At 46.4% G+C, this 143,496-nt stretch overlaps 3 protein-coding genes, 1 long non-coding RNA gene and 3 other non-coding genes across 54 annotated transcripts; 2 read left to right on the top strand and 5 right to left on the bottom strand.

The window, feature by feature from the left end:
- Positions 1 to 11,857: 11,857 nt before the first annotated feature.
- Positions 11,858 to 11,929, top strand: TRNAC-GCA (transfer RNA cysteine (anticodon GCA)). Its single transcript has one exon. It is a non-coding gene; the product is annotated as a tRNA-Cys (tRNA).
- Positions 11,930 to 27,614: 15,685 nt separating this feature from the next.
- LOC102126876 (nucleophosmin-like) lies at positions 27,615 to 28,534 on the bottom strand. The gene is made up of 2 exons (XM_065541183.1): positions 27,789 to 28,534; positions 27,615 to 27,701 (listed from the first exon to the last, which is right to left on the bottom strand). Exons 1-2 carry the CDS (start codon positions 28,314 to 28,316, stop codon positions 27,615 to 27,617), a joined length of 615 nt encoding a protein of 204 aa, XP_065397255.1. The 5' UTR covers positions 28,317 to 28,534.
- A 2,108-nt stretch (positions 28,535 to 30,642) lies between these two features.
- TRNAC-GCA (transfer RNA cysteine (anticodon GCA)) lies at positions 30,643 to 30,714 on the bottom strand. Its single transcript has one exon. It is a non-coding gene; the product is annotated as a tRNA-Cys (tRNA).
- A 19,585-nt stretch (positions 30,715 to 50,299) lies between these two features.
- On the bottom strand, positions 50,300 to 50,371 carry TRNAC-GCA (transfer RNA cysteine (anticodon GCA)). Its single transcript has one exon. It is a non-coding gene; the product is annotated as a tRNA-Cys (tRNA).
- A 3,621-nt stretch (positions 50,372 to 53,992) lies between these two features.
- On the bottom strand, positions 53,993 to 106,031 carry ZNF783 (zinc finger protein 783). 47 transcript variants are annotated; one of them, XR_012432992.1, is made up of 9 exons: positions 105,569 to 105,731; positions 101,301 to 101,696; positions 101,085 to 101,211; positions 100,808 to 100,933; positions 83,309 to 83,406; positions 74,263 to 74,609; positions 73,626 to 73,769; positions 67,495 to 67,610; positions 63,079 to 66,324 (listed from the first exon to the last, which is right to left on the bottom strand). XR_012432992.1 is itself a non-coding variant. In XM_074036260.1 (7 exons), the coding sequence occupies exons 1-6, from the start codon at positions 102,977 to 102,979 to the stop codon at positions 74,448 to 74,450; spliced, it is 966 nt and encodes a 321-aa protein (XP_073892361.1). In that variant the 5' UTR covers positions 102,980 to 104,489; the 3' UTR covers positions 67,512 to 67,610; positions 74,438 to 74,447. The 47 variants fall into 47 exon arrangements, 34 of the variants coding, with proteins under 34 accessions (XP_073892384.1, XP_073892383.1, XP_073892382.1 ...); XR_012432990.1 differs by lacking the exon at positions 105,569 to 105,731 and adding an exon at positions 102,923 to 104,489; XR_012432998.1 differs by lacking the exon at positions 73,626 to 73,769 and having other exon boundaries at positions 83,278 to 83,406.
- Positions 58,394 to 63,555, top strand: LOC141409953 (uncharacterized). The gene is made up of 3 exons (XR_012433003.1): positions 58,394 to 63,185; positions 63,244 to 63,343; positions 63,400 to 63,555. It is a non-coding gene; the product is annotated as an uncharacterized lncRNA (long non-coding RNA).
- Positions 106,032 to 113,107: 7,076 nt separating the features above from the next.
- ZNF212 (zinc finger protein 212) lies at positions 113,108 to 130,144 on the bottom strand. Of its 2 annotated transcripts, none has more exons than XM_045388182.3 (5): positions 129,997 to 130,144; positions 117,864 to 118,253; positions 117,616 to 117,742; positions 115,690 to 115,779; positions 113,108 to 114,937 (listed from the first exon to the last, which is right to left on the bottom strand). In XM_045388182.3, exons 1-5 carry the CDS (start codon positions 130,018 to 130,020, stop codon positions 114,081 to 114,083), a joined length of 1,488 nt encoding a protein of 495 aa, XP_045244117.2. In that variant the 5' UTR covers positions 130,021 to 130,144; the 3' UTR covers positions 113,108 to 114,080. The 2 variants fall into 2 exon arrangements, with proteins under 2 accessions (XP_045244117.2, XP_005551156.3); XM_005551099.5 differs by having other exon boundaries at positions 113,108 to 114,934.
- Positions 130,145 to 143,496: the final 13,352 nt, after the last annotated feature.

Here is a 143,496-nt window from a genome sequence, read left to right as displayed (position 1 = left end):
ATGGAGCAGAGTCCAGCACAAAGGAGGACACAAAACTGAGCAGAGGTGGCTGCCCTGCAGGTGGAGAGTGATGCGGCTCTTGGAAATGGGCCTGCATCACCAGCATGGGCTGGGGACCGAAGGCACAGGAGTGTTTCCTGTAGGCCACACAAGAGAGGGAGCTACTCAGGAGCTATTTAAACTCTGCCCAAAAGGATGAGTTATGGACCCCAACAGAGAGAATCTGTGTGACATGGAACCCAGAAAGCCAGAGGTGCAGGTAGAAATGTCAGTCCAAGAGAGATGTGCTGCCAGGTCATAAAAGCAGTCAGACGTTCCCAATGGAGCCCTCTGAAGAATCCCATGGAAATGACCAGGGAGTCATTTGAAACACTTGCCAAGCCCAGCAAAAACAAAGCTATCTTATTACAGTGCCAGTCAAGTAAGAACTTTCTCGTTCTCCTTTTCCTCTCCTCCCCACTTCCCCCTCTCCCCACCCTAGATGCTAGGGATGAATGCTAGATGGGAACAGGGAGAGGAAGGACCATGACTCAACTCTTCCACTTCTAGTGGAAGATAGACGCTCCAATCGATTTCAGAGTATCAGTTATTCCACAGGACTGAACATTTTAATGACTGAGTTAAGACTGCAGCCATGGGACTTTTTGCTACATAAGAGTGATCATTAAAGTGTCTTTGACAAGAAAACGCCATTTCACTGAGAAAGTTTAAAAGCAGCAGTGAGGAGCAAAAATGAAGTTGCTTTTATTATCACCTCATGAGTGCTCCACGTTCAACAGCTGCAAAAGTGACCAGATAGCTCTCAAAAAGACGGTGTCATGTGCAAATAATTTAAGATACAGAACTATATGTTTAGCATTATCCCATTTGGGTTGTTTAAACATACACAGAAAATATGGAATATTGTTTCTGTATACCCATATATAAATGTAAAAATATTTTTTAAATGGGACTTGTATCGAGAATATATAAAGTTGTCAAAATTTAACAAAAAAGTCCATTTCAAAAATGGGCAAAATATTTCAAAGACATTTCGCTGAAGAGGATGTTCAGTTGGCAAATAAGCACATGAAAAGATGTCAACATCACTGGCCATTAGGAAAATGCTAATAAAGCTACAGTGGGCTATCACTACTCACCTATTAGCATAACTAAAATAGAAAAGTGATATTATCAAATGCTGTTGAGGACGCAGAAAAACTGGATTACTCATACATTACTAGTAGGAATGTAAAATGGTACTGCCGCTCTACAAAACAGTTTGGCAGGTTCTGACCAAGCCAAACATATGCTTACTGTAGGACCCAATAATTGCAGTCTTGGGCATTATGCCAAAGAAGCACAAATTTTTTTTCTCAGAAAAATCTGTACCCAAGTATTCACAGAAGTTTTATTCATCATGGCCAAAAGCTGGAAACAACCCAAACATCCTTCAATAGATGAATGAAGTTTAGCAAACTATTATTTATCTATATGATGAAACACTACTCAGCCATAAAAAGGAGTAGACCATTGATACACACAACAACTTGGATAGATCTCTAGGGATTTATGCTGAGTAGAAAAAAAGCCAATCTCAGAAGGTTACATATTGTATGCCATGACGGACCCTTGTGAGAAAACTGTTCTATAGGTTGACTGTGGTGGTGGCCACACAAGTCTACACCGGTTATAACATTGCAAAGAACTAAACACACACACACAGGTGCATGTAAACCTAATGACATGTGAATAAGATTGGTGGGGCTTGTATCAATGTCAGTTTCCTGGTGGTGCTATTGTACACTAGTTATTCAAAATTATATTATTGGAGAAAATTAGCTGAAAAGCACACAGGATCCCTCTATTTCTTACAACTACATGGGAATCTTCAGTTATCTCAAAAAGTTAAAAAAAAAAAAAAAAGAGTGGAAAGTGGAAGGATGCAGCCTAAATTCATAATAGTTGTCTTTAGGGAGGGGAGAAATGGGAGTGGACTGGGGAAGGAGGATGTTGCAGAGGACGTGGCTGTGTTGGTGATGTTTCACTACCTTAAAATCATGAGCCAATTCTAACATGATAGCAGTTACCACTTCTGGGTGTTAAGTATATTGGTGATTCTTAAATTATTCTATGTAGTTTTCCATAAAATAAAAAATATTTTTGAAAGGTGAGGGAGTAGCTTTGGTAGCCTGATGGATATCCAGGTGGGAAGCACAGACACACAGAAGGGCCAGCAAGCAGATACACTGCAGGTGGAGCAGACACTCTGCAGGTGGGCCTGCCTCAGGGAAAGTTGCCCATTCAGGGCCTGGGATTGACCTGCAGAGGAGGGGTCTCTGGTCCCAACACAGAAGCCCTTGTTGGTTCAAGCTTTGTTTCTGGGGAACCTAGACTTAGTGTCCAGCCCCAGCAACTCCAGCTGGGCTAACCTCCTCAGTTGGGGCCCTGGGACAGGTAGAACTGTTACCCTGCCCTAGGATGAGGACTGAAATTCTCTGTTAGTATGTCTCCTGTTCCAGTTATCAAAGTAATGTCTCTTGACTCCAAATGCATCCCTCATTGCCTGCTCTGTGACAATGGAGTGGTACCCTGTAACTATTTCTCCCTAGTCAATGGCACAATGTTATGCTTTGTCAGTAGAAGGCGAAAGAGGGATGCTGGGGAAGGAAAGGGTTTGTATTCCTGGTTGTGGTGCACTCTGCCTGGCGGCTCCTACAGTGTGTGCACTGTCTGTAGCTCTGGGCTCCCACAGTACACTGAGCCAGCAGCATCTGACTGCTTTCTCTGGAGCATTGCTGCATGGCACCTCCTTGTGAATGACTTCCTCAGCACCTTCAGGCAGCTTTGCAGCGAGTTCTGAGGGCAGAACTTTCTCATGGTTGGTTTCCCCCAAGAACTCCAGAAAGCAGTTTCCCAGTGACTGCCGCAGGTGCACATTTCCCCATGGATCGTTGCCCCCAGCACCCTAAGGGGTGGATTCCCCTTGAACCCTGCTGTGTCATCTGAGTGAATTTCTCCACACAGTAAGCCACAACCACAGCCTTTTCAATAGAGCTTAAATCTTAGCCTGCAGTGGAGGTGGGGTTTTTCCAGATCTGTTCCTTGTTTGGGTGCCCTTTCTCAGCCCTGGGGTAGGGTTTACTCCCTATATCTGCTCTTCCTATATTCTTTAGAGTTCTCTTTGCCCCTTACTAATCAATGTCCCTCATTATTCCAATCCTCCACTAGAGTTACTATTTCTGTATACTTTTTCCTGTTTAAGTTACCATGTGGTTTCTGTCTTCCTATTGGATCCTGATTGGTACAGAATTGATACCAGAAGTGAGGTGGTAACAATCAGTAGATAGTTTCACACCATGGGTTTGGGAAATTGGTTTGTTTGTATTCTTGGCTTGAGTGCAATGTGGAGCCCCTTGCCAATGAGAAATAATGGGATGCTAGTAGTCCATGGCATACATTGGCATCACAACCAATCAAGCTATCACTGTGGTTGATGGTGCTAAGTGTTAAATGAAGCAGATGTCTTGGGAGCCCAACTGGCTACTGTTTCAATGATGGCTGTAAGACCTATAATATGGGATTGATTCTTCTGAGTTCACTTGACCTCTTTCAGGAGGAAAATGACAAGCTTGGATCTTTGGAACCCTATAGACATAAGCTTAAGCTTGTTGTTCACAGGCAAAAGGCAGGAGGATGTAAACAGAATAGAGGAATTTCAGACCTAGTGGCTGTTTGAGGTCTCTCTCTCTCAAGGAAGGCTTAAATCCTCTTACAATTGAGTCAGGCACATCCAGGATAATCTCCCTTTAGATTAATTTATAGTTGGCTGATTAGGTTTATTCCATTTGCAAAATCCCTTCATCTTTGCCAGATAAGTAACATAATTGCTGAAACAACATCTCATCACCTTTGCTATATTTATTTATTTTATTTTATTTGTTTATTTTTTATTTTTTTTGAGATGGAGTTTTGCTCCTGTTGCCCAGGCTGAAGTGCGATGGCGCAATCTCGGTTCACTGAAACCTCCGCCTCCCAGATTCAAGCTATTCTCCTGCCTCAGCCTTCCTGAGTAGCTGGGATTGCAGGCAAGTGCTACCATGCCCGGCTAGTTTTGTATTTTTAGTAGAGACGGGGTTTCTCCATGTTGGTCAGGCTGGTCTCCAACTCCTGACCTCAGATAATCTACCTGCCTCGGCCTCCCAAAGAGCTGGGATTACAGGCATGAGACACCGCGCCCAGCCTGCTATATGTTGTTGATTAGAAAAAAGTTACACATCCAATCCACACTCATGGGGAAGCAACTACACAAACGTATGGATATTAGGGTACAGGAATCATGGGGGCCGTCTTACAGTTCTAGCTACCGCATCTTCCACTACAACATACCAAGGAAGCTCTGGCATTTCAAGTTCATTTGGTGTAGGCTACCTTTGGACCTGTTTTTCATTCAGCCACACTAGCACAATGTGGATATAGTCTGCATTTGACTGCAAATTAAAGAGGTCTCTGGTTCAAATCCAGATGTCCCCTTTGAAGGTATCCTTTCAGAGTCATTCCCAGTCCCTGGAGCTAACACACTAAATCTGGGAAATCTCAGCTCAGTGGGCCTATTTAAATATATTCAGCCTGATACAACTTGATATTCCTTCTACTTTGAGCTGACTTTGGTAGTTTTAAAGTATGTTGACATTTCTCCCTTGGAGATGTGAAGCTCAATTATCTTCCATGTGCTTAGTAAGACACTAAGTTTAGTGCTACTGAGTTTAGTAACACACTTGTAATGAATAGAATGTGGTGGAAATGACAATGTATCACTTCTGAAATAAAGTCATAAAATACACTGTGGCTCTACCTTTCTCTCTCTTGGATAACAAACTCGGGGAAGCCAGTTGTCATGTCACAAGGACACATCAAACAGCCCTGTAAGAGGCTCACATGGCAAGGAATTGAGTCCTCCTGCCAATATCCGTTAAGGAACTGAGTCCTCTTTCTTTCTTTTTTTTTTTTTTTGAGACGGAGTCTCGCGCTGTCGCCCAGGCTGGAGTGCAGTGGCCGGATCTCAGCTCACTGCAAGCTCCGCCTCCTGGGTTTGCGCCATTCTCCTGCCTCAGCCTCCCGAGTAGCTGGGACTACAGGCGCCCACCACTTCGCCCGGCTATTTTTTGTATTTTTTAGTAGAGACGGGGTTTCACTGTGTTAGCCAGGATGGTCTCGATCTCCTGACCTCATGATCCGCCCGTCTCGGCCTCCCAAAGTGCTGGGATTACAGGCTTGAGCCACCGCACCCGGCGTGGAACTGAGTCCTCTTTCTAATAGCCATGTGAGTGAGTCAGCTTAGAGTGGTTCCTCTAGCCCCAGTCAAACTTTCAGATGACTGCAGCCCCAGCTGACATCTTATCTGCAATCTAATAGGAGACCCTGAATCAGAGCCACACAGCTCAGTCGTTCCCAGATTTCTGAACCTTCAAGACTGCATGATATAAAACAATAAATGTTTTTTTGTTTTAAGCTGCTAAGTTTGGGGTTATTTTGTTATGCAGCAATATATAAGTATAGGCGTACCTCAGAGATACTGCAGGTTCAGTTCCAGACTACCACAATAAAGTGAATATTGCAATAGAGTGAGTCACATGGAATTTCTTATTACCTAGTGCATACAAAAGTTATGTTTATACTGTAGTCTATTAAGTATGCAATAACAATATGTCTAAAAAAGCAATGTACATACCTTAATTTAAAAGTACTTTATTGTTAAAAATGCTAATGATCATCTGAGCTTTCAGTTGTAATCTTTTTTTACTGGTGGAGGGTCTTGCCTTGATATTGATGGCTGCTGACTGATCAACATGATGGTTGCTGAAGTTTGGAGTGGCCATGACAATTTCTTAAAATAAAACAATGAAGTTTGCCACATCAATTTCCTCTTCCTTTTGTGAAAGATTCCTCTGTAACATGTGATGCTGTTTGATAGAGTTTGACCAATGGTAGAACTTCTTTCAAAATTGGAATCAATTCTCTCAAGCCTTGCTGCTGCTTTATCAACTAAGTTTGAGAAATATTCTATATCTGTTGTTGTCATTTCAACAGTGTTCACAGCATTGTCACCAGGAGCAGATTCCATCTCAAGCAATCACTTTCTTTGCTCATCCGTAAGAAGCAACTTTTCATCTATTCAAGTTTGATCATGAGATTGTAGCAATTCAGTCACATCTTCAGGGTCCCCTCCTAATTCTAGTTCTCCTGCTATTTCTACCACATCTGTAGTGACTTCCTTTACTGAAGTCTTGAGCCCCTAAAAGTCATCCATGAGGGTTGGAATCAAATTCCAAACTACTGTTATTGTTGCCATTTTTACCTCCTCCCAAGAATCATGAATGGTCTTAATGGCACCTAAAATGAATCCTTTCCAGAAGGTTTCCAATTTAGTTTGTCCAGATCTATCAGAGGGACCACATTATTTATCACAGCTATAGTCTTATAAAATGTGTTTCTTAAATAATAAGACTTCAAAGTCAAAATTATTTCTTGATCCGTGGGCTGCAGAATGGATGTTGTCTTTGCATGCATGAAAATAACATTCATCTTCTTGTTCATCTCCATCAGAGCTCATGGGTAACCAGACACATTGTCAATAAGCAGTAATATTTTAAAAAGAATCTATCTGAGCAGTAGGTCTCACAGTGGGCTTTAAATATTCAATAAGCCATACTGTAAACAGATGTACTCTTATCTAGGCTTTGTTATTCAATTTCTAGAGCACAGGCAGAGTATATTTAGCATAATTCTTAAGAGCTCTAGGATTTTCAGAATGGTAAATGAGCATTGGCTTCAACTTAAATCACCAACTGTATCAGCCCCTAACAAGAGAGTCAGGTTGTCATTTGAAGCTTTTAAGCCAGGCATTGACTTCTCCTCTCTAGCTATGAAAGTCCTAGATAGCATCTTCTTCTAATAAAAGAATGTTTCATCTACATTGAAAATCTGTTGTTTATATAGCCATCTTCATCAGTGATCTCAGTTAGATCTTCTGGATAACTTGCTGCAGCTTCTCCATCAGCACTTGCTGCTTCACTTTGTCTTCCTATGTTCCTTAAACCTCATGAACAAACTTGCACTAGCCTCAAGCTTTTCTTCTGAAGCTTCCTCACTGCTCTCAGCCTTCATAGAATTGAAGAGAGTTAGGGTGTTGCTCTAGATTAAACTTTGGCTTAAGAGGATCTTATGGCTGGTTTGATCTTCTATCCAGACCACTCAAACTTTCTCCATATCAGCAATATGGCTGTTTTGCTTTCTTAACATTTGTGTGTTCGCTCAAGTATCACTTTTAATTTCCTTCAAGAACTTTTCCTTTGCATTCACAACTTCGCTAACTGGTGCAAGAGGCCTAGCTTCTGCTATTCCTTGCTGCCTATGTGTAAGTAATAAACCCATTTTATGGAGCTCATGTGTGTGGGAGTGTTCTGTGTCATTGGAGTTGGGCAAGTAGAGTGATGGCAGCGGCAAGCCATGCAGAGTGGCCACTTGCATCATGCTGGCTGCAGTGGGGAGGTGTAGGCAGTGGTGGCAGGAGGCTGCGGGAGCAGCAGTGGTGGCGGTGGGACCCCTGTATCCTGTGTTCCTGAGGCAGCCGATTGTACCACCCCCATCCCCATATGGCCGGGAAAGACCTGCTCCCAGGCCCAGAGCCTCCACTGTAGCCTCAACCTCACTCTCTGCTGCATCTTGGGAGCCTGCAAACACCCAGCCAAAGGTGCAGCCAGGACTCGTGGGACCAGCCCCAAAAGCATGGAGTTTATTCATGTGAGGTTGGCCGTGGCTGCCGTGTCACCGGCACCTCATCTATCATCACTGCAGGGAAAACGCAGAGAGGGGAAAACGCAGAGAGGAGGTGAGCAGTCCCCAAAGCCCACCCCTGGGAGCCCCCCACAGCCTGCTGCCCTGGGAGCTGCCACAATGGGGCCAGGCTGAGTCACCCATCAGCGGGAGAGTAGTGCAACCAGGAACAGAGGGGTGGGCAGAGACGGTCCCTGAGGTGGAGTGGGGCCTGGGGTGGTGCTGCACTCCACAGAGCTGGCAGGAGCTCCCCAGGGGCAAATGCAGCCACCCAAGCCATGGCTGCAGAGCTGGGCATCCCTGAGCTCTTGGGGGCCAGAAGCAGGCAACAGTCCCACCCTTCTGGGCACAGCTGCAGCCGCCCAAGCTGCAGCTGCAGACCAAGGCATCTCTGCACTCTCAGAGACCCAGGAAGGACCCCCCGTCTCCTGTGGGCTTGGAAGTGTCTGATCCCATGGTCTGGCTTCTCTCCACTGTCAACAGCCACTCCAATCACACAGCAAAGTTGAGGTCCAGCCCAAGCACTGTCATAACCTGGCTGGGTATGTGCACACTCAGGACAGTGGTGACACACCAGCCCCCTGCCCACTTGGCCCCTTCTGGACTTTGGGCACCAACAAGCACTGGAAGGAGGTTGAGGGGGAGCTGAGGGCAGCTCGGAGCTGGCCTGCAGGTGCCCTTCAGCATAAACAGCCTGGGCACCACAAACAGTGGCAAGAGGCAGACAGGCTCCTGGGCAGAAAGGGGCAGGTCCCCAGTGAAGTCCCACCTTCAAGCTGGGGAGGGCCTGAAGCCTGGGACCAAGCTGCCAGTCCCATGGACCACAGTGGGTACTTCTGGTGCTTTTTCTGGGCCTGCCCATGGCCACCCATGGACCCATCAGCATGTACTTTCTCCCCTCTAAGGCCCATAAAAAGCCCTGGACTCAGCCAGACCAGAAGAGATGATGGGACAACCAGCTGGACTACCCTGGGACAACCAGAAAGGAGCTACCCTCTCCGCTGAGAGCTCAAGAGACGATGGGACAACCTGCCGGCAGAGAGGAGCTAACGTCTCTGCTGAAAGCTGAACACTCATCCGGACACCGTGGCTATGGAGAGGAGCTACCAATTCTAGGTCTCCTCTGAGCCATTCTATTGTTCAATAAAGCTCCTCTTCGTCTTGCTCACCCTCCACTTGTCTGTGTATCTCATTCTTCCTGGACGCAGGACAAGAGCTCACTACCCACCAAACGGGGGTGCTGAAAGAGCTGTAACACAAGCAGGCCTGAAACATGCCCCTTGCTCACCACGTTGTGGGTGACAAGAAGAAGAGAAGAGAGAAGGAGAGAAGAGCTGTAGCCTCAGACCTAGGAGCTCCCTGAGCCAGGGCTGTGACACCCTCTTTAGGGCTCTGTGGCTCCTGGCATCTCCAAGCTTCCAGGCACCACTGCATTTTCTGGTGTGAGCTGTGGAAGCTGCTTATGGTATGCCTGGTCCAGCTGCAGCCTTGCAGGGAGCTGGCATCCATGCCAGTGCTGTGAACTGTCCGCCCCACCACAGCCTGTGTGTCTAGCTGTGGACAGTGGCCAGACCCCACTCTCACTCACAGACCCCTTGCCACTTCGTGCCTGGCTTGCCCTTGGCAAGTATGGGAGCCAGGCCAGTAGTGTGAGCTGGGTGCAGCTTAACAGGCTGAGTGGGTAGAACAAGCCCAGAAGGCTAGAGCAAAACTCAGGCAAAGGCACCACTGGCCACAGAGGTTTCTGGCTGGCAAAACGACACCCCAAGGATTCTGTAACAGTGCAGCCTGCGACGCAGTGGGCTGAAGTGGTAACCAGTGCACAGTGAACCTGCTTTGTAAGGGGCACGATATATGAGGCAAAAAAACTAAAATATTGTTTTAAAGTTCAACTGCCTTAAACAAATGTGGAATTTGAAGGAGAATTCAGGGAGGTCGTCTTGGTCCCACACTGGGGGTTATTAGAAAATGATCTCAACTGAAAAGCTGGCAAAGAAAGTTCGAATCCTTGCTCAGTAAGCAGCGCCTTCCCTCTGGGCTTCACCGTCTGCCTGTATACCAAGCCAGGCACAGACTTTGTGGTCTCACACAGACCCTCCAGCAGGCCTCCAAGCTGATGGCAAGACATGATGGTTTCTTTTTGGAAAAGGAAAATAGTTATGGCATAAGGAGATCCACTGACAGTTGAACAGGACCAGCCACTCTCTGTTGAGTCAGAATGAGCACCTGTACATATGTGTGGAACTATAAGAAAGTACAAATTACATACTTATTCTCAATTATAGCTCAGTGGTAGGGCATTTGACTGCAGATTAAGAGGTCCCTGGATCAACTCCAGGTGTCCCCTTTAAAGAATTCATTTTCCTCCTTGAGCCGAACTGACAAAATAGAGTTTTACTTGAGTAGAGACCATAGTCTAGTCCCCTCACAGAAGGAAGCTGATGAGCTTATGAAACAGTGGCTTTATGACCCTCTTCCTACGGCCATCCCCTACAATTCAGGATCCAACCAGGTGCTCAGCACTGCCTTAAAGACCAAGGACAAAACCAAGTGCATCCCAATACCCTCCTTGAAGGTATATTTCCTGGTGCCCCACAGGTAGCTATTTCTGTATCATTCAGAGTCCAGTTCTGAGACAAAAACTGCACCAATTATATTAGCAGAGAGAATTCAACATAATTGTGGAGGAATGTTTAAGTTTTTTAGGGTTGTCCTAACAAAGCACCACGCAATGTGTGCCTTACAACAACAGAAATATCTCGGAATTTCTGGAAGTCCACATTCAAGGTGTCGGCAGGGCCGTCCTGTCTTTGAAAGTTTAAGGGGACAATCCTCCCTGGCCCCTTCCTAGCCTCTGGTGCTCGTTGGCAATTCCTGGCACTTTATGGCTTATAGATGTGTCACCCCCAGCTCTGCCTTCTTTACATAACCATCTTCTCATAAGGACACGAGTCATATTGGACTAAGGGTTCACCCTACTCCAGTATTACCTCATCTTAACTAATTACATCAGTAGTGACCCTATTTCCAAATAAAGTCACATTCTGGGGTCCTGGCAGTTGGAACTTCAACATGTCCTTTTGGAGGATAACAGGAATTAGGGAATTGACAGGACAGAGTGGAAGACTAAGTATCACAGAGTTAGTACCTTCAAGAAGCCGCTGCCATCCTGGAGCAAGGAACAAATAGAAGAGGTTGAAATTGTTAAAATCTTAGAGGCTTGAGGAATATCTGTGGATCAGGGACCCAGACCCCTGGGGGGTGTTCATGTCTGCAGAGGCCTGGTGATGCTGCTCTTGTGAGACTAAGCTGCAGGCCACGGTCATGGTTGTTTCTGGGATGAACTGTCACTGCTACTACCAGGTGACACTGACAGGAACCCAACGCAGTCAGGAAGGAGCTTCTCCCTGCTCCGACCTTTAGTCCCTCTAGAGCCCTACTGGCAGGACGGCCAGGAAGCTGGCTGCTAAAGGAGGAGTGTGGTTTGCGGAGCCCCTGACCCAGCATCACAGAACAGAGCACAGAAGGGCGTACTTGGAACTCAGAAAATCATTTCTTCAATCATTTCTTCAGAGGGCACATCTTAGCAGATGAAAGTGTTGACTTTATGGAGATTTGGGGCAACAGAAGAGGTGGTAGCCTGCATCCCAGAGCATGGCTTTGTGAAGAGAGCTATCATCCAGTATCCAGAAAAATGTGGGTTCTATCTTTGAAGTGTTGCAGGTTTGGCCAAACCATTGGGCGTTTTGAGTCTCTGTTCGCAGGCGCTCGGCCCAAAACCCACAATATAGGTGTCACTAGAGAGCCTTCCAGCTGTCGGGGGACTGCTCCCCAGATCCCTGCACTTACCCAGGAACTGAGAGCACAGAGGTGGCAGAGCTGTGGGAGAAGGAACTGGTTGCTTCCTCTAAGACAGGGTGTTGAGTTGGCAGCAAGTCAAGCCTTGTAACTCAGAAACCTATCCTGAAGTGGAATCTAGGACAGCAGGTCTGGGTGTGGCTGCACAGGGAAAGGTTGTTAATTGGACCCCACTAGCATAACTGGGGGTATAGCTCAGGGGTAGAGCATTTGACTGCAGATCAAGAGGTCCCCAGTTCAAATCTGGGTGCCCCCTAGTATTTTAAACATGAAAGGTGGTAAAGGAGTTCTAGTTTATTTTCCCATTGCGGAGCCCAGTTTCTGAGTCTCCCTGCAAAAGCTGAAGAATCAGAGGACACCCTTCCCCACTGAGCTGTTGTGTTTCTCTCAGCTCCCACTCCTCTGATCATCCCAATACCCCCTCACCTGGTCCTTGGGCTTTGCAATATATACTTTGATCCTCTGGCTATGGGTGAGAATTAGGTCCTTTACAGGGGAGCTAGCGAGAAATATGAGATCACCCACTGCTGGCCAGAAGATAGTGTGGTAACACATTCAATGAGAGGAAATAACAGTCAGGTCAGAATTCTGTTCCCTGATAAACTATTCTTCAAGAATAAACAATTGCTGAGAAAGATTACCATCAACAGATCCTTACTAAAGAAAATTCCAGGCCAGGCGCAGTGGCTCACGCCTGTAATCCTACACTTTGGGAGGCCAAGGCAAGTGGATTACAAGGTCAGGAGTTCAAGACCAGCCTGGCCAGAAGGCGAAACCCTGTCTCTACTAAAAGTACAAAAATTAGCCAGGCGTGGTGGCAGGATCCTGTAATCCCAGCCACTCAGGAGGCTGAGGCAGGAGAATTGCTTGAACCAGGGAGGCAGAGGTTGCAGTGAGCCGAGATCGCACCACTGCACTCCAACCTCGGCAACAGGGTGAGACTCCATCTCAAAAAAAAAGAAAGAAAAGAAAAGAAAATTCCAAAATATGTACTTTAGAGAAAAGTAAAATGAGCCCAGATAGGAGGACTGAGATATGAAAGGAATGTTAAACAGAGAAATTGATAGATACGTAAGTAAATCTAAATTTCATTGACCATATAACATCACATTGATGTCTAACTTACAGGTTTTTAAAAATATAAAACTAAAATACTGGTAACAATATCATATAAGGAAAGAGCTGATCCAAGTTTAAGTATTATAATATCTTTATGTAACTTGGGAGGAGGACAAAGATGATTAACTGTAGACTTTTTAAATGTGCTTGCAGAAATTCCTAGTGTGTCATTTTGTAAAGTTGTGGTTTTTGCCATGCAAAGGGAGGTAAGGGGAGGGAGGGCACATGCTTGAAGAGAAAATAAATGAAGTGGAAAAAAAATTGTAGTTAATCCAAAAGAAGGCTGCAAATAAAAAATAAAAGAAAAATGGGACAAGTGGAAAGCAGTCAGTTGGACTAAATCCTGATAAACTGTACTGGGCAAATGCTGTATTCATTTCCCAGGGCTGCTGTGACAAAATCACACACACTGAGTTGTTGAAAACAACAGAACTGTATTTTCTCACAGTTCTGGAGGCCAAGAATCTGAAATCAAGTTGTCGGCAAGGCCACGGTCTCTCTGAAGACTCTAGGGGAGAATGTGTTCCAGGTCTTTTTCTCAGCTCCCGGTGTTGCTGGCAATCCTTGCTGTTCTTTGGCTGTAGATGCGTCACTCTAGTCTCTGCCTCTGTTCCCATGTGACATTCTTGTGTCTGTGTCTTCACATGGCTTGCTCCTCTCTGTGTGTCCATCTCTGCCTCTTCTCCTCTTCTTATAAGAACATCAGCAATATTGGATTAAGGTCCACCCTAATGACCTCTTCTTAATTTGATTACATTTGCAAAGACCTTATTTCCAAATAAGATCACACTCACAAGTATGTAATGTGAGGAGAAGACAGGACTTCAACACATCCATTGCAGGGACACTATTCAACCCATAACAAATGGTACTCCCCGAAAATTCACATCCACCATGAAATTCAGACTACTACATTTGTAAAATTCACACATAATGTTGCATGTAACTGAGGGTCTCACTCTGTCATCTAGGCTGGAATGCAGTGGTGTGATCATAGCTCACTGCAGCCTCTAATTCCTGGGCTCAAGAAATTCTACCACCTCAGCCTCCCAAGTAGTTGGAACCACAGGCATGCACCACCACACCTGGCTAATTTATTATTGTTGTTTTTGGAGAGATGGGATGGTCTCTCACTCTTGACCTCAAGCAATCCTCCTGCTTCAGCCTCCAAAAGTGCTGGGATTACAGGTGTGTTACAATGCCCTGCCCCCTCTCAAGGTTTTATGCTTTTCTAAGTAGAGCATTTCCCATATTTTGTTAGAGTTATTTCTAGATGTTTGAAATTTTTATGCTATAATAAATGTTATCTTTTATACAATTTAAATTTCTCACTGTGGCTGAAATATAGAAATATAATTAAGAGGTTTGTTCTCAAATTTTTATTATTGTGGTTAAAAAAACCTGTATCATTTACCCTCTTAACCATTTTTATGTGTTGCTGTAGCTTTGTAATAAGCTTTGAAATCAGGAAGCGTAAGTATTTCACCTTTGTTCTTCTTTTTCAAGATTTGTTTTGACAATTTAGGGTCCCTTGAGACTCATATGAATTTTAGGAATTTTATTCTTTCTATTTCTGCCTCCGTTTAGATTTCAGAGGATGTATGGAAACTCCTGGATGTCCAGACAGAAGTTTACTGCAGGAGTAGAGCTCTCATGGAGAACCTCTGCTAGAACAGTGCAGAAGGAAAATATGCGGTCAAAGCCCCCACACAGAGTCCCCACTGGGGCACTGCCCAGTGAAGCTCTGAGAAGAGGGTCACCATCCTCCAGACCCCAGAATGGTAGATTCACTGACAGCTTGGACCGTGCACCTGGAAAAGTCACAGACACTCAACGCCAGCCCATGAAAGCAGCCAGGAGGGGGACCACATCCTGCAAAGCCACAGAGGCAGAGTTGCTTAAGGCCATAGGAGCCCACCTCTTGCATCAGCATGCCCTGTAGTCCCTTCGTTTTGACCAATTAATCCCAATTGGCACAGGTGTATTTACCTAATGCTTGTACTCCATTGTTTCTATGAAGTAACTAACTTGCTTTTAATTTTACAGGATCACAGGCAGAAGGAACTTGTCTTGTCTCAGATAAGACTACAGACTTGGACTTTTGAGTTAATTGTGAAATGAGCTAAGACTTTGGGAAACTGTTGAGAAGGCATAATTATGTTTTGAAATGTAATAAAGATGAAATTTGGGAGGGGCCAGGTGGAATGATATGGTCTAGTTCTGTGTCCCCACCTAAATCTCATCTTGAATTGTAAACCAAATTGTAATCCAGTGTTGGGGGAAGGACCTTGTGCAAGGTAATTGAATCAAAGAGTTGCTTTCTCCCATGCTATTCTCAGGATAGTAAGTTCTCACAAGATCTGATGGTTTTATAAGTAACTTCCCCTTCACTAGGCTCTCATACTTCTCTCTCCTGCCACCATGTGAAGAAGGATGTGTTTGCTTCCCCTTCTGCCATGATTGTAAGTTTCCTCAGCCCTCCCCAGCCATGCAGAACTGAGTCAATTAAACCTCTTTCCTTTATAAATTACCTAGTCTTGGATATTCATAGCAGTGTGAGAACAGACTAATACAGGCAGTATTGTCATCTTAACTATATGAAGTATTCCAATCCATGAACATGGGATGAGATTCCATTTATTTGTCTTCTTTAATTTATTTCAGCAATGTTTTGTAGTTTTCATTGTACAGGTATTTTGCTTTCTTGGTTAATTCCTAAATATTTTACCATTTTTGATACTATTATAAACTGAGTTATTTTCGTAATTTCCTTTTCAGATTGTTACTTGTTAGAAATGCAACTGATTATTGTGTGTTGACTTTGTATGCTGCTACTGTGATGAACTCATTTATTCGTTTTAACAGTTTTGTGGGATATTTGGGTTTTTCTATGTGTAAGATTATATCACCTGTGAACAGAGATCATTTTACTTCTTCTATTCCAATTTGAATGTCTTTTTTTTTTTTCTTGCCTAATTTATCTGGCTAGAACTTCCAGTACTATGTTGAATAGAAGTGGTGAAAGTGAGCCTCTTTGCCTTGTTTCTTATCTTACAGAAAAATATTTCAGTCTTTCACTATTGAGTATGATATTTGCTATAGTTTTTCACATATGGTTTTTCACATATGACTTTTATCGTGTTGAGGTAGTTTCTTTCTATTCCTAGTTTCTCAAGTGTTTTTATCGTAAAAGAGTGTTGAATTTTGTCAAACATTGTTTCTGCATCAATTTAGATGATGATGTGGGTTTTTTCCCTTCATTGTGTTAGTATAGTGTATTATATTGATCAACTTTCATATGTTGAACCACTGTTGCATCCTACAAATAAATTCCACTTACTTATGGAGTATAAACCTTTTAATAAGCTACTTAATTTTGTTTGCTACTATTTTATCAAAGATTTTTGCATAAATGTTTGTATGTTCTTATGGTAGTGAATAAGTCTCACAAGTTCTGATGCAGTTTTATAAGGGGAAACCCCTTGCACTTGGCTCTCATTCTCTCTCACCTGCCACCATGTAAGACGTAACTTCTGCCTTCTGCCATGATTGTGAGGCCTCCCCAGCCATGTGGAACTGTGAGTCCATTAAACCTCTTTTCCCTATAAATTACCCAGTCTCAGGTATGTCTTTATCAGCAGTGTGAAAACAAAGTAATACAAATGTGCACAAGATATATTGGTCTGCAGTTTTCTTTCCTTGTAGTGTCCTTATCTGGCTTTGGCATTGCAGTAATACTGAGCTCATAAAATATTTTAGAAGATGGCCGGGCGCGGTGGCTCAAGCCTGTAATCCCAGCACTTTGGGAGGCCGAGACGGGCGGATCACGAGGTCAGATCGAGACCATCCTGGCTAACACGGTGAAATCCCGTCTCTACTAAAAAAAAAAAAAATACAAAAAACTAGCCGGGCGAGGTGGCGGGCGCCTGTAGTCCCAGCTACTCGGGAGGCTGAGGCAGGAGAATGGCGTGAACCCAGGAGGCGGAGCTTGCAGTGAGCTGAGATCCGGCCACTGCACTCCAGCCTGGGCGACAGAGCGAGACTCCGTCTCAAAAAAAAATAAAAAATAAAAATATTTTAGAAGATATCACCTCCTCTTCAATTTTTTTGGAAAAGTTTAAAAAGGATTGGTGTTAATACATCTTTAAATATTTAGTAGAATTCACCAGTGAAGTCATCAGGTTCAAGGTTTTTCTATTTTGGGAGAGTTTTGATCACTGATTAAATATCCTTACTAGTCATGGGTCTATATAGATTTTCTAATTTTTTGTGATTTAGTCTTAATAAGTTATGTGTTTTTAGAAATTTGTCCATTTTATCTTGGTTATTCAGTGTCTTGGCATATAATTTTCATAATACAAAGTGTTGGGAGCAGGCCCCCCAAAATCTGGCCATAAACTGGCCCCAAAACTGGCCATAAACAAAATCTCTGCAGCACTGTCACATGTTCATAATGGCCCTAATGCCCAAGCTGGAAGGTTGTGGGTTTACAGGAATGAGGGCAAGGAACACCTGGCCTGCCCAGGGCTGAAAACCGCTTAAAGGCATTCTTAAGCCTTTAAGAATAGCATGAGAAATCGGTGCCTTAAGAACATGCTCCTGCTGCAGTTAACTAGCTCAACCTATTCCTTTAATTTGGCCCATCCCTTCGTTTCCCATAAGGGGTACTTTAATTAATTTAATATCTGTGGAAACAATGCTAATGACTGATTTGCTGTTAATAAATATGTGGGTAAATCTCTGTTTGGGGCTTTCAGCTCTGAAGGCTATGGGACCCCTCATTTCCCACTTCACACCTCCATATTTCTGAGTGTGTGTCTTTAATTCCTCTAGCTCCACTGGGTTAGGGTCTCCCTGACCGAGCTAGTCTTGGCAACAAAGGATTGTAAAATACAACCCTTTTTATTTCTGTAAAACTGGTGGTAACATCCCCACTTTCATTTCTTATTTTAGTAATTTGAACCTTCTCTCTCTTTTCGTTAGTCCACCTAGCTAAAGGTTTGTCACTTTTCTTGATTTTTTTCAAAGAACCAACTTTTGGTTTTATTGATTTTCTATTCTCTATTTTGTTTCATATTTTTTTATTCTCTATTTCATTTATTTCTGCTCTAATCTTTATTATTTTCTTCTTCTAGTTTGAGGGTTAACATGTTCTTCAATTTCTAGTTCCTTAAGTTGTAAAGCTAGGTTATTAATTTGAAATTTTTCATGTTCTGTAATGTAAGTATTTACAGCTATAAATTTTCCCCTTATCATTGCTTTCACTGTGTTCCATAAGTTTTGGTATGTTGTGTTTTCACATTCACTGTCTCTAAGTATTTCTGATTTTCTTTGTGATTTGTTCTTCGATTGATTGTTTAAGAGTGTGTTGTTTAATTTCCACAGTTTTGTGAATTTTCCAGTTTTACTTCTGTTATTTATATTCATGCTGTTGTGATTCAAGAATAGATTTTGTATGATATCTATCTTTTTAAATCTATTGAGACTTAATATGTGGCCTAACATATGATCTATCCTGGAAAATGTTCTGTGTGCACTTGAGGAAAATGTGTCTGCTGTTGTTGTTGAGTAGTGTTCTGTATATATCTACTACAGATAATGAGTTTATTGTGTTGTTTAAGTCTTCTATTTCCTTACTTATTGTCGGTCTGATTGTTCTATTTCTTATTGTGAGTGGAATGCTGAAGTCTTTATTTTTTGAGTACTTTCTACTTCTCCCTTCAATTATGTCGTTTTGGTTCTTGCTCCATGTGCTATTAGGTACATAAATGTTTATAATTGTTACATATTCTTGTTGTATTGAACTTTTTTTAAAGAGAGATTGGGGTCTCACTCTGTTGCCCAGGCTGAAGTACAGTAGTGCAATTATAGCTCACTGCAGCCTCAAACTCCTGGGCTCAAGCAGTCCTCCCACCTCAGCTTCCCAAGTACCTAGGACTATAGACACATGCCATCATGCCCAGCTAATTTTTTACTTTTTGTACAGATTGTCACTATGTTGCTCAGACTGGTCTCAACTTCCTGACCTCAAGCAATCCTCCTACCTTGGCCTACAAAAGTGTTGGAATTACACACATGAACCACCACACCTGGTCTAAGCTTTTTATTAATATATAATGTCCTGGATCTGCTGGGGGGCATGCCCAAGATGGCCAAATAGGAAGAGCTCCAGCCTCCAGCTGCCAGCGTGAGCAACACAGAAGATGGGTGATGTCTGAATTTTCAACTGAGGTACTGGGTTCGTCTCACTGGGGTGTGTCAGACAGTCGATACCGGTCAGTGGGTGCAGCCCAGCCAGTGAGAGCTGAAGCAGGGTGAGGCATTGCCTCACCTGGGAAGCGCAAGGGGAAAGGGAATTCCTTTTCCTAGCCAAGGGAAACTGGGACACACAACACCTGGAAAGTCGAGTAACTCCCACCCTAATACTGCGCTTTACCAAGGGTCTTAGCAAACGGCACACCAGGAGATTATATCCCACGCCTGGCCCGGAGGGTCCCACGCCCACAGAGCCTCCCTCATTGCTAGCACAGCAGTCTGAGATCTAACTGCAAGGCAGCAGCGAGGCTGGGGGAGGGGTGCCCACCATTGCTGAGGCTTAAGTATGTAAATAAAGCCACTGGGAAGCTCAAATGGGGTGGGGCCCACTGCAGCTCAAGGAGGCCTGCCTGCCTCTGTAGACTCCACCTCTGGGGACAGGGCATAGCTAAACAAAATGCAGCAGAAACCTCTGCAGATGTAAATGTCCCTGTCTGACAGCTTTGAAGAGAGCGGTGGTTCTCCCAGCATGGAGGTTGAGATCTGAGAATGGACAGACTGTGGGGAAAAGAAAGAGATCAGCCTGTTACTGTGTCTATATAGAAAGAAGTAGACATAAGAGACTCCATTTTGTTCTGTATTTGAGATGCTGTTAATCTGTGACCCTGCCCCAAACCTTGTCCTTGCAAGAGACATGTGCTGTGGTAACTAAAGGTTTAATGGATTTTGGGCGTGCAGGGTGTGTCTTTGTTCCTAGAAAAGCTAGGTATTGTCCAAGGTTTATCCCCATGTGATAGGATGAAACAATGCTGCTAAAAGTTTTATCTCAAGGCACAGGATTTTCCTTTAAACTTATTCATGTCACAGAGATCCTTGTTCTTATGTCTTACTGCTGATTTCCTCCCTAAAAACGATCCTAGTGTCCTGCCACTCCCTTATCTTTAAGATGGTAAAGATAATTATCTATAAATACTAAGGGAACTTAGAGACCGGTGCCGGCATGGGTCCTCTGTAAGCTGAGCGCCGGTCCCCTGGGCCCCCGCTTTTCTTTCTCTATGCTTTGTCTCTGTGTCTTATTTCTTTTCTCAAGTCTCTCGTTCCACCTAACGAGAAACACCCACAGGTGTGGCGGGGCAGGCCACCCCGTCACAGACTGCCTGCTCAAGTGGGTCCCTGACCCCTGAGTAGCCTAACTGGGAGACATCCCCCACTAGGTGCAGACTGACACCTCACACCTCACATGGCTGGGTACACCTCTGAGACGAAGCTTCCAGAGCAAGAATCAGACAGCAACACTTGCTGTTCAGCAATATTCTATCTTCTGCAGCCTCTGCTACTGATACCCAGGCAAACAGCATCTGGAGGGGACCTCAAGCAAACTCCAACAGACCTACAGCTGAGGGTCCTGACTATTAGAAGGAAAACTAATAAACAGAAAGGACACCCACACCAAAACCCCATCAGTACGTCAGTATCATCAAAGACCAAAGGCAGATAAAAACCACAAAGATGGGGAAAAAGCAGTGCAGAAAATCTGGAAATTCAAAAACTCAGAGCGCATCTCCCCCTCCAAAGGAATGCAACTCATCGCCAGCAATGGAACAAAGCTGGACAGAGAATGACTTTGACGAGTTGAGAGAAGCCTTCGGTCGATCAAACTTCTCAGAGCTAAAGGAGGAACTATGTACCCAGTGCAAGAAACCAAAAACTTTGAAAAAAAAAATGGAAGAATGGATAACTAGAATAACCAATGCAAAGAAGTCCATAAACGAACAGATAGAGATGAAAACCATGACACGAGAACTACGTGACAAATACACAAGCTTCAGTAACTGACTCGATCAACTGGAAGAAAGAGTATCAGTGATTGAAGGTCAAATGAATGAAATGAAGTGAGAAGAGAAGTTTAGAGAAAAAAAGAGTAAAAAGAAATGAACAAAGACGCCAAGAAATATGGTATTATGTGAAAAGACCAAATCTACATCTGATTGGTGTGCCTGAAAGTGACGGGAAGAATGGAACCAAGCTGGAAAACACTCTGCAGGATATTATCCAGGAGAACTTACCAACCTAGCAAGGCAGGCCAACACTCAAATTCAGGAAATACAGAGAACACCACAAAGATACTCCTCAAGAAGAGCAACTCCAAGACACATAATTGTCAAATTCACCAAAGTTGAAATGAAAGAAAAAATGTTAAAGGCAGCCAGAGAGAAAGGTTGGGTTACCCACAAAGGGAAGCCCATCAGACTAACAGCAGATCTCTCAGCAGAAACTCTTCAAGCCAGAAGAGAGTGGGGGCCAATATTCAACATTCTTAAAGAAAAGAATTTTCAACCCAGAATTTCATATTCAGCCAACTAAGTTTCATAAGTGAAGGAGAAATAAAATCCTTTACAGACAAGCAAATGCTTAGAGATTTTGTCACCACCAAGCTTGCCCTACAAGAGCTCCTAAAGGAAGCACTAAACATGGAAAGGAACAACTGGTACCAGCCATTGCAAAAACATGCCAAAATGTAAAGGCCATCGATGCTAGGAAGAAACTGCATCAACCAATAAGTAAAATAACCAGCTATTATCATAATGACAGGATCAAGTTCAAACATAACAATATTAACCCTAAATGTAAATGGACTAAATGGTCCCATTAAAAGACACAGACTGGCAAATTGGATAAAGAGTCAAGACCCATCAGTTTGCTGTATTCAGGAGACCCATCTCACATGCAGAGACACACGTAGGCTCAAAATAAAGGGATGGAGGAAGATCTACCAAGCAAATGGAAAACAAAAAAAGCAGGGGTTGCAATCCTAGTCTCTGATAAAACAGACTTTAAACCATCAAAGATCAAAAGAGACAAAGAAGGACATTACATAATGGTTAAAGGGATCAATTCAACAAGAAGAGCTAACTATCCTAAATATATATGCACCCAATACAGGAGCACCCAGATTCATAAAGCAAGTCCTTAGAGACCCACAAAGAGACCTAGACTCCCATACAATAATAATGGGAGACTTTAACACCCCACTGTCAACATTAGACAGATCAATGAGACAGAAAGTTAACAAGGATATCCAGGAATTGAACTCAACTCTGCACCAAGCTGACCTAATAGACATCTACAGAACGCTCCACCCCAAATCAACAGAATATACATTATTCTCAGTACTGCATCGCACTTATTCCAAAATTGACCACATAATTTGAAGTAAAGCACTCCTCAGCAAATGTAAAAGAACAGAAATTATAACAAACTATCTCTCAGACCACAGTGCAATCAAACTAGAACTCAGGACTAAGAAACTCAATCAAAACCGCTCAACTACATGGAAACTGAACAAGCTGCTCCTGAATGACTACTGGGTATATAACGAAATGAAGGCAGAAATAAAGATATTCTTTGAAACCAATGAGAACAAAGATACAACATACCAGAATCTCTGGGACACATTTAAAGCAGTGTGCAGAGGGAAATTTATAGCACTAAATGCCCACAAGAGAAAGCAGGAAAGATCTAAAATTGACACCCTAACATCACAATTAAAAGAACTAGAGAAGCAAGCACAAACATATTGAAAAGCTAGCAGAAGGCAAGAAATAACTAAGATCAGAGCAGAACTGAAGGAGATAGAGACACAAAAAAACCCTTCAAAAAATCAGTGAATCCAGGAGCTGGTTTTTTGAAATGATCAACAACATTGATAGACCCCTAGCAAGACTAATAAAGAAGAAAAGAGAGAAGAATCAAATAGACGCAACAAAAAAATGATAAAGGGGATATCACCACCAATCCCACAGAAATACAAACTACCATCAGAGAATACTATAAACACCTCTATGCAAATAAACTAGAAAATCTAGAAGAAATGGATAAATTCCTGGACACATACACTCTCCCAAGACTAAACCAGGAAGAAGTTGAATCCCTGAATAGACCAATATCAGGCTCTGAAATTGAGACAATAATTAATAGCCTACCAACCAAAAAAAAGTCCAGGACCAGATGAATTCACAGCCGAATTTTACCAGAGGTACAAGGAGGAGCTGGTACCATTCCTTCTGAAACTATTCCAATCAATAGAAAAAGAGGGAATCCTCCCTAACTCATTTTATGAGGCCAACATCATCCTGATACCAAAGCTTGGCAGAGACACACACACAAAAAAAGAGAATTTTAGACCAATATCCCTGATGAACATCAATGCAAAAATCCTCAATAAAATACTGGCAAACCGAATCCAGCAGCACATCAAAAAGCTTATCCACCATGATCAAGTGGGCTTCACCCCTGGGATGCAAGGCTGGTTCAACATACACAAATCAATGAACGTAATCCAGCATATACAGAACCAAAGACAAAAACCACGTAATTATCTCAATAGATGCAGAAAAGGCCTTTGACAAAATTCGACAGCCTTTCATGCTAAAAACTCTCAATAAATTCGGTATTGATGGAATGTATCTCAAAATAATAAGACCTATTTATGACAGACCCACAGCCAATATCATACTGAATGGGCAAAAACTGGAAACATCCCTTTGAAAACTGGCACAAGACAGGGATGCCCTCTCTCACCACTCCTATTCAACATAGTGTTGGAAGTTCTGGCTAGGGCAATAAGGCAATAGAAAGAAATAAAGGGTATTCAATTAGGAAAAGAAGAAGTCAAATTGTCCCTGTTTGCAGATAACATGATTGTATATTTAGAAAACCCCATCGTCTCAGTCCAAAACGTCCTTAAGCTGATAAGCAACTTCAGCAAAGTCTCAGGATACAAAATCAATGTGCAAAAATCACGAGCATTCTTATACACCAATAGCATACAAACACAGAGCCAAACCATGAATGAACTCCCATTCACAATAGCTTCAAAGAGAATAAAATACCTATGAATCCAACTTACAAGGGATGTGAAGGACCTCTTCAAGGAGAACTACAAACCACTGCTCAGTGAAATAAAAGAGGACACAAACAAATGGAAGAACATACCATGCTCATGGATAGGAAGAATTAATATAGTGAAAATGGCCATACTGCCCAAGGTAATTTATAGATTCAATGCCATTCCCATTAATGACTTTCTTCACAGAATTGGAAAGAACTGCTTTAAAGTTCATATGGAACCAAAAAAGAGCCCACATTGCCAAGACAATCCTAAGTCTAAAGAACAAAGCTGGAGGCATCACGCTGCCTGACTTCAAGCTATACTACAAGGCTACAGTAACCAAAACAGCATGGTACTGGTACCAAAACAGAGATATAGACCAATGGAACAGCACAGAGTCCTCAGAAATAATACCATACATCTGCAGCCATCTGATCTTTGACAAACCTGACAAAAACAAGAAATGGGGAAAGGATTCCCTAGTTAATAAATGGTGCTGGGAAAATTGGCTAGCCATAAGTAGAAAGCTGAAACTGGATCCTTTCCTTACTCCTTATATGAAAATCAACTCAAGATGGATTAGACACTTAAATGTTAGTCCTAAAACCATAAAAACCCTAGAAGAAAACCTAGGTAATACCATTCAGGACATAAGCATGGGCAAGGACTTCATGTCTAAAACACCAAAAGCAATGGCAACAAAAGCCAAAATTGACAAGTGGGATCTAATTAAACTAAAGAGCTTCTGCACAGCAAAAGAAACTACCATCAGAGTCAACAGGCAACCTACAGAATGGGAGAACATTTTTGCAATCTACTCATCTGACAAAGGGCTAACATCCAGAACCTACAAAGAACTCAGACAAATTTACAAGAAAAAACAAACAACCCCATCAAAAAGTGGGCAAAGGATATGAACAGACAGTTCTCAAAAGAAGACATGCATACAGCCAACAGACACATGAAAAAATGCTCATCATCACTCGCCATCAGAGAAATGCAAATCAAAACCACAATGAGATACCATCTCACACCAGTTTGAATGGCAACCATTAAAAAGTCAGGAAACAACAGGTGCTGGAGAGGATGTGGAGAAATAGGAACACTTTTACACTGTTGGTGGGATTGTAAACTAGTTCAACCATTGTGGAAAACAGTGTGGCGATTCCTCAAGGATCTAGAACTAGAAATACCATTTGACCCAGCCATCCCATTACTGGGAATATACCCAAAGGATTATAAGTCATGCTGCTATAAAGACACATGCACACGTATGTTTATTGCGGCACTATTCACAATAGCAAAGACTTGGAATCAACCCAAATGTCCATCAGTGACAGACTGGATTAAGAAAATGTGGCACATATACACCATGGAATACTATGCAGCCATAAAAAAGAATGAGTTTGTGTCCTTTGTAGGGATATGGATGCAGCTGGAAACCATCATTCTCAGCAAACTATCACAAGAACAGAAAACCAAATACCGCATGTTCTCACTTATAGGTGGGAATTGAACAATTGAACAATGAGATCACTTGGACACAGGAAGGGGAACATCACACACCAAGGCCTCCTGTAGGGAGAGGCGGGGGGAAGGATAGCATTAGGAGATATACAAAATGTAAATGACGAGTTAATAGGTACAGCACACCAACATGGCACATGTATACATATATAACAAACCTGCACATTGTTCATATGTACCCTAGAACTTAAAGTATAATTTAAAAAAAAAGTGTGTGTATATATATATAGTCATTTTTTGTGTCTTGTAATCTTTTTAGATTTAAGGTCTATTTTTTCTGGTATTAGTCTTGCCACCCCCTCTCTCTTTTGATTACTATTTGTATGGAATATCTTTTTGCATCCTTTCACTTTCAATCTATTTGTGTCTTTAGGTCTAAAGTGAGTCCTTTATAGACAGCATATAGCTGGATCATGTTTTTGTGTCCACTCTTGCAATCTCTGCCTTTTGATTAGAGAGTTTAATCCATTGACATTTAAAGTAATTACTGATAAAGAGAAAACTACTTCTGTCATTTTGCTATTCGTCTTCTGCATGCCTTATAGCAGTTTTATCCCTCATTTCTGCATTACTGTTGCCCTTTCTGTAGTGAAATGTTTAAATTTCTTTCATATATATATATATATATGTTGCTTTCAAGATTCTCTTTGTCTTGGGATGTTGAAAGTTGATTATAATGTGTCTCACTGTGGGTCTTTTTAGTTTATCTTACTTGGAATTCATTGAGCTTCTTAGATATATATATATGTATATATATGGTTTTTTTAATATGTACATATTATATAGCTATTTTCTTTGTGGCTTTCATGGGGATTACATTTAATATTATAACAATACAACACTCTAATTTGAATTCATGCCAACTTAACTTCAGTAACATACAAAAACTCTGGTTTGTTAACAGCTCCATCACTACCCCTTTCAGTTGCTGATGTCACAAAATCACATCTTTATATATCATATGCCCAAAAACATGAACTAATAATTCTCTTAAGTGCATTAGTCTCTTACATTATGTTAAAAAAAAAATGTGGAGTTACAACTGTTGTTGCTATAACACTAACTTTAACAATTGCCCATGTATTTACCTTTACTGAGATCTTTATTTTTTCATATGGCTTCATGTTACTGTCTAATGTTTGTATAAGGTGAGAGATGAGGATCCAGTTTCATTCTTCTACATGTGGCTTGCCGATTTTTTCACACCATTTTTTGAATAGGGTGTCCTTTTCCCTCAGTGTGGGTCTCTTTAGTTCATCTTACTTGGAATTCATTGAGCGACTTTGTTTGTTTGTTTGTTTTGTTTTGTTTTGTTTTGTTTTCGTTTTTTGAGACAGGGTTTTGTTCTGTCACTCAGGCTGGAGTGCAGTGGCATGAGCTCAGCTCACTTTTTTGTTTTTATTAAATTACTGAGTATTCACATGTGTATTTTTGTCTCCCCACCATTTCCATGTCTAACCACCGCTACTACTATGTCCTATCATAACATTCCATACATACTTAAAACCAAACAAAGGGTGGAGTTCCATCTTTAAAAACTAAACAGGCATTTTGGACAACACATTCTTGGCAACGGAACCTGGACAACATTTATCAAACATGGTAGGGAAAGTTCTCACTCTGCATTATAAAAAAGCCAGATATCAACTGTTACAGAAATGAAATGAGATGAAAACTTTTTAATAAATCGTTTTTTTGTTTTTTTTTTTTTTTTGAGATGGAGTCTTGCTCTGTTGCCCAGGCTGGAGTGCAGTGACCGGATGTCAGCTCACTGCAAGCTCCGCCTCCTGGGTTTACGCCATTCTCCTGCCTCAGCCTCCCAAACAGCTGGGACTACAGGTGCCCACCACCTCACCCGGCTAGTTTTTTGTATTTTTTAGTAGAGACGGGGATTCACCGGGTTAGCCAGGATGGTCTCGATCTCCTGACCTCGTGATTCGCCCATCTCGGCCTCCCAAAGTGCTGGGATTACCGGCTTGAGCCACCGCGTCCGGCCTAATAAATTGTTTAAAGTATTTTCTTAAAGAGACTTCCTCTACTGCCAGAGATCTTGAATAACCTCCTGGTCAGTCATCTAGAAGCAATTGTTCACATAACTGATGAGCTTGGCTTCCACTTTGGGAATAGAACTACCTTTTTCTATACTTGCTTACATTTTTGCTTTAATGTCTTCTACAGAACTAGGTCCCTTTGGTGTTTCAGGAGATTTTTGCTGTTTTTTGAAGGATTCTTGTCCATTTGATCTTGGTGTTGATGGTGGTTTTGAGTCTTTTCCATTCTGATTTGACTTTTGTGCATTTTTGACTGGAGTATCTCATATAGATTTCTTCCCTGGTGCTTTTTCTTCAGTTTCCTCATCATCAAAATCATCACCATCATCATCTTCATCAGCAGCAAGTTTTACTTTTTTCTGTGGAAGCTTGCTACCACCTCCAGGGGCAAACTGCTTTCCAGATATACTTAAGAGTTTCACATCCTCCTTCTCTTCATCTTCTGACTCTACATCTTCCTCCACAGCTACTAAGTGGTGTCCACTAATATGCACTGGCCCTGAACCACACTTCAACTGTAAGACCACTGGTGGTGTTATTTCAAAGCCCCCAAGGGAAACCGTTGGCTGTACAGACATTTTCAAAGTTGCCAGTGTTACTGTAATTGGACTGCCTTCATAATTCATTGCCTCTGCTTCAACAGTGTCCAATTCATCTGTTGCTCCAGCCCCTAAACTGATTGCTCTTAAAGATAACTGGTGCTCATTTTCATTATTATCCACCTTAAAGTGATCATCTTTGTTGGCCTTTAGTTCACAACTGAAAAGATAGTTCTGGGGCCTCAGGGGCCTCATCTCCATGTCCACGAATCTTCCATCAGGTGGTGGCACGCACTTAGCTGGGAGAGAAGGCGGATGGAGATAAACAACCACTGCTCAAGAGAACAGCTGCACAGGACGGAACCACACCAGGGCAATCTCAGCTCACTTTAACCTCTACCTCTTGGTTTCAAGCAATTCTCATGCCTCAGCCTCCTAAGTAGCTGGGATTACAGGCACGTGCCACCATGCCCACCTAATTTTTTTTTTTTTTTTTTTTTTTTTTTGAGACGAAGTCTGGCTCTGTCACCCAGGCTGGAGTGCAGTGGCGCGATCTCGGCTCACTGCAAGCTCCGCCTCCCGGGTTTACGCCATTCTCCTGCCTCAGCCTCCCGAGTAGCTGGGACTACAGGCGCCCGCCACCTCGCCCGGCTAGTTTTTTTGTATTTTTTAGTAGAGATGAGATTTCACCAGGTTGACCAGGCTGGTCTCAAACTCCTGACCTCAAGTGATCCAGCCACCTCAGCCTTCCAAAGCACTGGGATTACGTACATGAGCCACTGTGCCCAGCTGAGCTTCTTAGATTTTTATATTTATGTATTTCATCAATGTTGGGTAGTTTTCAATTATTATTTATTCAAATATTCTCTCTCCCCCATTTTCTCTCCCTTCCTCTTCTGGGATTCTCACAGTGCATATGTTGATCTACTTGTGGCGTCCCACGGGTCCCTTAGGCTCTGTTCACTTTTCTTCAGTCTTTTTTCTTTCTGTTCCTCTATATTAATTACCTTATCTTCTGTGTTTGCCATACTTTTGTCTTTCCATGTTTTATGATGGATAGTTTTTCCTCTCAGTGTTTTAGTTCACTGATTTTCTCACTGGCTTAATCTATTTATTAAGAAGAGCATAGACCTATTCATTGAGTTTTTAATTGTACTTATTGTATTTTTAGACATAAAATTTATATTTTGTCTTCTTTTTAAATCTCCTAAGTTACTTTTCATGCTTTAAATTTCCTATTGAAATTTTCAAGGTTGGCTTTTATCTCCTTGAACACAGTAAGCATTATTATTTTATAGCGTTTCTGGTAGTTCTAATATCCAAAGTCCTCTTGTTTAGTTCTGTGGTCTGTTATTTTTATTGATTCTCATTCATAGCTTTTTGCTTCCCTGTGTATATGGTGATCTTTGACTGTATGCTAAAATTTTATTTGTAGAACTAATCTAAGGCCAGGGATAATAATATCCTCCTTTATTTGCTTTTTCCAAGTAAATAAATTATATTAAGGTGTCCTGAACAATCAGATTTGAGTTTTCCTGAGCCATTCAAAAGTTAAAAAGCCTAGCCACAAATTCTTACAGTGACTGAATTTCTTTCCATTTACTCTTATCCCTTGAGCTCCTAGTCCGAAGCCAGAGTTGGTGTCATCAATGTCTATACTCTAGTTGGCCCAGAATTCTGACTTCTATCTCCCTAGTTTTGAGAGGCTCCCAAAAGCTCCAGTCAGGTTCTCAGCTGCCTCTTCTGAACTGAGAAATACACTCAGGGCCAAAGCAGCTTTTAGTAAGGAAATTTAAATTTCTGCTTCCCATCCTTTCCAAATCTACATCTGGTATTTCCTGTGTTAGTTATTTGATACTTTTAATGAGATGTTTTTCATATTTTCTGAATTTTTATTTGTCCTCATATAAAAGAGTATTTCAAATTTCTTTGCTCATCAAGGAAAGTAGAGAATCCTCTGAAGATTTGTTACAGCCATTTATGTCTTAAATATTTTATCTGAATTTTTAAGTTTAATATAAAGTATTAAACTTCTAGGTATTCTCACCAAGGAAATACTGACCCAGGGTAAGAAATAAGAAGTGTTAGGAGAGAAGAAGGGAGAATTAGGTGGCCAGAGTCTGTGGTAGAGACAGCACCCTCAAGAAATTCCCAGACAGAGAAAAGAGACAACTTTTGACAGGGTTTTCAAATCGTTATAGTTGCCTCTGGGAAGTAGGAATCCGCATATATTTCCTTCATACTTCACAGAAAGTAGCAGCAAGATCAAAGAGAGAGTCTGTGCTTTCTTTCTGGCGATTACGGTGAGGTTGAGGAAATGAGATACCGAGAAAGAGTGAGGTCCACATATAGACCATGAGAGGCAAGAGACCCAGACGTGGGGCTTGTCTGGGCTCACTTGGTCAGTCTCTTCAATCAAATGTGACCCTAGCGGTTATTATATTATCTGGGTGATGACCAGGGGAGGATTCTTAGACCCTGTCCTGATCCAGACACTAAATTTTATCATGAAATAAAGCACACTAATGGTCACATGTGGGGAAAAGGGGCAGAAATCTCAGCACTACTTCAGTCATTAAAAAATAGGAGGGGGCACCTGGATTTGAACCAGGGACCTCTTGATCTGCAGTCAAATGCTCTACCCCTGAGCTATACCCCCAGGCCTGACTCTATGTCTTAATCTCACCTTTACAACTGTGCAGCTGATGGCTATTTCTGGACTCACAGTCATGTTCCTGAGGGGTGTGGGGAGCCTGCCCATGAAAGCCAGGCCCTCACTGCCATCACTCACTCCCTGGTCTACCTGTGAACACCTACTGACCAGATTTCATGTGCCAGGCATATCCTTACCTCTGCCACCCCTATTCCATCTGCCCTGCAGTGGGCAGTCACTGGCTGTCCCAGCTTAACAGAGAAGCCTGGTTTCCCTCCTGCCTTCCTGCACTAGGGTGCTGAGGAGCGGAGAAGTCTCTGCATAGATAGACTAGCAGGTGTGAAATGAGACCTGGCCACAACCTCAAACCCTGAGACACAAGATGACCTATTGTCCCCCTTTCTACTGCATGAGTCAGATTGTGGGGTTGATCCCCCACATTAGGCTAAATATTGTGGAGAAGTAAGGTGAACAGCTTCAGAATCCCTTTCAAGAAGAAAATTGATTGGGGTGCTGGGGAAACACTGTGGTCAGCAGCTGTGAGCCATGCAAGGTATGGAGGCTGGGTTTCAAGACTCATTTCAGAGGGCTGGTGGCTCTGCATGGGCAGCAAGAATAGGGAGACAGCAGGGGTGGGAGCTTCCTCCCATCCGAACAGCTGGGTCCTGCATGGTGGGCAGAGCCAAGAGAGACCCCACCACCACTGGTAGACAAGCCAAAAAAGGCTTTAACTCACCCATCAACCCTTCCCAATGCCTCACCCCATCCATCTTCTCTCCCATAGATACAGTCTCCAATAAAGTCCACGAAGCTCACAAGGACTTTGGGTAAGTAGTGAATTTGTCCAGAAATACTGCGGAGGGTCCCCAACACCCATGGGCTGCTTGTACCAAGTTTGGCTGTCTCTCTGAAGTAATGTCATATTTACCATGCTTTTTTGTTTTCTCAAGGCCACTTCAACATGCCAGAATTAGGCCGGGCGCGGTGGCTCAAGCCTGTAATCCCAGCACTTTGGGAGGCCGAGGAGGGCAGATCACGAGATCAGGAGATCGAGACCATCCTGGCTAACACAGTGAAACCCCGTCTCTACTAAAAAATACAAAAAACTAGCCGGGCGAGGTGACGGGTGCCTGTAGTCCCAGCTACTCGGGAGGCTGAGGCAGGAGAATGGCATAAACCTGGGAGGCGGAGCTTGCAGTGAGCTAAGATCCGGCCACTGCACTCCAGCCTGGGTGACAGAGCAAGACTCCGTCTCAAAAAAAAAAAAAAAAAAAAAAAATGCCAGAATTGACCGGAGCCTCCCTCTGTTGGCCCAAGGTCGTGATATTTTCAGCCAGCCAGCTCTGCTGAAGGAGCTGAAACTGGCCCCTTAGCTGAGTGTCCTGGGCCCCAACCCCTGCCTAGATGGAACCTCTCCCTCAACAGCCTTGCATGGGCACATTTCCCCTGGCAGTGAGGCCACTGGCTGACTCCTCCCCACACCTGAACCTGCAGCCCTCACTCTCCACTATGTCATCTCTTCCCACCCCTTATAACACTGAGTGGAGACTTATTGGAGTAATTCAGCCAGGAAATGGGCCTAAGGGCATGAAGTAGCCAAGGGTCTGTGCCTCAGGCTCTATGGGACAGAAGCAGGGAAGGAGCTAACATCAGCCCAGGCTGGGAAGACAAGGGAAGGTCACTTTTGTTAAAGGCCTTGTACCTTGATACATTTTGACTCACTACTACATTAAGTTTGGACATTTAGGTTATTTCCAATTCTTTACTATTTGGAGGAGTGTTGTGATGAACAATGAATTTGTCAAAGGGTCTTGCTATTGATGCTCTGCCACGTCTCTGTTCAGCAGTGGCCAGATGTGTGCTGAGAAGTAAGGCAGGAACTAGAACAATTTACTTGAGTCCTGCCAGATAATATCTGCACATCATCACACTTGGCCCTGGACTTAGAGGACCTTTACCATTCAAAGAGGAGAGTGCAAGCCTGTTGGAGCTGCATATGCAGGACTGCAAAAACATGAGAGGCCAAGTAAACAGGGAGAGAGAATTACCCCCGGCACTGGCAAAATATTAACAAATATAGGCCATTAATAAGCTCAATGAAGGCTGTTTCCATGGATCAGGTGAAAGGAAAGCTGGATTGGAATGGGAGCAAGGATGTGAAGTCGGTGAGAAGAGTTGATTGATTTGAGTGGTTTTTCAGGAAAACAGTAGCAGAAAAACTGAGCAGGAACTGGAGGGTCATGGAATCAAGAGAAACTTTTAAAAGATGAATGATAGTAATGCATGTTATATGCTTATGATAATAATACCATAGAGAGGAAGCAAATGATTCAGGAGAGTGAAGACATCATCATGGTGTGGTCCTTAAGGAAGCAAGGGGTGGAATTTAATTCACAAGTAATAGGTTGGCCTTGGGTAAGAATGGGAACCCTTCCTCATAACAGAGGGAAAGGCAAATTATATGAATACAGATGGAGACTGTTTGGTCGGAGTTGATAGAAGAAAGATGGAAGTGATTCTCATCTTATTGCCTTTATTTTCTGATTATTCAAGATATTTGTCAACTTAAGTAACAGAAAGTGAGACTTTGTAAAAGAAAATGATGTTTATTTGGGAGTAAGTATTGCAATGGGAATACGTGTGCCATAGTAAACTATTTGCATATTCAAGGAGGTAAAGGAAGACAAAGGTTATTAAAGGAAAAGTGAGGATTATATAATTGTTTTGAGATAATTCTTGGCTACAAGGATAAATAACAAAAGCAGCACCAGTGCAAGACTGGACAGGCAGTAACTGAACAGATGTCCCTGTAGAAGCATTTTTGTGTGTGTAAGTTTGCAATGGCCTTTGTGCAAAGTTATGAGTTTTGCAGAGTCTTTTGTGATAGTTCTTGTTATCAGGCATTCATGCATAAGAACCCTCCCTTTCGCTGGGCATGGTGGTTCACACCTGTAATCCCAGCACTTTGGAAGGACAAGGCAAGAGGATCACTTAAGCCCAGGAGTTCAAGACTAGGCTGTGCAATATAGTGAGACCTTGTCTCTAGAAAATATTTTTAAAATTAACTAGATGTGGTGGCATGTGCCTGTAGTTCCAGCTACTTGGAAAGCTAAGGCAAGAGGATTGCTTGAGCCTGGGAGGCACAGGTTGCAGTGAGCCAAAATTGCACCACTGCATTCCAGACTGGGCAACAGAGTGAGACAAAATCTCAAAATTTTTAAAAAAAGAACCCTCCCTTCCTTTTTATGGCCTTCTCCAGCTCTATTTGTCAGTGTTTATTTATTTATGTATTTATTTAGAGATGGAGTCTCACTCTGTCACCTAGACTGGAGTACACTGGTGTGATCTCGGCTCACTGCAACCTCCACTTCCTGGGTTTAAGAGATTCTCCTGCCTCAGCCTCCCAAGTAGTTGGGACTACAGGCATGTGCCACCACACATGGCTAATTTTTTGTATTTTTTAGTAGAGATGGGGTTTCCCTGTGTTAGCCAGGATGGTCTTGATCTTCTGACCTCGTGATCTGCCCACCTCGGCCTCCCAAAGTGCTGGAATTACAGGCATGAGCCATCGCACCTGGCCTGTCAGAGTTTTTAATACAAGTAACTCCATTTTGATTCTGACAACTTCCACCTTTCCCCCTTTTGATCAAGGTCTTTCTCTAAAAGCATTGCTGATGAAATCACTCCGTAGTTAGGATTTTGTTCCTTGGTGCTGAGATGGACCTGTTCCAAATTGCTGCTCTGGTCCCATTTTGGAGGGAAATGATTGGCCACAGTGGTGTGAGCCACTGTGCCTGGCCTAAAGATTTTTATTTAGTTAATTGATATTAAAATTATTAGAAGTCCGTATTTAAGTGTACTTGTTAGCATCTCCTCCATGAATCTGATTCCAAATGCTTTTAGAGAACAATCAAAACAATAACTGTGGATGACAAAAACTTAAAATAATCATGTTTAAAAATCTGATGTAAGTTCATTATCATCAGCAATTGACACAGAAATTTGGTTATTTTTGTGGCATACAACATAACCCAAATTATGTCTAGTGACATTATATCTTTAAGAGTTTAATACAATTTTGGAACATTCAGGTCAATAACATATGACAAATGTGGCTGGGTGTGGTGACTCACACCTGTAACCCCAGCACTTTGGGAGGCCGAGGTGGGTGAATTAACTGAGGTCAGGAGTTTGAGACCAGCCTGGCCAACACAGTGAAACCCTGTCTCTAAAAAAAAAATACAAAAATCAGCCAGGTGTGGCGACACACACCTGTAATCCCAGCTACTCGGGAGGCTGAGGCAGGAGAATCCCTTGAACCCAGGAGGCAGAGGTTGCAGTGAGCTGAGATCACACCACTGCACTCCAGCCTGGGCAACAGAGTGAGACTCCATCTCAAAATATAAAAATTAAAATAACATATCACAAATGTGACTGAAAAAAATCTAGCATCACTCATCATCTGGCAATGCATCCCATATAATTTGCCAAACTGGCCTAATCATTTACTATCTCTATAAAATGAGAGATACATCTTTTGATGCTCTCCTGGGGCTCAACTGGAAAAATCACAACGCAAATTCCAGGTCAGAAAGACTTAATTTAGAATTTTTATACTGGGGAAGCCTGTCAAAGATGCCAAAAGTTTTTAAACACCTGATTAAAACAGGATCACAGGTCACTGTGAAATAATAGTCATTCATTTAACCATAGTGATAGTTAAAAAAACTGAAAAGCAATACAGAAAGTTACATGGATTTTTTTTGTAGCCTTAAAGCTTTCAAAGCTCAGTTTTCCTAAGTAATCAAAAACCTAATAAAGACAACATAGAAAATCATCTTGATAAAAGGTAAAATCTTTGTTTCTTAGAACAGTTACCAAAAAGATAAGACAAACATCCTGCAATGTGATTGCTTATTCTTACAGGAAGCTCACTTATATAACATGGAAGTTGAACCTGATGAAAAAGTTCTTTAAACTTAAAAAGACACAGAAAGATTGTGTGTCCAAGGTTATGAGTGTACAACACATTATAGAGGAATGTAAACAAAAAACTAGTACCCTGAGCAGCAGAATGCATGGCTCTTGGCAAAAGCATGGGAAGTTCCTGGTTACATGAAACAATTCAGAAACATCAAGAAAACAAGTTATATTAAACAAAAACTTTCTCTTCTAGACCTTCAAGATAAGCATTTCAGTGTCAGGCCATACCAGCAGAGTTAGAACTAGAGGACTGAGCTGATGAAAAAGTTAAAATTATCACCCCAGCCAGGCAAAACGATGAATATATTATTTTCAAATCACCTGCAGGGAGACACAGCCAAAGTTGAACTTGTGAGATACGAACCTGGGAAGTTGAATTTCTAAGATATGTACCTTGAGTTAGAGGAAAACTCTACCTCAAGAAATAAAATTACCATTCTAAATGATGAAGACAACATTTTCAACTGAAACTAGGGAAATTAAATACATCTCAGGATGAAATGTGACATAAATAGAAACTGTAAAACAGGAAGAGTCTGCAGTTTAGAATATGGCTGTTAAACATTTCATAATTAAAATCAAAACTTCTTGTAATTTTACTTCAAGAAAACCTTGTTCTAACATAAGGGACCACATTTTTAGTTTTATATTAGCATATTTTAAACATAAAACCTCAATGTTTAGAAATAATTTCAATAATTGCCTTCTGATTATAGCCTACTTGATCACACGCAAAAAAGTTCTTTCATAAATGCATCCTTCATAAATCTTTCACAACTTGCACAGACCTTCCATGACATGCTTAGACTTTCTGCTTTGTCCTATACTTTTTCTTTCCCAAATAAGAAGTCACTTTACTTTAGGCCAGAAATGTACCACACAAGATTATTTCTCATATAAAATTATTCTCTTTTCTTTTTAACCTTCCTTACCAAAAATACAGCTCCATATCTATTAGTTTCTTCATATCTCTCTTCTACTTACTGGTTACTTTCTATATTGTTTCTGTTTCATTCCTAAACACACATCTTGAAACAGCCTTTAAATAATCTCTGAATTGGACCAAATTACTGGTTTTTCTCAATAAAGAACACATTTTTAAAGCCTTTCTTCTAATTTTTCTCATCAAAACACATGATTTTTGTGTATTTTGTAGACAGAATCATATATATTAATTAGTATTTTTAACTATTAGTAACCTTAAATTCTAGTGAAAACCTAGGAAGCAAAAAATTTTGAACTGCCTGTCACGTATTAGTATTTTATAGATGGAGAACCATGTTGTAATTGTTAGAAATATGTTTTCCCATAACATAATTTTTATTTTGTATTAGTAGACCCAAATGTATTTAGCCTTCCTATAAAATTTAAGAAGCCAAGAATAAGCTTATATTTATGTTTAGCAATTTATGTTTTAGTATTTTGTCTTGTTTAAAAATAACCCAGACATTTAGTGAGTATCACTTAATTTAACATACATAATGTTAAGATTTCAAATTGCATGAAAAGTTTAATAAATGTGAATCCCATTTATATTGATTTATTTTAAACAATTATACCCAGATTATTTATGAAAACTAAAATAGTAGAAAACACTAGTCATTATTTTAAGTTATTTCCCTTTTAGCCCTTTTCTGTAGCCTGTAAATATCAGGTATTCACCTGAGTAACAACCTTAACTTTGAATATGTGGATATTTTGCCAATACCTCAGAAGATACAACTGGTTTCACTAAATCAACAATGTTAAATTCATCTTATTTATCAAAGAGTTACAAAAACAAAGATCATTCTGTTTGGGGGCAGGGCTTCTAGTTTTATTACCTTAAACCATTTAGCAGAGGCAAATATAATCCCATTTGGCCAGGCCAGGCACAGTGGTTCACGCCTGTAATCCTAGCACTTTGGGAGGCTGAGGCAGCTGGATCACCTGAGGTCAGGAGTTCGAGACCAGCCTGGCCAATATGGCAAAATCCTGTCTCTACTAAAAATACAAAAATTAGCTGGGTATGGTGGCAGACACCTATAATCCCAGCTACTCAGAACACTGAGGCAGGAGAACTGCTTGAACCTGGGAGGCAGAGGTTGCAGTGAGGCAAGATCATGCCACTGCACTCCAGCCTGGGCAACAGAGTAAGACACTGTCTAAAAAACTAATAACAAAATAATCTTATCTGGCCAGCAAACCCAGGCAAAAGTATATGCTGACCATTTTGAAGGCATTTCTATTTTTATCAACAAATTAAAACTAGCTTATTTATCAAAGATTTATGTAAGTCACATAAACTAAAAGGTATTTGGGTTAATTATTATATATTTTCTGTGACTGCTCATGTAATTGCTTTGCCCCTGTGTGGTAAAGCAATTTTTATGTTGGATGGAGACACTTTCCTTATATTATTACTCTGAGCTCAAGGTGTTGACTTGTTTGATATGGTAGCCTAATTTTTATAAATATTTATTTAGTTATTTTCCTTTAGAATGTCAATCCTTTAATTAATTGTTCCATCACCTTGAGCAGTTGTTAGTTGGGCAAACCTAAATTTTCATTTCCAAAAGGTATCTAGGTTGTTAGTTGCCATGGAGGTATTGTAATATGTAAAGCTATTAATTTGAAAGCCCTTTAAGACTCCTTTTTAAATAATCTTGGCTGGGGGCTGGACATGGTGGCTCATACCTGTAATCCCAGCTGTGGGAGGCCGAGGCAGGAGGATGGCTTGAGGTCAGGAGTCCGAGACCATCCTGGGTAACATAGTGAGGACCCTGTCTCTACAAAGAAACAACAAAATTAGCTGGGTGTGATTGTAATCACCTGTGGTCCTCGCTACTCAAGAGGCAGGAGGATCACTTGATCCCAGGAGTTTGAGGCTGCAGTGAGCTATGATCATGCCATTGCACTCTAGCCTAGGTGACAGAGTGAGACCCTATCTTTATTTTTATATATATATATATATATATATATATACACACACACACACACACACACACACACATATCTATCTAACAATCTACCTATCTATCTATCTATCTATCTATAGAGAGAGAGAGAGAGAGAGAGAGAGAGAAGCTGGAATGCCATAACCAGTGAATTCATCCTAATGCCTTGAGAAAAGTCATCAGAGTCAAAAAAAAAAAAGCAGAAAAAAGTAGAGTGAGAACTTGGAAGGCTCAACCCTATAGTTGGTTGCAGTTTTCTTAGAGACTGTGAATAATGACCATTTGTGCTCTAAATTTTTATTGGTATAATTTGCCCATTTTAAAATGTGCATGAGAATGAGCTATAATACAGCTGACTGGAATCCCAAAGGAAGGTTTTTGTGGTATGCCTTTAGAATTTGATAATCTCATTCCATTTCTTGTTAATCTCTCAAGGGCAAAAACAAAAAAATCACAGAAATCCTGTCAAAGAATGTCAGTAATTTGAACTGGCGTGATAGATAGCAGTGACCACCTAGTAGCTTTTAATTGGTCATCTTATGCTCACCATTTAGAATGTTTTTTTTTTTTCTCACAGAACATGTTCAGAAACAAACAAGGGAGAAAAGAGCCAAATCACTTATAGATACACGTGACCTAACCAAAATGAAACCAAAAGTAAGAGTGCTCATAAAAATTTTAAGCCAGGTATGCAGACTGACATGGTTTGGATCTGTGTCCCCACTCAAATCTCATGTCAAATTGTAATCCCCAATGTTGGAGCGGGGCCTAGTGGGAGGCAATTGGATCATGGGGGTGGTTTCTCATGAATAGTTTAGCACCATCCCCTCGGTGCTGTTCTCGTGATAGTGAGTGAGTAAGTGAGTTCTCTTGAGAACTGGTAATTTAAAAGTGTGTAGCACCTCCCCCACCTGGCTTGCTCCTGCTCCAGCCACATAAGAAGTACCTGCTTCCCCTTCACCTTCCATCATTGTTGAAAGTTCCCTGAGGCCTCCCCAGAAGCCAAGCAGATGCCAGCATCATGCTTCCAGTACAGCTTGAAGAACTGTGAGCCAATCAAACCTCTTTTCTTTTTAAATTATCCAGTCACAGGTATTTCTTTATAGCAATGCAAGAACAGACTAATGTACAGACCAAACAAAATGTTAAACCAGGCATGGAAAACCAGACAGAACATAAATTATGTAGAAACCAGAGTACTGAAACCAGAAGAACATCGTCCTTATACTAGAAATGGTTTGCCAGAAAAACAAAGTCTTCTGTCATCCCAGGAGAGATACAAAGTTCTTTATTGAGGAGGCCTTATAGCCAAATCAGAACATGAATAAAATAAAAAAGAACTCACCAAAGAAAGGGAGTCCAAAAACTCAAGAGGAGATTCACCAGGGCAGAAAAGGTAACTGACAGAAGCAGAGTGCAAAGAGCTCAGGTAGCACCACACTTGACTCTGGAGCCACCAACCCATTCAAGCTGAGCTCACTTCAGTCCCACTCCTGAGACACCATTTTGTCAAACTAAGATAATACAGAGGGAGACTCTAAAAATTATGCTTATTTGGAAATAGAGCATTGCAATGGGAATATGTGTGCCATAGTAACTATGTGTGTATTCATGGTGGCAAAGAAAGACAAAAGTTTTTAATGAAAAAAGTGAGAATTATATAATTGCTTTGAGACAATTATCCTTGACACTAAGGATCAATAATAAGAGGGTGCCAGTCCAAGGTTAGCAGTTTCTGGACAGATGTTCTCACAAAAGTATATTTTGTGTTTGTAAGGTTGCAATGACCTTTGTGGAACCTTGTGGGTTTTGCAGTCTTCTGTGACAGTCCTTGTTATCAGGCACTGGTGCAGAGAACCCTCTCTTCATGACCTTCCCCAACTCTATTTGTAAGTGTTTTTTAACACAAGTGATTCCATTTTGATTCTGACAACTTTTGCATATTCAATTACAATAGAAGATAATAAGGGCATGTTGAGGATTTGAGAAGAGAATAAAAGAGGTAAAAGAGCCATCTCAGGAGGTGATAAGGCAAGTGTATTACATAAACTAACAAGCTTGCCTGGCAATGTTAAGTGCCGAGTAGCGGTCACAGGTGAGTCTAATCAACATAGTTGTATGACTTTTCCCCAGCAATGACCTGCTGTCTCAGATTCCTGGGATCTATAGAATGGCTGCAGCTGGTGCACTGTTCCAAGGAGGGAGGAGGGAGAATGGCCACTTCCATGCATCCAGAAGGGTACTTGCCACCCTGCTATGAGCTGCTGTTGAGACTGGGATGCAAGCGCACTGCACTCCCCACAGCTTCTTGCTCACACTGCTTGTCTGGGTGGTGCCCCATTCTCTCTCTGGTCCTAGGCCCAAGATGCCATTTTGAGGGTTTAACACTGGGTTGGGCCCCACCTTCAGCCTGAATTTAAACTGATGTGGCCATGGCCACTGCCCAGTTGAGGGACAAGGAAGCCAGACTCTCCTATGCATACCTAGAACAATATCCGGTGCCCTGCCACAGACTTCTGTGAGACTGACAGTCCAGCAAACCACACTCCCCACAGCTTTTTCCCATGATTTCCTGAGAGGGGCTCCACCTGCTCCAGTCACAAGCTCACAGCTGGCACCATTTTGAGAAAGAGACATTATTTGGCAACGTGGCAGCAGTGGCCATAACAGGCATTTTAGTCTCAGCTAGACATTGGAGCACTTGCTTTGGAATGGGGGAAAAGCCCTCCACAGCCAGAATTGAGCAGCAAATATGGAGGTGCACAGCAGTAGGTGCGGGAATTAGGCTCTCTCCTGCTGCAGGCTGCAGCAGGAGAGCGGCTGAAGCCAAGGTTTCTCCTGGATGGCAACACGGGCAGTTTTGTGACCTGGAACCAGTCTGCGTGTGTGAGTGCTGGGTGCCCCAGCCTACTCTCTTGGTCAGTTGGGGGGTGCCCCACCACCATTTGAGAAGCTGGAGGGCAGTGCACTCCACTCCCATGGAAATCTAACTCTTGGCATGGTCCCCTCCAAGAAGGTGGGGAGCACAGTATGTCAAAGCCACCCTTAGGTCAAAGGAAATGCAAGCACCATGCTAGCTTCTGTAGAAGGCACACCAAAGACCAGAACAGACATCAAGGGGGGGTCATCTCTTACCGCTGGTGCCCCTCCTCGATGCACTGTTGCATACTCAGCAGTGGCTCCTCCTGTTGGGGTGGAAAGAGACAGTGTCTCCAGCTGCTCCACCCCACTGAAGATGAATGCATGCCTGAAGAGGGCGCCCTTTTCATTTCGACATTGCCTCAACCCCCATCCCTACCTGTCGGCTCTTACTCTTAAGCGCACCTGCTAGACAGAAGCCTGACTTACACCACCAAGCAAAATTACATCACTACTACAAGCAACATCTGAGAAAGCTACCTATCTGCATCCAAGGAACAATACAGAGCCATGGTATCCTGAAAGCACCCAGAAATATAGCCAACCAATCAATCACACACAATATACACCAGAGTCATACCCCTAAGGGATAAAAGAATAAAATGTCATGAAACCGCACCCAAATGATAGCAAATTAAAAAAAAAAAAAAAAAAAAAAAGCATCAGCTCGCTCAGCTGAAAAGGAGCCAGCACAAGAACTCTGGCAATACAAAAAGCCAGGGTGTTTCATCACCTCCAAAGGATCCCACCAGCTTCTAAGCAATGGATCCCAACCAAAATGAAATGTCTGAAATGACAGATATAGAATACAAAATATAGATGGCAAGAAAACTCAATGAGATCCAAGAGAAAGTTGAAATCCAAAGAAGCCAGAAAAACCATCCAAGATTTGAAAGAAGACATAGCTATATTAAGAAAGAACCAAACAAAACTTCTGGAATTGAAAGAAAGACTCCCTACAGGAATTTCAAAATACAGTTGGAAGCCTTAACGACAGACTAGGCCAAGCAGAATAAAGAATTTCAGAGCTCAAAGACCACTCTTTTGACTCAACCCACACAAATTTTTAAGTATTCTTTTTAAATGAACAAAGCCTTCAAGAAATATGGGATTGCGTAAAGCAACCAAATCTATGACTTACTGGTATTCTTGAGAGAAAAGAAGAAAACGTAAGCAACGTGGAAAATATATCTGAGGGTATAAATCAGGAAAACTTCCCCAATCTTGCTAGAGAGATTGACAGGCAGATATAAGAAATCCAGAGAACTCTTACGAGATACTACACAAGAAAGTCATCTCCAAGGCACATAGTCACCAGACTATCCAAGGTCAAAGTGAAAGAAAAAAAAATCTTAAAGGCAACTAGAGAAAAGGATTATATCACTTCTAAAGGAAAACCCATCAGACTAACAGTGGACTTCTCAGCATAAACCTTACAAGCCAGAAGAGATTGAGGGCCCATTTTTAGCATTCTTAAAGAAAAAGAATGCCAGCTAAGAATTTTATATCCCACCAAAGTAAGCTTCGTAAACAAAAGAGAAATAAAGTCTTTCTCACACAAGCAATTGCTAAGGGAATTTGTCACCACCAGACTGACCCTACAAGAGATGCTTAACAGAGTTCTAAACATGGAAACAAACAAACGAAATTTGCCTCCACAAAGGCACATGCAAGCACATAGCCCACAGACTCTATAAAGCAACTACACAATTGAAACTACAAAGCAACTACATGGCAATGCTATGACAGGAACAAAACCTCACATATCAACATTAACCTTGAAAGTAAACTGCCTATCAGGTGCGGCGGCTCACGCCTGTAATCGCAGCACTTTGAGAGGCCAAAGCGGGTAGATCACGAGGTCAGGAGATTGAGACCATTCTGGCTAACACAGTGAAACTCCGTCTCTACTAAAAAAAATACAAAAAATTAGCCGGGCGTGGTGGTGGGTGTCTGCAGTCCCAGCTACTCGGGAGGCTGAGGCAGGACAACGGCGTGAACCCGGGAGGTGGAGCTTGCAGTGAGCCCAGATCGCATCACTGCACTCCAGCCTGGGCGACAGAGCAAGACTCAGTCTCAAAAAAAAAAGAAAAAAAAAAGAAAGTAAACTGCCTAAACACTCCACTTAAAAGGCATAGAGTGGCAAATTAGATTTAAAAAAAAACCAAAACCCTTCCTTCTGCTGTCTTCAAGACACCCATCTCACATGTAATGACACCCACAGCCTTAAAGCAAAGGGATGGAGAAAGATCTATGATGCAAATGGAAAACAAAAAAAGAACAGAGGTCACGATTCTTCTATCAGATAAAATCAATTTTAAACTAACAAGAGTAAAAAAGGACAAAAAAGGACATTACATAATGATAAAGGATCAATTCAACAAGAAGACTTAACTATCCTGGTCCAGGCACGGTGCCTCACGCCTATAATCCCAGCACTTTGGGAGTCTGAGGCAGGTGGATTGCTTGAGGCCAGGAGTTCGAGACCAGCCTGGCCAACATGGTGAAACCCCATCTCTACTAAAAAATACAAAAATTAGCCGGGTATAGTGGTGCGCGCCTGTAATCCCACCTACTCAGAAGGCTGAGGCAGGAGAATTGCTTGAACCCAGGAGGTGGAGGTAGCAGTGAGCCAAGATCACACCACCACACTCCAGCCTGGGCAACAGAGTGAGACTCCATCTCAGAAAAAAAAAAAAAAAGACTTAACTATCCTAAGTATATACTCACCCAACATTGGAGCACCCAGATTTATAAAACAATTACTTCCAGACCTAAGAAAAGATTTTGACAACCATATAATAATTTGTGGTGACTTCAACACCCCACTGACAGAATTAGGTCAGGGAGGTAGGAAACTAACAGAGAAATTCCAGGCTTAAATTTGACACTTGGCCAATTAGATCTAATACATGTCTGCTGAACACTCCACCGAAATTATCACAGAATGTACATTCTTCTCTTCTGCACATGAGACATACTCTAAGATTGACCACGTGCTTGGTCATAGAGCAAGTCTCACAAAATTCTAAAATATCAAAATTATACCAAGCATTTTCTCAGACCACAGTGGAATAAAAATAAAAATAAATATCCAGAGGACTCTCAAAACCACAAGAATATACAAAAACTAAACAACTTGCTCCTGAGTGACTTTTTTATAAACAACAAAATTAAGGCAGAAATTTAAAAATTATCCGAAACAAAGAAAGTAGAGACACAACATACCAAAACCTCTGGGATGTGGCAAAAGCAGTATTAAATGCCTACATAAAGAAGATAGGAAGATCTTAAATCAAAAACTTAACCTTGCACCTAAAGGAACTAGAAAAACAAGAACCAACTACACCCAAAGCTAGCAGAAGAAAAGATAACCAAAATCAGAGCAAAACTAAATGAAATTGAGACCCCAGAAAACCATAGAAAGAAACCACAGAACCAAAAATTGGTAATTTGAAAGGATAAACAAGATTGATAGACTGCTAGCTAAAGTAACAAAAGAAAAAAGAGAAGATCTAAATAAGCACAATCAGAAATGACAAAGGAGACATCACAACTGATCTTACAGAAATACAAAAGGTTCTTAGAGACTACTATGAGCATCTTTGTGCACACAAACTAGAAAATCTAGAGGAAATGGATAAATTCCTGGAAACATACAACATCCCAAGAGTGAAACAGGAAGAAACAGAATTCCTGAACAGGGCAATATCAAGTAATGCAATTAAATAAGTAATTAAAAACCTACCAAAAAAATGCCCTGGACCAGATGGATTCACAGCCAAATTCCACTAGATGTACAAAGAAGAGCTAGTACCAATCCCAATGAAACAATTCTCAAAAATTGAGGAGGAGGGACTCCTCCCTAACTCATTCTATGAAAACAGTATCACCCTGATACCAAAATGAAGATATAATTTAAAAAAAACTATAGACCAATATTATTCCTGATGAACATAGACACAAAAATCCTCAACAAAATAATATCATACTGAATTCAGCAACACATCAAAAAGCTAATTCACCACAATCAAGAGGGCTTTATTCATGGGATGCAAGAGTGGTACAACATATGCAGTCGATAAATGTGACTCAACACATAAACAGAATTAAAAACAAAAGCCATATGCTCATCTCAATAGATGCAGAAAAAGGCATTTAATATAATCCAAAATCCCTTCATGACAAAAACCTTCAATACACTAGGCATCAAAGGAACATTCCTCAAAACAATAAGAGTCATCTCTGACAAACCCACGTCAATGTTATACTGACTGGGCAAACGTTGGAAGCATTCCCCCTAAGAATTGGAGCAAGACGAGGATGTTCATTATCATCTCTCCTATTTAACATAATACTGGAAGTCCTAGCCAAAGCAATCAGGCAAGAAAAGGCATCCAAATAGGAAAAGAGGATGTCAAATTATTTATCTTCACTGACAATATGATTCTATACCTAAAAAACCCTAAAGATTCTACCAAAAGACTCCTAGACCTGATAAACTACTTCAGTAAAGTTTCAGGACACAAAATCAACATGGAAAAATCAGTAGCATTTCTATACACCAACGACATTCCAGCTAAGAGCCAAATCAGGAATACAATCCCATTTATAATAGTCACACATGCAAAAATACATCCAGCCAAGGAGTTGAAAGACCTCTACAAAGAGAACTACAAAATACTGATAAAAGAAATCAGATGACACAAACAAATGGAAAAAATATTCCATACTCATGGATTAGAAGAATCAATATCATTAAAACGGCCATACTGCCCAAAGCAATCTATAGATTTAATGTTATTCCTATCAAATTACCAACGTGATTTTTCACAGAATTAGAAAAAACTATTCTAAAATTTATATGGGGCCAGGTGTTGTGGCTCATGCTTATAATCCCAACACTTTGGGAGGCTGGGGTGGGTGGATTGTTTGAGGCCAGGAGTGTCAGGCCAGCCAGGGCAACATGGTGAAACCCCATCTCTACAAAAAAATACAAAAATTAGCTGGGCATGGTTGTGAGTACCTGTAGTCCCAGCTACTCAGGAGGCTGAGGTGCGAGGATCACTTGAGCCCAAGAGGTGGAGGTTGCAGTGAGCTAAAATTGTGCCACTGCCCTCCAGCCTGGGTGACAGAGCAACACCCTGTCTTAAAAATAAATAAATAAACAAATAAATTTAACTTAATTCATATGGAACCATAAAAGAAACAAAAAACCAAATACCACATGTTCTCACTTATAAGTGGAAGGTAAATATTAGATACACATGGACAGAGAGATGGGAACAGTAAAGTAGCCAAAGCAATCCTAAGTAAAAAGAGCAAAGGTGGAGGCAACACATTACACTTCATGTACGACAGTCTACAGTAACCAAAATGGCACAGTACTGGTACAAAAATAGACATATAGCCCAATGGAACAGAATAGAGACCACTGAAATAAAGCCATGTCTATAACCAATTGATCTTCAGCAAAATGGATTTTTTTTAGTGGGGAAAGGATAGCCTATTCAGTAAGTGGTGCTGGGAAAACTGGCTAACCATATGCAGAAGAATGAAACTGGACCCCTACGTCTCACCATAAATAAAAATTAACTCAAGATGGATTAAAGACTTAAATGTCTTATTCTAGAAGAAAACCTAGGAAATACTCTTCTAGACACTGACCTAGGCAAAGAGTTGATGACTAAGTCCTCAAAAGCAAATGCAACAAAAACAAAAAGTTGACTAGTGGGACCTAATTAAACTAAAGAACTTCTACACAGCAAAAACCAAAAAAAAAAACAAAAAAACTATTAACAGAGTAGACATGCTACCAACTGGGGGAAAATATTTGCAAACTATGCATCCAATAAGGGTCTAATATCCAGAATCTATGAGAAACATAAGCAAATCAATAAGAAAAAGACAAATAGGCCGGGCGCGGTGGCTCACGCCTGTAATCCCAGCACTTTGGGAGACCGAGGCGGGCGGATCACAAGGTCAGGAGATCGAGACCACGGTGAAACCCCGTCTCTACTAAAAATACAAAAAATTAGCCGGGCGCGGTTGTGGGCGCCTATTGTCCCAGCTACTCGGGAGGCTGAGGCAGGAGAATGGCGTGAACCCGGGAGGCGGAGCTTGCAGTGAGCCGAGATCGCGCCACTGCACTCCAGCCTGGGCGACAGAGCGAGACTCCGTCTCAAAAAAAAAAAAAAAAAGAAAAAGAAAAAGACAAATAGCTGCATTAAAAAGTTGGCAAAGGACATGATCGGACACTTCTCAAAAGAAGACATACGAGTAGCCAACAAACATGTTTTTTAAATGCTCAACATTATTAATCATCAGAGAGATGCAAATAAAAACTACAATGAGATACCATCTCACACCAATCTGAATAGCTATTATTAAAAATGTTTTAAATAACAGATATTGACAAGGTTGCAAAGAAAATCGAAAGCTTATACACTATTGGTGGGAAAGTAAATTAGTTCAGCCCCTGTAGAAAGCAATTTGGAGATTTCTCAAAGAACTACAAATAGAATTACCCTTCAACCCAGCAATCCTACTCTGGGTATATACCCAAAGGAAAATAAATCGTTCTGCCAAAAATACACCTTCACTTGTATGTTTATCACAGCACTAATCACAATAGCAAAGACATGGAAAGCCGGGTGCAGTGGCTCATGCCTGTAATCCCAGCAGTTTGGGAGGCCAAGGCAGGTGGATCTCCTGATGTCAAGAGTTCAAGGCCAGCCTGGCCAACACGATGAAACCCTGTCTCTACTAAAAATACAATATTTAGCCGGACATGATGGCAGATGCCTGTAATCCCAGCTACTTGGGAGACTGAGGCTGGAGAATCGCTTGAACCTGGGAGGCAGAGGTTGCAGTAAGCCAAGATCATGCCACTGCACTCCAGCTTAGGGGATAGAGCAAGACTTTGTCTCAAGGGAAAAAAAAAAAAAAAGACATGGAATCAACCCATGTGCCCATCACCAGTAGATACGATAAAGAGAATATGGGGCCAGGCATGGTGGCTCACGCCTATAATCCCACACTTTGGGTGGCCAAGGCAGGAGAATCTCTTGAGTCCAGAGACCAGCCTGGTCAACACAGCGATACCCCCATCTCTACAAAAAATTTTTAAAAATAGCCAGGCATGGTAGTGCATGCCTGTAGTCCCAGCTACTCAGGAGGCTGAAGCAGGAGGATTGCTTGAGCCCAGGAGGTTGAGGATACAGAGATCCATGATTGCCATGATTGCACCACAACACTCCAGCCTGGGTGACAAAGCAAGGCCTTGTCAAAAAAAAAAAAAAAAGTGGTACATATATACCATGGAATACTACACAGTCACACACAAAAAAGAATGAAATCACATCATTTGCAGCAACATGGATGCAGCTGGAGGCCATTATCCTAAGTGAGTTAACACAGAAACAAAAAAACAAATACCACATGTTCTCACTTATAAGTGGGAGCTAAACATTAGATACACGTGGACAGAGAGATGGGAACAATAAGCATTGAGGAATCCAAAAGGGGAGAGGGAGGGAGGGGGAGAAGGGTTGATAAACTACCTGTTTGGCAATGGGATCATTAGAAGCCCAAATATCAGCATTATTCAATATACCCATGTAACAAACCTGTACACGTACCCCTTGAGTTTAAAATTTAAAAATTTTTAAACAGGTCATAACTAGTTCATGTATTCAACAAACATTTATTGAGCTCCTACCTGTTCCAATCTGTGTCATGTTCTCTGAACCCCTAGCTGATGAAGACTTTGTTTTGGCACTCAAGGAGCTCATGGGCCAGAGAACTGTTCCCATTGCAGATATATACAGAGTACCCAAGAGACAACATGATCATCATCCTAGTCTCAGGCCTCCAGGAGAGGTCTCTGTGCCCCAGGCCAACAGCTCTTTTGGGCTTGAGCGTATGTGCAGACCACCAAAGAAAAATTTTCTTGTGATATCCTTGTCCACAGAATGGGGGAAGGGAAAGAGAAGTATATTTGTTTGTTCTCACACTGCTGTAAAGACATACCTGAGACTGGATAATTTATAAAGAAAATAGGTGTAATCAGCTCACAGTTCTGTGGGATGTACAGGCTTCTGCTTCTGGGAAGGCCTCAGGAAACTTACAGTCATGACAGAAGGAGTATGAGAAGCAAGCACATATTCATATGGCCGGCAGGAAAGAAACAGAGTAAAGCGGGAAGTGCTACACACTCTCAAATAACCAGATCTCATGAGAAATCAATCGCTATCACAAGAACAGCAAGGGAAAAATCTGCCCCATGATCACCCCCTACTAGATCCCTACCCCAACATCGGGGATTACAATTCAACAAGAGATTTGGGTGACAATACAGAGCCAAACCATATAAAGAGATTGCAAGGGCTTTGGGACTAGACCTCCAGTGAGGCTAATTGTTGAGAAGGAACAATACTCAATCCAGCTCTGTTCAGCACATCATTATTGCAGTAGTCTAGCATCTCTTCCTGTCTTCTCCTCCAACCCAGATATTGCTGGGCCAAACTAGATTTTTTTTTTTTTTTTTTTTTTCAGATTTCAACCTGACCATATCACTCCCTCTGGTGGACAGTTGTTGATTCTTTTTACCCATTTCTTCATCCATTTCTTCATCTTCTTAACCTTTCCTTGTTTCTCCTTCATCACCTTTTTTGTCTCAAATACTCTCTCCCAAAAGATGCATTCTAGAAGTGAAGAAAACTAAAAGATGCATTCTAGAAGTGAAGAAAACTAGGGGGCACCTGGATTTGAACCAGGGACCTCTTGATCTGCAGTCAAATGCTCTACCACTGAGCTATACCCCCTGTCGCCATTACAATTTCTATTAATATTATTTCAGCTTTGGAATCATGGTGTATTAACATGATGGTAAGTGGCAGAGATTAAATTTCAGCTGATAGAAAATAAAAGATAATATAAATATCAGACAAGAAGCTGACTTCCAGGAACTCAAATGTTCTCAGGACTCTCTCCCTGTAGCTTTATTCTTTGGTTCCCTCTTAAGTTAGCTTTAATGTCTCAAACTCATCTCTCCACGCAGCTGAGACCCTGCCTCCAACATTTGTAGGTTCATAGCTCCACACTTGCCAGAGAGAAAAAGACTTGAGTCTAAAAAATTCTAGAGAAGGCCAGGTGCGGTGGCTCACGCCTGTAATCCCAGCACTTTGGGAGGCCGAGGCAGGCCGATCACGAGGTCAGGAGATCCAGACTATCCTGGCTAACACGGTGAAACCCCGTCTCTACTAAAAATACAAAAAATTAGCCGGGCGTGGTGGCGTCACCTGTACTCCCAGCTACTTGGGAGGCTGAGGCAGGAGAATGGCGTGAACCCGGGAGGTGGAGCTTGCAGTGAGCCGAGATCATGCCACTGCACTCCAGCCTGGGCGACAGAGCGAGACTCTGCCTCAAAAAAAGAAAAAAAAGAAAAAATTTTAGAGAAATTCTAGAGAAGGACTCTGGTTGGTTTGGCTTGAGTTCTGTGCCTATCCATGACCAGCCACTGCCACCAGGGGTTAAGGTACGTGAGTGGTATAACCATTTCAGGAGTAAGGTCTTCTAAGAGTATACCTGCTTACACTCAGAATATAGTCTATAGTACGAGGAGAAAAGTGATTCTCTAAAAGAAGTTAGGAGTAGCCAGGACATGGCCGTGGGGGACCATCACTGCAGCCCTAGGGGTTTCTCAGCATTCTCAGTAGAGTGGAATATATTAAGAAAGACTAGCAACCTACTGCCTCTGCTAAACAGAGCCATGGGAAGCCCTGCACAGCCAGATTCCTTGATGAGTTTCATGCTTTAATTCAACGAGCACTAGTAGGTGCCTCCTGTGTCCCAGATTCTAACAACCACACAATTCCTGGTCTCAGGAGCTAAAAGTTTAGTGGAAATGCCTGTCATGGCAATGCATGATAATAGCTCTTGGAATACAGAGGAGATGGTATAAATTACACACCTGTCCGAAACTAGGGTAATGGCACGTTCCGTATTCAAAATGGTCCTTGCATTCTGAAGGACTTACTTAATAAACAAGGGAGGTGGGAAGGAATTCCATGTGAAAATGGCGGCAAGAGCAATGGATTCAGGTGCAGGCTTGACAAGAAAGTTCGAGGATGGTCATGGCGCAGTGTTGGGTGAGACGATGGGGGAGGATCCTGGAGAGGCATCGAGGCCCAAGGGCTACAGTACAGCAGGACCTCCTTGCAGAATTAATAATCAACATGGGCCCTGAGTGTGACCCCAGTGGAGAAAAGGGCCCATAAGACCTGCTGATGTGTTGGGGCCGCAGCTTAGGGCACTGGACTGTAGGTCAAGAAGTTGGGGTTCAAATCCAGGTGCCTTCTCCCTATTCTGGCTTTTGCACACGAATATCTTCCCATATTTTTCATATTATAGCCCACTTAAGAAACGAACTCTGGTATTCAGGGGTGGTCTTCACTGTGCGTGTTCACCAAGAGACAAGGTCCCTGCTTTGGGTTGAGTGGGTTGCCTAAAAAGATATGTTGAAGCCCTAAACTCTGGTACCTGTGAATGGGACCTTATTTGGAAACAGGGTCTTTGCAGATATAATGAGCTCAAGATGAGGTCATTAGGGTGGGCCCTTATCCAATATCACTGGTGTCCCTGTAAGAAGAGGAAAGGAGACAGACACAAACACAGAAAGAATGTCGTGGGAAGATGGAGGCAGAGACTGGAGCGAATATCTGTAAGCCAAAGCACCAAGGAGCGAGGCCACACCAGAAGCCCGGAGGAGGCAAGGAAGAGCTCTAGCCAGCGTCACCGAGGAAGCAGGCCTGACTTCTGGTCTCCAGAACTGTCCAAGAATAAACTGCTGTTGTTTCAAGCCACCCCATTTGTAATACCCTGTATGGCAGCCCTAGGGAATTAACACAGTCCCCATGCAGAGGGTTCCTTGGTCCCTACATCCAGGGCAGAGACTGCAGAGAAAAGAGTGAAGCTGCCCGACTGGGCCTGATCACCTCCAGGCTGTGAAATTCCAGCTTCTCCAGCCTGGCTGGCCTGCGCAGATGTGGGGGTCCCTGGGATTGCTAGGGCTGCAGCCTCTCTGGCCAGGAAATAAATAGCTTTCCTGGAGACCTTGGCTCCCCAAGGAAGAGGGAGGGCTGAGTAAGGGAAGGGAAGGAAATAGCCCAGATCAGGAGGAAATAAGTGGGCCTCCCTGCACGTGGCGAAGTAGAGAACTGTTAGGAACGCTCGGTGAAGGCTGAGACGCACACACCACACAAAACGCCATTCCTTACTTATGAAGCCAGGAGGCTGGCCCAGACCCTCATAGGTCCTGTTCACCGCCTCTCACCTGCAGAAAGCAAGTGAGGAGGCCACAGTGCTCTGGGAGGGGGGCAGAAAGGGCTGCTCTGCAGCCAGGTGGGAGTCCTTTGGTCCTCTTTCCTGATGGTCCAGCTGGAGCTGTGAGTGTGGCCGCCTCCTTGAGTGCTAACTGAGTCCTCTTTTCTCTTGAACCTGCCTAGGACTCTGCTTTACCATTTGTTAAATGGGGATGTAAAAGCCCTACAGTGGGGCATGGTGGTTCACACCTGTAATTCCAGCAATTTGGGAGGCTGAGGCTGGAGGATTGCTTGAGCTCAGGAGTTTGAAACCAGCCTGGGCAACATGGCAAGACCCCAACTCTACAAAAAAAAATTTTTTAGATTAGCCGAGTGTGGTGGCACGTGCCTACGGTCCCGGCTACTTGGGAGGCTGAGGAGGGAGGATTGCTCGAGCCTGGGAGGTTGAAGCTGCAGGGGCCCATCGTCACACCACTGCAGTCCAGCCTGGGCAACAGAACGAGATCCTATCTCAAAAAGAATAAAACAGAAGGTCCTGCAATTGTGAGGATTAAATGAGAACCTTCTTTTTTTTTTAACTTTTATTTTAGGTTCAGGGGTACATGTGCATGTTTGTTATATGGGTAAATTGCATATCGTGGGCGTTGGATGCGCAGATTATCTTGTCACCAAATAATAAGCATAGTACTCAATAGGTAGTTTTCTGATCCTCACCCCCCTCTCTCCCTCCACCCTCCAGTAGGCCCTGGTATCTGTTGTTCCCTTCTTTGTATCCATGTGAAGATGTTTAGCTACCACTTCTAAGTGAGAACATCCAGTGTTTGGTTTTCTGTTCCTTTGTTAGTTCACTTAGGAGAATGGTCTTCAGCCCCATCCATGGTGCCGCAAAGGACATGATCTCATTCTTTTTTATGGCTGTGTTGTATTCTAGGGTATACGTGTACCGTATTTTCTTTATCCAGTCTAAATGAGAACCTCTGCCGCAGGAATCAGCAAGCCGTGGCCTGTCACAGGGCACAGCCCCACAGGCTAAGAACGGATTTTACCCTTCTCAGTGGTTTGACTAGGGGGATGGGAAATAGGACCTCATGGGACTTGGGGAAAAGTAAATGAGACAATTGGTTTTTGTTGTTTTTTTTTTTTTAATGGCACAGAGTAAGTGTTCAATAAATATTTGCTGTTGCTTTAAAAAAATAGTTTGTGGCATGCAAGAATTATATGAAAATCAAATTTCAGTGTCCATAAATAAAGTTTCCTTGGAATACAGCCGCTCTGGTTCATTTCTTCAATGTCTGTGGCTGCTTTCCTGTTAAAAAGGCAGAGCTGAGTGGTTACAACAGAGACTATTTTGCCTATAGAATAACAAACATGTACAGTCTGGCCCTTTTCAGAACAAGAGTCTGACTCCAGGCTTACAGCCTTAGGGTGGTGCCTGACCCATAGCAAAATTTCATAAACGATGGCTAGTGGTGTTATTGCAGCAGAGAGTAAGCACGGCTCACCGGAGAGCCTAGAGTTCCCTGCCTCCCATTCCCATTTCCCTGACTTTCTGGCCTCATTCACAACAGCTGCAACCCCAGCTCCCTCTCCTCCCCCAGCCTCATTCTCCAAGACCTCCAGGTAAACTCCTTTAAGATGCTAAAAACTACAAAGTCTGATAGCGCACTAGGGATTCAGGGTGTGTGGGGAACAGACAGGTTTTTGCGTTGTTGGTAGGAGTGTACACTGATACACCTCTAAGGAGGCATCTGGCAAGAACTCTTGAAATGCTAAAAGCACATAACTTTGACCCAGGAATTACGCTTCTAGAAACTAAGAGGTCTATGAACACAATTGTGAAATGATGCCTGTGCAAGGTAATTCCATAGCCACATCATTGTTAATTATAAAACATTAGAAGCAACCTAATTGTCCATCATCTGGGGACTATTAAATAAATTATATACAGCTGTACAACTGAATGCTAGGCACGCTTACAAATGGAGATGCTCTTTATCCACTGATATGGAAAGATTGCCAAGAAGAAACAGAAAAGCGAGCAAGGACAATGTGTTTCTGCATAGCCTGCTACTGTTCGTAGACGAGAAGAAAAGGAGAGATGACATATTTGCATTTATGGCATGAAAAAGCTCTAGAAAGATGTATAAGAAACTGGGAACATCAGTTGCTTGCAAGGAGGGGACATGGGTGGCTGGGGACAGGAGTGAGAGAAGATACCATTGTTTCTGTGCCACTGGAATTTTGAACCATGTAAATATATTATTGCGTCAATATTTTCTTAACTTTCTAAAATGGAAGAGAGTGTAACTAGAACAAAACCTCGCCGGAGCCTTCTCCTCTGCCCCTTTCCCATCGGGCCTCTATGTTCTCACACAAACATGTACCTTTTTTCCTAACAAAAAGTATATATAAAAGTTATTAAAACATCCACAATATTTTTTAAAAATACTAGGAGTGGCCAGACACGGTGGCTCATGCCTGTAATCCCAGCACTTTGGGAGGCCAAGGCGGGCGGATCACCTGAGGTCAGGAGTTCAAGACCAGCCTGGCCAACATGGTGAACCTCTGTCTCTACAAAAATATAAAAATTAGCCGGGCATGATGGCAGGTGCCTGTAATCCTAGCAACTCGGGAGGCTGAGGTGGGAGAATCACTTGAACCCAGGAGGCGGAGTTAGCAGTGAGCCAAGATGGCACCACCGCACTCCAGCCTGAGTGACAGAGTGAGACTTTGTCACAAAAAAAAAAAGGAGTAATATGATTCCCAAACCCAGTTGTCTGTATATTATAAAAAAATACAAATTAAAAAGGACACATGCTTGCGATGTCCAGGCACCCTAAGTTAAATTTCCCGAAACACTGGCTCTAGCATGAGTGTAGGGATTTGTTTCTCACAGGCATCCCGCTGGTCTGAGCCTTGGGGACCCGTGCCTTACTTGCCTTGTAGCCCCATCACCTAACACATAGCACATGACTTGGGTTCAGTAAATATTTCTGGAATGATAAAGGCCAATCCAAGCCCCTGGAGGGATGCCTTCTCCAGCCAGCAAACAGAGTTAACACCTCCTGGGGCCCACAGCCTTCAGGAAACCCCCAGGAGCACCCACAGAGAGAAGAATCCTGTGGGGTGGTGCCGGCAGCCTCCACCCAGCCCAAAGGAAGCTGCAGCTGGTTCACCCTGTCCTATGAGCTGTTCACTCTCCATACCATCAGCAATTGACCCACCATGAATCCATTCAGGCTGCCATAACAAGATGCTACAGACTGGGTGGCTTCAACAACAGACTGATTTTCTCACAGTCCTGGAGGCTGGAGGCCCAAGATCAAGGTGTCGGTGGTGCTGGTTTCTCCTGAGGCCTGTCTGTGGCGTTCAGGTGGTCACCTTCTCGCTGTGTCCTCAAACGCCTTTCCTTTATGTGTGCCCATCCTGGTGTCTCTTCCCCTTCTCATAAGGATGCCAGTCCTCTTAGATGGGGACCCCACCCTAACAGCTTCTTTTTAGCTTCATCACCTCTCTAAAGACCTCATCTTCAAATACGGTTACATGATGAGGTACTGAGGTTTGGGACCTCAACGTATAAATTTGTGGGGGAGGCAGGGCGGTGGCTCACACCTGTAATCCCAGCACTTTGGGAGGCTGAGACGGGGCAGATCACTTGAGGTCAGGAGTGCGAGACCAGCCTGGCCAACACAGTGAAACCCCATCTCTACTAAAATTGCAAAAATTAGCTGGGCATGGTGGCACCCACCTGTAGTCTCAGCTACTGGGGAGGCTGAGGCAGGAGAATCACTTCAGCTCAGGAGGCAGAGGTTGCGGTGAGTCGAGATTGTGCCGTTGTACTCCAGCCTGGGCAACAGAGCAAGACTCCATCTCAAAAAAAAAAAAAAAAAGTGGGGGGAGGGGGAAATAATTCAACCCATAACACACACAGCATGAATCTGCTCATGCTGTCACCTTCCAGAAACTTTTCTTGGTTAGTGTTACAGACTGAATGTGTCCTCCAAAATTCATATGGTGAAGCCCTAATCCCCAAGGTGATGGTGTTTGAAGGTGGGGCTTTTGGGAGGTAATCAGGTGTAGATGAGGTCATGAGGGTGGGGCCCCAAGGTGGGATTAGTGCCCTTACATGAAGAGAGACCACATCTCCACATCTCTCTCTCTCTCTCTCTCTCTCTCTCCTTTTCTCTTGCTCTCTCCCCCTCTCTCCCCAACATGTTGAGGATGTCTGCCAGTCAGAAGGAAAGCCCTGAGGAGAGCCAGGAAGGAACCTGCCCACATCTTGATCTTGGACTTGCAGCCTCCAGAACTGTGAGAAATAAATTTCTGTTATTCAAGCCGCCCAGTCCATGGTATTTTGTTTTAGCAGCCCAGGCTGACCAATACCATCAACACAGTACTTTTTGTTGTTGTTTTGTTTTTGTTTCTGCTTGTTTGTTATCTAGCACTAACATTTTAAGATGACAAGTCTGGTAAAATGGGATTTTCCACATTTTCAATCCTCTCCAACCCTTTTCAAAAGCAGTTTTGGCAATGTTGTATTTATTATATTGACTCGGTCGTGCTGCTTCTGGGAATCTATTTTAAAGAAATAAACACCCAGGAAAAATAATAAACCTAAGAAGATTAGCACTGTATTATTTTTAATTTAAAATTAGAAAAAACACTCTAAATGTCTAGTAGTAGGGGAACGGTGCACAGCATTCACTTAGTGGAATGTTATGCTGCCATTTGAAGAGATCATGTAACGTTTATGAAGCATCTCCTCTGTGCCAGGCTCGGTGCTAAACGGGATAGACACAGAGATGAAGAACACGGTGCTTGCTTTCAAAGAATTGACATTTTAGTAGAAAGAGACACAAGGCCGGGTGCAGTGGCTCACACCTGTAATCCCAGCACTTCGGGAGGCCAAGGCGGGTGTATCATGAGGTCAGGAGATCAAGACCATCCTGTCTAACATGGTGAAACCCCGTCTCTACAAAAAAAAAAGAAAATAATTAGCCGGGCGTGGTGTCAGGCGCCTGTGGTCCCAGCTACTTGGGATGCTGAGGTAGGAGAATGGCATGAACCCGGGAGGCGGAGCTTGCAGTGAGCAGAAATCGTGCCACTGCACTCCAGCCTGGGCGACAAAGCGAGACTCCATCAAAAAAGAAAAGAGAAGAGAAGAGAACACAAAACACTCATTCCATAATTCAAATATTTAGTAAGCACTATGTGCCAGGCATTCATTATTCTAGGTACTGGGCATACAGCAGGAACAAAACAAAATCCCCATACTCACAGAGTAGATAATAATCAAACAGTCAGGGCACAGTGGCTCACGCCTGTAATCCCAGCACTTTGGGAGGCCGAGGCAGGCCGAGGATCATATGAGTCCAGGAGTTCAAGACCAGCCTGGGCAACATGAGGGACCCCATCTCTACAAAAAATTTAAAAATTAGTCAGGCATGGTGGCATGTGCCTGTAGTCACAGCTACTTGACAGCTGGGGTGGGAGGACTGCTTGAGCCCAGGAGGTCGAGGCTGCAGTGAGCTGTGTTTGTACTACTGCACTCCAGGCTGGTGGCAGAGGGAGACCCAGTGTCAAAAAATAAATAATTTTTTTAAAAATATAATAATCAAATAATTAATGTCAGATGCAAATCTGTGCTGTGAAGACACATAAGGCAGAGTTGGGGGAAGAGAAAGGGTCCCAGCAGCAGGGGGGTGCTATTTTAGATGGAGCATTCAGGGGTGACATCTGCAAGAGATTTGAAGAGAGCGGGGAGCGAGCCGTGTGGATGTCTGAAGGGAAGGGCTCTCAGGCAGAGGACCAGCGACAGCAGAGGCCTGGAAGCATGGCCAGCATGGCCAGGTAGAAGGATGGGCCCTTTGCCCTGGCCATGAGGGAGGCCCCCAGTGGGCAGTGCAGACTGCAGGTAGCCAGGGCAAGGCCTGGCTGTGGAGCACGATGTTCGAGGCAGGGTGGTAGCAGAGGAGGTGGCAGAGGTGGGTGGCTGAGGACTTTGGACGGGATTCACGCCTTTGGGAGTCCCTGAAGATACTTATTCTTTGAGACCCAGCACAAGCGTCATGCTCCTTTGAGCACATCCCTGATTCTCTTGACAGCCAGTCTCCGCCTGCCCCGGGTTCCCACATCAGCATGTAGTCTATTTCATTATTGCTGCTTTGTATTGGATTTGAGCCATTCAAGCCCTTCACACATCTAACACATGCACAATCACACACATCTCAGAGCATGGACTCTCACTGCAGATCCCACGGATTTGATATTTCTAATATACAGGACTTAGCATGGAAAATGCTACTGAATACATGAGTTATTGAATCCATAAACTCACATCCCCCAACTGCACTGTGATTTCATAGTAAAAGAGCAGGACTCCGTCTGGAACTGCTGCTCTATTCAGCAGTACCTGGAACAGGCGATACTAACACCTCCCAAGCACCACTTAGATCAGGAGCGCTTCATGGGCATGAACCTGTGCAGTGGCACAGATCCCCGTGCTTAGAAAGACCCGAGTTTGCTATCATGCTCTGCTGTCGCCATCAGGAAACTCATAATCTTACCTTTGAACTTGTGTTTTACAGGTGAAATCCAACAGGACAATGAGCATGTCAGGAGCAGAGATGAGCACAGCATGTTCCTTGCAGCTCAATTTGCATATAGAGTGCTTGTGGTGCCCCGTTGCATAGAATTCCGGAGGCCCACAATGCATGGAGTCCAGCAAGACCCAGTGGGATAGATATAAGGTAAGCACATTCCATCTATGACTGAGAAAGTAGGGTGCTGACAGCCCAAGGGGTCCTACTTTCCTTTGGGACCAGAACTTGGTTCAAATACAGAAAGAATACCATGGTGTATTAGTCCATTTTCATGCTGCTGCTAAAGGCATACCCAAGACTGGGCAATTTACAAAAGACAGAGGTTTAATGGACTTACAGTTCCATATGGCTGGGGAGGCCTCACAATCATGGCAGAAAGCAAGAAGAAGCAAGTCACATCTTACATGGATTGCAGCAGGCAAAGAGAGAGCTTGTGCAGGGAAACTCCAGTTTTTAAAACCATCAGATCCAGATCTCATGAGACTTATTCACTGTCACTAGAACAGCACGGGAAAGACCACCCCCATGATTCAATTACGTCTCACCAGGTTCCTCCCAAAACACATGGGAATTGTGGGAATTACAATTCAAGATTGGGTGGGGACACAGCCAAACCATATCACATGGTGTTCTGAGAAACACAAGCAACCAAAGAAATGTATCAGACACTTTCTTCCCCATGCTACTCGTATTATCATACATGTGCTAGCCAATCACTTACTCTGAAAATGTTGGGCTAGAAGGAAGAAGAGAGGGCAGCCCATGGCTCCTTTTCCCTCAGTCCTTCGCTCCTGGTTATACTGAAGATAGAGAGTGTTGGTAGAACAGGCACGGAGCAGGAAGTAAAATGAAAACAATGAAGTTAGTTTTGGGCAGTATCCACGGTTCTTGTAAGAATGAAATGCATATGCATGTGTGAACTCCAAATATTGTTTACTTGTGTGGAATCATGTGATTCCAGTGGTTCTGCATCCCAGTAAATGTTCTTCTATTTGCATTTAAAACTATCATTTCATAATACAAAGATTAATGGTACATACACTCATAATGTTTTCAGTTATCGTGTTACGTTAACAATTAATGTTTTAACTTTACTCAGAATGACATTAAAGAGCAAACAAAAAACACCATGACAGGTCAAAAGAGAGTGTGTGGAAGAAAGGAGACGCTTGGTATTCTAGTACCCTCCATGGTAGTTTCTTTCTGCCTTTGAATGAGAGGCCCCACAGTTTGATTTTGCACTGGGCCCTGCAAATTACACAGCTGCCCAGAGTCGGCTCGAAGCTGCAGTCGCCAATGCCTGGTGTAGGGCAATGATAAAGATGAGGATGGTGAGGGGTCTGGCTTCCATTCACAACATGAACATGAACACTTTGCATAAATGAAACAGCAGGCTCAGGACGCCAACCGCCGACTGAGACAAACTGAATACCAGAAGGTCATTAAAGGCGCTTTGAAAGAGGCTCTCACATCCTCTAGCCATGGGGCAGTCTGCGTAGAAGGCTGGAAGAAGACAAGGGATAGCAATGGGCTGCCCAGGTCAGAGTCAGAGTCCACATGGGACAGTGGGACATGGGGTCCAGGATGGGGAGATTTGGATAGACAAGCCTGAGAAATGGGGACCCCACCTCCACCCAATCTCCCTGCATTTTCCAGATGGTAAAGCAGGGCTGAGGGCGGAAAAGCGATTCTGTTTTCTCCTTACTCGCGCCAGGAGAAAATGGAACAGCTGCCTCTCATCTGGAGAACAAGTAATAGCCTCTTCTGGAGCAGGGCCCAGCCTCACCCTCCTCCTCAAAGCTGTGCCTCCACTGCCCCATTCATCCCAGCCCAGCGGGGAAGCACAGTCTCCACCCCAGGAGTGTCCTGGGGCCACTGAAACAAAGCACCACACCCTGCGGGCTTAAAACAATGGAAATGTATTCCCTGGCACTTCCAGAGGCTGCAGGTGTGGTATCAAGGTGCCAGGAACGCCGTGCTCCCTCTGAAGGCTCCAAGGGAGAACCTGTTTCACATCCCTCTCCTCGCTTCTAGTGTCGCCGGCAGCCACCCTTCCTTGACCGCAGACCCGTCCCTCCAAACTCACTCCACCATCACATGATGTCCTTCCGCATCTGTGCCCTTCACATGGCATTCTCCTCTTACATGGATACCAGCCATACTGGATTAAGGGCCCATCCTACTCCAGTGTGACCTCATCTTAACTCACATCTTAATTATATCTGCAAAACCCCTATTTCCAACCTAGGTCACACTTACAGGTACTGAAAATGAGGACTTGAGCATATCTTTGGGAGGAAACAACTGAAACCACAACCCTGAGCCAGCTACCCTCAGAGCAGCGTGGGGCTCTGGATCGTCAGGGACAGGATGGATATGAGCTGGAGAGGGTGCTGGTGTGGACGCCTTCCCCCAGGACTCTGGACTGTGCTCTAGGAAGGAGACCCGGAACAGGTCCTAATCAATAAATTTGCTACATGAGACCAGAGGACCTAAAGGACCAGAGGCTCCTCCCTGCAATAGGTGCCTCACCTTACTAAGGTGAGGGAGGCTCAGGTGTCTCAGGGTGATTTGTCTGTAGCTGGGGTTGACAATGGGAGCTGCTATCACAAAACTGAGCTCTCTGGTACCAACAGAAGTGATGGGATTCCAAATTCAAGAGCTGTCTAGGATATGATGTATTGGTAGCCCATCTTGATAGGACCCAATGCTGTTCTTGGTTCATTTTTACACTTCTAGGACCTTTGTTAAAAATGAATCATTGGCCAGGCATGGTGGCTCACGCCTGTAATCCCAACACTTTGGGAGGCCAAGGCAAGCGGATCACAAGGTCAGGAGTTCAAGTGAAACACGTCTCTACTAAAAATACAAAAGTTAGCTGGATGTGGTGGCATGTGCCTGTAATCCCAGCTACTCAGGAGGCTGAGGCGGAATTGTTTGAACCCGGGAGATGGAAGTTGCAGTGAACTGAGACCACTCCACAGCACTCTAGCCTGGGTGACAAAGCAAGACTCCATCTCAGGACCAAAAAAAAAAAAAAGAATCATTTGGCTGGGCACAGTGGCTCACTCCTATAATCCCAGCACATTGGGAGGATGAGGTGGGCAAATTGCCTGAGCCCAGGAGTTCAAGACCAGCTTGGGCAACATGGTGAAACTGAGTCTCTACCAAAAAAAAAAAAAAAATTAGCCCAGCATGGTGGTGTGCACCTGTAGTCCCAGCTACTCGAGAGGCTGAAGTGGGAGGATCACCTGAGCCCTGGGAGGTCAAGGGTAAAGTGAGTCGTGACTGTGCCACTCCACTCCTTGTCTCAACAAAGAAATGAATCACTTGATCTGACATTGTCAAGAATAGTAACAGTGGCTCACACATCACCACCTAGCTAGTTGTCATCCCGCATTGAGAAGAGTCATGGTGAAATTGACACATTTTTTCCCTTGCTTAGTGAAGTAGAAAATAAGAGTGTGTCTTACAATCAATAGATCTTAGATTCAATTAAATACTGGAAATGTATTAACAACTATTATTGAAGGCAGGAAATGGTAAAGATGTGTTGTTAAAATTTGCATTATCAGATCAATGACATTAAAATTGAGAATTGCATCACTTATGAAAACATTTTTATTCATTCATTCCACAAACATAGGGGCTTTCCATGTGCAGGGCACAGTGCTGGACACTGAGGCGTCTGCCCTCCAGGCGTTGACACTGAGGTCTGTGCCCTCCAGGCGTTGACACTGAGGCCTGTGCCCTCCAGGCGTTGACACTGAGGCCTGTGCCCTCCAGGTGTTGACATAGGCCTGTGCCCTCCAGGTGTTGACACTGAGGCCTGTGCCCTCCAGGCGTTGACACTGAGGCCTGTGCCCTCCAGGCGTTGACACTGAGGCCTGTGCCCTCCAGGCGTTGACATAGGCCTGTGCCCTCCAGGCGTTGACATAGGCCTGTGCCCTCCAGGCGTTGACATAGGCCTGTGCCCTCCGGGCGATGATACTGAGGCCTCTGCCCTCCAGTGCCCATCCAGGCCTTGGTCCTCCAAGCCCACCTGGACTCTGCCTTTCTTTGGGACATTGTCCTGGACTTCAGTCCATCCAGTACTTCTTTTCAGAGCTTCAGAATGGAAGCACAGGTGAAAATCACTGTATTTCACCCCTGATCATGGGAACCTAGAGTGGAATATCATTACTGCATCACAAACAAGATCACAGACAGGATAAGAAGGGGGAGAGAGGAAATTTACAATTCCTCATACATGGTTCCTTATTTACAGAGGTTGTAAGTGATTATGTAAATCACAGAGCTTCCAATAAAAACCAACTCAAGCTACAAACATGAAAGTCCAAGGCCAGTGCCAGAGCCACCTCACTTGCCCGAGTGCTGCTCTCCAGGGCTTGCTACCATCTGCTCGTGTGTCCCTTAAAGCGAGGGCAATGACAGAGACAGCACCGGCCTCTAGTCCTAGGAAGCACACATGCATTCATGTCAAGCACTGGGGGTTTAGTGGGGAGGAGGAGGGGGACACGGGATTATCTGACAGCTGAGGATCTAGAGAATCCTGGCAGAGTCTGGGTCACAGCTAGAGCCCAGTTGTGGCTGAGATCTCCAGTAGCTGAGGGGGAACTAATGTATCAAAATGGGAGGGTCCCAAACTGGCGGGCCACCATAAGGGCCTGCCTGAAAAGCCCTAGTGATTGGCCTAAATCTTCAGATGGTAGTGGGGTCACCAGGATCTCAGGAGGGCTTCTCAGCTGCTGGCAGCCCACGTCCAGGTTTCCTACTTCCCTTCTGCTCAACCTTTAGGTGCTTCTGCAACATTTACTGCAGCCCTTGCTGCCTGCTGGTGTGTGTGTGTCCTCTGCCAGGTGCCACCATTGACGTCAGATACCCCTCCCAGCCCCACAGCTAGGAACCAGGCCTCAGTCTTCTTTGTATCCCAGTGACTGGCACAGGTTGGATCCTCAGAAAGCCCCCTTTGCCTGCCTGCTCCAACAACGGCTTGAAGGCAAATACTACACCAACTGGACAGTGCCCTGTAAGAGCCAAGATGGCTGGTCCTGAGCACTGGGCCACAGCCAGCCCAGGCCCTTCTGGGACACATGTCCCACAAAGCTGCCTTTCCCAGCTCCTGACTTCGTGATCCGCCTGTCTCGGCCTCCCAAAGTGCTGGGATTACAGGCTTGAGCCACCGTGCCCGGCCGGGGCAGAAGTCAGTGAAAGTTTCCATGAAACATTTTACAACTCACCAAGGCTATTGCATTCACATCTGAGGGATGCTTGGGCTCAGCCTATTAAACAGGAGGCTGGGCCTGGCCTGGACTCCGTCCAAGGCCTCCTGCCACCACTGCCCACCCTAGGAAGCACTTTAGAATCTTCACAGTCAGTATCCAGGAAACCAACGGCTATGGCTAAGGGTGAATACCTTGGATGTCCCTTCAAAGCACTGAGTAATCACATCTCCTAACTGGAACCTTTGTCTCTGAAAATCACTCCCCTAATAGAACAAGGCAAAGCCGGCCACTCCTGCCCACCCCATCTCCCAGCCCAGGTCTTCCCCTCAGTGAGGCTCAGGTGTTTGGGACTGGCCTCTATCGCGGCCACATCCCTGCCTCCCTGCATGCCTCCCTGCGATGAGAAGCCCCGTGGGCAATCGCAGTGCCTGGGAGAACAGCCCTCCCTTGGGAAGCCATGACCATGGCCAGAATACTTCGACCTGGTCAAGAAGTGACCCCCAGGAGAGGCCGCTTGGATTTAAGGGGCACCAACTGCCCCTGTGCCCTCAGAGCCCCTTTAGGGAGCTCTCTGGGTGCTACCCACATTCTCCATCTTCACACGAGAAAAAGAACTGTCCAAGGGACTCCCCGCAAGACCTTCCTGATCACCACTGCTCCGCTGCCTGTCCCCAGGGCACCTCCTGAGGCTCAGCTCTGTACCGGTGCCCTCAAATCTGAATGCGGCAGAAGGATCACCAGTGGCGCTCCCCCGCACTGCATCCCTGAGGCCCGTGGGCGGCTCGTCGATCGGGGAGTCCCTCTCACAAACCAGGCAAGGTGGAGAAACATGACCAGCATGGCTGTCCTGGTGACACATGAGCCAGGAGGGACAGGTAAAGCTCTCGCCACACCGGCTGCAAGGATAGCGCTTCTCCTGCGAGTGGCCGCACAGATGGCGCAGGAAGCCGGGCTTCTGCGCAAATCGCCTGCCGCACTGGGCGCACTGGAAGGCGCGCTCGCCCGAGTGCACCCTCTGGTGCACGGTCAGGTTGGCCAGACGCGTGAAGCGCTTGTCGCACTGCGCACACTGGAAGGGCTTCTCGCTGATGTGTGTGTGCCGGTGCTCCAGCAGCGTGGACAGGCCGCCGGCCGCCAAAGACCTTGGCACACTCGGCGCACTCGTAGGGCTTCTCCCCGATGTGCGTGCGGTAGTGGGTGCGAGCGTCGACTGGTGGACAAAGGTCTTACTGCATCTGGCGCCGGTGTAGGTGCGCTGGGCCACATGCGCCTGGCGGTGGCTGGCGGGGGTGGCCCAGTGCGCGAAGCTCTTGGGACACTGAGCACTAGCGAAAGGCCGTGGGGCATGATGCGCGCACTCCTGCTGTGGGCTGAGCTCCTTCCAGCCGAAGCTCTGGCCCCGCTGGGCGCAAGGTGGGCACTGCTCCATGCCCCTAGCAGCTGGCTCAGCCTGGCTTGGAGGGCCTGGAGGGAGGAAGGCCACCTCTCGCTCCCTGGGGTCAGGAAGCAGACCCCCACAGGTGCTTCCCCGAGAGCCCTCCTTGCCAGGCCCCCCTCCAGCAGCCCAGGCTGGCTTGTGTCCCTCGGACCCTCCCTCCAGACTCCTCTTTGCGGCTCAGACAGGTCTCTGCAGGGAAGGGACACAGAAGGGTACAGCGAGTGAGGCCTCCCTGCCACAGACTCTGCAGCCAGGCCACCCGCCCTTGGCTCTCCTGGAGTCTGAAGCCCGGGGCTCCAGCATCACTAAAGGCCCTGCTCTGGCCTAGCCTCCTTCAGCTCCCATTGTCCTCTGCCGGGTTCCACCCTGTGCTGTTCCACCTAAGGCTACCCCGTTCATCCACCTCTGAGCCTCGGCCCGAGGGTCCTCTCCACCCAGAACACCTCTGGCCTCCTCTTTGCCTCTCACCCAGGCTCTAAGCCCCTCTCAAGTCCCACCTCCCTCTCACCGAGCCTCCCAAGACCAGTGTGGTGACATTTTCCCCAGCAGCACCTTCATCCGGGCCGCCTGTGGCCACCAAGACACCCTTTTTACTACAGTTGAAAGAACACCTTCAGCTATTTGCACATCGTAAGCATAGGTGCTTTTAGAATACTGGCCATCGGCCGGGCATGGTGGCTCAAGCCTGTAATCCCAGCACTTTGGGAGGCCGAGACAGGCGGATCACGAAGTCAGGAGATCGAGACCATCCTGGCGAACACGGTGAAACCCCGTCTCTACTAAAAAATACAGGTGGCGGGCGCCTGTAGTCCCAGCTACTCGGGAGGCTGAGGCAGGAGAATGGCGTGAACCCGCGAGGTGGAGCTTGCAGTGAGCTGAGATCTGGCCACTGTACTCCAGCCTGGGAGACAGAGCAAGACTCCGTGTCAAAAAAAAAAAAAAGAATACTGGCCGTCTTTTGGATCAGATCCTGAAAGGGCTCTCTGGCTGTAGACACAACGGTGCCCCATCCCACTGCGTACTGTGTGTTCATCTTCTCTCTCCTGAGTGATCTGTGTCTCACACATTAATGAGCCCCTGCGGCGCCCAGCACCATGCTGCCTACAGACGAGTTCATGAAATGAACAGGAAACAGGTTCAGGAATAAAAGAACGATTTCATACAACTGCATGGGAGGACACCACGCAGCAAGCACACAAGATTCTGCAGAGACACAGCCAAGGCTGCGCACTGCCTTCCCTCAGGAGCCTGGCGCAGGAGGAGGCCCTGCTAGAGGCGCTGGGAGGCCCCCCGGGGAACGCCATGTCTCCTAAGGCCCAGGGATACAGGCCTGGGGAGACACAGCCCAGCACGCCTTACCTGAGCACAGGTGTGCCACAGTGGTCTCCTGTGGGCCCTGCTGGCTCCTCCCACTTGCTCCTGCCTCTTGCTTGATCCAGGCCGGAACTCCTGGGGTGTTTCCAGCTGGCCTGCGTCTAAGGAAAAGAGGAAGAGGCCCTGAGGGCAGCAGGTATCACGGGGCATCTTTCCTCTCACAGCCTCTGTTGGGACCACGACCCCAAAGAGACTCCCAACAGAACTGTAGGTACCAGCAAAGGCACAGCACATCCTGGGGACGTGTGACATGGCAGCGAGGGGAGCTTGGCCTGTGAATGATGGGCTGTGAGCTGTGACGGGGATGACCAGCCATCTTCCAATGCTATCCACCCCGCTTCAACACTAACAGAGCACTTGGTGTCTTGCTGGGCATGTGGCCACCTAGACTCCAGACTTGTTGCCAGGCCTCCCTATAAGGAGATGTGCCCTGTGGCTGGTCTAGCTAACGGATGTGAGGGCGCTGCCTCCTCCAGCTATGGGATCTTTGACACTGGATTCCACCTCTCTCTGCCTCCGTTTCTTCATCTATGATATGAGGAAACTGAGAGTTGGAATAAGCTTAAATGGGTCAATGTTTATAAAGTAAACATTGCACAGTAAGTACTAAATGTACAAGAAACCAAAGTGGGCCGGGCACGGTGGCTCAAGCCTGTAATCCCAGCACTTTGGGAGGCCGAGACGGGCGGATCATAAGGTCAGGAGATCGAGACCATCCTGGCTAACACGGTGAAACCCCGTCTCTACTAAAAAATACAAAAACCTAGCCGGGCGAGGTGGCGGGCGTCTGTAGTTCCAGCTACTCGGGAGGCTGAGGCAGGAGAATGGCGTGAACCCGGGAGGCGGAGCTTGCAGTGAGCTGAGATCCGGCCACTGCACTCCAGTCTGGGCGACAAAGCGAGACTCTGTCTCAACAACAACAACAAAAAGAAACCAAAGTGTTTGGTTAAAGGGAAAGGCATCAACTAAAACGAAAAGGGAAAGGGCACCCCCCACCCGGCCCCAGCCCATCCCCTTGCTTCCTTCAACAGGGCCACGGGCATGGTTGCGGGCCATCTCGAACCACAGTAACAAGGCCTGGCCCCAGGAAAGGTGGAGCGATAGGCTGGAAGGAGCCGGGGCCTGTGAGCTGCTCTGTCGGGAGGAAGACCATCCCCGGCCACGTGGAAGCTGCGGTTTTGGTTTCATTGTTTTCTTCAGTCTCTGTTACAGCAGCCACAGATCCTACAGTGCCCTCAGGTGGGTGTCCTTCAAGGACTGGGTGACCTCACCAATCTGTGCCCACCTCTAAGGCCTATCTTAAGATCAGGGAATAGTTACTGCTCCTCTTCCTGCTCCAGGCTTGACACAGGGTAGGCACATTTTTTGTTAAATAAATGAATGAATGGAGAACATTCCAAGTCACCCATATCTAACTGCTGTCCAATCGCCCAATGCTGCCAGGTTTTATAGCCAGGGCACAGCCCACTTCTTTCTGTCATATACGAGGCACTTCTGACACAGCCACTCTGAAGACATCAGCCCAGCCCGGCTGCCACACACCAGGCTGCCTTCACAATTAACCAGGGCCCTGGAAACCGTTTCAGAGAGGAAGTTGATCAAAATGTATCAACACGAAAAGATCCTTAAGACATATTGTTGAGTGAAAACAGCAAACTGCAGAAGATATGTAGACTATATCTGTGTGTTCTTAACCCTTGTATTTTTCTACAGTACACACAAGTATGTATATGCATGAGAAAATAGCCTGAAAGGTTATGCAGCAAAATCGTAACAGTGGCTACCCTGGGAGGGGCTAGGGTTGGGCAAGCGGCCAGCAGGAGCCGCTTAGCTTTGCCCATGACCTCCACATTGCTTAGTAAGAACGTACTCGTGTAGGAATCTATTTGCATAATCAAAACACAGACACTTTCAACGGCCAGAGGCGGGTCACTTTCTGTTCAGAGGGATCTCTGAGCCTTGGTCCTCAAACTAATGACACCAGAATCACGGGAGGAAAGTGTTGAAAGTCCAGTGCCCAGACCCCGCCCAGACCTAATGAATGAACAGCCCGTTTACACTGCTTCTAGAATTCTGGCAGGAAGAGCCCGCCTATGGAAACATCCAACAGATAAAGCAGTCATGCACCCACACCGCCTGGGGCCTGCAGGATTTCTTGCACCGACACTGTCTGGGGCCTGCAGGATGTCATGCACCCACACCGCCTGGGGCCTGCAGGATTTCTTGCACCGACACCGTCTGGGGCCTGCAGGATGTCATGCACCCACACCGCCTGGGGCCTGCAGGATTTCTTGCACCCACACCGTCTGGGGCCTGCAGGATGTCATGCACCCACACCGTCTGGGGCCTGCATGATTTCTTGCACCGACACCGTCTGGGGCCTGCAGGATGTCATGCACCCACACCGCCTGGGGCCTGCAGGATTTCTTGCACCGACACCGTCTGGGGCCTGCAGGATGTCATGCACCCACACCGCCTGGGGCCTGCAGGATTTCTTGCACCGACACCGCCTGGGGCCTGCAGGATTTCTTGCACCGACACCGCCTGGGGCCTGCAGGATTTCTTGCACCCACACCATCTGGGGCCTGCAGGATTTCTTGCACCCACACCGTCTGGGGCCTGCAGGATTTGTTGCACCCACACCGTCTGGGGCCTGCAGGATGTCTTGCACCGACACCGCCTGGGGCCTGCAGGATTTCTTGCACCCACACCGTCTGGGGCCTGCAGGATTTCTTGCACCCACACCGTCTGGGGCCTGCCCGCAAAGGGTTTAGAAGCAGCTTTTAGGAGTGAGGCCTAGTCCTGGGGGTAAACAAAGCTCTCTCCTGGAGAAATCTGGAAAAGCTTACGGAGAGTGGAAAACAAGAAGTGACTGCTAGAATGGCAAGGACTACCCAGACCACAGGGCAACCCTAACCCCCCTGAACAGCCCTCATTCCTCCAGCCACCACACTTCCTTGAGCTGCCTTCAGGTGCAAGCCCAGCCTCATGGCAGAGTCGTGCCTGGGGCTCTTTGGCCAGGCCCTGCCTGCTGCTTTGCATCCCCCTAGGAGCTGCTCAGCCCTGGGGACTGTGGCACCAGCCACAGCCTCTGAACATACCCCAGTCCTGCCCACACCTGCTGTGGGGGGCCAGTCCAAGAGCCGGGGTGGCTGCAGTGCCTGGGCCCAGCTCCCCTCCCTGCACCACAGGGGAGGAGCTGTTGGCCAGGCTGCTGCTGTAATAGCCCTCAGTGCTGTAGTAGCTCTCACAAGAGCCACACTCCACCCAGCTGGCCTCTCGCTCAGGGCTCCCCAGCTCAGGCTATGTGACCTGCATCCTGCCACACCCGCCCCTTACGCAACCCTGCTTTCTCTGTGGTGCCCCCGTCCCCTGCAGGTGCCTGGAAATGCCACTTTCAGCCTTGGACCTACATGCCAGCCACTCAGTACCCTTGTCAACTCCCACCTTCTTCCCCACTCTAGGCTCACTGTGACTTAATTTACCTACTCAAAGAGTCTGCTTCACAGGGGAGCCTTCCTCCCCAAATCTAAGAATCTAGAAAGCAAGGAGCAGTGTCTTGGCATGACCCGCTGTGTTCCGAGCAACCAGCTCCAGGGTTCCTGTCCTTCAGCCAGAATAGTCCCACTGTCCCCCATGTTATATGATTCTGGTTGTCACTGGAATAAAGGGTTCTCGCCTTAAAAAAATGAAAAATAAAAAATAAAAAACTGCATTCTGATCCAATGCTATTATTTGAAAAATGGAGAAAACTGAGCTCCTATTCTGGTTCACCATTCATTTCATAATTATTTATTATTTATAATCCCAGTACATGCCAGGCACTGTGTAAGGTGCCGGGGGAGGGGGATATTACAGCAAGACTCAGTCCCTTCACCCAAGGAGAGGAAGCAGGAATTAGGCTGCAAAGCGAGGAGGACACACATGCAGGCACCAAGGGCCCTGGGAGCAGACGCAGCGTCAGGGCAGGTCTCACGGAGGCCGCCAGCCTGTCGCTCCTCCCGGGACCCTGCACGCACCACGACAGCCTGCCTCAGGTTCCCTGGTATCTGCTATGCCCTCTGCCCTTCCCCTCAAGCCTCCAGAGTGGTCTCAGGCCAAACGATGGCTCCAAAGGGACATGGAGTGTGGGAAATGGCCCAGGTCCTCTGGGTGTCAGAACACCCAGGTCTGGCCCTGACCGCCAGCTGTGAGGCCCAGCAGTTCACTTCCCCCCACCCCCACCTCTGCCTCTGTTTCGCCAGGGGGGCCTCCTGACACCAGATGCCCTTACCAGATGCACGTAGAGAGGCCCAGGTCCGCCTACACCCTAAGGGACTCACCAGGGCCCGGGCTCTGGCCCCTCTCCGCACTGGGCAGGCTGCAGCTGCCTGCCTGGTGTCCTTTCTCCACTGGCGCCAGAAGATCTGGCTTGGTGGTGGCCCGGCCTGCAGGGAGGAAAAGGCCAGTGGCAGGGCTGTCCTCTGCAGACTCGGAAAGGAGGGTTTTCCGCCAGGCTTGGAGCAGGACTCACTCCCTCTTCAAGGCATGTGCTGAGGGGCATGGAGAGTAGGGTGGGCAAGGCCTCTCAGTTTTCGTGGACTAGAAGTAAGTGCCATGAGACCGAGAGAGAGGGTTCCCATCCATTGCCCACACAGACAAGCCACCTAGTCCTGACAGATGAGGAAACTCAGGCTCAAAAATGGGGCTGGCCATTCCTGGCAGTCAGGCTCAGGCTTCCTGCTGCCCTTCCTTCCACATGCTTCTCCTTCCCCGCCTAAGGCCGGACAGCCTCCTCACCCTGCCTCCCACAGCACACTGGGACCCTCTTCTGAAGGAGGAACCTCTGCAGCCAGGCAAAGGGAGGAAAGGCACTGTGTTCTGGGCCTCAGCCTCCCAACAAGGGGAGAGAGTGGACAAAAAGCCAACTGCTCACCCTGCCCAAAGCAGTGAGAATTCCAGGTGCACGCAGGAGAGCTTGGGAGTAGGGTAGCTACAAAAACCCACGTCTGATCAAGTCTCACATGAAGACACACACCTGCCTGAAGGACCGAACTTCCCAGGGCTGGCCCTCGTTTTCTGGACCTGGGGCATCCTTAAAAGCAGGCCAGGGCCTGGCGCAGTGGCTCACGCCTGTAATCCCAGCACTTTGGGAGGCCGAGACGGGCAGATCACGAGGTCAGGAGAGCGAGACCATCCTGGCTAACACGGTGAAACCCCGTCTCTACTAAAAATACAAAAAATTAGCTGGGCGTGGCGGCGGGCACCTGTAGTCCCAGCTACTTGGGAGGCTGAGGCAGGAGAATGGCGTGAACCCGGGAGGCGGAGCTTGCAGTGAGCCAAGATCTCGCCACTGCACTCCAGCCTGGGCGACTGAGCGAGACTCTGCCTCAAAAAAAAAAAAAAAAAAGAAGCAGACCTGGCCGAGCACAGTGGCTCACGCAGCATGTTGGGAGGCCAAGGCGGGCGGAACACCTGAGGTTGGGAGTTCACGGCCAGCCTGACCAACATAGATAAACCCCATCTCCACTAAAAATACAAAATGAGCTGGGCCTAGTGGTACATGCCTGTAATCCCAGCTACTCAGGAGGCTGAGGCAGAAGAATCACTTGAACCTGGGAGGCGGAGGTTGTGGTGAGCTGAGATCACACCATTGCACTACAGCCTGAGCAACAAGAGCGAAACTCCATCTCAAAAAAAAAAAAAAAAAGCAGGCCTACAGTCCATCCGTCTTTGCTCAGCAGGAATCACCTGAGAACTCAGTGTGCAGAGTGCAGCTTGGGAGTCCTAGGGATGCAGATGTAAACCAGGGGAGGCCCCAGCTCCCCAGGAGCAGACAGGCTGGCAAGCCACAGGCGTGCACGCAGGAGCTGCCTCTGGCACCACATAAAGGGCAGGACAGCAAGGAGCAGATTCCAGTTCACTTACTCCATGAGACCTGGGGCAAGTCATATAACCTCTGCATTTCATTACATAAAACCGCAAAATGAGAATGACGGATACCCTCTACCTGCCTGAAGATAGAGGGCTGAACAAATGATCTCTACATGCTTCCTGCTCTGAGATTCAGAAGTCTCGTGTGATTGAGTAAAGGAGTAAAACCAAGGTGTGGAGGCCCCCAGAGACCAGCCTCTTACCCAGGGAGCTCAGGGTCTCGCAGCTCCCCTTCACAACACGTTTGTAGAGCTCCTTCTGTGAGTCCTCCAGGCCGCCACCCTGCTGCTCTGAGAAATACCCGACCGTGTCTTCAGGAGTCATGGGCACCTGGAAGTACAGGTTGCCTGCACCCACCATGAGGAACAACCATTTCAGGGAGCAGCCAAAACCAACTCCAGTCTCCTCTCCCTTCCCCCGAAGCAGTGGGCATCGCAGGCCAAACTACTAAGCAAATGCAAACTCAACTCCATCACAACGCCTTCGGCTAAAGGGCAGAACCAGTGACTAAGGGGATTCATGATCAGGGCTCCTGGGTTCTCTTCCCCTCTCCCAGGCACACGTATCTCCTACTTGTGCCAGTCCTCACTCTCAGAGATCATGTACAACCACTGCTGCGCAACCATTTCTCTCCCAACAAACCCCATTCCATCCTCCAAAGCAGACATTTTTCTGTGTCACAATTTCTTCTGACATTTTTCAAGCCCTTTAAAGTCAACTAGTGACTGCCTTGGATGCCCAGAGGTCAGGCTTTGGGAGCCAGGGGGCTCCTTCCGCTATGCATATGGTAACCCTACAGAATCCAGGCAGGGCCTCTCCACCCACACCCAGCTCCTATACCTTGGAGGCCTCCCCCTTGCTGCCTGGGGGCAGCCACAGGATCCAGAAGTTTCTGTTGCACAGCACGTTCTCCAGCTGCCTCTGCAGCAGCCCGTACTCCTACAGCAGAGTCCCCAACATGGCCCACTTGCCCTCCAGCCTGAGCGACAGTTTGGTTCCCAAACTTCACAGCCACCTTCTCGCAGTCAGCCAGCTGTCCGTGTGCGTCCCTCCAGGCTCTGTAGCCAGGCAGCCTGGGGTTCCATCTTCTTCTCCACCACCTGAACAGCAGCCACGATAGCCAGAAGGGAGACCTCTGCAGATCGGATCTGGGCTTCTCCCTGGAGGTCAGTCTGCATATACCAGTCCTGCAACCAGACACAAGTTCATGAGTCAGCCACCAGGAGAGCAGCCCAGAGCCGTTACCAGACACAGGAAGGTCAGGATTCTCCAGAATGGGGAAGACGTCTTCTGAATGCCAGAGGGCCTCACTGGTCAGACCCCCAAACAGACCCCACCTAATAGTCAAAGACAGCAGACACTGGGCCCCACAAAGCCCCCATGAGAAGAATCCTGAACCAAGACCCAGGGGCAATGGAAAATGACATAACCAACATTACTATCATAAATGAATAGAGTGGATCCCAGCTCTACCACTCACTGCCTCTATTAGCTCAGCCCATTACTCAACCAACTAGGGAACATGGCCAGAAGCAGGAACCAAGAAATGGTGAGAAGCCCAAGTCCAGAACACCTGCCAGGGGACCTGGGGTCCAATGCACACCCAGGCAGCAATCTGAGTCCTCAACTTCTTCTAGAACAAGTCCACACCCCTTAGTGGGCTCACGGGGAGAAAGGCCTGTTGTTCCGCCTTGGCGATCTCTAAGGCCCATCCACCCTGACATCTACTGGTGTGACTTCCTGCCCTGCCTGACACCACATCCCCATGATCCAGGTGCCTTGTCAACCAGCCCCAGGATGGTCTCCACCCTCCTAGCTGCCAGGCAACAGGGGCCAGAGAAAGTTGAAAGCAGAAAAGAAAAGAACAAGGAAACATTACAAGGAATATCCTGTTCACAGGAGGCAGAAAATGTATTATGTATTGCTGGAAATAAAATTTTAAATCCAGGAATGCCCCAGTGGGGAACAGTTGAGGTATAAAGGGAGCACTCCTGGAAATGGAACTCACCTAGAACTTGACTCGGTGCCTCTCCTGCCATCTGAATCCTGCACAACCTGAGGTCAAGCCGCATAACTTATCTAAGGTTCTATGTTCTCACTTACAGGGATATCCTAACTTCCTTCACTCCTAAGGTGGCTGTGTGGATGAAACACACTGAAGATATGAAAAAGCACTCAGGGTGTATGACATTAGCACATGTTATATTCTTTTTTTTTTTTTTTTTTTTTGAGACGGAGTCTTGCTCTGTTGCCCAGGCTGGAGTGCAGTGGCCGGATCTCAGCTCACTGCAAGCTCCGCCTCCCGAGTTTACGCCATTCTCCTGCCTCAGCCTCCCGAGTAGCTGGGACTACAGGCGCCCGCCCCCTCGCCTGGCTAATATTTTGTATTTTTTAGTAGAGACGGGGTTTCACCGTGTTAGCCAGGATGATCTCGATCTCCTGACCTCGTGATCTGCCCGTCTTGGCCTCCCAAAGTGCTGGGATTACAGGCTTGAGCCACCGCGCCCGGCCTATGTTATATTCTTAAAAACAAATATAAAGGCTATGGACCAGTGATCTGAATGTGTTAAGAACCAGAGACTGATTAATCTAATTCTGTGCAACTGAGTTTCTCAGAGACCTCCCCAATAAACATACTCAGCAAAGTGTCCCACACATACAAGTACCAGACACCAGATACCTGGCCTTTTCCTTCCTCTCACACCATGGCTCTCCATCCTCAAGTCTGGCCTCTGTCTGATACAATGAAGTGGAGCCCAGAGGAGGCAGCACCGTCTTCAAATTAGGGGCTAACATCCTCACCTCCCTGCAATGCCCTGCCACAAATGTGCCACCCAGGAATGGATCCAAAACCACTGCAAAGCTATTTATACTAGGAGATGACCACTCTACCTTTAAAGACCTATGAAAATCTCAACAGTTCTTATGCAGGCCAGCAATGGCCTAGGTCAAGCCTGAGCCTGAAGCCCCTAACCAAAAGTCCTCACAATGCAGATCCCCTCAGCAGCAGCCAGAAGGACTTGTCAGGGAATTTTGGAAAGAGTGGGCAGGCATCAGAATCCTCCAGACTGGAATCAGAGCTCAAGTCTAGAGTCCACCTCACAGTCAGGAGCCAGACTCTGGCTCCACCAGACTGCAGCGGACATCCCTCCCCAGGCCATGGCATTGGTCTCAGCTTGGCAGGAGGGGTGGATCTTTGAGATGGTCGACTGCGGGGTGGGGCGGGGTGGGGGCAAGTGCCAAAAGGCGGATCCTGAAACAGGAACCTTGGAGGGTCTGGAATGAAGATGTCCACAGTCCACCGCGCCCTCAGAGCCAGGTCCAGTGGATATCAGGGCAGGAGGGACCTCCAAATCTTGTGTTTAGGGCCATTCGCCTTATTCCACAGGCAAGGAAATGAAGAGCGAGAAGGGAGTTTATCGTGTGGCCTTAGGAGTCCTTGTCCTCCTCCTGCCACCCGGGCTAAGCCCTCCCCAGTTCCAGGAGGTGGCGGGGGATGGTGGAGGGTGGGACATCCTCCTGGCGAATTCAGGACTCGGCTCCACGTCCCCACGCCTCCATGACAGTCGCCCCTACCGAAGGCGCAGCCGCCTCGGCCATGGCCCTGTGCTGGCCTGCCTGGGCAGGGAGTCGCCGCTGCCCTTGCGCGCGGCCCCACACAAGCCCGGCTGCACAGTTCTCTCCGCAGACGGCGTCAGCCCCGCTTTCCCCGCACGGACCGAGATCGCGGGGCCGCCGGGACTCGGGACACACGGAGAACGCGTCCGGGAAGAAGCTGTGCCCCAGGCCCAGCGAATTGCGACCGGGTGGGCCCCGCCCCGCATCCCGAAGCCAGATCCCCGTTGGCCGGTGCTGGAAGCTCCGCCCCCGCTTCGCGGGCGCCTGCGACCCAGTGCCGGCTTTTCATTGGCCAGCCCGGGAGGCCCCGCCCCCACAGCGAGCTCGGAGGTGTTGTGCGAGCCCCACAGGTGCGCGCGCCCGCCGACAGGTGTGAGCGCCCGCCCCAGGCTGGTGCCCAACAGCCCACAAGTGTCGCCAGCTGCCACTGCCCCGCACGGTCACTCACTTCCCAGAGAGCAGAAACCAGATCACGCGCACGCACTCGTTCATGTCAACAAGTTTATTGCGCACCAATTAGGGAAAGGGACTACCACCTTCACAGTTTTCTTGGGCTTATTAACGTCGTGGCCCACCCATTTATTTCACAAATGAGGAAGACGAGGACTCTGCTGGGGGAGTTTGGGGCCCAACCAGGGCTCCCACCGAGTCTGGGGAACCCTCAGCTCCTGCACCACAAAGCTTCGGTTGACTCGTTTAAATGTAAAGAACATTACTTAAACACGTCCGAGTGCTAGGCAAATTCACAAGACCTAGCTCAAAGTTGCACACATTGCTATGAAAAAAAGAAAAAAGGAGAATCAGCACCTTGTGCCACTTATGCAGGGGCATTTGGCATTAGAAAAACAAGCCCAGAAACTCGGCAAAATTCTTAGCCTGAGGTATCCCCAGAACATCTGAGACTAGCTCCTGCAGCTGAGGGTTAAACTCACGCACCTGCACTTGCACACATCTTGTCTGAGCTCTTGCTGACAGCCTGTCTCTGATTTGTGAAGCTCCTGGCAAGGGTTGGGGGACCCCAAAGCAAACAAGCAGGATCCACAGCACAGAAGGGCGGTGCCTCTTCCCAAACCCAAGGGAGCCTGGCCGAACTGTCACCGACTTGTATATTCACCCTCCTCCCAGAGATGACAGCAACGCTACCACTGGCCCCCAACTCTGCTCAAGACGTTGGAAGAAGTGGGAGGGTCAGAAGGGCAAGGAAATGGCACATCCAGGAACCAAGGCCCCCAGAAGCAGCCCTGAAGGGTGGCCACTTCTCAGTGCCAGACAAGGCGGTAAAAAACAAGGTTAGCCGGGGTCCCATCACTCCAGCTTCAGAGTCACCCACACCAGGGCTGCTCTACAGGCAGCACCCGCAGTGGTGTGAAGGGACACCAGAAGCCAGCTGACCTCCAGACTTCTCCATGAGGCCTGATATTATTGCCTGAACTTCTACAGTCTGAATCTCATGTTTTGGTAGGAATTTGTTCACCGAAACACAAAGGACCCCTGGGGAACAAAGCCCCGTGGGCGAGTCTTTCACTGAACCCAGTGGAACTGCCACTACTCACTCCAGAAGATAAAGGTCCTTCCTGAGGGATTCTGACAGGGGAAAAAAAAGGCTGGAATGAGTAGAAAGGAGGCCCTGAACTTGAAAGGAAGCACAAAGCTAGGCTTCATATTTGTCCCAGTGCCTCTTAATTTGATCCTGACAACTCTGAGGTAGGACACACTGGGGCGATGACCCCCTTTGACAGAAGAGGAACATGAGACTAGCCGTGACTGAAGGATTCACCCAGATCTCCTAGCCCAACTCTGCCCCAGAGCCCAAAGCGCTCAAGGGAGAACTCCTTTGAGAGACTGCCTCCCCTTTAATGTGAAAAGCAGTCCTGGAGGCCCAGGGTAGAGGTGGCCCTCAGCCAGACCAAGGGCCTCCTCTAGGGGAGGGGCTTCCTGGGCTCTCTCCGCACTGCCCCTCAGGATGCTGTCTGGGGTCCAGTCAATGGATCTTACACACCCACGAACACTGAGCTCTTGGGGAGAAGTGTCTCCCACTCCAGGCTTCAGTTTCCCCTCCCAGCTGACAAACAAAAGTAAATAATGGACGTGCCTATCCTGTGGGGTAAGGACTAGGAATACTGGGAGTCACTCTGGGCCAAGAAACACACACCTAGGGAGACACTGTGCTTCCGAGACAGCAGCCAAGACATCCCCGTCAAAACCCACAGGCTGGGCAGGAGCAGTGGCTCACGCCTGTAATCCCAGCACTTCAGGAGGCTGAGGCAGGCGAGTCACCTGAGGTCAGGAGTTCGAGACCAGTCTGGATAACATGATGAAACCCTGTCTCTACTAAAAATACAAAAATTAGCCAGGAGTGGTGGCTCACCTCTATAATCCCAGCTACTCAGAAGGCTGAAACAGGAGAATCACTTGAACCCGAGAGGCAGAGGTTGCAGTGAGCAACCTCTGGAGATTGCACCACTGCACTCCAGCCTGGGCAACAAGAGCGAAACTCCATCTTAAAAAAATAAAAGACCCACAGGCTGGTGGAGGTAGTTCCCCTTCCAGTTCTGTGAGCCCCACATGGAAAAGCCGGCTCTTTCCACTTTGCAAAAGGCGAAGTTCCATTAGCAACTACACACATTTACAAAAGCACTTGAGTCTCTATAACAAGGGAAAAAAAGTTTCAAAATAGCAAAGTAGAAAACTTTCCAGGACCCTTTCTTCAGGCCAACCATCCACTCCCCTGTCTCATGGTGACAGCAGGCCGGAGACCTCTGCACAAAACAAAAATCCCAGGTCCCCGATGTCTCTATCGCCCCCCTACTGGAAGGGCCATGATCTCTGGTCCTCTTGGCTGTGGTACCTACCAGAGGCCCCATCAAAAATAAGGCATCCCTTAAGCCTTAAGGAATCTTTTACAAGTCAGGAATGCAGAAAAGGCAGCAAAGAGTGCAAACAGGAAACAGAAGGCACCCAGTCACACACACTGCCACCAGAAGGGCGGCGGGCTTCCCATTTGAATGGGTAAAAACAACAAACCTCTCTCCATTCCAGAAAGAGGAGGAACCCGCGTCAGGCACAGGGGAGAGGCCCTGCCAGGAGTCCCCTGTGGCCTACTGCCTGGTCAGCCCTCTTCCGTGCGGCTGGGCCAGGGCAGCGGGGGGCTCCCGTGGCGGGCAGGGGCGGCAGGCAAGTGTGGGCCCGCCTGGCCTCGGGCGTGGGTCTGCATGTGCACAGCCAGATGGTGGTTCCGGTTGAAGGTCCGGCCACACTGGGGGCACTGGTAAGGCCGCTCACCAGTGTGGATGCGCTGGTGCCGGAAGAGGTCCGAGGGCCGGCGGAATGCCTTGCCGCAGTAGGGGCAGGCGGGCCAGCCCTGGCCATTGCCGGTGTGCAGGCGCTGGTGCAGCAGCAGGCTCTTGCGCTGCTGGAAGAAGCGCAGGCACTCGCTGCAGTGGTACATCTTGCTGGCCGCAGGCCGCCGCCCCACCAACGCACGGCCGCCCGCCACAGAGCGGCGGCCCTCAGGCTCCTCGGGGAGCCAGCGGATGACAGGGCCAGGCACCACCACCTCCCCCGGCTCCAGCGTGGTCTGGCTGTCCCCGGGGGCCTCCCGCCGCCCCTCCTCCACGTGGGTCCGCTGATGAATCGTCAGGTTGATCTTCAGGCGGAAGCTCTGCCCACATTCGGGGCAGGTGAATGCCCGCTGCCGCCGGCGGGAAAGGACTCGGGGCGTCTCCCCGCCGACCCCCGGTGGCCGTGGCTCCCCTGCCCGCACCCTGGGCACGCCCTGGGCCTGATGACGGCTAGAGCCCCCAGGCCTGTTCCTGGGCCCTCGGGGGATTCTGCATTCGGTCTGGCCTCGGGACACCCCCAGATAAAGCCGCTCAGGCCTCATCTCGTCTTCAGACTGTGCCTCTGTCTTGATGACCACACCACCACCTGGCAAAAGGAGTCTACGTTGGTTTCTAAGTGGACCTCACCACCCTGTCCCCCAGGTCACTCGGCCCAGTCCTGGCTTCCAGCCTCAGCTGGGCCCTCTCTCCCCACAGTGCTCACAGCACATTGCAGGGGTCCTGCTCACTGAGCCCCGCCACACAGGCACTGCCTCGCACGGTCACTCAGTCCTGATTGTTGTCATCAGCCTCATTCCTGGAGGCCAAGCTAAGGACATCAGGGGAAGGGAGATCAAGCTGCAAGGCCAGGAGCCAGGGAGCCCGGAGGTCAGGGGTCAGCTGGAGTGGGACACAGAAGCAGAGACCCTTGGCACAGCAGAGAGGGTGGCAGGACCCCACCCCCAAGAGTTCTGGTGACACTAGTTACCATCTGTGAAAGACAATGAGCCCCAGGGGCCCTCGCTGCCCCCAGACCACCCTAAGAGGCCTCTGCGGACTAGGGGTGGTGAGTGCTGCACCCATGCTCAGCTGCTCATCCACATGACAAATCCGCACAGAGCGTCCATGACCTGCCTGCCACTACACTCACTGGTGACAGGAGGTGCTAGGACCTGAGATTCTTGCCTGGGTCTGTGTGAGTCTCACTCAACTCCCAGGTTGGGTGGAGCCAAGGAGCTGCTGGACAGCAGTGACAAGGACAACCAAGGCAGTGGCAGGTGGTCACAGCAATGTGCTGGAGACCTGAGACCCCAGGTCTCAGCACCCAGCTCTCAGGGGTCCCTAATGTGAGGGAGGAAGGGTCCTGGCACCATACCCTCTCAGGGAAGCAGAGTCTCTGGGCAGAGGAACACAGACTGTTGACATGGGGGCTGGGAGCCCAGCCACACCAAGACCACATGAATAGCTTTTCCATCATCATCACACCACATGCCTGGGATCTGATGCCTGGGTTTTCATGCAGTGCCTTTCCAGCCAGGCCAGACCAGACCAGACCAGGAAGGACCCCAGACTGATCTGGGTCCCCACAGTCCCCAGGGAGATAGCAGCTGGAGAGGGAGGGACGGAACCCTCAGGAGGAAGCCCGTCACCACGTCCCACCACCCAACCCCACCCCACTCCCAAAAGGCCCCCACGCTCCTGTGGGGCTCTGCTGCGGCCACAGGTGCCTCTGCCCTTCTTCCCCTGGCCCCATGCCTGGCAGGATGTCCCTGGTGGAGGAAGTTGGAGACTCCCCATCTAGACTCTCCTTTCGACTTAATCAAGGATAAAATGCTGGTGCTGGCTGGGGGCCGTGTGAGACTCGGCAAGGGCCTCTCCCAACACCGGCTGCAGGACACCCATGGCTTGCAGCGTGCATAGCCATCTCCCCAGCAGCCCTGGACATACGCAAGTCCCTGCCAGGGAGAGGAGGCCTAGGGCTTCTGTCCGGAGGGCTTCAGAGGTGAGACAAGAGCTACGAAGGCCACATCCCCAACACCCCTGCGGGCCAGTGCTAGTGACCTGTCCCTCAGCATCTGTCACCCTGATGAGCCTCAAAAGAACAGAGGGTTGGGAGGCTCCGGGACACCGTTCCAGGTCTGCAATGGGGCAGGAACACTGCCCTCCTGCCTAAGAGGGTCCCATCTCTCCAACTGCATGAGCACAGCCCAGACTTACACACTGGCTGGAAAGAGAAACCCAGGGAATGGAGGAAGATCCAGTGGGGAAGAAATCAGAAATCACCACAGAGAAAGCAACCAGAGACTGAAAGTCGGGCCAGCGGCAGAATCAGGTGGAGGAGCCAGCCCCGCAGACGAACACTCGACAGAGAACAGAGCTCTGGACTGTTTGCCAAGTGTTCTGCTAAATGGCCTGATACATCTTTTTGTGAAAGGACAGGCAGGGACTGCCTTTAAATAAAAGCAGACAAAGAGGTCTGGAAGCATGGCTAAAGCCAGAGTTCCCAGCAGGTCTTCAGAAAGGGCGTTTACTGAGAAACACCACGCTGGCGCCGCGCTAGGCACAGGACACACACTGCCCTGTGGATGGGACCCTCGTAAGAACCCTGGGGAGGCACAACACACCCATCTACCCCTCCCCTCACTCTGCTGGACCCCTGTGCCCAGGCCCCCAACACGTGGAGGAACCCACCTGTCTATACACTGTTTTCTCATGCTGAAAATGCCAAAACCTACCTTCTTTCAAGGCCTGTCTCAGGGGCCCCTTTCCCAGAAAGCCTGTCCAACCCAGCCCAACCAGTCTCCCAGCCATCTCTCCCAGCCCCACGCTTCCAGTGCTTTTCCTCAGCACCGTCGCTTGGTAACCGCCTGCTGCCTCGGGACACTGTTCATCCTGCCGCCTCGCTGTTCTCACTCACCTGCTCCTGGCCCGACTGGGGCCACTCTCACCTCTGAGTCCTGCTGCTGCTTGGGGGCCTGCCCTTCTTTCAGCTCCTCCTGGGCAGGGCTGAGTGGGCTGGTGAGGTGCTCTGGATATGGAGGGAGGCCTGGAGAATGCAAATCAGTGACACTGAGCACAACACAGAGGTCTCCTGCCCAGATGACCAGGGACCCTCTGGGGAAAGGCAGAGTCACTGGGATCCTGGGGCCTCAGCTGCAGCACAGGGCATGACAGTGAGGTGGACGCCACCGAATACCTGGCAGCTAGATTCCAGTCTAAAGCCTCTTGTCCCAGAGAAGGAAACTGCAGCACAGGAATTCAGCAGACAGGAATTCATGGTAATGATCACCAGGCAGGTCATGACAGACTCTGGCATTTTAAGGCAGGAAAGAGAAACACCATGCCTGTCCCAGCAGCCAATGGGGTGGCCACCACCTCCCGCGCTCGGGCCTCCTCCTCCTCCTCCAAGCTGCTCTTATGACATAAGGGACCCAAGGCAGGGCAGAAACACAACTGAAGACATGGCGTTAGGAGCATCAAGGTTTCCCCCTCAGAAGTTTTCTTTCAAAATAACTCCATCCCTACACCTACTTCTTAGAACTGAGTCCATTCATGTTTAATCAGCGCCCACCTCCCAGAGTGATCGTAACCAACCCAGCTGTCAGCAAGACTTTCAAACGGTAAAGCCTCAAAATGAGCATGTGTCCTCTCACACAAGAAATGAAACTCTGATTTTTTTTTTCTTTTTTGAGGCGGAGTCTCACTCTGTCACCCAGGCTGGAGTGCAGTGGCGTGATCTCGGCTCACTGCAAGCTCTGCCTCCCGGGTTCAAGCAATTCTCTGCCTCAGCCTCCCGAGTAGCAGGGATTACAGACGCCCGCCACCATGCCTGGCTAATTTTTGTATTTTTTTAGTAGAGACGGGGTTCCACCATGTTGGCCAGGCTGGTCTTGAACTCCTGACCTCGTGATCCACCCTCTCGGCCTCCCAAAGTGCTGGGATTACAGGAGTGAGCTACTGCGCCCAGCTGAAGCTCTGATTTTTTAAGCAGAAAAAGATGATGAGAAAAAAACTATGATGAGCAAAAGGCTGACAGTAAGAGCTGACAGAATGCTACCAATCAGAGATGAAATCAGCAAATGGCTCACATCGTTTGTCCACTTGATGCTAAGAGGAATTTGAAATTGGATGGGCATCAGATCAGAAGGGAAGAGACAACAAACCCAGAATTATGGGAAAAGTAGGAAAACCTCCAAACCTGAGTTTGAATTTACCACGTTGGATCTTCCTAAACTTAAAACTCCAGAGAACAATGCCTTGTCAAGAGATAAAAGAACAACCAAAAGTGTGGTGGTGCATGACTGTAGTCCCTGCTAGTTGGGAGGCTGAGGCAGGAGGATGGCTTGAGTCCACAAGTATGAGGCTGCAGTGAGCCATGACTGTGCCACTTGCATTCCAACCTGGGCTACGGGGCCAGACCCAGTCTCAAATAAATAAATTAATTAATTAATTAATTAATTTTTAAAAAGTAACCCAAGTGGGGTCCTGTCCACTCTACCTCAACTGAGGTTCTCTGCTAAGAGAAGAGGTAAAACCAGCCAGAAGGTTATCAAAGGGTAAAATACTGGTGAAAAATAATAATCCAGTGGAGTCTGTGCCTGCTAACACTGCTACCAATTCCCCTTTATGTATGGGAGAGTTATAAACCAACGGGTTTTACTGCCCCTAAAAATGTTATTTTCATGACAAGCCTAAAGACGGCTGCTTCCTCAGCAGATCCTGAAAATTTCAGTGGATCATCCTCTGAAGTTTGATCTTTGGATCCTTCCTACAACAAAGAGAAACACATCATCCATCCTACTAAACAGCCCCAAGCATCACAAGGTGGTGACTGAGCAAGATGAAGCCTCAAAAAAGAATGAGAAACAGAACGGTCTAAGTGAAAATAATGAATCCTGACTGTTCATGAGCCACTAATAATTGAAAATAAGGCTGGGAACAGTGGCTCACGCCTGTAATCCCAACACTCTGGGAGGCCAAGGTGGAAGAATTACTTGAGCTCAGGAGCTTGAGACCAGTATAGGCAACATGGTAAACCCTGCCTCTACAAAAAAATACAAAAATTAGCTGGGTGTGGTGGCATGTGCCTGTAGTTCCAGCTACTCAGGGAGCTGAGGTGGGAGGATCACTTGAGCCCAGGAAGTTGAGTCTGCAGTAAGCTATGACTGCACCACTCCAGACTGAGCGACAGAGCAAGACTGTGCCAAAAAAAAAAAAAAAAAAAGTTAAGAATAATTTTTAAATATTGGAAAGAAGAGCCAGATTCTGCTGCAGTTGGATTTGGGGGACAGCACTGGCAAAGGAGCAGCACCCCCAGGATCGAGCAGCCTACAAGCCAGCGGTGCTCCTAGTTGGGGCAGTCGCAGGCCTCTCCAAAAATGCCACTTCCATCAGTTCCATCAGTTCCATCAGGTGAAGACCCACGCAGCCCCTTGGCCTCCAGTGCCCCCAGATGAATAAAGGGAAGCACAGGTCAAGAAGGCAACCTCATTGGAGATCATTTTGAATGGCAGGACAGGGCCAGGCACGGTGGCTCACGCCTGCAATCCCAGCACTTTGAGAGGCCAAGGCTGATGGATCACGAGGTCAGGAGATCGAGACCATCCTGGCTAACACAGTCAAACCCTGTCTCTACTAAAAATACAAAAAAATTGGCCGGGCAGTGTTGTGGTGGGCGCCTGTAGTCTCAGCTACTAGAGAGGCTGAGGCAGGGAGAATGGCATGAACCCGGGAGATGGAGCTTGCAGTGAGCTGAGATAGCGCCACTGCACTTCAGCCCGGGTGACAAAGCAAGACTTTGTCTCAAAAAAAAAAAAAAAAAGAAAGAAAGAAAGAACAGCAGGAGAGACAGCAGCACCGTCTCCCAGAAAATGCCATGAGCTCAGCTGTTACAAGTGACGACACACGAGTATGCCACTCAGAATAAAAAATAAATAAATAATAAATTTTACAGTTTATCTGTAAAATGGGAATTTAAAAAAAAAAAAAAGAGTAGACCGTGGTGGTGGCAACCAGTGCCCCAAGTAGGCAGGTATCAGCTACAGAGGGATGAAAGAACTGGACTCCCAGAAACAGGCCGGGCACGGTGGCTCATGCCTGTAATCCCAGCACTTTGGGAGGCTGAGGTGGGTGGATCACTTGAGGTCAGGAATTCAAGACCAGCCTGACCAACATGGCAAAACCCCGTCTCTACTAAAAATACAAAAAAAATTAGCCAGGCATGGTGGCACGCACCTGTAATCCCAGCTACTTGGGAGGCTGAGGCAGAAGAATCACTTGAACCCGGGAGGTGGAGGTTGCAGTGAGCCAAGATCGAGCCATTGCACTCCAGCCTGGGCAACAAGAGAGAAACTCTGACTCCAGGAACAAAAAAAAAAAAAAAAAAAACTGGACTCACAGAAACAATACATGCCAAAGTTCCCAGGTTTCAGCTTTATAATCTGCAAATCTTTTACTTCTTTTTAAAGTGGACATATTCTGAATACAGGTTTCATTATGGAGGCTAAGAGAACAAATGTTTAGTTTCATATTTTCTCTGTAAGTAAAAGAGCTGATATATTTTGAATATAGAGTGATTTTAAAAAGGGGTGGGGGAAGCTGGGGACAGTGGCTAAAGCCTGTAATCCCAGCACTTTGGGAGGCCAAGGCAGGCGGGTCACCTGGGGTCAGGAGTTCAACTAGCCTGGTCAACATGATGAAACCCCATCTCTACTAAAAATACAAAAATTAACTGGGCATGGTGGTGCATGCCTGTAATCCCAACTACTCAGGAGACTGAGACAGTAGAATCGCTTGAACCTGTGAGGTGGAGGTTGCAGTGAGCTGAGATTGTGCCACTACACTCCAGCCTAGGCAACAGAGTGAGACTCAGTCACACACACACACACACATATCTCACTCTTTAGGGACTCCTGGCTCAGAACACTACAATGGGGGCTCCCAAACCCAAATCCTGTACTAGGCTAGTATAGCAGCATCCCCTGGGGAGCACCCCTGGGAGTCTCATCAGTAGGTTTGGGGTAGGCCTAGGAAATATGCATTTTTTAAAAGATTCCTAGAGCAAGAAACATAAATAATTCACAGAATAAGAAATTTAAATGGCCCTTAAACATATAAAAAATAGGGCCAGGTGCAGTGGTTCATGCCTGTAATCTTGCCACTTTGGGAGGCCAAGGCAGGAGGATTGTTTGAGGTCAGGAGTTTGAGACCAGCCTGGGCAACACAGTAAGACCCTGTCTCTACAAAAATTTTAAAACCTGCCAGGCATAGTGGCACATGCCTGTAGTCCTAGCTACTCAGGAGGCTGAGGTGGGAAGACACTTGAGCCTAGGAGTTCAAGGCTGCAGTGAGCCATGATTATATGACTGCACTCCAGACTGGATGACAGAGTAACATCTTGCCTCAAAAAAAAAAAAAAAAAAAGGGAGGCGGGGGAACAAGATGGTCGAAAACAACCCTCCAGCGATTATCTCCCCACAGAAACACCAAATTCACTACTATTCACACAAGAAAGCACCTTCAAAAAAACCAAAATCCAGATGAGCAGTCACGGTACCTAGCTGTACCATCATATGGAGGAAAGCAGCACTGAAGAGGGTGGCAAAGGTAGTCTTGAATTGCTGATACCGACCCTCCTCCACACCCCCGCAGCAGCCATGCAGCTCGCGAGAGAGAATGTGTGTGCTTGGGGGAAGGAGAGTGCAGTGATTGTAGGACTTTGCATCGGAACTCAGTGCTGCCCTGTCACAGCAGAAAGCAACACCAGGCAGAACCTAGCTGGCACCCACACACAGAGGGAGCATTTAGAACAGCCCTAGCCACGACAGGCATGGTGGCTCATGCCTATAATCCCAGCACTTTGGGAGGCTGAGGCAGATGGATCAACTTGAGGCCAGGAGTTTGAGACTGGCCTGGCCAACATGGCGAAACCTCATCTCTACTGAAAGTACAAAAATTAGCCGGGTGCGGTGGCAAGCACCTGTAATCCCAGTTACTAGGGAGACTGAGGCGGGAGAATCACTTGAGCCCGCGAAGCGGAGTTTGCAGTGAGCCAAGATCACGCCACTATACTCCAGCCTGGGCAACAGAGCAAAACTCTGTAACCAAAAAAACAAAAAACAAAAAGTTTACTCAAACATGATAACAGAGAATTTTCCAAACCTAAAGATATATCAATATTCAAGTACGAGAAGGTTAGCAAACACCAAGCAGAGTTAACCAAGGTAAGACTACCTCAAGGCATTTAGTAATCAGACTCCCAGAGGTCAAGGATATTAAAAAAGGATCCTAAAAGCAGCAAAAGACAAGACACAAATGACATACAATAGAGCTCCAATACGTCTGGCAGCAGACTTTGCAGTGGAAACCTGACAAGTTTTCAAGAGAGTGGCACAACATATTTAAAGTCCTGAAAGGCCAGGCATAGTGGCACATGCCTGTAATCCTAGCACTTCGGAAGGCTGAGGTGGGCGGACTGCCAGAGCTCAGGAGTTTGAGACCAGCTTGGCCAATACGGTGAAACCCCGTCTCTACTAAAAATACAAAAAATTAGGCAGATGTGGTGGCACATGCCAGTAATCACAGCTACTTGGAAGGCTGAGGCACGAGAATCACTTGAACCTGGGAGGCAGAGGTTCAGTGAGCCAAGATTGTGCCACTTCACTCCAGTCTGGGCACCAGAGGGACTGTCTCCAAAAAACTAAAAATAAAAGTGCTGAAGGCAAAAAGCTTTTATCTTAGAATAATATATCCAGCAAAAATATCCTTCAAACATAAAGGAAAAATAAAGATTTTCTCAGACAAACAAAAACTAAGAGATTTCATCAACACCAGTCCTGTCCTACAAGAAATGCTAAAGGGAGTACTTCAATCAAAAAGTAAAGGACATTAATAAGGAATAAAAAAAAAAATCTGAAGGTACAAAACTCACTGGTAATAGCAAGTACACAAACACAGAGTATGATAATACTGTAATTGTACTGTGTAAGCTACTCATATCTTGAGTAGAAAGTCTAAATATGAACCAATTTTTTTTTTTGAGACAAAGTCTCGCTCTTGTTGCCCAAAGAAATGCCTAAAGACACATGTGCACTATGGGATAGAAAAACTACTGTATGTAAATGGAAACCAAAAAAGAGTAGGAGTAACTAGACTTATAGCAGACCAAACAGATTTTCAGACAAAACTATAAAAAGAGACAAAGAAGTTCATTATATAATGCTAAAGGGGTAAATTCGGCAAGAGGATATATTAATAGCATAATAAATATACATGCACCCAACTCTGGAGCGCCTAGATGTATAAAGCAAATACTGTTAGAGCTAAAGAGAGAAACAGACCCCAATACAGTAATAACTGGCATGTCTGACACCGCACTTTCAGCACTGGACAGAGCATTCAGAAAGAAAACCAGCAGAGAAACACTGGACTTAATCTGCACTATAGACTAAAGATATTCACAGAACATTTCATCCAACGGCTGCAGAATACACTTTTTTCTTCTCAGCACATGGATCATTCTCATGGATAGACCATATGTTAGGCCACAAAACAAGTTCTTAAAAATTCAAAAAATTGAAATCATACCAGGTATCTTCTCTGACTACAATGGAATAAAGCTAGAAATCAATAACAAGCAGAACTTTGGAAACTATATAAACACATGGAAATTAAATAATATGTTCCTGAATGGCCAACGGGTCAACAAAGAAATTAAGGAGGATATTAAGAAATTTTTTGAGGCCAGCTGTAATCCCAGCACTTTGGGAGGGCAAAGTGGGGAAACCATTTGCATCCAGGAGTTTGAGACTACCCTAGGCAACATAGCAAGAACCCATCTCTACAAAAAATCAAAAATTAGCCAGGTATGGTGGCACACATCTTTAGTCCCAGTTATTTGGGAGGCTAAGGTAGGAGGACTGCTTGAGCCTAGGAGGACCAGGCTGCAGTAAGCTGTGATCACACCACTGCACTCAGCCTGGGCAACAGAGCAAGACCCTGTCTGAAAACAAAAAAAAAAAAAGAAGAAGAAGAAAGAAAGAAATTTTTTGAAAGAAATGAAAATAGAAACACGACATATCAAATTAACCTATGGTACTTGTGAGATACAGCAAAGCAATACTAAGATATAAGTTTACAGCAATAAGTGCCTCTATCAAAAAAGTAGAAAAACTTCAAACAACATAATCATGCATGCTAGAAAACCAGAAAAGTAAGAGCAAACCAAACTCCAAATTAGTGTAAAAACAATAAAGATCAGAACATAAATAAATAAAATTGAAACAAAAAACAATACAAAAGATCAATGAAATGAAAAGTTGGTTTTCTGAAAAGATAAAATCGACAAATCTTTAGCCAGACTAAGATAAAGAGGATCCAAATAAATCAGAGATAAAAAAGAGATATTACAACTAATACTGCAGAAAATCAAAGGATCATGAGACTATTATGAACAACTATATGCCAATAAATTGAAAAACCTAGACGAAATGGATAAATTTCTAGACACATACAATCTACCAAGATTCAACCATGAAGAAATCCAAAACCTCAACAGACCAATAACAAGTAATGAGATCAAAGTTGCAATAAAAAGTCTCGCAGCAAAGAAAAGCCAGGGACATAACGGTTTCACTGCTGAATTTTACCAAACATTTAAAGAGGAATTCACACCAATGCTCTTCAAACTATTCTGAAAAATAAAGGAGGAGGGAATACCTCCAAACTCATTCTATGAGGCCAGTATTACCCTGATACCAAAACCAAACAAAGACACATCTAAAAAAGAAAGCTACAGGCCAATATCCTGATGAACACTGATGCAAAAATCCTCAACAAAATACTAGCACACCAAATTCAATGACACATTAAAAAGATCTTTCATCATGACCAAGTGGGATTTATCCCAGGCAGGGATGGAAGAATCATTCAACCTCTGCAAATCAATGAATGTGATACATCTTATCAACAGAACGAAGGACAAAAACCACAGGATTTCAATTGATGCTATAAAAGCATTTGATAAAATTCAACATACTTTCATGATTTTAAAAAATCCAAAAAATGGGTACAGAAGGAATATACTTCAACACCATAAAAGCCATATACAACAGATGCACAGCCAGTTTCCCCTGATACTGAACAGGGGAAAAATTGAAAGCCTTTCCTCTAAGATCGGGAACAAGATAAGGATGAACAAGATAAGGATGCACTTTCACCACTGTTGTTCAACATAATCCTGGAAGTCCTAGCTACAGCAGACAAGAGAAAGAAATAAAGAGCATCCACATTAGAAAGGAAGAAGTTAAATTATCCTTGTTTGCAGATTATATGATCTTTTTTTTTTTTTTTTTTTTTTGAGACGGAGTCTCGCTCTGTCGCCCAGGCTGGAGTGCAGTGGCGCGATCTCGGCTCACTGCAAGCTCCGCCTCCCGGGTTCACGCCATTCTCCTGCCTCAGCCTCCCGAGTAGCTGGGACTACAGGCGCCCACAACCGCGCCCGGCTAATTTTTTGTATTTTTAGTAGAGACGGGGTTTCACCGTGGTCTCGATCTCCTGACCTTGTGATCCGCCCGCCTCGGCCTCCCAAAGTGCTGGGATTACAGGCGTGAGCCACCGCGCCCGGCTATATGATCTTATATTTAGAAAAACCTAAAGACTCCACCAAAAAACACCTATTAGAACTGATAAATTCAGCAAAGTTGCAGCCTACGGAATCAACATACAAAATCAGTAGCCTTTTTATATGCCAACAGTGAACAATCTGAAAAAGAAATCAAGAAAATAATCCCGTTTACAATAGCTATACATAAAATAAAAAACCTAGGAAAAAACTTAACAAAAGAAGTAAAAGATATCTAGAACGAAAATTATGAAACATTAATGCAAGAAATTGAAGAGGACACCAAACAATGGAAAGATATTCCATGTTCAGAATTAGTTATAATGCCCACACTACACAAAGCAATCTACAGACTCAATGCAATTCCTATCAAAATATCAAGGACATTCTTCACAGAAATAGAAAAAATAATCCTAAAGTATATACAGAACCATGAAAAACCTGAAATAGCCAAAGCCATCCTAAGCAAAAAGAACAAAACTAGAGGAATCTATTACCTGACTTCAAATTAAACTACAGATCTAGAGTAACCAAAACAGCATGGTAATGGCATAAAAACAGACAAACAGACCAAAAGAACAGAATAGGGAACCCAGAAATAAACCCACACATCTACAGCAAACTCATTTTTGATAAAGGTATCAAGAACATACATTAGGCCAGGCGTGGTGGCTCATGCCTGTAATCCCAACACTTTGGGAGGCCGAGGCTGGCGGATCACCTGAGGTCAGGAGTTCAAAACCAGCCTGACCAATATGGCGAAACCCTATCTCTACTAAAAATACAAAAATTAGCCGGGAGTGGTGGCAGGCGCCTGTAGTCCCAGCTACTCAGGAGGCTGAGACAGGAGAACTGAACCCGCGAGGCGGAGGTTGCAATGAGCCAAGATTGTGCCACCGCACTCCAGTCTGGGTGACAGAGTGAGACTCTGTCACAAAAAAAGAAAAAAAAAGAACATATATTGGAATAAGGACAGTCATTTCCATAAATTGTGCCAGGAAAACTGAATATCCATATGCAGAAAAATAAAACTAAACTCCTATCTCTCATCATATAAAAAAATCAAATCAAAATAGATTAAAAACTTAAATATAAGACCTCAAACTATCAAACTACTTCAAGAAAACATTGGGGAAACTCTCCAGGATATTGGTCTGGGCAAAGATTTGAGTAATACCCTAAAGCACAGACAACCAAAGCAAAAGATGAACAAATGGGATCACATCAAGTTAAAAACCTTCTGCACAGCAAAGGAATCAATCAACAAAGTGAAAAGACACCCCACAGAATGGGAAAAAATATTCGCAAATTATCCATCTGACAAGGGATTTATAACCAGAATATCTAAAGGCCTCAAACAAATCTATAGGAAAAAATCCAATTACCCAATTAAAAAACAATCTGATTAAAAATGGGCAAAAGATCTGAATAGACATTCCTCAAAAGACGTCATACAGGTTGGGCATGGTGGCTCATGCCTGTAATCTCAGTGCTTTGGGAGGCTGTGGCAGGAAGATTGCTCGAGTCCAGGAGTTCAAGACCAGCCTGGGCAACACAGCACAACTCCATCTCTACAAGAAATACAAAAATTAGCTGGGCGTGGTGACACATGCCTCTAGTCCCAGCTACTTGGGAGGATGAGGTGGGAGAATGGCTTGAACCCAGGAGACTGGGTTGCAGTGAGCTCTGATTGTGCCACTGCACTCCTGTCATACCTGGGCAACAGAGTGAGACCCTGTCTCAAAAAAAAAAAAAAGAAAAAAAAAATGTGGCTGGGCACGGGGGCTCATGCCTGTAATCCCAGGACTTTGGGAGGCCAAGGCAGGCGGATCATGAGGTCAGGAGATAGAGACCATCCTGGCTAACATGGTGAAACCCCATCTCTACTAAAAATATAAAAAATTAGCCAGGCGTGGTGGCGGGCGCCTGTGGTCCCAGCTACTCGGGAGGCTGAGGCAGGAGAATGGCATGAAACCGGGAGACGGAGTTTGCAGTGAGCCAAGATGCGCCACCGTACTCCAACCTGGGTGACAGAGTGAGAATCCGTCTCAAAAAAAAAAAAAATGTACAAATGGCAAACAGGTATATGAAAAGGTGCTCAACATAATCAATCATCAGAGAAATGCAAATCAAAACGACAATGACTTATCATCTCCTCCCAGTTAAGACAGGCAATAACACACGCCGGCAAGGATGTGAAGAAAAGGGAACCCGCGAACACTGCTGGTGGGAATGTAAATTCGTGCAACCACTATGGAGGACAGTACACAGGTGCCTCAAAAGAACTAAAAGCAGAACTATCACATGACCCAGCAACCCCACTGCTAAGTATATACCCAAAAGAAAGGAAATCAGTGTATCTATCTGCACTCCCATGTTTATTATTCACAATCGTCAAGATTTGGAAGCAACCTAAGTGTCCATCACCAGGCAAAGGGACAGAGAAAATGTGGTACATATATACAGCTATAAAAAAGGAGATCCTGTCATTTGCAACAGCATGGGTGGAACTGGAGGACATTATGTTACGTGAAATAAGCAAGGCACAGAAAGACAAACTTTGTATGTTCTCATTCATTTTGGGAGCCAAAAAGTAAAACAGTTGAATTCATGGAGACAGAGAAGTTGAACGATGGTTACCTAAGGCTGGGAAGGGTTGGGGGAAGGTGTGAGGGGGGAAGTAGAGATGGTTAACGGGTAACAAATACAGTTAAATAGAATGAATAAGATCTAGAATGTGATAGCATAACAGGGTGACTATAGTCAACAATAATTTAATTGTACATTTTATAATAACTAAAAGAGTATAATTGGAATGTTTATAACATAAAGAAATAAGAAATGCTTGAGGTAATGAATATCCCATTTACCCTGATGTCATTATTACACATTGTATGCCTGCATCAAAATATCTCATGTACCCCATAAATATGCACACCTACTATGTACCATAAAAATTAGAAATTAAAATAGAAAGAATTCTAAAGGAAAAAAAAAAAAACTCATCAACACTCAGTAAGAGAGGCGCCATTAAAACTACACTGACATACTTCTTACCATTACACTGAAAAGAATCCTACAAGTTTGTCCACATCCTCTGTTGGCAAGAGAACCTTTTTCACAACACAGATGGGAATGCAAATGATTCCTCTGTCCAGGGGAATTTGGAGATAAATTCTCCCCAAATAACATATTTATTTACCTTTTGACCCAGCAATCCAACCTCCAGGATTACATCTCAAAGATACATTGGGGCCAGGCACAGTGGCTCATATGTAATCTCAACACTTTGGGAGGCTGAGGAAGGTGGATCACTTGAGGTCAGGAGTTAAGAGACCAGCCTGGCCAACATGATGAAACCCAGTCTCTGCTAATACAAAAATTAGCCAGGTGTGGTGGCGCACACCTGTGGTCCCAGTCAGTCCAGAGGCTGAGGCTCGAGAATCATTTGAACACAGGAGTCAGGGATTACAGTGAGACGAGATCGTGCCACTGCACTCCAGCCTGGGCAACACAGTGAGTGAGACTCCTTCTCACAAAAAATAAATTTTAAAAAAAGATACCTTGGCAAAAACATGAACTGATTTATGCACAAAGTACTCCCTACAGCATTATTTATATCAGCAAAATGCTGGAAATACTCTAAATGTCCAAGGTATAGACTGTTAAATAAACTATCACACCACAGAACATTCCGAATCCACAGAACTGAGGAAGACCTGTACATCATTGTATGAGGTGGTCTCCACAACCTACTGCGTAAGACAGGGGTGGGAATACAAATATATCCGTGTTACTGATATTTCCAAGAGAAACATGGTAGTATAAATAAGAAATGAATAAAAATGATTATCTATAGGGAGAGGGCACAAGGAGGGAAACGAGATTTCCTCGAATGTACCATGTTAAATCATTTTGACTTTGCAAACAAAATATCTTACATATTCAAAAAATTAAGTTACATCAAAAACCAAAAAGAATAATCTATAAAAAAATCTAAAACAAATGAATGCAACTGTATACTAAGTTGGTGGCATAAGTACATACAGAAAACATTTCAAGTGACTTTAAAGGCATTATTTTGCCCATAAGTCCTGCACAGAATGTATACAGAGGACAAAAAGAGCTGCAAAAAAATCTTGTATTTCAATGGAAGTCTAACTGTTAGTAGTATTATTGCTTCACTGTTTTGAAATTGTAAGATACATTATAGGATAACGAAGTGCTAGGATTGGATATAAGATCATTGAAGAAATTACGCAAATTTAGTTGAGAATTTAAGATTTCCACGTAAAAGGAAAGTGATAAACAACATAAAATCAAAGAACCAGGCCAGGCGCCATGGCTCACGCCTATAATCCCAGCACTTTGAAAGGCCGAGGCATGGTGGCATGTGCCTGTAGTCCCAGCTACTCGGGAAGCTGAGATGGGAGAATCACTTGAGCCCAGGTCAAAGCTGTAGTGAGCTGAGATTATGACACTGTACTCCAGCCTCGGCAACAGAGTGAGATCCTGTCTCAAAATAAATAAATAAATAAATAAATAAATGGGGGGGCACGGGGGGAATTTATCAACTGATAAAGGAATAAACAATATGTGGCATATCTTTACAATGGAGTGTCACTCAGCCACAAAAAGGAATGAAGTACTCATACATACTACAATCAATGTGGATGAACCTTCAAAACATTATGCTCAATGAAAGAAGGCAGGCACAAATGCCACATAATATATGATTCCATTTTTTTTTTTTTTTTTTTTTTGAGACAGAGTCTCGCTCTGTTGCCCAGGCTGGAGTGCAGTGGTGCAATCTTGGCTCACTGCAACCTCCGCCTCCCAGGTTCAAGCAATTCTCCTGCCTCAACCTCCTGAGTAGCTAGGATTACAGTTGCACACCACCACACCCAGCTAATTTTTTGTATTTTTAGTAGAAACGGGGTTTCACCATGTTGACCAGAATGGTCTTGATTTTCTGACCTCATGATCCGCCCACCTCAGGCTCCCAAAGTGCTGGGATTACAGGCGTGCGCCACTGCACCCGGCCGTATGATTCCATTATATGGAGTTTCCAGATGGATAAATGCATAGACACAGAAAGCAGATCAGAGGCTGCCTGGGGCAGGGGAACAGGTGGGCAGAGGAACAGGCAGTGACTACTAATGGGTATGGGGTTTCTTTTTGATGGAACAAGAAAGGTCTAAAATTGGATTGTGGTGATGGCTGCACAACTTTGTGAATATACTAAAAAACACTCAACTATAGGACGTCCTAGCCAGAGCAATAAGGCAAGAGAAACAAACGGCATCCAAATAGGAAAAGAAGTTAAACTATCTCTCTTTGCTGACAATGATTCTGTACCTAGAAAACCTTAAAAACTCTGCCAAAAGGCTACTGGAACTGATCAACAATTTTAGTAAGGTTTCAGGATACAAAATTAGTGTGCAAAAATCAGTAGCATTCCTACACAAGAATAACATCAGCCTGAAAGTGTATAATCAAGAATACAGTTCCATTTACAATAGCTACCAAAAAAAAGAAAGAAATACCCAGGAATACAGCTAACCACAGAGGTGAAAGACTCCACAAGGAGAACTATGAAATACTGTTGAAAGAAATCAGAGATGACACAGATACATTTAAAAACATCCCATGCTCATGGATGGAAAGAATCAATATTGTTAAAATGGCCATACTGCCCAAAGCAATTTACAGACTCAATGCTATTCTTTTCAAACTACTCCTATCATTCTTTACAGAATAAGAAAAAACAATTCTAAAATTCACATGAAACCAAAAAAGAGCCAGAATAGCCAAAGCAATCCTAAACAAAAAGAACAAAGTCAAAGGTGTCACACTACCCAACTTCAAACTATACTAGAAGGCTGTAGTAACCAAAACAGCATGGTACTGGTACAAAAACAGACACGTAGACCAATGGAACAGAATAGGAAACTCAGAAATAAAGTCACACACTTACAATAATCTGATCTTGGACAAGGCTGACCAAAAAAAAAAAAGCAATGGTGAAAAGACTCCCTATTCAATAAATGTTGCTGGGGTAGTAACTAGCTAGACATGTGCAGAAGAATGAAGCTAGACCCCTACCTTTCACCATATACAAAAAGTAACTCAAGATCGATTAAAGATTTAAATGTAAGACCTCAAATTATAAAAATTCTAGAATAAAACCTAGGAAATACCCTCCTCAATATTGCCCTTGGCAAAGAATTTTTGGCTAAGTCCTCAAAAGCAACTGCGACAAAAACAAAAATTGACAAGTGGGACCTAATTAAACTAAAGAGCTTCTACATAGCAAAAGAAATTACCAACAGAGTAAACTGAAACCTACAGAATGGGAGAAAAATATCTGCAAACTATGCGTCTGACAAAGGTCTAACATCCAGCATCTATAAGGAACTTAAACCAACAAGCAAAAAATAAGCAAAGGACATGAACAGACATTTCTTTTTTTTTTTTTTTTTTTTGAGACGGAGTCTCGCTCTGTCGCCCAGGCTGGAGTGCAGTGGCGCGATCTCAGCTCACTGCAAGCTCCGCCTCCTGGGTTCACGCCATTCTCCTGCCTCAGCCTCCTGAGTAGCTAGGACTACAGGCGCCCGCCACCGCGCCCGGCTAATTTTTTGTATTTTTTAGTAGAGACGGGGTTTCACTGTGGTCTCGATCTCCTAACCTTGTGATCCGCCCGCCTCGGCCTCCCAAAGTGCTGGGATTATAGGCTTGAGCCACCGCGCCCGGCCCAGACATTTCTTAAAAAAAGACATGCAAGCGGCCAACAAACATGAAAAAATGCTTACCATCACTAATCATCAGAGAAATGCAAATCAAAACCATAATGAGTACCATCTCACACCAGTCAAAATGACCATTATTAAAAACTCAAAACCCATCAGATGCTGGCGAGGCTGCAGAGAAAAGGGAATGCCTATACACGGTTGATGGGAATGTAAGTTAGTCCAGCCACTGTGGAAAGCAGTTTGAAGATTTCTCAAGGGACTTAAAACAGAGCAACCATCTGACCCAGCAATCCTGTTACTGGGTATATACCCAAAGGAAAATAGATCATTATACCAAAAATATACATGCACACATATGTTCATCACAATGTTATTCACAGTAGCAAAGACATGGAATCAACCTGGGTGTCCATCAGTGGTGGGTTGAATAAAGAAAATGTGGTATATATACACCATGGAATACCACATAGCCATAAAAAAGAATGAAATCATGTGCTTCGCAGCAACATGAAGCTGAAGGCCATAATCCTAAGTGAACTAATGGAAGAACAGAAAACCAAATATTGCATGTTCTCACTTATAACTGGGACCTAAACAATGAGCATACATTGACATAAACCTGGGAAAAACACACACTGTGGACTACTAGAGGGGGAAGGGAAAGAGGGGAGCATGGATTGAAAAACTTGGGTACTATGCTCACTACCTGGGCACAATATACCCATGTAACAAACCCGCACATGTACACCTATATCCAAAGTAAAAGTTGAAATTTTTTTAAGAAGTACTCAGTTGCACACTTTAATAGGTAAATTATATTGTATATGAATTATATCTCAATAAAGCGTTGAAAAAGACTGGGGGGGTTTCATAAGTTTGTTTTTATAGACTTCAGAGACACAAACCAAATGTAAAATGTGGACTTGGGTGTATTACAATTAGGATCCTAAGACGTATAGAAAACATTTTTGAGACAACTGGGGAAAACAAAACAAAGGCTAGGTATTAGATGGTATTAGATGATATTCTGATATTCTGTGGGTGTGACCATGGTATTGTGGTTACGTTCAGGAAAAGGGAAAAAACAGATGAAGCGAGTGTGGCAAACCCAGCGGAGGGTTGAGCCTGGGTGACGATCATTTGGAGATTCACTGTGCTATTCTACTTTATTAAAATTTAATTTTAAAAAAAGCCCCCCAGAGGACTGTGATGTGCAGTCCCCTTTGGAACCACTGTCCTATATACCAGCTACAAGGACAGGGCATGCCTGGCCCTCCTACCGAGGGCCATGTACACAAATGGAAGCTAGCACATGACAGGCCTTCCTGCCACAGGCTGGGGCTGTGGGACTGCGACAGGGGCACAAGCAATAGCAGGGACATGGACACGCCTGAAGACGCCAGGAGGCAGCAGTGCTGCTGGTAGAGGTATTACTAAGTCCCCACTATATATATATATACACACACACATACACATACACACACACATATATTTTGAGACAAAATCTCGCTCTGTCGCCCAGGCTGGAGTACAGTGGCGCAATCTTGGCTCACTGCAAGCTCCGCCTCCTGGGTTTACGCCATTCTCCTGCCTCAGCCTCCGGAGTAGCTGGGACTACAGGCGCCCGCCACCACGCCCGGCTAATTTTTTGTATTTTTAGTAGAGACAGGGTTTCACCATGTTAACCAGGATGGTCTCAATCTCCTGACCTCATGATCCACCCGCCTCAGCCTCCCAAAGTGCTGGGATTACAGGCGTGAGCCACCGTGCCCGGCCAGTCCCCACTATTACAAAGTGATCAGCATGTACATGCTTAATATTTGTCACTCGGTCATCACAGCCACGTAAGGTGAGTATGATGGCCCACATTGGACAGATACAGAAACCCTATGGCTCTAAGTCTGCCACCCACTCCTGTCCAGGGTGGCCTTGTACCGAGTGGTCCCACTTTGGGTTAATGGCCTATGCTCCCTTTCTGGCCTCCCTGATTGTCTGGGAAGCCCAAGAGGGTGGGTGATGGTGCAGCTAGCCCCTGGCACTCCCCCCACGCCACCACATCTTGCTCTTTTACTTACCAGTGCCCAACATCCTTGGATGCCCCACCTCTACTTCATTCTGCTTCTCCTGGCCCCACCCGTCAAGACAAGGTTCCTCTCCCCTCTCTATCCGGGTGAGGATGTCCGGTTTGGAGATGGCATAATCTGTGCACAGAACAAGAAATGGGGAAGAGCTGGACCCGAGATGCCCACAAAGATGCAGAGGTGCCCAAAGTACCATAAGCCAAAGCAAAGAAACAGACTGTCCACAGACAACCTGTGGACAGAGGCCCAGATCCTCCCTCCGTGGCCTTACCCAGGGAGACCAGGGTCTCGTAGTTGCCCCTCATCACGTGCTTGTAGAGCTCCTTCTGCCAGTCCTCCAGCTTGCCCCACTCCAGCTCAGAGAAATACACGGCCACATCATCAAAGGTCACAGGCACCTGGAACCACAAGTGTTGCACTCACTCACCCACACGCTCACAGGCTCGGCCCCTCAAGCTCTCCCCCGCGCAGGGTGTCCCGCCGCTACCTTGGGGGACTCCCCCTTGCTGCCTGGGGGCAGCCGCAAGATCCAGAAGTTCCTGTTGCGCAGCAGGTTCTCCACATTCTCCAGCCGCCTCTGCAGCAGCCCGTACTCCTGCAGCAGGGTCCCCAGCACGGCCCACTTGCCCTCCAGCTGGTTCCCGAACTCCACAGCTGTCTTCTCACAATCAGCCAGCTTCTTCTCGGCTGTCCCCGTGCGCCCCTCCAGAGTCAGCAAGCGGGCCAGGCAGGAATCCACCTTCTTCTCCAAGGCCTGAATGGCAGCCACCACCGTCCACAGTGTGATTTCCGTGGAGTAGAGGTACGAGTTCTTCTCAGCAGCTGGCTGGGGCAAGGGTGTGGAAGGACTCTGGTCCTCTGTGTGCTTGTCTGTCTTGGGGGCCTGCTCACAAGAAGAGAAAAGAGAGGTATTATGAGAATTGTACAATCAAACCTTCCATCTCAAAAACACACCTCAGAAATGACACCTGCAATGGTAAAGCCCCATCTGGGATCCTGAGTTAGCAGCAGCCTGGGGGGAGATGGAGAGGCTAGGGTGTCAGTTAGGAATCCAGCCTAACTGATACAAGAGACAGTGGCTGGACCAACGTGTCAGCAAGTGGGAAAGTGGAAGAAAAACAGCCCCTGCCCATCCTATACACTAGCTATGGGGACAGGGCATGCCCCATAAGCTGGAGCAAACCATGCAGTCTCAAACCAGTGACTCCCCTTCCTCAAACCAGTGACTCCCCTTCTTGGGTCTGTTTCCTCCTCTAAAAATGAAGGGACAAGGCTTTGTGACACAGAGACATGACTCTCCAGTGGACAGCCCACGTGCAACTCAGCTCTGCCACTCACAAGCTAGCCAACTGTGGGCAAGGTGTTTCCAACAGCTTCCAACTTCCCTTCCCCATCTAAAAAAGGGAGATAATAAAGTACCTATACAATAAGACTGAGAGAATTAAGAAAAATCTGTGTACAAAGTACTTAGTACAATGTGTAGCACAGCACAAGTAATAAACATGAGCCCCATGTCGCAGGGCTAAGAAGATGATGATTGCTATGGAACGAATGTTTGTGTCTCCCTCAAAATCCATTTGTTGAAGCAGTAATCCCCAATATGCTGGTATTTGGAGGTGGAGCCTCTGGGAGGCAATTAGGCCATGAAGGCAGAGCCCTCATATGTAGGATTCGTGCCCTTGTAAGAAGAAACACAAGGGACACGATCTTGCTGTATGCCATGTGAGGATACAATGAGAAGGCAGCCGTCGGCAAACCAGGAAAAGAGACCTGCCGGGAACCAAGTAAGGCAGCCTGAGCAGACTGAGACAATGACGGTGATTATGGTGATGGTTCTGGCTCAGGGATATGGTACAAATAGTTCATATGGCCTTTTTTTACCTCCACTTCTTTCATTCCGTTGTCCTTCAGTGCCTTGGAAAAAGCTTCTCAAGTGCCTCAACTTACCCTGATACCTGATTCACAAGCCATCATCGTGCATGTGCAATGGGCACAGTCCTGGTTGGTGCTGCTAAAAGCCTCGTTGGAGAGACAAATCGACATCTCACCCCTCAATTTCATTCATGCTTCATGGTTAAATCACCACAGGGTACTAACTTCCAAAATTACCTCAAATCCATCGATGTTTCTCCTTCTCCACTGCCAGTGTCTAGTCCAAGTCCCCATCACCTTGCTTGGCCTCGGCCACTGCGGTCCTGCCTACCTGATTTCCCCACTTCCAGCCTTCTCTCCCACTTCCAGCCTTCTCCACGACAATACACTTTCCACAGAGTAACCGGTAATCTTTTTTTTTTTTTTTTTTTTGAGACAGAGTCTTGCTCTGTCGCCCAGGCTGGGGTACAGTGGCGCAATCTCAGCTCACTGCAACCTCCACCTCCCGAGTTCAAGCGATTCTCCTGCCTCAGCCTCCCGAGTAGCTGGGACTACAGACACCCGCCACCACACCCAGCTGGTTTTTATATTTTCAGTAGAGATGGGCTTTCACCATATTGGCCAGGCTGGTCTCAAACTCCTGACCTTGTGATCCGCCTTTCTCAGCCTCCCAAAGGGCTGGGATTACAGGCATGAGCCACCACTCCCGGCCTGGTAATCTTTTAAAAACACAAATAGGTCATTGCAGTCCCCTGCTTAAAACTCTTCAGTAGTTTCCCAGTGCACCTGGCATAAGATCTAGACTTCTTCATGGCCCAGCCCACCTCTCTTGACCTTGAGCCATCCAGTTCCTGCCGCGCTCCAGCCATGCCGGCCTCCTGTGGATTCCGAGGACTCACCCGGCCCTCCTCCACCTTCGTGTCAGCTCTCAATATGCATCCTCTGTATGCCTGAGTCCCTCTGGTCTTTAAGAGTCTTGCTTAGACTACGTATCCTAGAGACTTTCACTGTTCCCTCCTTCCTAGCACTAATCATCTATAATTGCTTCATTCGTTCAACGACAATTACTGAACACCTATCATAGTAAACGTACGATGAAGATGAAAAAAAAACTGATGGGGTTCTTCCTTCTCCAGGAGAAAAATTCTGTATAGGAATACTTATAAATAACAACAGTGTGATAGGATGGGCTAACAAGAGACCAGGGCAAATCTGTCCCTTTTGGGAAGTTTCTTGGGATCTCAAGTGCTGCAAGAAGGCATTGGGAAAGGAGCAGGTGGACAGGAGTGAGCTGAAAGGTAGTAAAGCTGTGAGCTCCAGGCTAGGAGGAGTGGATGACGTCACCTCCTAGGGCCCCCTCTTCCCAGGCAACAGGACTATAAACCTGCAGAATCCCCAATGTTTTTTCTCTCCCTTGCACTCAGGGAACCCAAAAAGAAGCTCACCACACTCACTAAGTAAAGAGGAGGGAGAGGAAGTTCTACTTTAATAAAAGTATCCAGAAAAATCAAGGTTTCAAAACCTTCACTGAGGTGTATTAATAACAGTAGGTATCATCTACTGAGCTCTTTACAAGCGTTTTCTAGTATGTCAAAAATGGCCAAAGGATTATAATCTCCCAATTGGACAAACTGCACAATATCAAACCAATATTCTAAAATCTGTTAAACTGGCCTAGTTTATACAGATGAAGATGCAGAAAAAAACTGATGTGATTCTTCCTTCTCCAGGAGAAAAATTCTGTATAGGAATACTTATAGTTTATTCTTATGAACAAACTTATTCATATAGATATATATCTAGATAGATAGACAGACAGATAGATAGATATAAAAAAGACAGGCACCTGTGCCTGTAATCCCAGCTACTTGGGATTGGGAGGCTGAGGTAGGAGAATCGCTTGAACCCGGGAGGCAGAGGCAGAGGTTGCGGTGAGATGAGATCCCACCACTGCACTCCAGCTTGGCTGAGAGACCCTGTCTAAAAATATATATATATATATCATTTTTTAATTTAAAAAATTTTAAACGGCCGGGTGCAGTGGCTCGCATCTGTAATCCCAGCACTTTGGGAGGCCGGGGCGGGCAGATCACGAGGTCTAGGGTTCAAGACCAGCCTGGCCGACATAGTGAAACTCCGTCTCTATCAAAAATAGAAAAATTAGCCAGGCGTGGTAGCAGGCACCTGTAGTCCCAGCTACACGGAGAATCCCTTGAAATTGGGAGGCGGAGCTTGCAGTGAGCCGAGATCGTGCCACTGCACTCCAGCATGTACAACAGAGCGAGACTCCCTCTAAAAAAAAAAAATTTAAATAAAATCTGCTACACTTATTTTTTTTTTTTTAATCTACAATCTCTCTTGTAAACGACACTTAAATCTTTCTCTTTGGCAAAAGTAGACTATGAGGCGTTTTAAAGTGTCTAATTCCAAAGTCCCTGCCCCGGCGTGAGGCTCCCGCCTCTAACAGATGCGTGACCCTGGGCCAGTCCCTTCCCATCTCAGCCTCCGCGACTGTCCCGTGGGGCCTGCTGCCCCTGCCCGCCCAGCCTGCTATGGGGGCGCCGCGGGGCCTCAAATGGAACAATGCTTCCAAGGCGCGGCCTCCTAGTCGCTGAGCGTGACTCTGAGGCCCGGGCTGGCAGAGGCCGCAGAAGGGCCGAATCGTCCGTCGCTGACGTCGGGGCCCCGCCCGCCGGGCCTGGAGTTTGGGCCGCCCGGTCAATGCCTTCGACGCGGGCCGGGCGATGGGCCGGGGGCGGCGAGCGCGGAGGCTGCGCGCAGGGCCCTCTCGCCGGGCGGCCCCGCGCGGCCAGAGTCCCTCGCGCGGGCTCACGCAGCGGCGGCCTGGGCCTTCCCGGCGTCCGCGGGGCCCAGGGCGCTTACCCGGGCAGGCGCTGCTTCGGCCATGGCTACCCGCGTCCCTCGCTGGGTTGCAGTCCCGGGACCCGGCCTGTCGGGCCCCGGGGCGGCGCGGCGGCGACACCGGAGGCGGAACGGGACCCGCCTAACCTGGGAGCTACTGCCGGGGGGCCGCGAACTGCGTCCCGAGCCACGTGCCCCGCTGTCCCTTTTAAAAAGAGCTGCGCTCGGCGGCCGAGCCTGAGGGCGCGCACAGCGCCCCCTGCAGCCCGTAGGACCGCACGCCCGCGGCCACCGCGCCGCGCCCACCCGAGGCCTTCAGCGCCCGCGGCGTCCGGGACCCAGGCGCGGCCGCCCACCCTCACCCGGGGCGCGGGAGTCAACGCCGGGGCGGGCGTCCCACGGTCTCCATCCGGGCTCCGTCAGGCATAAGCCACTCCCGGGCCAGCGCGGCACCCAACCCCTCTCTGCGTCCCACGCGGGAGCCGGGAGGGCTGGGGGAAGGAGCCGCGCTGGAAAGTGCGAAACCTCGCGAGGGAAAGCTACGTGGGGAACCGGGGCGTCCCTCGCCGGGGCTCCAGTCCGGACCGAGACTCTGTTGCAGCGCCTCCCACGCACCACAGAACTGAGTTGGGGAAAGTAAAAAGGATACGTGTGTACCCAGGGAGAAGCCAAGGAAACTTAGATGAACGTTTTTAAACTCTTTTATGTTTTACAGAACAAAGGTGAAGATTGTAGGATTTTTTTTTCCTCCTAAGCCTGCCCTCCCCTCCTGGGGACGCTGGGGTCCCTTCCTCCTCCCAGGGCCCACCCAGGGAAAGTCCTCAGCCTCCCACTAGGACCCTTCTGTAGCTTTGGTCCAGGCTGCGGATCACAGCAAGTGTGAATCAGTCCATCCCTCATTTAGGCCCTGAGGTATCTTGAATAAACCGCAGGACCCATTTTCCTCAGCCTGTGCTGAGGCACATTGAACTAAATGTGCTGTATGCAGTTGAAGCTTTGTTTTCTGTCTTTTCCGTATTTCCCATTCATCTCACAGTATTTGTCCAACAAGCTGGCAAACTCTTCCCGCTAGAAATCTGCAGTTTTGCTTCTTTCTGTGTTTGGTTTTGTTTGGGGTTTTTTTTTTTTGGTTTTGGTTTTGGTTTGTTTTTTCTTTTTTTGTGGGGGTGAGAAATTATTTTCACCAATATTTGAGCCAAGCAAAAGCGTAGTCAACTATCAGAAAAAAACACAATCTGAGACCCTAAGTAAGGTGCACCCCTAGAGTTTGCGGAAAGGTTAGGACGTGTTACTTTAAGGTAACAAGTGAAATCAATATTTGGCATTATTCATTTTGGAAATGCTTGTTGAACTATCCCAACCTAAGACACAAACTGCAAATATGCACTGAAGACATTAAGAGCATCCGTAGGATCTTATCAGGGATCAGTACAATCTATTAAGTATTATAAAATACTAGTAAGTGGTGACGTTATAGAGTAACAGTTAAGGCCCAATGCAAACAGAAAGGGTCAGGAAAATGGGCCAGGAGCCGTGGCTCACGCCTGTAATCCCAGCAGTCTGGGAGGCTGAGGCGATGGATCACCTGAGGTCAGGAGTTTGAGACCAGCCTGGCCAACATGATGAAACCCCATCTCTACTAAAAATACAAAAAATTAACTGGGTGTGGTGGTGAGCTACTCTGGAAGCTGAGGCAGGATCATCGCTTGAACCCGGGGAGGCAGAGGTTGCAGTGAGTCGAGATCGCGCTATTGCACTCCAGCCTGAGCAACAAGAGCAAAACCCCGTATCAAAAAAAAGGGTCAGGGCCGGGCGCGGTGGCTCAAGCCTGTAATCCCAGCACTTTGGGAGGCCGAGACGGGTGGATCACGAGGTCAGGAGATCGAGACCATCCTGGCTAACACGGTGAAACCCCGTCTCTACTAAAAAATACAAAAAAAAAGTAGCCGGGCGAGGTGGCGGGCGCCTGTAGTCCCAGCTACTTAGGAGGCTGAGGCAGGAGAATGGCGTAAACCCGGGAGGCGGAGCTTGCAGTGAGCCGAGATCGCGCCACTGCACTCCAGCCTGGGCGACAGAGCGAGACTCCTTCTCAAAAAAAAAAAAAAAAAAAAAAGGGTCAGGAAAATGGGCTGGAGACAAAAACGCTAGAATTCAATCTCTGTTGAGAAAAGAGTGCTATAATGTTTGACAGCTAGTCTTCGTTTTTTTAGAAAAAAAGTTTAAGTCAGTGGTACTCAAACTTGAGCGTGCATCATGTTCACTGGGGGTGCTTGTTAAAAACACAGAATGCTAGGCACAAACCTCAGCATTTCTAGGTCTGAAGCAGGAGGGGATGAAAGTGATGCAAATTTGCAATTCTAACCAGTTCCCAAGAAATGCTGGTTCTATTGGCCTGGTGACCAGTTTGAAAACCTTGACACTGTTTATCAGGGTCCCACAGCTACCTCCCATTCCCATGCCCAGATTCTATAAATATATTTAATAAATGAACACTTTGCACCATAATGTGGTTTCTGAGCAGACCAGCCAGCGTGTCAAGTCAGCTCTGATATAAATTAAAATTACATGGTTTTTTTTTGTTTTTGTTTTTGTTTTAGATGGAGTTTCGCTCGTTGCCCAAGCTGGAGTGCAATGACACGATCTCGGTTCACTGCAACCTCCGCCTCCCAAGTTCAAGCTTCTGCCTCAGCCTCCCGAGTAGCTGGAATTACAGGTGCCCGCCACCATGCCAGGCTAATTTTTTGTATTTTTAGTAGAGACGGGGTTTCACCATGTTGTTGGCCAGGCTGGTCTCAAACTCCTGACCTCAGGCAATCCACCCACCTCGGCCTCCAAAAGTGCTGAGATTACAGGCATGAGCCACCATGCTCAGCCTACATTCATCTTTAATCTGTCTCTTGTGAGTTTGCTTTTTTGGGGATCAGATTTCCAGGACCTGATTATCTCTGGGTGCACTAACAACATCCAGTGGAGGCCCAGTCAGTGGAGTAACAAGGGTGACTCCACCTCCAGAAGGTGGGGTTGTCACAGTTTGAGGGCCATCAAAGTAGCACCTAGGGTCACTCAAGAGGTCAGCACACTCAAGTGCCACTGTCCCCACCAGAACATCCTCAGCCAAGAGATAGGGGCAGGTCAGAGACAGAATTGCTGTGGCTCCCTCATCGTCCAAACCAGGAATGTAATTTAGATTAGGAGGTGGACCCACACAGAATTATAAAGATGTTAGGAACGGAAGCATTAGTAGAGGGAGACCAGAAGTACAACCAAGTCTCCCTTCTTCCATAGAAGCCTTTCCTATTTCAGACAACACCAAGCTCCCTATTCTGTGAACATCCATTATACTTTCTCATTCAGCAAACATTTGCTGAGCACCTATGTGCCAAGCACCTGTGCTGAGAGCTGTGGAGGCTGACAGGATTAAGACATGGTCCCTCCTGGGGCTGGGTGAGGTGGCTTACGCCTGCCTGTAATCCCAGCACTTTGGGAGGCCGAGGTGGGCGGATCATGAGGTCAGGAGATGGAGACCATCCTGGCTAACGCGGTGAAACCCTATCTTTACTAAAAATACAAAAAATTAGCCGGGCGTGGTGGCGGGCGCCTGTAGTCCCAGCTACTGCTACTTGGGAGGCTGAGGCAGGAGAATGGCCTGAACCCAGGAGGTGGACCTTGCAGTGAGCTGAGATCGCGCCACTGCACTCCAGCCTGGGCAACAGAACAGGACTCCGTCTCAAAAAACAAAAAACAAAAAGACATGGTCCCTTCTTCCCCACAGCGTCACATCCTGTGACTGTGTCTTGGTCTTACCTATTGCTCCCTTCCCTTGCAGCTGCACCCAATCAGGTAAGTCCTCACTGACTCTTCCTTGGTCTCATTCGAAACCTAGCATATCCCACACCCCACCCCAACCCCCAAAAAGCACAGTATAATTTTTTTTTTTTTTTTTTGAGACGGAGTCTCGCTCTGTCGTCCAGGCTGCAGTGCAATTGTGCGATCTCCACTCACTGCAAGCTCCACCTCCCGGGTTCACGTCATTCTCCTGCCTCAGCCTCCCATGTAGCTGGGATTACAGGCGCCCGCCACCGTGCCTGGCTAATTTTTGTATTTTTAGTAGAGACGGGGTTTCACCGTGTTAGCCAGGGTGGTCTCAATCTCCTGACCTTGTGATCCACCCGTCTCGGCCTCCCAAAGTGCTGGGATTACAGGCGTGAGCCACCGCGCCCAGCTAATTCTTACTAGTATTCCCAAATCACAGCTAGAATCGGGTCACTCTTTTGCTCAAAATGCTTCAGCTCCCCATTACCAACTGAATAAAATCCAGACTCCTTGAAGCCTGACCCAACTGTAACACCCACTACTCTCCTTCTCACACTCCACCCTCCCCAAATTGGATGAACTCCTCTTCTGTACATGCCCCATAATGTCTCCTCACTTGGTCATGTCACCTCCATTTAGAATGTCCTTCCTGCCATCCTTAAAAGGCCAGTTCAAATACCACCTATGGCAAAGTCTACCCAATGTCTCATATCTAAAATGATTGTTCTCTGAATGCTTACAGCCTTTTACCCTCACTTATCTGAAGACATTACTATTCTCTTATATCCCCTTAGCAGCCTGTAAGTCCAAGAGCAAGATTTATCCTTGTACCCCTCTGTAGAGTTCTGCACAGGGAGGATACTCAGATGTTTGTGAGTGAACAGAACTCTAAGGCAGAACAGAATACTGTCCTCACCTAGGAAAGGGCTGGGCAAAGGCGCAGTAAAGGAAGAAAACTGATTTTGAAAGAACATAAACTCAATAAGGGCAAAGATCTTCATTCTGTTCATTGATGTGTATTTAAAACAGTGCCTAGATAACAGGGGCTCAATATGTATTTGGTCAATGAAAGAAATGGATGAGGGAAGCTTTCACAGAAGGGGCTTATAAACCAGAACAGTGAAAAATAGTGTTTGGTTCAGAGGACGACACTGCAGAGAGGGAAAGAGCACGGCTTATTCAGTAAGACAGGAAGCCAGACATGGTGGTTCACAGCTGTAATCCCAGCACTTTGGAAGGCTGAGGCAGGAGGATCGCTTGAGCCTAGGAGTTCGACACCAGCCTGGGCAATATAGTGGGACCCTGTCTCTACAAAAGGTACAAAAATCAGCTGGGTGTGGTTGGTACACACCTGTAGTCCCCACTACTCGGGAGGCTGTGATGGAAGGATCCATTGAGCCCAAGAGGTCAAGGCTGCAGTGAGCTGTGATGGCACACTCAGCCTGGGCAACAGAGACCCTGTCTCAAAAAAAATTTTTTTAAATAAATGAATGAATGAATGAATGACAGGAAGCCCAATGTGGCAGCAGCATAGAGTGAAAAGAGAAAAAAATGCAGGGTGATGCAGGTTGTCAGAGTCGAGTTCTATACTAAAAAGACTGCTCATTATCAGTAGCTGCTGAAAGCCATTGCAAGGTTTTGAGGAAAGTCTACATCCAGTTGTGTGCAAGGACATTAACTCTGGAATCAAAACGGATGTGACTAAGAGCAGAAGACCTACTGGTTACTGAAAAGCTCAGGTGAATGATGACTAGGACCTTAACTTTGGGAACAAGAAGGGTAGAAAAGGCAGGAGAGATGAGTCACTAACATTTGGCATTTAATTCTTCCCTGTTGACTTCAATCTAACTTCATCATCCCTGTCCTTCTGACAGTCCATTTCCTGTTTTCTCCTCAGCACCTGGCAGAACAGGCTTTCAATGAAGGATGGCAGAAGCAGGCAAGAAGAGGCGAGTCCTTCCTATCCCCTAAGACAGTGCCTCTGCATGCACAGAACCACCTGGAGAGCTTGTTGAGATGCAGATTCTGATTCGGGGGCCTAGGTGGAGCCTGAGTCTGCACCATTTCACACTCCTAGGGGATGCTACTGCTGCTGCTGCCGCCAGCTGAGAGCCCACACTTCAGGACATAGAATCCAGCTTTGACAGTGAGTTCTTAACTACAGAAGCAATACCACCCCACAGCCAAGTGTGCAGCTCTGAAGCAAGATGGTCTGGGTTTCCATCACCTCTGCCATCTTACTTCACTTCTCAGGCCTCCTCCCACATCTCATATGGAAAATTAGGTAAAATCATACTCACCACCCAAAACTATGAGGACTTGTTTTCATGGAAATAAATAGTGCCTAGCACACAAGTATGCAACAAGTGTCAGCAGGAGTCCAATTTCTTGATACAATTATTTCCCAGCCTCAAGGAAAACTTAACTTTATTGGAGAAGTAGGACCATATTCTGTGCTTCACTTTTCCCCACAATGCAAGGCCTAAGGCTGGTCACATTAGAATGCTCAACAATTGGGAAGTAAGAGTAACTAAGGACAGGACAGAGGGGGTATCTATAAGGCAAAGGCTTGAGGGTAAGAAGAGACTGCAGAAGAAACTTAGGAAAGAAACTCCAAAGGTTTTCCTGATGAAGCTACTACCCACCTCGCACGGTGCCAGCCCTACAAGGACTCCCACCATGTTCAGTTTCTGTAGTAAGACAACCCTGTACCTTATAGCAGGGGGCCCCAACCCCTGGGTTGTGGATCAATACTGGTCCATGGCCTGTTAGGAACCAGACCACACAGCAAGTGAGCTCTGCCTCCTGTCAGATCAGTGGCTGCATTAAATTCTTAGAATGAACCCTATTGTGAACTGCGCATGAGAGGGATCTAGGTTGTGCGCTCCTTATGAGAATCTAATGCCTGATGATCTCAGGTGGAACAGTTTCATTCCAGAACCATCCCATCTCCCACCACTGTCTGTGGAAAAACTGTCTTCTATGAAACCAGTCCTGGTGCCAAAAAGTTTGGGGACCTCTGCCTTATAGTAACCCAAGTTTCCTTCTATCTATTTGTTCACTCTCCCCATGGAAAACTGTAATGTCTTTAACGTGTCTCCGTTGGTCCTAAGTGTTCTTACAAAATGTATTGTGTGCATGCATTTTTTATTTATATAAATGGTGTTATATTGTAGATCTCAATTTCTTATCTTTTCCCCTCAGCGTTGTGTTTAAGATGGATCCAGATGGCTAGGCATATATCTAAGCCAATGCTCGTAACAGCTGCCTGCCACTCCCTGGGGTACCCACATTTCACCTACTCTTTCTACCTCCCAAAAGCCATCACCCAGACTGTCTCCAGGTCCCCTGAATATTCTCACCCATGCCATATCTTGTTTTCTGTCCTAGGTTTAAGTGAAAGTGCAGGTCAGGCTGTGCCATCAGTCCTTCCCTGCCATCACTCCAGGTCAGGTGCCTCTCCTCCACCTTGGCCCCAGGAGAGTGTTCTGACAGATGGAGAAAAACATCCAGTATGAACTTTTTTTTTTTTTTTTTTTTTTTTTGCTAGTAGCAAGTTTTATTCTAGGCAACTGCAAATCATCCAAGGGGATGTTCACATATGACCCCAGAGCCCACTCCCATCCCCCCAGACAGCAGCGGGGCACACATTCAACACTCCTAAGACAAGCATCTGTGTGCTTTTTCTCTACCCTCTCTGGAATAGGCAATCTCAGAATGCATTTGGAAACTGTAATCTGAACCACCTCAAGTAAGGATTGATGTAATAGGAACAAACTCAAATAACCACTAGTACAAGGTGAACAACCTTAAGTAACAAAGTTGTTTTCTACTCTGGGAGGCTGCAGAACACAGCCAGGAGGAGGTGGGAAGAGGATGGGGTATGCTGAGACACCGTAAGTCCCAGACCACAGCCATACCATCAGCAACTTCACTGGAATCTTTCTTCTCAACAGGGGCTGCAGGGTCTACCCCTCCGACTCTTTTCCTCTTGGTCCTTTTCAGACAATTTGAGAGCACCAAGCACCACACGAGGGAACCTAGCACCGTGTCCCCTGCTCTCTGGCCTAAGTAAGCGTCAGTGGGCTAAAAGAGCCCCATTAACAATTCCCTCCTAGAGGGCAGGTCCAGTCCCCAAGTGAGGAACAACTTCTACAACTCTTAAAATGTAAAAAAAAAGCGTTGGGCTGTATTCTTTAAAAAATTAACTAAAATCTAATTCCAAAAAAGGTTCTTCAGAGTAGGGTTAAGCAGTTCATTTAAATTATTTGTTCTACTTGTTATTAGACAAAGAGATTACAAAACAAGAAAAAAAGGAGGGTTACACTTCCCAGAACTCTTCTAGGCAGCTGCTCACCCCTGTGGCCCGACTCAACCCCGTGGGAAGACATGAAATGCCAGGACGAGCCCTGGAACCAGCCACCAGTCCCTGTGGGGTCAGAACGCCGACCCCAGCCCACAAGCACTGGCATGAATGAGAAAACCAGAGACCTGAAGGTGCCAAGAAACAGCAAACTTGTCAGCAGGGTAAAGACCTGGCCTGGACTCTTCTTCCACGGGGTTTTCAGGACAGCCTTTGGGCTTGGCTTGGTACTGGGACAAGGGAAGGCAAATCAGAAACAACTGCCCTCAGGAAGAACTCAGTCCCTGACTGCAGTGTCTCTTTGGGGGAACCAATGCCACCCCCCTCCGCCCCCCAGACGGGCGAGGGGCTGCACCCTTAAAGCAGGCCATTGGGCCTTCCGGGCTCCAGGGCCAGCCCGCCCCGCTCCCGCTGGTGGATCTTCTGGTGCTGCAGGAGGTGCTGCTTCTGGACAAAGCTCTTCTCACACTCGGTGCAGCTGTAGGGCCGCTCACCCGTGTGGATGCGCTGGTGCCGCACCAAGTCAGATGGGTGACTGAAGCTCTTGCCACAGTAACCACAGATGAGGGAACTCCGGCTTTTCCTCCAAGGGATGTGGCCAGGCAGGGCAACCAGGCTGTTGGGTGAGAACCTCTCCTGGACATGTTGGCCGGCACTGGGCCCCTCCTGCAGGTGGCAACGCTGATGGGTCACCAGGCTCACCTTGCAGCTGAAGCTCCTCAGGCACACATCACACTGATGTCGCTTGGCCTTTTTGGTCTGCGGTTTCAGCCGTGGCCTGGGCCTAAGGCTCTCCTCTGGCTCCTCAGGTGTACAAGACTCCCACCCCGAGTGGCTGCTCAGATGTGTGGCCAGCTGCTGCTTATAGCGGAAGGTGATCTCACACTCAGAACATTCGTAGGGGCGGGAAGTGTCCTTTTTCAGCTTCAGGCCCTGCCCACATTCCTGGCCCAGCTGTACCTGCCTATGAGATTTCTGCTTCGGGCAGCCCACAGTTCTGCTGCTGCTAGGATCTCTACTACCAACAGGCTCCTGTAGAGTCGAGTCCCCGGGACCTGTTTCCAGGAGGACAGAACTGCCCTGACCACCCCAGAGCTCAGTCTGCTCCGGGCTCAGGAAAGCCTGCTCTTCAGCAATGCATGAGAACTCTCCAGGAAGATCCGCAGGGCCTTCCTGTGTATACTGTAGCTCCTGTTTGATCATGACCCCACCTGCTGCAAAGTGGAAGAAGACCAACAAAAAAGATCACATTCTAGTACCTTTGGTTTCTTCAGGACCAAACATCTGTCAATTTCAGAAGCACCCCAGAAATAAGTGAATTAGGACAACATGGAGGAGGATGACACTGGCTAGGTTCCAAGACTTGTATAAAACTATTCATGTATAGTTTTTCCAATGTTGACTGGAAATATCAATGCATTACTCTTATAAAATACTGTAAACTATAGTTCTCCAAGCTTGTCTACAAATTTATATTTAATCTCTGGGAAAAATGACAGAATACACTGTAACAACTATACTAAATTAAGAGTGTTAAAATAACACATCTGAAGGATTAAAGACAAACTAAACCTACAGCTTAAAAATTCATGTCCAGCTCTGTTCTTCCTCCATAACCTCCCAAATTACCTAGTGACAAGTGCTTTTCCTGCACTGCCTTCCCTCCTGAAGCTCTGACATGCCCACACTCAATCTCCGGCAGGTTTTGACTACCGCCTAGTATGGTACTCTATTCTGTAGGGCATGAAGAAGAGTGATTGATGTGGCCGTTAGTCTTAAAGACCCCATAGGATGGTAGGAGTTGAGGCACATGTAACAGCTGAACTAACAACAATCATAAAGGAGTTCAGAACAAGCAAAGCCAGATGAGTTTACCAAGTCAGCACCTGGCAGGTCAGCCATGGGAAAGCTCACTCTAGGCTGCAGAGGGCTATGGAAGGGAACAGAATATTCCAGAGCCACTCACCTGGGTGGGCACCACCAGGACCTTCCTCTTCCAAGTCACCCAGCATCTCTGTACCCAACTCCGCTTCTCCCTCTGTCTGGCCAAGGACCTCTGGGTGGGGAAACAGCACGGTGTGAGTCCAGGAGAGAGCAAAAGCTCACTGCACACTGATCAGCTGCCAATGACCAAGGTGACCAATGGCAGGGAGAAAATACTAAAGCTTCAACAGATTCAAAGGCTACTGCTCGTGTCAGTCTCCCCTAGCAGTTTGGGACAATTATAAAATTCTGGCCAATCCTAACAACTGACTTGGCTAGCTGCTGCCTCCAGTGCTCCTCCATTAGAGGGCCTGTGGCTCAGGCAGGCAGGTTACAGAGCTACCACTGCCCCTGATGGCACCACCACCCACCTCTGCCTCTCCGTGTGTGCAGTTTAAGTCTTGCCAATGCTTCCTTTTGGGGGATCTAATTTCATCCTTGCTAAGGCACTGCAAGGTAAGATGGACACTGGGACAGACAAGGAAACAGTCCCAATGAGAGCATGTGACCCAACCAAGCTTACAAGGTCACTTTTCTGGCCCATTTTCTATTTTCTTTACCTCTTACTCTGCTCCAGGCACTTGACACTCCTCCATGTACCTAGGTTTTAAAAGACTTTGTCTACCAAACAAAAAGCATTTATTATGTAATAGGTAACATTTTGCATATAAAGACTTATACCTATTAAGTAGCACTTCTAATCAACAAGCAAAAATCATTGAGACCACAATGACCAGCTATAATTCTGGCCAAACACCAAGAAAATGCTTTCGGTCAGCCTGTGCTGCCTGCCTCATCCAAGGTAACAAAGGGTTGTCAAATCATCTTTTTTCTTTTCTTTTAAGCAAAAGAGATTTCACTATGTTGCCCAGGCTGGTTTCAAACTCCTAGCCTCAAGCTATCCTCCCACCTTGGGAGGGTAATCCCAGTGTTGGGATTACAGATGTGAGCTACCATACCCATCTCAAATAGTCTTAAATATTAAAAACAGCATGGGAGACCACATGCGGAGGCTCACGCCTGTAATCCCTTTGGGAGGCCGATGCAGGTGGATCACTTAAGCCCAAGAGTTCAAGACCAACCTGGGCAATATAGTAAGACCCACGTCTCTAAATAAAATTTAAAAATTAGCCAGGCGCAGTGGTGTGTGCCTGTAATCCCAGCTACTTGGAAAACTGAGGTGGGAGAATCATTTGAGCCCGAGCTGTCAAGGCTGCAGTGAACCGACATCATACCACTGCACTCCAGCTTAGGTGACAGAGTCTCAAAAAAAAAAAAAAAAAAAAAAGATAAAACAGGCCTGGCGCAGTGGCTTACACCTGTAATAGCAGCACTTTGCAGGGCCGAGGCGGGCAGGTCACGAGGTCAGGAGTTCAAGAGCAGCCTGGCCAACACGGTAAAACCCTGTTTGTACCAAAAATACAAAAATTAACTGGGCATGGTGGTGGGCACCTGTAATCTCAGCTACTTGGGAGACTGAAGCAGGAGAATCACTTGAACCTGGGAGGCAGTGAGCCAAGATCGCGCCACTGCACTCCAGCCTGGGCAACAGAGCTAGACTCTATCTCAAAAAAAAAAAAAAAAAAAAAAAAAGATAAAACAAATCAAAAAACAACATGAGGAACCCTAGCCATATCACACTGTAGGGTATATGACATTTTATTTATTAGAAAATACTATCAAGAACAGACTATGTGACCACAGAAAAGAAACACGAAAGGCACAACGCCGAGAGCTTTCCAAAAGTCTCTGTAAATGGGAGGACCTAGAGACTTGCATTTCTCCACCCGTGGAAGCCAACAGAGGACCCACAGCCACAAGAGCCACAGGTGTAGTCTGAATTACAAGCTACCGGCCAGGAATTGTAGTATGCCTGAGACAGAATTCTAGGGAGAAAACTGCTACTCACTCAGAGAGACCAGTGTCTCATAGTTACTCTCCATCACATTTCTGTAGAGCTCCTTCTGCCAATCCTCCAGATTCTCCCATTCCTGCTCGGTGAAACAGACGCCATCATTCTCCAGTGACCTGGACACCTGGAATCACCAATGGCACACATACTCACAGCTATGACAGAAAAGCCAGCAACTGAGGTGCTTACATATTAAAGGGCTGGCTCCCCCTTCTCTTCTAACTTTTAATCCTCAATGAGACTACCTTGGGGGCCTCCCCCTTGCTGCCCGGGGGCAGCCGCAGGATCCAGAAGTTCCTGTTGCGGAGCAGGTTCTCCACGTTCTCCAGCCGCCTCTGCAGCAGCCCGTACTCCTGCAGCAGGGTCCCCAGCACGGCCCACTTGCCCTCTAGCTGGTTCCCAAACTCCACAGCCATCTTCTCACAGTCAGCCAGCTTCTTCTCAGCTGTCCCCGTGCGTCCCTCCAGGCTCTGTAGCCGGGCAGCCTGGGACTCCATCTTCTTCTCCACAGCCTGAATAGCAGCCACCACTGTCCAGAGTGAGATCTCGGTGGTCTGAAAATAGGAGCTTTTCTCTGTTGCTTGTGAAGGAAGTGTAGAAGAAGTTAAAGGTGTGGAGCGTCGTTTTCTCCTATGCTGAAAGATCAAAGACACAGAGTCAGAAAATGTCACTTCCAAACATCAAGTAAAGAAAGCAATGTTCAAGTCTATCAGTGCTTAGAGTTACCTAGTTTCTTTTAATTTAAAAAAAAAAAAAAAAAAAAAAAAAAAAAAGCACATCTGGGCCAGGCGTGGCTCTCGCCTGTAATCCCAGCATTTTGGGAGGCCGAGGCAGGTGGATCACGAGGTCAGCAGATGGAGACCATCCTCACTAACATGGTGAAACCCCATCTCTACTAAAAATACAAAAAAATTAGCCGGGCGTTGTGGCGGGCACCTGTAGTCCCAGCTACTCAGGAGACTGAGGCAGGAGAATGGCATGAGCCCGGGAGGCAGAGTTTGCAGTGCACCGAGATCGCGCCACTGCACTCCAGCCTGGATGATAGAGCGAGACCCCATCCCCCAAAAAAAAAAAAAAAAAAAAAGCATGTCTTTTATTGATACTAAAAATTATATGTAGATACTGCATTAATAATGTTGGGAAATGCTGAAGAATAGAAAGAAAATATTATACAAAATATTCTCACACAGAAATAAGCTGTTAGGGCTGGCCGCAGTGGCTCACAACTGTAATCCCAACACTTTGGGAGGCCAAGGCAGCTGAATCACTTTAGCTCAGGAGTTTGACACCAGCCTGGCCAACAAGGCAAACCCTGTCTCTAAAAGAAAGTTCAAAAAATTAGCCGGGCATGAGCCAGGAGCAGGCCGTGCGCGGTGGCTCACGCCTGTAATCCCAGCACTCTGGGAGGCCGAGGCAGGCAGATCACAAGGTCAGGAGATCAAGATCATCCCGGCTAACAAGGTGAAACCTTGTCTCTACTAAAAATACAAAAAATTAGCCGGGCGTGGTGGCAGACGCCTATAGTCCCAGCTACTCGGGAGGCTGAGGCATGAGAATGGCATGAACCCAGGAGGCAGAGCTTGCAGCTTGCAGTGAGCTGACATCGTGCCACTGCACTCCAGCCTGGGCAACAGAGCAAGACTCCGTCTCAAAAAAAAAAAAAAAAAAATTAGCCAGGCATGGTGATGCATGCCTGTAGTCCCAGGTACTTGGGGCACTGAGGTGGGAGGATGGCTTGAGCCCAAGAGGTTAAGGCTACAGTGAGCCAAGATCGTGCCACTGCACTCCAGCCTGAGTAACAGAGTGAGACCCTGTCTCAAAACAGGAAGGAAAGAAGGGAGGGAGAAAGGGAGGGAAGGAAGCTGTTTGAATTTTGGTGTATTTCCTGTAGGCTTTTTTTCATCTTTTATTTTTTTCAACAAAAGTGAAATTACAGTGTGCATGTTTTGTTACCTATGTTTTACGCTTAGCATATTCTCTGAGACTCCTGTATCGGTGTTCATTTTAAACCTATTTTTATTTAACGTTTTGGAGTATATGATAAAAGATGTCATTTACATCTTATCTTGCCTCCATATCCCTGCCAGACTTCATAGTTGATCATGTCACCCCTGTTTGAAAACTTTCAATGGCTCCCCACAATAAAGACAAAATTCCTTAGCAGGACCTACGAGATCTAATCCATTCATCTTTGCACTCTAGCAGCTGGGATGGTGAATAAATCCTTAAAAAATATTTACTGAAATGATGTGACTAAGTCTACTGACATTTTCCCTATAATTTTCACTTTAATGAGCTGTCTCTGACAGTAGGAAAATCGCTGTCGTAGAAGCTAAAATTACTGAAATCAACATTCGGGAAGTCTTCCCCAAGCTGTCCCTCTACTGTCTCCCTGCACGTTCGCTTCAGTCCTAACTCCCTCTGCAAACTTCACGTTCTTTCATGGCTGCTTTTCAAACCACAGTGAGGCCACCAAGACCAAGACACTGAGAGGAAGTATCTCGGAAAGAACTGCTGGAGCCAGGGGTCGTGGTCCAGAGAACATGGGACAAAAGGAAACTGACTGGTGCAGAACTGAACATTTAAGTTTGGCCATGACCTACTCTAGTTACTCAAGTCAGTTAATTCATCATGGAACACATGAGACAAAAGCTTAAATACATCCTCCCGCAAAAGATTAAAAGAAAAGTTCAATGTAAAAACAAATACAAGTGAAACAAAACAAAATATTAAACTAGATATATACATGCCATCATGTTTGTTTTGCTTCTACTTTAAGTCTATGAGTCTCCTCTTTCTGTGGCCCAGCATTCTGTGCTTAGTAGCACGTTTTCCAGACAGGAACATAGGTGACAATCTGTGCAAAGGAATACGCCCCCTCCTCTTCCACATAGTAAGAGATTGAAAAGAATGATTAAACTAAGTTTCTTCTTGTCTTCTGTTTTGAATTATCTAACATGATGGGAACAATTCACATGTTCACGAACCAGTGAATGGATGAAAAAATTGTGATCCATCCAATGTCATGGGTTGAACTGTGTCTCCTCAAAATAATATAGTAAAGCCCTAATCCTCAGCACCTCAGGATGTGATCTTACTTGGAAATAAGGTATTTCCAAGGGTAATCAGGTTAAAATGAGGTCATTAGGATGGGCCTTAATCCAATGACTGATGTCCCTAAAACAGAGGACCTTTAGACACAGAGAGACACACACACAGGGAGAAGATGTCTACTATGGTTTGGCCTCACCAAAACCCATGCTGAAATTTTATTCCCAATGTGGCAGTGTTGGGAGGTGAAGTCTCGTGGGAGGTGTTTGGATCATGAGGGCATATCCCTCATAAATAAATTAATGCGCTCCCACAGGGGTGAGTTGTCATTGGCAGGGACGGATTAGTTCCCACTAGAGTGGGCTGTTAAACAGTCTGACTTCTTCGGTCTCTCTCTTGCCTCCTCTGTCACCATGTGATCTCTACACACACCTGCTGCCCTTCCACTTTCTGCCATGAGTTTAAGCAGCTTGAGGCCCAGCTGCCCAGTCTTGAACTTTCCAGCCACCAGAATTATGAGCCAACTAAACCTCTTTTCTTCATGAATTACCTAACTTCATGTATTCTGTTACACCAATACATAATGGGCCATGTCAAGATTAAGGCAGAGACTGGAGTTATGCTGCCACAAACCAAGAAAACACATGGGACCACCAGAAGCCAGGAGAGAAACACAAACCTCTTAAGGAACCAACCCTGCAAACATCTTGATTTCAGACTCCTAACCTCCAGAACTGTGAGACAATACATTTCTGTTATTTAAGCTTCCCAGTTTGTTATACCAGCCCTAGGAAACAAATACACTATATAAGACACTTCATTATATACCGTATTATTTAGTGTATTTTTCCTATATAGCTTAGTAGACTACTAAGCCTGCTACTTAGTAGTAGACTACCACTTCGACTACTAAGTCTACTACTATGTAATAAAAAGGAACCAAAATCACTGACACGTGTTACAACATGCTAAGTGATGGGAATCAGACACAGGTCAGGCATGGTGGCTCATACCTACAATCCCAACATTTTGGTAGGCTAAGGTAGATCACTTGAGCCCAGGAATTCGAGATCAGCCTGGGCAATAAAGTGAGACCCCACCTCCACAAATTTTTTAAAATGACCAGGCGTGGTGGCATGTGCCTGTACTCCCAGCTACTTGGGAGGCTGAGGATGGGAGGATCACTTGAGCCCTGGAGTTCAAGGTTGCAGTGAACCATGATTGCACTATTGCACTGCAGCCTGAGTGGCAGAGGGAGACCACCTTAAAAAAAAAAAAAAAAAAGGGCCGGGCACCGTGGCTCACACCTATAATCCCAACACTTTGGGAGGCCGAAGTGGCCGGATCACCTGAGGTTGGAAGTTTGAGACCAGCCTGACCAACATGGAGAAACCCTATGTCTACTAAAAATACAAAATGACCCAGGCAGGGTGGCGCATGCCTGTAATCCCAGCTTCTTGGGAGGCTGAGGCAGGAGAATCACTTGAACCTGGGAGGTGGAGGTTACGGTGAGTCGAGATCGCACCATTGCACTCCAGCCTGGGCAACAAGAGCAAAACTCCAACAAAAAAAAAAAAAAAAAAAGAATTCAGACACAAAAGGCTACATTTGTGTTTCATTTACATGTTTGGAAAAAAGCAAACTATAAGGATAGAAATCAGATCAGTGGCTGCCAAGGGCTAGGGATTGTAGCCTATTAGAATGTCAAAGCAGGAGAATATTATATAAATATTTCCATCATCCAAGAAAGTCCCCTCATATCCCTTTATAATCAGTCTTTTTTTTTTTTTTTTTTTTTTTTTGAGACGGAGTCTCGCTCTGTCGCCCAGGCTGGAGTGCAGTGGTGCTATCTCGGCTCACTGCAAGCTCCGCCTCCCGGGTTTACGCCATTCTCCTGCCTCAGCCTCCCGAGTAGCTGGGACTACAGGCGCCCGCCACCTCGCCCGGCTAATTTTTTTGTATTTTTAGTAGAGACGGGGTTTCATTGTGTTAGCCAGGATGGTCTCGATCGCCTGACCTCGTGATCCGCCCGTCTCGGCCTCCCAAAGTGCTGGGATTACAGGCTTGAGCCACCGCGCCCGGCTTTTTTTTTTTTTTTTTTTTTAGATGGAGTCTTGCTGTCGCCCAGGCTGGAGAGCAGTGGCGCTATCTCGGCTCACTGCAAGCTCCGCCTCCCGGGTTCATGCCACTCTCCTGCCTCAGCCTCCCGAGTAGCTGGGACTACAGGTGCCCGCCACCACGCCTGGCTAATTTTTTGTGTTTTAGTAGAGACGGGGTTTCACCGTGTTAGCCAGGATGGTCTTGATCTGCTGACCTCGTGATCTGCCCAACTCAGCCTCCCAAAGTGCTGGGATTATAGGCGTGAGCCACTGCACCCGGCCAATGAATTTCAATTCATAAACATAGTATGCAAATCCTTTTTTTTTTTTTTCTGAGATGGAGTCTCTCGCTCTGTCACCCAGGCTGCAGGCTGGAGTGCAGTGGCATGATCTCAGCTTACTGCAACCTCCGTCTCAGGTTCAAGTGATTCTCCTGCCTCAGCCTCCCAAGTAGCTGGGAATACAGGTGTGAGCCACCACACCTGGTTAATTTTTCTGTATTTTTAGTAGAGACAGGGTTTCACCATGTTGCCCAGGCTCGTCTCAAGCTCCTGACCTCAAATGATCCACCCACCTCAGCCTCCCAAAGTGCTGGGATTATAGGAATGGGCCACCATGCCCAATCTTTTGAGACTCCATTTTAATATCTTTCAATGTTTTAACATATTCCCTAGGTATCTATTCCAATCATCAACTCCTGTATGAAAAATAATCCCCAAATTTAGTGGCTTAAGACATCATCATCTACTTTACACATGAATCTGCAACTAAAGGAGGGTGGCACATGGATGTTTGTCTCTGCTCCACTCTCTGTCTATTGGGGCAAATCACAGGCAGCCAGGTGCTAGAATCCCTTGAGAAATCCCAAGCCACATGAAGAGGGTGCATGAAGTGTTCTGTTCCATGGTCTCACCTGCGATCTCAGTCTACACACCAGCATCAACCAACAGACATGGAATGCACACATTTTCATTCCCAATAGGTTTTTATGTTTGCCTCCCCTCTTTTTTGTCTCTACACTTTGATATTACATACTGATAGATATATGGATAAAAAAATAATCATTTCTGGCCAGGCACAGTGGCTCACACCTGTAATTCCAGCCTCTTGGGAGGCTGAGGTGGGCAGATCACGAGGCCAGGAGATAGCGACCATCCTGGCTAACATGGTGAAACCCCATCTCTACTAAAAATACAAAAAAATTAGCCAGGCGTGGTGGTGGGCGCCTGTAGTCCCAGCTACTTGGGAGGCTGAGGCAGGAGAATGGCATGAACCCGGGAGGTGGAGCCTGCAGTGAGCCGAGATCACACCACTGCACTCCAGCCTGGGAAATAGAGTGAGGCTCTGTCTCAGAAAAAAGGTAAAAATAAAAATAATCATTTCTGTACCTGTGCTTCCAATATAATAGCCACTAGTCACACGTGGCTGGTTAAAATTAAATAAAATTAGCCGGGCACAGTGGCTCATGACTGTTAAGTCCAACCCTTTGGGAAGCCAAAACAGCCAGATGACTTGAGGTCAGGAGTTCAAGACCAGCCTGGCCAATATGATGAAACCCTGTCTCTACTAAAAATACAAAAATTAGCCGTGTGTGGTGGCACATAACTGTAATCCCAGCTACTCGGGAGGCTGAGGCAGAAGAATCACTTGAACCTGGGAGGCAGAGGTTGCAGTGAGCCAAGATCGCACTACTCTACTCCTGCCTGGGTAGAGTGAGAGTTTGTCTCAAAAAAAAAAATTAAATTAAATTAATAAATAAAATTTAAAACTCAGTTCCTCAATCATACTAGCTAACATTTCAAGTGCTCAAAAGCCACATGTGACTAGTGGCTACTGTATTAAACAGTGCAGAACAGAACATTTCTATCATCTTGGAAAGTTCTACTGGATGCACTACACCTTTATAATTCTTTTCTATTTGATAAAATACTAAGGTTGTATTAAAATCTCCTATTATAACAGTGAATCTTCCTTGTAGTTCTGTCAGTTTCGTTTTATATATTTTTAGGCTATGTAATTAGGTGCATACAGGTTTAGCAATTTTGTATCTAGCTGGTAAATTGAGTCTTTTACCATTACAAAAGTAGTAGTAGCCTTCTATCTCTAGAGATACTAAATATATTTAAGTCAACTTTCTTTTTTTTTTTTTTTTTTGAGACAGAGTTTCGCTCTTGTTGCCCAGGCTGGAGTGCAATGGTGAGATCTCCGCTCACCGCAACCTCTGCCTCCCAGGTTCAAGCGATTCTCCTGCTTCAGCCTCCCGAGGAGCTGGGATTACAGGCCACACCTGGCTAATTTTTTTGTATTTTTAGTAGAGACGAGGTTTCTCCATGCTGGTCAGGCTGCTCTCAAACTCCCGACCACAGGTGATCCGCCCACCTCAGCCTCCCAAAGTGCTGGGATTACAGGCGTGAGCCACCACGCCCAGCCAACTTTCTTTTGACTAGTATTTGCTTGGCATATTTTTTCAAGTCCTTTTAATTTCTATATCCTTATCTTTTAGTTTTTTTTTGTTTTTGTTTTTGTTTTGAGACACAGTCTCACTCTGTCACCCAGGCTGGAGTGCAGTGGTGAGATCTCAGCTCACTGCAACCTTCGCCTCCCAGGTTCAAGCGATTCTCCTGCCTCAGCCTCCTCAGTAGCTGGGATTACAGGCGCGAGTCACCATGCCCAGCTAATTTTTTTTTTTTTTTTTTGGAGACCGAGTCTCGCACTGTCGCCCAGGCTGGAGTGCAGTGGCGCAATCTCAGCTCACTGCAACCTTCACCTCCCAGGTTCAAGTGATTCTCCTGCCTCAGCAACCTCCGCCTCCTGGATTCATGCCATTCTCCTGCCTCAGTCTCCCGAGAAGCTGAGACTACAGGCACCCACCACCACGCCCGGCTAATTTTTGTATTTTTAGTAGAGATGAGATTTCACTGTGTTAACCAGGATGGTCTCAATCTCCTGACCTCATGATCCACCCACCTTGGCCTCCCAAAGTGCTGGGATTACAGACGTGAGCCACCATGCCCAGCCAGTTGTATCTCTTTTAAACCATCTAGTTGGGTTTTTCCCCCATCCTGACAATCTATGCCTTTTAACTTGAACATTTCATTCATTTACATTTGTTGTAATTGTTCATTAGTTTTTATTTATCTTTTTTGTGCTGTGTATCCCATCTTTCTTCTCTATTTTCTTGTCTTCTTTTAATTTTTTCTTATTCTATTATCCCCCTTTCTAATCTGTAAATTATACAACCAATTTCTAGTTGCTTAGCAAGTATCCTAGAAATTACGGGAAATATACATAGAAGGCCCTTTAACAAAGCCCTTTAAACAGTTTAATTCTGATCATCTCTTCCTCATATTTACACCAATGCCATCATGTATTTTAATTGTTTTTAACACAACAAGAAACTGTTACTGTTTTATTAAGTCACTATTTGTTTAGGTTTAACCATTTCCATGCATCATCACATCTTCTTACATTTTCAGACTTTCTATTTGGGATAATTTTCATTTTACCTGAGGTATGTATTTTAGAATTTACTAAGAGTGTATTGGTAGCAAATTGTCATTTTTTTTTTTTTTTTTTTTTTTGAGACAGAGTCTCTCTCTGTTGCCCAGGCTGGAGTGCAGTGGCGCGATCTCGGCTCACTGCAAGCTCCGCCTCCCGGGTTCCTGCCATTCTCCTGCCTCAGCCTCCCAAGTAGCTGGGACTACAGGCACCCGCCACCGCGCCCGGCTAATTTTTTTGTATTTTTTTTTTTGTAGAGACGGGGTTTCACCGTGGTCTCGATCTCCTGACCTTGTGATCCGCCCGCCTCGGCCTCCCAAAGTGCTGGGATTACAGGAGTGAGCCACCGCGCCCGGCCACGCAAATTGTCATTTTTAATTTGTCTGAAAATGTCTTCATTATATCTTTGTTTCTGAAACATATTTTTGCTGCATATAAACTATGGGATTCGGTGGCTCAAGCCTGTAATCCCAGCACTTTGGGAGGCCGAGACGGGCGGATCACGGGGTCAGGAGATCGAGACCATCCTGGCTAACACGGTGAAACCCCGTCTCTACCAAGAAATACAAAAACCTAGCTGGGCGAGGTGGCGGGCGTCTGTAGTCCCAGCTACTCGGGAGGCTGAGGCAGGAGAATGGCGTGAACCCGGGAGGCGGAGCTTGCAGTGAGCTGAGATCCGGCCACTGCACTCCAGTCTGGGCGACAAAGCGAGACTCTGTCTCAACAAAAAAAAAAAAAAAAAACTATGGGATTATAGTTATTTTCTTTCAGCCTACTGACAACATCATTTTCCTGTTGTCTGGCTTCCATGGTTGCTGTTGAGAAGCTGGCCCCCATTAATTTTGCTGTACTTCATTTCAAGGTAGTTTTTTTTTTTTTTTTTTTGGTTGCTTTTAAGAAATCCCTCTGCCTTAGGCTGGGTGCAGTGGCTCATGCCTGTAATCCCAGCACTTTGGGAGGCTGAGGCAGGTGGATCACCTGAAGTCAGGAGTTCAGAGACCAGCCTGGCCAACATGGTGAAATCCCATCTCTATAAAAATACAAAATTAGCCAGGCATGGTGACGCCTGCCATAATCCCAGCTACTCTGGAGGCTGAGGCAGGAAAATCGCTTAGAATCTGGGAGGCAGAGGTTTCAGGGAGCTGAGATTGCTCCACTGCACGCCAGCCAGAGCGAGAGAGTAAGACTCTCTCAAATAAAAAAAAGAAAAAGAAAAAAAGATAAGAAAAGAAACTATGGCCGGGCATGGTGGCTCACGCCTGTAATCTCAGTGCCAAGGTTTAACAATTTTCTTTGCAATCATCTGAAGGTCAGACCTTACTTTCAGTTCACCCTTACACAGAATGTTGCCCTTTGAAGTCTCTGTTTCATGGGACTGGGTTAGGGAGCGTCTCAGACTTTCCATCTTAGGCTCTGAGATTTGTGTTCTATTTTGCAGGTCTCTTGAATCATAAACACCAAAGATGATGTTCAGCCAATGCCCTCAAAGTTGGCTTCAGAACTCTTAATCACTTTCCATTTCCCTCTTTCGCTTAAGTTTTGGGGCTCCAAGTATTCTTTACTAAAATACATTTCAAATGCATTTATGTGCAGGGTTTTCCAGCATTTTTAGTTGTTTCACCAGGGCACCTATAATTGGTCTGTCAAACGACAGACATAGAATCCTCACCTGAAGAGATGTCTGAGAAGAGAAACAGGCTCAAGAACAATTTGAATAAGTTCTACAACGACAAATTAATGTTATTTAAGGCATAGTTTGGGATTGTGGTGGAATTTTTATTTTTTTATTTATTTATTTTTTTTGGAGACAGAGTCTCCCTCTGTCACCCAGGCTGGAATGCAGTGGCACGATCTCGGCTCACTGCAAGCTCCGCTCCCCTGGTTCACGCCATTCTCGTGCCTCAGCCTCCGAGTAGCTGGGACTACAGGCGCCCGCCACCACGCCCGGCTAATTTTTTGTGTTTTTAGTGGAGACAGGGTTTCACCATGTGAGCCAGGATGGTCTCGATCTCCTGACCTCGTGATCTACCCGCCTCGGCCTCCCAAAGTGCTGGGATTACAGGCGTGAGCCACTGCTCCCGGCCTTTTTTTTTTTTTGAGACGGAGTCTCGCTCTGTTACCCAGGTTGCAGTGCAGTAGCACGATCTCAGCTCACTGCAACCTCCACGCCTCCCGGGTTCAAGCGATTCTTCTGCCTCAGCCTCCCAAGTAGCTGGGTCCACTGGCACGCACCACCACGCCTGGCTAATTTTTGTATTTTTAGTACAGATGGGGTTTCACCCTATTGGCCAGGCTGGTCTTGAACTCCTGACCTCGTGATCCTCCTGCCTCGGCCTCCCGAAGTGCTGGGATTACAGGCGTGAGCCACTGTGCCTGGCCTGTGGTTTCTTTAAGGCTTCTTCCTAACAAAGTCTACTGATGACATGTAAGTAACTGTGGAGTGACCTGGCAGGAAGAACTGTGGCAGAGTCCTCTTGCCGGACTCAAACACTAACTAGATCTTGTGGAAAAGCCGTCTTTGACTGGCTCAGCCTAGCTTACAGAAGTCAGATGAGGTTAATAATGTAAACATTTGTGTCTTGTCTTCCCAATTCAACTGTTAACTTCCTTGAAAGCAAATACTGTGTTCTCTAAGTCTTCCAATCCCTCCCTTCTTAGTTCTTAACGCACTTTCTACAAGAATCAAATATAGTGCACCCTGCTCATGGTCAAATTTTCCCACAGAATCTCCTTAGCCCTCCATTCTCACAAAGATCTAACATGATTCTCAAAGTGTTTCTGGACCAAGGAACACTTCATTAAAAATCAATTCAATTCCAGCTGCCCTTTCCGTTGCAAACCCTCCAGTGTTGTTAAATTAACCACTACTTTGGAATAGTATAAGAATGTCGGAGCTGGAAGGAACCTTAGAGCCTTAGAGATTATCTAGCAACTACTCCTACACTCTCGATTTACAGTTAAGAAAACGAAAGAGACCCAGAGAGGCGAACACAGTTGCCTAAAATCACCCAAATGGATAGCTGAGAGCTAGGTTACGGCTGAACTCGTTTCGTGACTCCACACAAATAGGATTTTCCTCACACCAAGCTCCGTATCTTGACATTCCCAGAATGGGGATGGTCGATGGGGGGCGGGGGGACGGTGAAGGAGAGAGTTTGGACAGCTCTACAAACAAAATACAAAATGCAGCAACTACACTGTAGATAACACCTGTCCCCAAGAAGCAGCAGCCCAGGCTGACTTCAACCTGTGGCTGCAACCCCAAGACAGAAATCTGCAGCACGGGAGAAACGGGCAACACACAGGACCAAGGAGGAGGTGGTCGCAGACAGGCAAGTCCTGGGGTCTCCGGGGCAGTGGGAGAGCTCACTCGTAGCGACGGAGACCGTTTCCATCCTGCGTCTCCGCTCCAACCCGGGAACGGGCTCTTTTGGCACGAAAGAGAAAATGTGTGGGCAGGGTCACACATCCACCAACCTAAAACAACCTTCGGAGAAGTTTCTAGGCAAGGGCGCACGGCGCCAAGGCTCCGACCCCGCTGCAGAAGGAAGCAGAGGGAAAAAAGGGCAGAGCACTGGGGTCGCGAGGAGGAGGGTTCCCGTTCACCCGCGCCAGTTGCAGCCCCGGGAAACCAAGACCCCGGCGGCGTCCAAACCGCGAAGCCCCGCCCCGGGCAGGGGACTCCGCCATCCCCAACGCGCCCTCGAGCCCGCGCGCCGGGGCCTCTTACCCGAGCAGGCGCCGACTCCGCCATGGCTCCAGTCGCCCCTCAACACCTGGACCAAGCCTCAGAGCCCCCGGCTGCGTTCCTGTCTGCACAGCGCCCCGGAGCCTGCTGGAAACCGCCGCCGCAGCCGTGTTGATGCCAGGTGCATTCTGGGAGCGTCGACCTCCCCGGCGCAAGACAGGCTCCAGCCGCTCTTCCTCACTGCGCAGGCTTTCCATAGTGCCCCCGTGCGGCGGGAGGGAGAACGCCGCTTGGCACTCTCGGCCAGAGTGTGGGCACCAGGAGAGCTCGGTTACTCAAAAGTCAAGACCGGGCCGGGCGCGGTGGCTCAAGCCTGTAATCCCAGCACTTTGGGAGGCCGAGACGGGCGGATCACGAGGTCAGGAGATCGAGACCATCCTGGCTAACACGGTGAAACCCCGTCTCTACTAAAAAAAAAAATACAAAAATAAAAACTAGCCGGGCGAGGCGGCGGGCGCCTGTAGTCCCAGCTACCCGGGAGGCTGAGCCAGGAGAATGGCCTGAACCCAGGAGGCGGAGCTTGCAGTGAGCTGAGATCCTGCCACTGCACTCCAGCCTGGGCGGCAGAGCAAGACTCCGTCTCGAAAAAAAAATAAAAAAGATCAAGACCGGGTTCCGTGTTTCAGGCAAAGCCATGGGACCCTGCTGTCTTCTGTATGTCCAGCTCTCTGCTAAATGTTTTGAGGGATTCAGAAATGTGTAAAAGTCAGACTTTTTGCTGAGGAAAGAACATGTAACATTGTTGGAGAAAAGAAATATGGTTCAAAAAGGCAAGTGATTTTATTCCAAAAGTTCGCCTATTATTTGGCTTTTTAGAAACTGGGAACAGTTTCCACAGCAACAGTGTGGAGTGCGGAGTCAGGCCCAGGCCAGCCCTCTGTAGCCTGTTAATTATGGTAATCATGTGCCTTGGAAAGTCCAAGACAACCCTGATTTCAAATATTTTCAGTCCTCATGCTACATGTAAGACGATGTGTTCGGAATTTTTGTTGGAAAGCACAGCCACATGACCATTTCATCGCCATGTACTTTATCGCCAATACCAGCAACACTACTGCAACCATACCTGCCTAATTTATACCATTGTCTCTCTGGAGACAAGCAATGAACTTCCACTTCACGTGATAGGCGTGAAGTTGTTTCCTCTGAGAACGAAACTCTTTTTTGAGATGGAATTTCGCTCCTGTTGCCCAGGTTGGAGTGCAATGGCACAATCTCGGCTCACTGCAACCTCCACCTCCCGGGTTCAAGCAATTCTCCTGCCTCAGCTTCCTGAGTAGCTGGGATTACAGGCATGTGCCACCACACCTAGCTAATTTTGTATTTTTAGTAGAGACAGGGTTTCTCCATGTTGCCCAGGCTGGTCTCGAACTCCTGACCTCAGGTGATCCGCCCACCTCAGCCTCCCAAAGCCCTGGGATTACAGGTGTGAGCCACCACACCCAGCGGAGAACAAAACTTTTAAGATCATGACTAGCTCTTTCGTCACATGCAGGGCTCAGTTCAGATTCTACATCCTCAGAGAGACATCTCCAGACCCCCCTTTCTACAGCCCCACGCCATCCTCCATCTCAATACTCAGTCTCATTACCCTGCTGGAAATTTTTCATACTATTTATCACCATCTGAAGTAATCTCATTTTTTCACTCATTTACATATTAATTATCTATATCTCTTCCACTGAAATGTCTCTCTGCTATATCCTCCATTTGTTGTAGATAGAAGTATTCGTATTTGTAAATGATTGAATGATGAATCAGAGTGGAAGGATATGAAATGTCATCTCAAACACAGGCATTATTTCCAGGGCAACTAGATCGACAGGCACTTCATTGGATCATTAATAAATCTAGAGAAAGAATGGGCCAGGCTGAAGAAACCAATCAGTCAGGGAGATTCTGTCCAGAGGGTCTGACCTGATCTCTCAGACCAACAAACTCTTGGTGTCAGATACAGAAAAAAAAAATGTGTCATGGGTGAGGTGACTCATGCCTGTAATCCCAGCATTTTGGGAGGGCGAGGCAGGAGGATCACTGGAGTTTGAGACCAACCTGAGCGACATAGGCAGACCCTGTCTCTACAAAATTAAAATCAAAATTAAAATGAGCCAGGAGTAGTGGTACACACCTGTAGTCTCAGCTACTCAAGAGGCTGAGGTGGAAGGATTGTTTGAACCCAGTAGTTCGACGCTGCAGTGAGCCATGATTGCACCACCGCACTCCAGCGTAGGCAACAGACCAAGACCTTGTCTTTAAAAATAAAATAAAAATGTTATCCTCCACAGGCACAATATCAGGACATAGGATGCTGAGGTCATTAAACAGTTCAGTCGTAGAACTCATTCCCTCTACTCTGTTTCTATACTCACGAGGCAACCTTCTGACAATGCATGTTGCCAGGTAGCTTCTGGGAGGCAACATGCAGGTGAGGCTAATGCTTATGTCCACACTGTGGCTTATACGTCAGTCTCTTGAAACTGAGCATGATTCAGCATCCCAGACTCTGAGCCTGCAAGTCTGGAAAAAGGCTCAGTTCAAATTTCCAGCCTGCAAAGGAGGCAGCACCAGGCACCAGGGTTGCAATGCCCTGGGCTGGTGGAGATGGTGTGGCGCCTGCAGTCCCCTGGCCTGGTGAAGACAGTGGGATACAGCAATTTGCTAAGTGAGGCTGGGGAGTGAGACCGTCTGGGTCCCTAGCCCAGCACTGCCACTATATTAGTCAGGGTTCTCTAGAGAGACTAATAGGATGTATATACATATATATATATAAAATATTTTATAAAGGGAAGTTTATTAAGTATTAACTCACATGCTCACAAGGCTCCACAATAGACTGACCATCTGGAAGCTGAGTAGCAAGGAGAGCCAGTCCGAGTCCCAAAACTGAAGAACCTGGAGTCTGATGCTTGTTGATGTTTGAGGGTGGGAAGGGTCCAGCACCGGAGAAAGATGTAGGCTGGGAGCCTAGGCCAGTCTATTCTTTTTACATTTTTCTGCCTACTTTATATTCTAGCTGTGCTGGCAGCTGATTAGATGGTGCCCACCCAGATTAAGGATTGGTCTGCCTTTCCCAGCCCACGGACTCAAATGTTAATCTTTGAGTAACACCCTCACAGACACACCCAGGATCAATGCTTTGCATCTTTCAATACGACCAAGTTGATTCAGTATTCACCATCACAGCCACTTACTAGATACGAACTTTGGTCAGGTCTTTAACTTCTTAGTACTTGTTTCCTCATTATTATTGGTGAATAGAAAACAGTACTTAGCTCACAGAGTTGTGTGAATTAAATGAGTGAATTCAAGTCAAGTACTTAGAACAGTACCTGGCACAGAGGAAGAGATCGAGAAGTACTCATGATTGTTATTGTTGTTTAGTCCCAGATCCTTCATTTACTAAGTGCTGTGGCTCATGCTCACTCTGCCCTAGTATCCTTGTCTTCCGCTGAGAATGTGAACACCTCATCCTAAGGTTGTTGATGGAACAACAACCTTGTTATGTAAAGTGCTTATGTAGTCAAGTGCCCGGCATACAGCAAGCACTTGATGACAGGCAATTTCTTCTCTCTGCTTTACTTTTGCAAGGCCCAAGCCTTGTATTGCAATGAATTCAGCAGGATAAATGTGGCTTTGTTGTGTCTCTTAGAAGCTACCCGTTTGTTTTTTCCCACTGACATTCAAATCTTGACATATGCTGTTTTAAAAAACTTTTTTTTTTTGAGATAGAATCTTGCTCTCTCCGAGGCTAGAGTGTAGTGCCGCAATCTCGACTCACTGCAACCTCCGCCTCCCAGGTCAAGCAATTCTCCTGCCTCAGCCTCCCAAGTAGCCAGGATTACAGGTGTGTGCCACCACGCCAACCTAATTGTTGTATTTTTAGTAGAGAAGGGGTTTCATCATGTTGGCCAGGCTGATCTCAAACTCCTGACCTCAAGTGATCCACCCACCTTGGCCTCCCAAAGTGCTGGGATTATAGGTGTGAGCCACTGCGCCCAGTCCGTTTTTAAAAACTGTGTGTGTGTGTGTGTGTGTGTGTGTGTGTGTGTGTGTGTGTGTGTGTTTTGAGACAAAGTCTCGCTCTGTTACCCAGGCTGGAGTGCAGTAGCACGATCTCAGCTTACTGCAAGCTCCGCCTCCTGGGTTCACGCCATTCTCCTGCCTCAGCCTCTTGAGTAGCTGGGACTACAGGCACCTGCCCCCATGCCCGGCTAAGTTTTGTTTGTTTGTTTGTTTGTTTGTTTGTTTGTTTGTATTTTTAGTAGAGATAGGGTTTCACCGTGTTAGCCCGGATGGTCTTGATCTCCTGACCTCGTGATCCACCTGCCTCAGCCTCCCAAAGTGTTGGGATTACAGGTGTGAGCCACCATGCCCTGCTTTAAAAACTTTTAAATGAAGTTCACCGTTATTCCCATTAGTGGCAGTGGTATCTCAAGAATCAAGAAAACAGACATTTAGTACTTGTAGCCTATGATCTCCACATTTGTAGAATATGAATGCAACATGCAGAGCTGAAAATTACCTTAGACATCATCTCACCCCCAGACCCTCATTTTTAGTGAAAGAAAAAAGTATTATCTGAACAAATAACATACAGTGTTAAAATAATGTTTTAATAATATTTATCTTGGCCAGGTGCAGTGGCTCATGCCTGTAATCCCAGCACTTTGGAAGGCTGAGGTGGGAGGATTGCTTGAAGCCAGGAGTTGGAGACCAGCCTGGGCAACATAATGGGACCCCATCTCTACAAAAAAATTAAAAAAAAAAAAGCTAGGCATGGTGGCACGTGCCTGCAGTCCCAGCTACTCTGGAGGCTGAGGTAAGAGCATCACTTGAGCCCAGGAAGTCGAGGTTGCAGTGAGTTGTGATCACGTCACTGCATTCCAGCCTGAGTGACAGAATGAGGTTCTGTTTCATAAAAAAAAAAAAAAAAAAAAAATTATCTTATCCTTTAAATTTGTATCATGTGTATGATTTATAGCATACATATTAGCCTATATAAGTACATATATGTATGCCTGTTTTTTCCTCAAAAAAGTTTATAATCCATGGCTTCATTCCACTCATTAAGACTCTTTCTGGGCCGGGCATGGTGGCTCATGCCTGTAATCCCAGCACTTTGGGAGGCCGAGGCGGGCGGATCACGAGGTCAGGAGATCGAGACCATCCTGGCTAACACAATGAAACCCCATCTCCACTAAAAATACAAAAAAAATTAGCCGGGCGTGGTGGCGGCGCCTGTAGTCCCAGCTACTCGGGAGGCTGAGGCAGGAGAATGGCGGGAACCCGGGAAGCGGAGCTTGCAGTGAGCCGAGATCGCACCACTGCACTCCAGCCTGAGCAACAAAGCAAGACTCCGTCTCAAAAAAAAAAAAAAAAAAAAAAAAAGACTCTTTCTGGGCCGGGCATGGTGGCTCATGCCTGTAATCCCAGCACTTTGGGAGGCCGAGGCGGGCGGATCACGAGGTCAGGAGATCAAGACCATCCTGGCTAACATGGTGAAACTCCATCTCTACTAAAAATATAAAACAATTAGCCGGGCGTGGTGGCGGCGCCTGTAGTCCCAGCTACTAGGGAGGCAAAGGCAGGAGAATGGTGTGAACCCGGGAGGCAGAGCTTGCAGTGAGCTGAGATCAGGCCACTGCACCTCCAGCCTGGGCAACAAAGCAAGACTCCGTCTCAAAAAAAACAAAAGGCTCTTTCTGTACCACTGCCATTACCATCCTGCAAGTCCCTACATGGCGTGAACCATGTTTTTTTTGTTTTGTTTTTTTTTTTTGAGACTGAGTCTCGCTGTGTTGCCTGGGCTGGAATGCAGTGGTGCAATCTCAGCTCACTGCAACCTCTGCCTCCAGGGTTCAAGCAATTCTCCTGTCTTAGCCTCCCGAGTAGCTGGGGTTACAGGCATGCCCCACCACACCTGGCTAATTTTTGTATTTTTGGTAGAGACAGGGTTTCACCATGTGGGCCAGGCTGGTCACGAACTCCTGACCTCAAGTGGTCCAACCGCCTCAGCCTCCCAAAGTGCTGGGATTACAGGCGTGAGCCACCGCGCCCCGCCAAACCATGTCTTTTGTATTCCTTCCCTCACACTAATAATCCTATGGAGAGCATGCCCTGCTAGACTGCAGGTCAGTGAGAATCCTGGAACAAACACGCCTTGGCTCAAGGTGCCTCCCCTGCTGTTTATGTGTCTGTGGTGCGCACCCACGAACTTCTTCAGCCCAGCATGTCTCCTTTCTTCCTTGAGCATCACACCTCCTACACTTTGGGAAATGCGCCTTCCTAGGTCCTACCCATGTAATTCAAATGTGTGTTGCCATCTTCTTGCATAGCAACTCCAGCCTGGTCTCAGTAACTGCTTGAAGGGTGAGCACTTGACTCAAGCCAGCCCAATCACAGCACCCTGTGGGCCCAGTCATAGCACAGTCATTAAGCCAGGGTGGGATGTGTCTTGAGCTGGACCAATCCAAGCTTTCCCCTGGGATCCTTCTAACTGAGTTGAGGGAAAAAGCTAATTTCCTCTCTGGTGAATTATAACTATATGAGTCAGGAATAATCTTGTCCTCCATTTTTTTCTTTATAAATTTTTTTGAGACAGAGTCTCACTCCATCACTCAGGTTGGAGTGCGGTAGCGCGATCTCGGCTCACTGCAACCTCTGTGTCCCGGTTTCAAGTGATTCTTGTGCCTCAGCCTGCTGAGTAGCTGGGATTACAGGCATGCGCCACCACGCCTGGCTAATTTTTGTATTTTTAGTAGAGATGGGGTTTCACCATGTTAGCTATACTGGTCTCAAATTCCTGACCTCAAGTGATCCACCTACCTTAGCCTCCCAAAGTGCTGGGATTATAGGCATGAGCCACCGCGCCCAGCCATCCTCCATTTTTTTAGAGTAAGTTGGTTTGAAAGAATGATCCCAATACAGTGAAAGGAGCAGAAATGACAGACACATTTTTGTCAGTATCCAAGACTGGCTCTTCATCAGTTCCTTTGAGTCTGTGAATGATTCCAGGTTCCTTCCAGAATATTCCCTTTTCTTCCTGGTTGGTCAGTCAGCTTCTGTTGATTGCAACCAGAAGCACACTGACTAGTGAAGGAATGGTGGCTCTCTGTATACCCAAACCGAATGGGAAGTCCCAGAAGGCAAGGAGTGCCTCCCATCCTGTCTTTGTGTCTTTCTCAGCCGCACAGTTTCTTGGACTTAGAGATACTTCTAAAAGCTCTGTGGGCAGTCAGGGGAGGGTGTGGCCTAGAGTGGTGAAGCAGTCTTCAGGGACAAAGTGGGACCAGAGCTGGGGCTTGAGAGACCAGGACTTGGACACAGGTCCCCTGGCCCAGGACTCCTGGAGAACAAAACTGGGAAAAAACAGGGCATGGCTTGGAAGTGGTCAGGAGACAAGCCTGTAATATCAGCACCTTGGGAGGCTGACATAGGAGGATCCCTTGAGCCCAGGAGTTAGAGGCCAGTCTGGGCAACATAGGGAGACCTCCTCTCTACGTAAAATTTAAAAATTTGCCAGGCATGGTGGCACACACCTGTGGTCCCAGTTACTTGGGAGGCTGAGGTGGGAGGCTTGCTTGGGCCTGGAAGGTCGAGGCTGCAGTGAGCTATGATTGCACCACTGCAGCCCTCCAGCCTGGGTGACAGAGCAAAACCCTATAGATACATAGATAGTAGATAGATAGATGGATAGATAGATAGATACATACATACATACATAGAGCAAAACCCTATACAGAAAGAGAAAGAAAAGAAAGAAAAGAAAAGAAAGAAAGAATAAATGAAGGAAAAAGAAGGAAAGAAAAGAAAGAAAAAAAAGAGAGAGAAAGAGGAAGGAAGGAAGGGAGGGAGGGAGGGAGGGAGAAGGGAGAGAGGGAAAGAGGGAGGAAGGACTGAGCACAGCCGGGCAAGTTTGGGTAGCAGGCAATAGAGCAGACAGAGCTTCCACTGACAGGCTAAATGTCTGTATTGCTATCATGGGGCAGTGTAAAGAAAGAAATGCTCCTTTAAAAACTAAAGGCAGTCACCAGGCGCGGTGGCTCATGCCTATAATCCCAGCACTTTGGGAGGTCGAGGCAGGTGGATCACGAGGTCAGGAGATCAAGACCATCCTGGCTAACATGGTGAAACCCCGTCTCTACTAAAAATACCAAAAAATAATAATAATAATAATTAGCTGGGCATGGTGGCAGGCGCCTGTAGTCCCAGCTACTCGGGAGGCTGAGGCAGGAGAATGCCATGAACCCAGGAGGCAGAGCTTGTAGTGAGCCGAGATTGCGCCACTGCACTCCAGCCTGGGCAACAGAGCAAGACTCCGTCTCAAAAAAATAAATAAATAAATAAAAACTAAAGGCGGTCATTAGGGACCTAGTGAAATAAATTAGGTTCAGTCAATGAAAACTACAAAGCTGGCAGCTGGGCACGGTGGCTCACGCCTGTAATCCCAGCACTTTAGGAGGCCAAGGCGGGTGGATCACAAGGTCAGGAGATCGAGACCATCCTGGCTAACACAGTGAAACCCTGTCTCTACTAAAAATACAAAAATTAGCTGGGCATGGTGGCGGGTGCCTGTAATCCCAGCTACTTGAGAGACTGAGACAGGAGAATCGCTTGAACCTGAGAGGCAGAGGTTGCAGTGAGCTGAGATCGTGCCATTGCACTCCAGCCTGAGTGATAAGGCAAGAAAAAAAATAAAAATAAAATAGGGTGGCAGCCGGGCACAATGGCTCACGCCTGTAATCCCAGCACTTTGGGATGCCGAGGCAGGCTGATTGCTTGAGCTCAGGAGTTCGAGACCAGCCTGGCCAACATGGTGAAACCCCATCTCTACTAAAAATACAAAAAACTAGCTGGGTGTGATGGCGGGTACCTGTAATCCCAGCTATGCGGGAGGCTGAGGCAGGAGAATCACTTGAACCCAGGAGATGGAGGTTACAGTGAGCTGAGATTGCATCATTGGACTTCAGCCTGGGCAACAGCAAAACTCCGTCTCGAATATATATATATATATACGTGTGTGTGTGTGTCTATATATACACACATATATATATATATACAAAAATTAGCCAGGCGTGGTGGCACGCTCTTGTAGTCCCAGCTACTTGGGAGGCTGAGGCAGGAGAATTGCTTGAACCTGGGCGACGTAGGTTGCAGTGAGCTGAGATCATACCACTCCACTCCAGCCTGGGTGACAGAGTGAAACTCCATCTCCAAAGAAAAAAGAGAACCACTTCTCATCCCCAAATCCTTGAAGTGTGGGGCAGGGGCACTGGCTTTGACACTATATGTAGGATGGGGTCTGAAGCAGCCATTTTTCAGTTAAAGGATATTGACACCATTGGAATGAAAGGTGTGGGGACACCCAGATAGTCAACACTGGCTTACACCTCTAATACCAGATACAGGATTTGAATCTTGAATGGGAGACATCAAAGGGAGTCTTTTTTTTTTTTTTTTTTTTTTTGAGACAGAGTTTCACTCTTGTTGCCCAGGCTAGAGTGCAATGGCATGATCTGGGTTCACCACAACCTCCACCTCCCAGCTTCAAGCTATTCTCCAGCCTCAGCCTCCCGAGTGGCTGAGATTATAGGCGTGCACCACCATACCTGGCTAATTTTGTATTTGTAGTAGAGACAGGATTTCTCCATGTCGATTAGGCTGGTCTCGAACTCCTGACCTCAGGTGATCCACCCACCTTGGCCTCCCAAAGTGCTGGAATTACAGGTGTGAGCCACCGCACTCAGCCCAAAGGTAGTCTTTTATAACAAAGAGAGTCTTATGATAAACCTATAGAAATTATCATGCTTTATTATTTGAGGGGTATATAATTATCTGAGGGGTGATGTGGATTTAAAATATGTCTAGGCCAGGCACAGTGGCTCACACCTGTAATCCCAGCACTTTGAGAGGCCAAGGCAGGAGGATCGCTTGAGCCCAGGAGCTCAAGGCTGCAATGGGTCATGATCGCACCATTGCCCTCCAGAGTGAGCAGCAGAGCGAGACCCTATCTCAAAAAATAACACATTAAATTAAATTAAATTATGTCTAAAGAAGTTTGAACAGAGGTTCCCAACCTTTGGGATACAGTGCCAGCATCTCACGAGCAGAGTGATTCTTCTGGAAGGAGACATCTGGAACCCTTATCAGGGTGGGCTGGGGGCTGTGTATGATTCTGAACAGATATTTAGGATCTCTCATCTCAAGAATTACCAGTTTAGAGATATGCCTCCCTAGCCAGGCACCGTGGCTCATACCTGTAATCTCAGCACTGTAGGAGGCTGAGGTGAGTAGACCACATGAGGCCAGGAGTTCAAGACCAGCCTGGCCAATATGGAGGAAACTCCATCTCTACTAAAAATACAAAAAGTAGCCGAGCTGGGTGGTGCACATCTGTAATCCCAGCTACTCAGGAGGCTGAGTCAGGAGAATCGCTTGAATCTGGGGGCAGAGGATGCAGTGAGCCAAGATCGTGCCACTGCGCTCCACCCTGGGCAACAGAGAAAAAGCCTGCCTCAAAAAGAAAGAAAGAAAGAAAAAGGATATGCCTCCCTAATGACTCCCTAGGAGTCAGTGGGGGGTGGAATGACAGCCACGCCTCACAAACTGTCCTGTGCTCTTCCAAAACAGGGTTCTGGGCCTCTAGGATGCTCTATTCCATGTTTTTACAGTAACAGCTGGATGGACCAATGCTGTGAAATTACAGGCACAGGCTGGCTCATCCTGAGCCTGGTATGAAGTTTCCTACTTTTCCCCTTTACTCCCTGCCAACACCCAATACCCAGGGCCCAGATGTCAGAGAGCCGGTCATGGTGCCCAAATCCTTGATCATAACTGCCTTTACCTGTGTGTTTTGGGGTGTTTTTCATTTTTGATGGTGTCTGACTTAAACCAACCTTCTCAAGACTTCCATTTCATCCTCTCTGGCCTCCTTTCAGCGCTATGCATTCCTGTTCCTGAGGAGTTCCAAAGGGGCTGCAGCTCTGTGGGGCCCAGACCACCAGCAGCTGGTCCACGGCCTCTGGCTATGCCAGTCTCCTGCCTTACAATCCCAATTCCTGTCTCCCCAGTGTGTTTCACCTTCGTCCCACATTGCCTCCTCCCTCCTTTCCCTCTGCCCCATCCAATTCATCCTCCAATCCCTGACTTCTCCATGAAGTCTCATCTCATGCTTATTGTATCAGGAGCTCCGACTCCTCCCATCAACTCTGCTGTCAAGCAAATTGTACTGCCTTAGGTTGCCAGTTTCCTGTTCATGTCTGTCGCTCAACTCCAATCACTTGTACCCCCTATGGTGCCCATCCTGGCTAGACAAGTGCTAAATACTAAAGAGGTAATTAAGTGAACAAAATGCGGAGGCCAGCATCCTGAGTGTCACTATCTTTGATCAACTCTGGGGTTAGAGCTCCCTATGGGACTCTCCTAGGGCCTGTGCTAGTGACCGGGGTGACTCATAGCGTAGCTAAGGGGCACTAGTGCAGTAGGATCCCCCAGCCCAGCATCCAGGAAACCAGAGACTTAGCCTTGGCCATCACTAGCTCAGTATGGCTTCTATAGACCAGTATTTTCCCAACTTCTCAGTGGGATGTCCTGTGGCGAGTCTTCCGGAAGATCAGGCGTGTATTTCTCAAGCCCCCACCCTCATGTAGTATGCTTTCTAGTAGTGCTGTTCTCACAAATACCTTCTCTCCTGTTAGACGTTGGGCTCCCAGAGGGCAAGGACTAGGTCTTACACTTCTTTGTTCCCTAATAGGTGTTCATGAAACAATAACAACGCAGCCACCCATCCATCCTCAATCTCATTCTCCTAACGCCCTGCCTTCCCCTTTCCATAAAGTAAGGCACAAACTGAGGCCATGAGCATGAAGTTACCTGAGCTGTCCACCCACCTCAGGATCTGTTCCACCTCTCTGAACTTTTTGGAGCAGCAACCTTTGCAGAGCACTGCTTGTACCCGATCATCTGGTACAGTGCTGAGGAAGGAATGCTACAATCCAGATGTCCCTGTTAGAACTTCCTAGGCTGATGGGGACAGAAAGCCCAGAAAAGCATATCCTGAAATGAGGAAGGAATTTGAATGCCTGAGAAGTTGAACACAGGTCTGTAAGGACACAGATGCAGCTCTCATACTTCCAGGAAGTCTGTTGGGAAAGAGTTTCACTCTTTATTGGGTCCTCTTTTCTTTTTCTTTTTTTTTAACTATTCGAATTTTTATTGCATGCATTGTGTGTTTTTTTTTTTTTTTTTTTTTGGAGACAGAGTCTCACTCTGTCACCCAGGCTGGAGTGCAGTGGCACAATCTTGGCTCACTGCAAACCCTATCTCCCAGGTTCAAGCGATTCTCCTGAGTAGCTGGGATTACAGTTGTGTGCCATCACACCTGGCTAATCTTTGTGTTTTTAGTAGAGACGGAGTTTCACCATGTTGGCCAGTCTGGTATCGAACCCCTGACCTCAAGTGATCCACCTGCCTCGGCCTCCCAAAGTGCTGGGATTACAGGCGTGAGCCCCCATGTCCAGCCTGCATTGATTTTTAAATTAAAAGTCAATTTAAAAAATAGGCTGGGCTGGGCGAAGTGGTTCACACCTGTAATCCCAGCACTTTGGGAGGCCGAGGTGGACGGATCACTTGAGGTCGGGAGTTACAGACCAGCCTGGCCAACATGGTGAAACCCCATCTCTACTAAAAACACAAAAGTTAGCCGGGCATGGTGGTGGGGGCCTATAATCCCAGCTACTCTGGAGGCTGAGGCAGGAGAATCACTTGAACCCGGGAAGCGGAGGTTGCAGTGAGCTGAAATGGCACCACTGCACTCCAGCCTGGGCAACAGAGTGAGACTCCATCTAAAAAATAAATAAACAAAAGACAGACCGAGTGCAGCAGTTCACACCTATAATCTCAGCACTTTGGGAGGCTGAGGGGAGAGGGTTGCTTGAGCTCAGGAGTTCAAGCCCAGCCTGGGCAACATAGCAAAACCCTATCTCCACAAAAAGCAAAATAAATAAATAAATAAATAAAGCCAGGTGTGGTGATGCATGGATGCCTATAGTCCCAGCTACCCGGGAGGCTGAGGCAACAGACTGCTTGAGCCCAGCAGTTCATGGCTGCAGTGAGACATGATTGAATCACTGCACTTCAGCCTGGACAACACAGTGAAATCCCGTCTCTCTCTGTCACCCAGGCTGGAGTACAGTGCTGCCATTTTGGCTCACTGCAACCTCCACCTCCCGGGTTCAAATGATTCTCCTGCCTCAACCTCCCAAGTAGCTGGGACTACAGGCGCACGCCACCACGCCCAGGTAATTTTTTGTATTTTAGTAGAGATGGGGCTTCACTGAGTTGCCCAGGCTGGTCTCGAACTCCTGAGCTCAGGCAATCTGTCTGCCTTGGCCTCCCAAAGTGCTGGGATTACAGGCGTGAGCCACCACACCCGGCCTTTCTGTTTTTAAAAATTGTTTCTTGGCCGGGCGCGGTGGCTGAAGC

The sequence above is a fragment of the Macaca fascicularis genome, chromosome 3, assembly GCF_037993035.2.
Source record: "Macaca fascicularis isolate 582-1 chromosome 3, T2T-MFA8v1.1".
NCBI classification, from domain to species: domain Eukaryota; kingdom Metazoa; phylum Chordata; class Mammalia; order Primates; family Cercopithecidae; genus Macaca; species Macaca fascicularis.
The sequence above is the reverse complement of the archived record's forward strand: the minus strand, read 5'-3'. Positions and strand labels throughout refer to the sequence as shown.

Coding starts and splice junctions, on each gene's coding strand:
- LOC102126876 (XM_065541183.1), bottom strand. CDS start 28,316: ATGGAGATGAGGCCCCTGAGGCCCCAGAACTATCTTTTCAGTTGTGAA. Junction 27,702..27,788: donor AAAAAGCACCAGGGAAGAAA/TCTATATGAGAT, acceptor CCAAGATCAAAT/GGACAAGAATCCTTCAAAAA.
- ZNF783 (XM_065542725.1), bottom strand. CDS start 102,979: ATGGGGACTTGGACTAGACACTGGCAGTGGAGAAGGAGAAACATCGAT. Junction 101,212..101,300: donor GCAAGGGGGAGTCCCCCAAG/GTAGCGGCGGGA, acceptor TTGTGGTTCCAG/GTGCCTGTGACCTTTGATGA. Junction 83,407..100,807: donor TCCAAGGATGTTGGGCACTG/GTAAGTAAAAGA, acceptor TGCATTCTCCAG/GCCTCCCTCCATATCCAGAG.
- ZNF212 (XM_045388182.3), bottom strand. CDS start 130,020: ATGGCGGAGTCGGCGCCTGCTCGG. Junction 115,780..117,615: donor TGAGACACTGGTCTCTCTGA/GTGAGTAGCAGT, acceptor TTCCCCACCCAG/AGGTCCTTGGCCAGACAGAG. Junction 114,938..115,689: donor TCCTGGTGGTGCCCACCCAG/GTGAGTGGCTCT, acceptor TCCACTTTGCAG/CAGGTGGGGTCATGATCAAA.